Here is a 144,179-nt window from a genome sequence, read left to right as displayed (position 1 = left end):
TTAAAGCAGGAGGGTGGATAGACAAAAGGCATAGGAGGGTCAGTGATAATCCTGAGTGCCATGGGGGCATCCATTTAAGAGTGAATTTTCTCACACACCCAAGCTGTCGCCATGTATGTGTGTGCGATGAAGCGTTAACGCCGTCGCTAAGCAGGACTGTTGCATCATATTATGGGGGGGGGGGGGTGGAACGGGTTGTGAGCTTGAACATAACCTGAACTTTGAGGGCGATTTTCTTTTTTTTTTTCTTTTATGACTTCTAGGGATGCGGAAAGGGGTTGTTTTATATATTATTGTAAAGATAAAACTATAAAATGTATGTAGAATTCAAGTATTTATATATACATGTGTAGACATGCCTAAAATTTCGTTTACTGCGACATACGCATTTCGACCGAGCGCATCACGACCTGTATGGACTACGCACATTATTCTTTTATCTTGCGCTCTACTTTTGTGGGAATTTCTTCAAGCATAGGTGTCAGGTTTTCCTACGTTACGTCTGCGGTCATTAATTCCACATTTGTTAGTTTGTCTGCTTTCTTATTCTGTGTTTTCTGCATTTTACTTGAACTTAAAGGAGGTCTAGACATTTCGTTTGCTAAATGCACGCGGGTCACGTTGCATTGTATGATGTATTTTGTTTCGTTGACCATTCATGAGAAGCGTTTCTTTGAGCAAACTCTCTTTTCACACCAAAATCACTTATAGAAGGTAGTCATCCACATTGGTTATCAAAATAATAATTCCGTCATTTTCCTTTCGTTCAGAAACAGGAATCAGAATTCTCAACACGTCATCCACATTGGTTATCAAAACAATAATTCCGTCATTTTCCTTTCGTTCAGAAACAAAAATCAGTTATTCTCAACACGTTATTACAAAAATTACATCTCACAGCGATAATAGGGCCTACTAGAACCAACTCATCGCCGCAAAATGACACATTACGGTTACGAGGACATACACAATGCTTGAACAAATTACTTTGCTTCAAAATGTAGAAACAGATGAAGTGACATAACAAGAGAAAGGGCGCACCGAAAGAGGTACACTGTATCAAGATCAACTAAGATAAACTCTAACAAAAAAAGAAGAAGAAGAAGGAAACTATTTCCCCCCCCCCCCCATACACACACACGCACACACATACACACAAACGAGTAGATACACAAAGGTCATATGTTTACCTTTGGGAGCAGTGATTTAAAAGATGTTTTAGATATCACATGTGATGCATAATAGGTACGTTGTGCAACAGCAACGAAATCGGGGCAACAGCGTCTCGTAAAGAATGTTTGACACTGCCATATAAAGACCTTTTTTTTTTGTCTATATCTTGACAAGATAAAGACGGTGTGATTTCGGGTGCTGTTCGTTATTCCGAAGGTTCGTTTATCCGAAACACACAAATTCCCTAAACCATAGAGGTTCGTTAATCCGAAAACGAAAAAAGGTTCGTTGATTCGAACATTTGTGGCGTTATTCCGAAGGTTCGTTAATCCAAAAATGACATAGGGTTCGTCATTCCGAAGGTTCGTTAATCCGAAAATGAAATAGGGTTCGTTATCTCGAAGGTTCGTTGATCCGAAATGATATAGGATCTGAAATGATATAGGGTCCGTAACGAACCTTCGAAGTAAGTCGAGCTTTGTTTCATTTTCGGATTAACAAACCTTCGGAATAACGAACCTTATTTCATTTTCGGATTAACAAACCTTCGGACTAAAGAACCTTACTAACGAACCTTCGGAATAACGAGCTGTAACCGTGATTTCATATCCGATTTGTTTAATTGGACCTTTTATAAGCTATGATTGTATCGAATCATTGAGAGCAATGAAATTTAACGGCCTTCTGTCCGCCGTATCAAAAGTGTGATGATAAAGGGGATCTGCGCATTGTCATTCGAAATACATGTAACTACATGTAACTCTACATTTAAGAAATTAGTCTGATTATTATAGCAACTGATTTGGGGATTGATAGTCACTACTGACAGTTTTTATTCTCATAAACGGCACCTGTCAATCTCACAGGCGTCAAGTCGAAGCAATCACACGTCATGAATTGACCATAACGTAAAAACGACAGAACTCTACACACAAGAGTTCTGTGATAAAAACGGTTAACAGCTCGTTATTCCGAAGGTTCGTTATTCCGAAGGCTCTTTATTCCTAAGATTCGTTATTCCGAAGGTTCATTGTTCCGAATTTCATTTCCGGATCAAGCGATCTTCGGAATAACGAACCTTCGGAATAACGCCACAAATTTTCGGATCAACGAACCCCTTTTCATTTTCGGATTAACGAACCTCTATAAGGTATAGGGAATTTGCGTGTTTCGGATTAACGACCCTTCGGAACAACGAACCTTCGGAATAGCGAACCTTCGGAATAACGGACAGCACCCGATAAGAACACGCTGGGCACACAAGATGAGTATGTTTGAACCACAAGCTACCACATGGCGCACTCACTGCTGGCAGGGCAAGCACGTGCTTTGCTCATCGAACTGATCGTTTTTATAGCGATCATAATATCGCTGCACAGCAGAGATTCGTATTCCAATGCACAGTAGGCCTACTCGCTCTCTTAAAAAAAAAAATAAAAAAAAAAAAATGAAAACATTCACACTGGAAGGGGTGGATACATTTAAAACGGAGTCAATTTAGAGTGAAATTGGAGTGAATTTTGAGTGAAAATGTTCATTTTCACTCGGAGTGACCTCCGGGATCAATCGGAAGATTTTGGAGTGCTCTTGATGTAGCGCGATTCCGCTGCTTAAATGCATTCAATTTTGCTCATAATCATTAATTTCATCCTTCTTTTTTTTTTTTCTTGGAAAGCAAGCACTCCTTCAAAAAAGGAAGAAACCCCGATTGGACAAATTGCGACGTAAACATGCATTGATATAGTTATGTGATACGTATAAACAATTATCATGAAAGGAGAGAAGGGTACCTACAGTACATGTATCCAAGATAAACATTATGCATGCACGTGTAGTACCACTTCTCGGGGACTCGAGTAAAGTTAAACGCAGCTTTGTTGATTACATAATGCCACTCTGGTGGTTTCGCCATACCCTTCTCTCTCTCCTATGTTTTCTTTGTTTTCTCCCTCTCTTTGTCTTTTTCTTTTTTCCCTACAAATCGTGTACTTTAAGAATAGACAGACGGTGTTAAACTTCAACTCAAGTGGCTTCTTAAGATCCGCGCCTCTTTCACCCATCTTAGGGACCGTGACACTATTGTGAATGACACAATTAAAAGCATCACACAAGGACTTTCACGCCTCGTTAGACCTTTAAGACTCAGATCTTTTTCTTTTTGTGTGTGTGTGTGTGTGGACGTGGACGCCATTGGGAAATATCAAGCTCGAGACAATAAGTGGCCACTTACAATATAATGACCGACCGATGTTGAAGGTAGATTAAATCAGTAACTAAGTCAGATATTGGGGAACCAGTAAATAAATAGGCAGCGATCGACACTTCGACGGTTTGCCAATCTAATGCGCAGCGATCGACGTCGAAAGTGTCGATCAAATACGTTATTTCCGGTCGACGTCGAAGGTTGATAAAATCAGTAAGCAGCGATCGATGTCGAAGGTTGATAATCGGATGGGTGCTGTCCGTAATATTCCGAAGGTTCGTAATTCCGAAGGGTCGTTAAATTCGAAACACACAAATTCCCTAAACCTACAGGTTCGTTAATTCGAACGTTTGTGGCGTTATTCCGAAGGTTCGTTATTCCTAAGATTCATGAATCCGAAAATGAAATTAACGGAACAATATACCTTCTGAATAACGAATCTTCGGACTAGAGAGCCTTCGGAATAACGAACATCGGAATAATAGCTACCGATGTGTAAGGTTGATAAAATTATTAAATAGCGACCAATGTCCAAAGTTGATTAGGTCATACCGTCCGACGTCAGTGATAGAGAAAACTATAAAGTAGCGGCTGATGTCGAAGGTTGATAAAATGAGGACAATTAAATCAAATAGGTATAGCGTCCATAATGTCGAGATCAAATAAAATTGAGCAGCAACGAAGTGTCAAAGGTTTATGCAATCAACTTGGTATCGCACGACGTCGAATGTTAAGCAAAATTATCTGATTTTATCCGATTGTTTTAGCATTGTAAAGAGGCTAAAGTTACCGTTATTCATTTCTGATCGTAAAAGCAATCATCCAACATTTACTAGTATTTTGACACCTTACGGAGCCGAATGTTACCGTTAATCATTTTCAACTGTTAAAGCAAACAACCGACATTCATTTTAGCATCTTACGGAGCTGAATGTTATCCTTTTTCATTTCCAAACGTGAAAGCAAACATCCGCTATTTATTTTAGCATCTAACTGAGCCGATTGATACTGTTAATCATTTCCAAATGTAAAAGCAACAATCTGTTATTTATTTTAGCATCGTTCGGAGCAGAACATTACTGTTATTCATTTCCAAATTTAAAAGCAAACATCCGACAATCATTTTAGCATCGTACGGAGCCGAATGTTACTGTTTTTCATTTTGAACGTCAAGGCAGACATCAGACATTTACTTTACCATCAAACGCAGCTGAATGTTACTGTTCTTCATTTCGAAATGTGATAGCAAATATCCGACATTTATTTCATTATATGGAGCAGACTGTTACTGCTATTCACTTCCAAACGTAAAAAGCAATCATCTGCCATTTTTGGGGCATCTTTCGGAGCCAAATGTTATTGCTATTTACTTTCGGAAGTAAAAGCAAACACCCGACATCTGTTTAATCATCATACGGAGTTGAATATTAGTGTTATTAATTTCCGAACATCAAAGGGATCATTCGACATTTATTTTAGCATCTTCCGGAGCTGAATGTTATTGTTATTTACTTTTGAACGTAAAAGCAAACATCCGGCATTTATTTTTATCATCGTACAGAGTTGAATATTATTGTTATTCATTTCCGAACGTCAAAGCAAAGATCCGACATTTATTTTAGCATCTTCCGGAGATGAATGTTATTGCTATTTACTTCCGAAAGTAAAAGCAAACATCCGACATTGATTTAATCATCGTACGGAGTATTATTGTTATTCATTTCCAAACGTCAAAGGGATCATTCGACATTTACTTTAGCATATTCGGGAGCTGAATGTTACGGTTATTATTTTACTTTCGAACGTAAAAGCAAACATCCGGCAAATTACTGATACTTTTCAAATGATTTTCGCGGATCGATTTCAGCTAATTTCCTTCATGTAGCCGATGGTTGACGGGAGAGTTTGATTTTCGTATCATTAATTCCGCGCTGGAGCGCTCGGGCAAATGCGGGTGTTTAGACGAGCGTGAAAGTGCGGGCGACTTCCCTCGTCTGTACGCGTCCAAACGCCCGCGTATAACCTAGTACGCCCGGACGAAAGGGCTTCCCGCATTTGCCCTAGGGGTTTGCGTGACGTTTCCCGCGGTCGGCACTGTATTTACATGTATGCATAACTTCAGTACCGCGCGCCTGGGCATAGCAAATATGGTGTCAAAAGATGCAGACTCGGCAGAAAAAAGTTATGAAACATCGCGGCATATCGCACTTAATGTTGAGGGAGACCTCCACCCCCCGACCTAGTTGGGTTAACCTGTTCATGCCATAATTCTCTGAGAAACTTCAATGCCCCCAAAGAAGATTCTTTTTGCCCATAGTATAGAACAAACAGGTTGGTTATCCACCTGTGCGAAAGCTGTCAGGCAATTCATGTATCCCCTTTCCACGATCAACTGTATGTGCCCTCAAATGATGCAAAATATTGATTGGATGTGAGATTATGAATAGAGCTTGCAGTGAGTTCATAAATTCTTTGTTTTACACTACATGGGCACCTAAATAGGGTCAGTGAAAGTCAGAATCTAATGAGTTCAGCCTTGATTGCTGCATACATCTTCATACAACACAAATAAACGTGAATTTAGGGCACAATTGCAGACTCTCTTGTCTACATTTTGGGAACCTGGTATACTAGGTTCCCATAGGGAATGGTTTATTGTACACATGATACATCATATTCAATAAGTTAACAAAACTGTTTAGTTGTGACTGATGCTGAGGGTACTTACTCATTGCTCAGAGACCTTCTAGCTCTCTTCCATGACTGATACTATCCTACCATTGTCTCCCACAGGTAATATTTACTGGACCGATCAGAGAAATGATGTAATCGAAGTGTCCAGGACCAACGGGCAGTACCGATATGTTCTCATCTCTGACGGACTGGACAAGCCCAGGGCCATCGTTGTCCATCCTGTGCAGGGGTGAGGGAGAAGAAGATTTGATTCTTTTAGTTAATCACCACATATCTGGTTTGCCTCCTTCTGTCAGCAATTAAGTTAATCTGCTTGACATTTTACGCCAACCAACATTGATCAAGCACATTATACTTATCAATAAAAGTTTTTCATATCATATTAAGAGCAATTACTGTGAGAATTCCATGTATTGTTTGCACAAGTATCTTACTCTGTTCTCATGATCTATCATTCCTATGAACTCTGCATGCTGCTGTGTCATAGCTTGAAATCAGGTACCACGTAAGATACACAGTCTTGCATCCTGACTCCATATCTCTCCCTCTCTGCCCCTCGCTAGTTACCTCTTTTGGGCTGACTGGGGCGTGGACCACAAGATTGAGCGGTCGCTGCTCAACGGCAAGGAGCGCACGATCATCGTCCAGGAGAACATCAAGTGGCCCAACGGCCTGGTCATCGACTTCCAGGAGGACATGCTGTACTGGTGTGATGCACGGGAGGACAACATCGCCAGGGTCGACTTCAACGGTGGGAGACGGGAGGACATCTTCCGAGAGACAAGCGACATCAGCGACCCTTTTGCTATAACGCTGAGTGGGAACTATCTCTACTTCACAGATAGGTGGGTGTATCCATTTTGTCATGTTTCACAACATTTCAGAAAACCTGTTCATTTTTTTTACCATAAGGATTGATAAACTTAAAAAGTACATTTGTGAATTTAGACTTCAGTTACCGTATGTATTTTGATCCATGAAGTGCCAACAATCCCTATTGTAGAACATGTAATTCCCCCCCCCCCCCCCCCGAATGCAATACAGTACCTAGAGCAAATATGGCATGCATACATGGTGTACTGCACATCATGTTCTGCATTAAGATATACTGCTTTCAGTACAAGAGAGTCATTAAAATGGTAGAACTGTATATTTGAAAAGCTCTGATACTATTAGACTTACAAAGATTTTCACTTAGTATGTGAGCTTGCCCCAAACTCCAGAGCCAGATATTAATCATCTTCCAAAATGGATTCCTTCCGGCAGGACATCAGGTTTTGGTTCCATCAAGAGGATCCCCAAACACGGCAAAAGGAATGCGACCAACATGCTGACCAATGTGGGACTCTCTATCAAGGACATTCATGTCTACAGCACCAAGAGACAACCAGATAAGTATCTAGATGCCATTGATTTGTTTGTTTGTTTGTGTGTTTGCTTTTTGCTATGACGAGGGCAGACTTTTATTTGACTTTGTCAAGATCTTGCTGTTATTTTTATTCATGTTCACAGCTTGTTGCATACCTGGACGAAAAGAGAAATGAAAACGGAAAAAAAAAGTGGTTACTGTCCCTCACCTGTGTTCTTTTCTATTCCCGTGGAATAAACTCCCACAAGATATTCATAATGTTACCTCTCATTAGGGATTTTCAGATATCACTCAAAACTTGGTTATAATAATAGACAAACGTTTTTGTCGATATTTCCGTCATCCCCTTCTCCCATATCTCTCTTCATAGATGTTTTCTATCTGCCTTTCTCGGCACCATGACCATGACCATGACGTTACAAATGTTCATGTTCATATCACCTCTCTCTATAATCCTCTCTTACTCTTGCCCTTTGTTGAAAATCCCCTCTAGGTTGTCTCTGGTTTTGTCAGTGTCGCTTTTGCCTGTTGGAAAACTGTTAAGGCCGAGTGTTTTCCTTGTATTTGTTACAACGTGCCATTTTTTGACAGAATGGTATCAACATCAAAATGAATGCAGTGGCCCTATGTGACTCCATCTAAAATATGCTTAACTTTGGCTCAACCTGACTACTATAGCAGGTACAGATTTGGTTTAAAACAGAGAGAGTCACTCCAATGACTTTGGAAATTCTCTTCTCATTTTGTTTTTTGTCTGCACGTAGCAGCTTAAATCCGTGCAGTGTGAATAACGGAAACTGCTCCCAACTCTGCTTCTACCTGGGAGGCACCAACCACACCTGTGCATGTGCGCATGGCACTGTCGCTGAAGATGGCCGCAATTGTGAAGGTAGGCGTCATGTCTCGGCCTCACAGTGCATGTTTAAGAATTGTACACAAATCTCATGAAACGTGTTGGAGCTTTGCCAGAGGAAAGAGTACGTGTAGGCCTAACTTGGTTGATGTTGCTGTATTGCCTTAGTCCTCGTAGAACCCTCTGCATTCTCTTGTGTGGCTTTGCACTTGCCATGGTGATTCCTCCATTTGTCCACTTCCTGATGTTAATCCATTCTGTTTTCCTATGTCCTGGCCTGGCCTTCCCTTCTACATCTCCTTCTACTGTCGTCTGAACAAGGCTGTCTGATTGGCATTTCCAATGCACATACATAGACAGCTTCCTCTTCCTTAGTGGGGCAAACTTGGAATTTTACTTGAAAGCTGAACCAAGTGTTCGGTTACATGTAATGACTTTTAATCAGAATATTTAAAGATATATTTCATTTTCATAAAGCAGCTTGTTGTGACTCAAACTAAAAATCACTTCTACTGTGCTCTACTGTGTGACCAGTTGCCCTAGTGTTTGTGAATCTCATCTTGTGTCACTACACAATCATTCCTGCTAGCTTCTTACTGACGCCTCTCATGGTTTTCTATCTGACCGTCCACCCACTTCATCCCCCCTCCCTCACAGAGCATGAGGCGTATATGCTGTACTCGGAACGGAATGTGATCAAGAGCATCAATGTGTACAACGCCTCGGACAAGAACCAGCCGGTCCAGCCGCTGACCAACCCAGAATTCATCCGCAATGTGATCGGGCTGGCCGTGGACTATGACCACAGGCGCATCTTCTTCACAGATATCCAGCTGGGCAGCATCCAAGTCATCAACATCAACGGGACTGGTCTCAAAACCATCATTTCTGGTGAGGATTGCCATGGAAACGAAGTAGAAATGTTTTCAGTTTTCCTTATATGTTTGAATTCTGGAGTACAGCATATTTGTTGAATCAAGAACAAGACTGTAGGCACATTCGCACACAATCTTGTTTCAAATTGCGCTCTATTTGCATTCTGGTTTCACACATACATGTATGCAAGCAAGACTTAAGTTGTGGTCCAAATTGCACAGTTTCAGAGAGAATAGTTGCGACTCTAATCACATCAGTTGGATCGAAACCAAAGTGAGCCTGTGTGAGTCTTGGTGTTTTACCAGACTTTGACCTAATGATCCCTTGCACCTTACCCTGTGGGATATTAGAAAAGAAAATCCAGTTCATCTCATAAAATTATGTGATTTGATATTTTTCACCGAAGAAAATTAAGCACATTCAGCATTCACATATATTCAAAGTCTGTTGAGTTTTTAATGTGCAGTTGCTTGTCTTATATCTAGTATTGTATAAGCTGTAATATTCACGTGCAGATATTTTCCTGAGTGAGATTGTCGAGAACATTTTCGCAAGATGCTATTTTTGGGAATTGACATCGCACCTATTTGTAAGTGTACTATTACCCTAGTGCATGGCAACATTTTTGCGTGTTGTTGAATTTGCGGTCCAACAGTGCTACAAGAAATTCTCGAAAGTAACAGCTTATACAGTAGTTGAATTTTAAATTTCTTTTTGTGCTATCGTGTTTGGCAGGTATTGGGTCAGCAGAAGGCATTGCGTATGATCCAGTTTTCAACTGGATCTACTGGACAAGCTACACCAATTCATCCATCAGTCGTCTATCACTGGACAACCCATCCAGAGCAGAGGCTCTAGTCAGACTGACCGCTGCTGACCATCCAAGAGGCATTGTCCTTTACATGTGTCTGAAGTGAGCTTATTTTCATTTTATTTATATTAGAGAGCTTCAATTACAACACAATATAACTGGTGCTACTAAGATCTTTATGCATGCACTGTTGCAACGAAATAATACAAAAAGCTACTTGTTATTTTTTTTTCTTTTTCTTTGCATGCATTGTGTTCATGAACTCATGTTACCTCAGAAAAATAAATAACAGAATATGAAGTTATGATGTGTATGAACAAGTACACTTTGTAGTTGAGGTCATAAAACATACATTATTGAAATTCTCAGGCTGGATAGGAATTCAGTCCAGAGTAAATGCTATATTCAAGTGGTGCTGCACCATTGATTAAAAGTGCATGTATATTAACTATGTTGTAGGTTTGGTCTTGCACATGCATGACCAGAAGATACAATGTAACAAGAAAAGTCGAATTTGAGAGAACAATATTAATACATCTAACATTGATGCACGACTTTTACTTTTATGTTTGTCTCAATATATCGTTGAACAAATGCTCAAACAGTATGTGCACATACTTACCCCGGTGAAGACTAGTCCCAGTACACTCCGGCAGGTGTCTATGAGAAATGTGTGTTAGAGCAAAATCAGCTTCTCCTTGGGTTAACCCTCTACGTGCCACATTAATTACCAGGCCATTAGGTTTGTTTGTGCAATTTGAGCACATTTTAATCAGTGGCACAGAAAAGTTAAAGAGTATCCTGAAAGTTAAAAAATTATTTTGTAATACCCAATTATGACTCGAATAAGGAATACTAAAGTCATTCACATTTGTGTCTGTTGGCGCAAGACAAGCAGAATATGTAATCATGCCGCTGTAACTGACAGTTGTATATTCTGGATGAACATTTTTTTCTTCATGCTTTTATAACTTCTCAGTTATATGTTCTGGACAAACTGGAATGAAGCCAATCCACGTATTCAGAGGGCGACACACGGCGGCAGCAATGTGACTGATATCATAACAGATAGGATCCAGATGCCCAATGGCCTCGTCATCGACCACAAAGCTCGGAGGCTGTACTGGTCTGATGCCAAGCTGGACAAGATAGAACGCTGCGACTTCAATGGAAGCAACAGAGTGGTGAGTACCTGTCATCGGCTGTTTGTTTCCAAGATTATCTATCCAAATCTTTTCTCATTACCTTTTTATTATCTTTATTACTATTACCTGTTTATTATCTTGAGTTTATTACCTCCGCCAGTGAGGTTATGTTTTTGCCGGCATTTGTCTGCCTGTGTGCAAAATAACTCAAAAAGTTGTGCACGGTGAATAAGCACTGAATTGATCAGTGTTTTAGTAGTCGACATGACAAAAGAAATCATGATCCCCATCTCTGTGACCACTGTAGCATATCGAATGGGATTTTTTGCAGGATGTAGATGATCAGTTAGAGTTTCATACCCTGAAGTTGCATTTTGATTGATGTACTGCTTTTAAGGTTATCATTGCAGAAAGTCAAATTGTAATTTTTTGGTAGATATTATTGGTAGTTTACGTGCTGGCAATGTCAGTACACTGTTTTTACTAACACTTCCATTGGTACACGCACACAGGTTCTTCTGATAACAGATCCCGTCCATCCCTTTGGTTTGGCCGTCTTTGAGGACTATGTTTACTGGACAGACTGGGTCCGGCGTGCAGTCATCCGGGTGGACAAGTACACAGCAGGCGATGTCACCATACTCCGACACAACATCCCCCAGCAGCCCATGGGCATTGTTGTCATGGCAAAAGATGTCAACAATTGTAAGTGACAAACATACCGGCTCTCTGTCGGTCTTCCGATCTGATGCTTGTGCAAGAGTGTTATGTGATTTTTGGCTGCTGTAATACAAGGAAAAGATAGCATTGGTCCCACAGTCACAATGATGAGATCCCCTTTGTTATAAATTTCATGCTTTATGGTCAATGATTACATTATCCTGTCATTATTTTTAACAATATACAGCTTTGTATACATCATGTTAAAATGAGTCATGCAGAACTATGAAAATAAATCAAGTGAATGGACATATGTACACCTACCCTGTTTAAGGTATAGGAATTCCTTTTTTTTCTGTGAAATAATGTTGCTCTGAAAATCCCTCTAATATTATCAATACTGTGAAAAATGATTTGGATTGTGAAAATGTCTAATCTGTCAGCAAGGAATGTCACTGATTCTTTGTGTTTGTCCCCATAGGTACGGTTTATCCATGTTACTATGACAACGGAGGATGTGATGGCACATGCACAGTAAACGTGAGCGGCCATGTTATCTGCAATTGTTCTGAAAGGCAGCAGCTGATTGATGAAACAAGATGTGTCAGTAAGTCACTTTCTCCTATTCAGTGGCTTGCTAATTACTTCTACCCACAAAGTTTATTGATAGAAAATTCTTGTGTGCTGGATACAATGAATGAAATTAATCTTGAAAGTGGCTTTTGCCACCAAGTTTCTTTTTGTTTTGTCTTTTTTTTTTTTTCATTGTGGCTGTGTTCACAGTTTCCTATCTTTGTGTGTATAATGGGATGAGGGGAAGCCATCATCATGTTGAGTGATAAACCTGTCTGTGTTTAGGGTTAAGTTTGAATAGCATAAATCTATTGAAGCCAAGAAAATGGTAATGCTGCCGTTACTTAGTTTAATCAATTAAAACAGTAAATCACATGTTTTCACAAAATAGTGTTATTGGTTGCAACCTACATGAAGGTAAATAATGTGATCAATTTCAAGTCTTCTTTCTCAATACGAGACATACTTGTGTCTCCTTCTCTAGATTTCCTTTAAGTCATATTGCTCTCTTTTACTAAACCTATTGTGGTTGAGGTTGTTGTTGTAGAGTTTGTACAGTTGATCATGTGAGGGTGTTGGTTGTGTTATGTGCAGTACTGAGAACAGTCCAACGTTAGGCTTTGGTGAATAATGTTCTCTAGGTATATCAGACAGATTGTGTCTTTCATGAGTTGTTGTCATGAAATTCTAAAAAATTCACTGCTTTGATAAATTGTGAACATCCAGCATGCTCTGTGTAAGTCCATCATCTGTTCTCTTCTTCCCTTAAGCTACCGACACAAACTGCAACAGTGGTCAGTTTATTTGCCGGGATGGCTCCTGTGTGCTCTATGAGGAGAGCTGTGATGGGGAGTACCACTGTCGGGACGGATCGGATGAGAATTCTAACTACTGCAGTGAGTAGGCCAGTTGCATGCACGTGCAGGGCTTGATTACACTTATTAACATTTTAACATTGGTTGTTTCTGTCCCTAACTCACATTTTGGAACTATTAGCTTTTGAAGTTCTAAAGCTTTTTTTTTTTTTTGTCTGCAAATGATAGATAGTGGCTTTCATATGCTCCAAATACACACTTTTAATTTCATTGTGTGTTGTTGGAATAGGTGATACAGGGTTTACGTCTCACCACTGATGTTATGTAGGATAGTAGCAGTCGTGCATGGAGGTTTTTACGATGCTTGTCTCTTTTCTCCTGATAGATACAAGATTCTGTCGCGAGGGGTACACAAAATGCAACAATGGAAGATGTGTGTCGTCCAACCGACGCTGCAACGGCAAAGATGACTGTGGCGATGGCAGCGATGAAGAGAATTGCGGTAAGTAGAAATGTTTCCATGCCTTGGGACATGTGCTGCATATTCAGAACAAATACTTCATTAGCTCATTGTGTAATTGTAACAGTCAGCTTGAATCTCTAGCCCTTGTGTCCAGCACATAACTGAAGTCAATGTCAATTTATCGTGTGGTTACATTTTTGACAAGTGATGTGATGATTGTTGATTATTCTGATAAAGTTTTCAGACATTTCATCATCATCTATGTAAGTTTTTATCTTTATGTACAAACATTTGTTTGGAAAATCTTCAACAATGTTCAAATTATTCCTTGCCCCACTAAGAATCCCTAGAGACTTTAACATGCGGAATACTCGGTGTAGCTTTTGTCGTGTATCAGAATTTCATGTTACATAACACTTGTTGCTAAAGAATGGTTTCCTGAATGTGTTAACCTTCTTTGTGCCAGGGATTTCAGGCAGTGTACAAGGAAATGGAGATTTCTGTGCTACAAAGCGCACAGAGGCTTAAAAGTGACACAAAGATTGTTACATGTGCTTCAGGCTATTCTGTTTGACTGTTGCATTCCTCGTCTGTGTGATTTTTACAGGCTGCAATGAGAACCAATTCACCTGTGCCAATGGTGCATGCATTTCAGCTTCCAGTCACTGTGACAATCGGCTGGACTGCTCCGACGGCTCAGATGAACTCCTGACTAATTGTAGTGAGTTTACTAAATCTTCATTACTATCCTTTGTACATTACAGGATACTTGTCATGAAAATTCTAGAAAGAGGGAAAAATGATTTCTGTTTGTGCCATTTCAGATTTTGTAAATCAGGTGATCTTCATTTAAATGGGTTGAATGGTTTCAGGTGAGGCTTATTCACAAGCATGCTATATCAGAATGACCGATGTGGATATCATTCCACATCTAGAAACTCTTCTGTACTAAGCTAATATGTTACAGGGGCTATGGAACCATGAGGTTTAGGCCCCTTTTTTTTGGGGGGGGGAATCGGGGGGAAAAAAGAATTCAAGAAAAAAAATGAACAAAAAGAAAACTGACAAAAAAATCACAACACCCATGACTTTCTGAAGGTTTTGTATGTACATTCTTTTGAGCAGGAGGGGGACCCTCCCATCCACAGGACCCCCCCCCCCCAACAATGTTCCATGGTCCCTGTGCTATGACATAAAGCTGCTCTTGAATGTGTCCTCTGTGTTTGATTTGCTTCCATATTTTACAAGTGCATGTACATGATGACAATGAATGGGATACCAGGGAATATTGCACGAGTTAGGGCCAATATTGCATGAATCAAAAGATGAGAGCACTAGTACAGTAACAAGCCTTGGCGCAAGTGCTCGCGCAAGACATGAAACCGAATACATGTATTATTGCACGACCACAAATAAAGGTAGCGTGTGGGGAATTAGTGCAATTATTTTGGCCTCTACGTTTTGTGCAATATGCTTTCATGTTGCACAGTGAAAATCAAGCAGACGAGAATACGCGTTTTTAATGCACCACTAAAATGTCCTGTGCAGATGATAATGATGAAATTTGAATTCTGCCTGTGTAGCTCCAATTGACTGTAAGGAATGGAGCAAGGAGATCTTCTTTGTGTTGACCAACTCTTCCACGTTCATCAACTGTCCCAACACCACTGTGTGCATCCATCCGTCCTGGAGGTGTGACGGAGCCAACGACTGTGGGGATGGTACAGATGAGCTCAACTGTGATGAAGGTGAGACCACCAAAGGGGACACTGTTTTCTCCAGCTGTGATTTGGCAAAACGGTGTATTTCAAATTTTTGTCAATTTTAGGTTTTCAACTTTTTTGATGCATTTATGCGTGGCCTCTCGTCTGCCAAAATTTGGCCCTTCAACTTGATTTGGTTTTTCAATTATTTTAAGCCATTTGTAATTCTGGCTCAAAATGATGTTGCAAAACCACATATATCCATTATTGAGATACATGTTTTTGCCAAATTACATGTCTTACATCAAGGCTGTATTCCATTTGGCAAAACTATGTACATTGTTACTCTTGAAATGCTTTGACGTACTTGTTAGGTGGTTTTGTGTAAACCGCAGATGGAGCATGTTACTTCTTGAGACCAGTGATTTTGTCAAAGCATGGCTGTCTGACAGTAATACTTAGTACCACCTGCCTAAGCTTGGAGAAGATAAATGAATTTGGAATCAGGTTTTGATAGTATTATGAGATATTGTTATTTAGGACAAATGTGACGTCAAAACTGATCATGTGTGTGTCCTGTGTACTATCTAACTTTCTGTCTATGATTCTACAGGGAATATAATCCATGAATTTGAATTCAATGTTTATATGATAGTAATGCTCTAGCGATATGATATGGTCCTTCAAAAATGTTACAAAAGCCAAAGCCATGCCAAATCACTACCAGGTAATGGTTCTAAACTTATAGAATACTTATTGCAAAGCTGAACTCTTCATGGAAGGTATTAAAATTATCCCAAACTTTCTATACCTCACTCTGATGCTCTGCCATCTGATTCTCCGGTTACTATGGCGATAGATGAGGGAGGGACTACCAGTGCACCCTGCACTGAAGATCAGTTCCAGTGTCCCAACGGTCGATGTATCCAGCAGTCTTGGGTGTGTGATAAAGAGAATGATTGTGAGGATAACTCCGATGAGGAACAACCACAATGCTGTGAGTACTTGTCTTTATCAACACACAAAATAATCCTTAAAACCAAAGAACAAAAACCACAAGAAGAGACATAAATTCATCATTATGTGACATCTTACATTACATTTTGACATATGACAATGTTGATGTAATTTCAACTGGCAAGGTAACTTTGTATGATTGCAAGGGAGACTCTCTCTTTGTTAAGCTGCATACTGTAGACTTTATTTTGTCTTTGAAACTAAAGTCAGTGACATCTTGATTTACATGTTTAGGTTGATTTTCCGCGAAGCTTCTATCATGTACTTTTTACATTCATGTACATGATGGGAGTATCTAAAAGTTGTCAAATACAAGGTATTCATGTAGGTATTTCATTAAACTTGAAATGATTTTTCCATCATGTGCAAATTTTTTTTAGTTTATTCCTTCATTTCTTGTCCTATTCAAAATTGCCTTCCTACGTCTAATTATGCCCAATTTATGTGTCATAATGCCATACCTCCAAATCCAAGGGATGCTTGTATATGTGCCTGTATATATGTACGTATATTGTTTGTTTGTTTATTGTTCTTACATCTTCTGTCACAGTGATACTCTATTGTGACATGATACATATGTGCTCTTTTCCACAGCACTATGAGTATCTTTTTAGGTAGAATGAGCTCTTTATTAGAGTCTCTCTATCATTATTTTTACAATGTATTATTATTCATTGTTGCTTCCAGCTAAGACCTGTGCCCCCGGTGAGTATGCCTGTGCCAATGGTAACTGTATCCCTGAACCCTGGGTCTGTGACCGTGACAATGACTGCGGTGATAACAGTGACGAGAATGACACCCTCCATAATTGCTGTAAGTTGGATAATGTTTCTTTCTTTCTCACCTAAATGCAGATGTCTTTGGTTGACAACCAGAAGGGTGCTATCAAGTTCTATTAAGATATGAGCATAGATACAACCGAAACAATCAATTTTAATGAAATAAGAAAGTTTATGTATTGGATAATTAAAATTGGGTAGATTTATAAGCATTGTTCGAAATGTAGGGTGAAATAACGCCCTTGTGGTTTTGATTTGTAAATTTTTTCTGAAATTTAAAATAATATAGAATTGACACCATATTGTCGAGGTGATCAAGCTCTACAATATGATACCAATATCACGATACCCCCCAAAATTGCGATAATGCCCTTCTGGTTCTCTGCTGACGATATGTGTGTTGAATGATCAGTGTGAGGACAGACGTTCTGTAGAATCAGTAGTCAGACAGACCACTCACATCCACACAGTATTGATCAAACAAAATGTGTACTCTCTGTATTGCAACATTTCTACTTCAAAAAAAGTCATCCTTTTTTTTTTTTTTTTGGCCTCCCTGGTATTCTTGATTTCATATGACATAGAAACATATGTTAGTTTGAAATCTGATGTAGTGATCAAATTGTGTACAGTGTATGTACAGTGTAGAGACCTATGCCAAGAATCAATGTATTTCATTCAGTCTTCATACTATTTTAATCTCTTGGAGTGCACAAGCATTATTATATTGCAACTGATAGTTTGCCTGTGTTCATAAAATCCGTGTGCAAGAATAAGAAACCAAGGACATTTACTAGAGTTTAGAAACTGTAGCTCACATTTAATCTCTTAGTTTGTGGATGCTAAACTATCGTTTTGTAGGATATCATTGCAGTTATGGGGCAAATACAGCATATATCATGTTAGAAAAGCAGAGATTTTATGCAGAGAGCTTTGGGTCTGTAGTGGATTGATAGTAAAAATTCATTTTTGTTTTTCCTCTGTCACAGATAACAAGACATGTTCAGGTGGGATGTTCCGCTGCACTGCCCAGAGGAGGTGTATCTCACAGACGTGGGTTTGTGACGGAGACAACGACTGTGGAAACAATGAAGATGAGCACCCGTCCTTGGGATGCAGTAAGTTTAAGCATTACAGTTCATTCTCGTTTTAACAAACACGGTTATACATAAATTACGGTTTATACAATGAAGTGAAAATTAATGCCCCAAACATTATCCACTCTTTGTTTTCTTTATTGTCGATTTGTTATTTGTTTGTTTACGACAAAATTTCAATTTAACAAACGAAAACTACCGGTCCCGAGGACTTTGTTATAGTGGGAGTCGATAGTATCTGTTTTTTCACGCTCCTTTGTCATCCAGCATCTGCCTGTCTGGGAGGAGAAGATTTTTAACTACAGCTTGCTTCTCTCTCTGTCATCTTCATAAAACGCGTGTGATGTGAAATGATTTCCCAACCCACTGGATGTAAGTAGCAGGAGATGGGACAATGTTAAAGAGAGGAAGACACGGTGACCTGTCCATTATGGGAGTGTGATATACCAGGCTCCCAAAATGTAGTCAAGAGTGTCAGCATCCTCGGCTTAAATCCATGTTAGTTTGTCATAGACTGGCCAGAAAAATTGCTTTGATTATTTTGTTCATTGGTTGCTCCATGTCTGTGGAACTCTCTACCAATGCAGTAATGGAATTGTAATAACCTTGATACCTTCAAATCTAAACTGAAGACCTAGTTTTCTAGCAACTTTTTGAATGATGTTTGACATATTGTGGGAGCCACTAGTGCCTTTGAATGTTCCACAGATAAATGGCGCTTTATAAATGCTCATCATCATCATCATCATCATCATCATCATTATCATCGTCATATATGAATGTGTGTTTGTGCGCGTGTGTATGTGTACTGTATGTATTCTAAATCTATCTGTCTTTTTCCCTTTCCTCTAATGTGTAGATGTGACGAGGTGTAAGGATGAGGAGTTTGCCTGCGCCAACGGTCGCTGCATCCAGAAACAGTGGACGTGTGACCATGACGATGACTGTGGTGATGGATCAGATGAACCAGACACGTGTGGTGAGTAGAGAATAAACCAGTTCAGAGTTACCTCATGTGCGCATGGGTACAAACGACCTTTCTTTTCTCTCATCAGTTGGTTAGGCACTTCGTTCGTTTTCAAAATGACATACAAGTTGTAATACATAAACTTGCCTGACATAACATTCTATGGAATTCGTCAGTTATGTCTAAACAAAGGATGAACTTGCGTAGACCAGGTGACCAAAATGGTCTGTCAATTTACACTTGGGGAAGCATCCATTTCAGCATTTGGCATTGAATATCTTAACAATCTCTTTCTATTGATTCAATTCAATTCAATTCAATTTTTTTTTTTAATTCAATTCATTTTGAATCGTCCAATTAAAAACATTACTGGAAATTAAGACAGGATTTTTACATAGTTTATAAATGATGATGCTTTTAAAGATAATAAAAAGTTTTGGTACCTCAAAAGTTTCCCTGAATTTCCTTGTCTTGGTTTGTGTTTCAGGTTAAAGTACGTTGTCTGTGAGAATTACTCGCCCCAAAGTGCTCTCATGTCTTAGTAATCATGCAATAATGGTTTTGTACCAGAGCCGTCGTGGTACCGCGGCGAAAATTATAGTACAATGTATGTGTATTGTACGAAACCACTGACTACGCTGCGACCAGCACCGTGCAGCCCCATACGCATAGCTCACAAACATCTTATCCGTTCATGGATTTGAAATCTGTGTGCATGTATGTGATGTGTTCTCATGCACTGGCTGTAGTATTCAGTGTACGTAGTTCTCTCACGGTCCTCTCGACCGAGTCACATTCAGTCATCAATTCAAACAGAAAGGGACTATTGGCAGAACCAAACGTTGCCCTAAGCCTGTTTTCAATACTTCAACTTAATTGGTAAGTCTTCAAATTGAAGAAATTTTGGGATTTTAACTTGACATGTACCCGCAATACTAAATCTGTCATGATCCTGAATGCTACAATGCGAAGCCCGATTACGCTATGCGTATGGGGCTGCTGGTCGCTATGCGTATGGGGCTGCTGGTCGCAGTTAATTGCATGATTACTAAGACAAGAGAGCACTTTGGGGCGAGTAAGTCTCACAGTGTTAGTTATATGAAAGGTACTTTAACCTGAAACACAAACTAAGACAAGGAAATTGACGGAAACTTTTGAGGTACCAAAACTTTTTATTATCTTTAAAAAATGTAAAGAGCATGAAATAATGCATGATAAATAAGGAAGTGAACGAACGTAGAAAGTCAAATTGAAAGAAACAATCACATAAAATTATGACATAAAACAGACTCAATTGGCGTGATGTTACAGACTCCAGAAATCTTGGTATTGCCAAATACATATTTGCTGTCAGGTGGTTGTGCTGGCGTGCTGGCTTCCTTTTTATGTGCATGTATCTAACTTCCATTGGTCGAATTACTTTCCAGAATTTCCAACTTGTGGAAATGACAAACACCGATGTAACAATGGACGCTGCATTCCTCTTCAGTGGGTGTGTGACGGGGACAAGGATTGCCATGACGACTCGGACGAGATGGATTGTGAATGTAAGCTATTTCTAGTGTTTTAGTGGATTATATTTTGTGTGAGTACCCTTTAAGGTAAAGAATTGTAAGTTGTGATTGTCAGTGAGGCCCCTGATAAGGAGGTCACAAAGCAGATAAATGTCATTATACTATCAAGGTAACCCGCGAGACTTGTATCAATGTTGAATTTATGTTAAAATTCAGGTGACCATCAAACTCATTTCGGCCTTTATTGCTTAGTTTAATGAAGTCATATTAACTTCATGCACTCAACTACATGGTGTACCTGCAAGCATTCTTCCAAGCAAAGTTAAATCACATAAACTTCTGAATTATTCTTTTCAACCCTTCAAGACAAAGTTTTCTGCAGTTGTCACATATCTATATGATATTCTGACCAAAAATTTTACACCACAATTATGATATATCTTCACAATTCATTGTCATTTCAAGGTGCAGTGTACCCATTGTATCTCTTCGAGATATCACAGTTAGAGCTTTGCAGTCAGAGATTGACCTCTGAAATATCTGTGCAATATCATGATTATACAATGAATGATTAAAGCATTGTGTCTCTTTTGTTTTTGAATGTCCAGCTTCTCTGAAACCCAATAACTGCAGCAAGAACAACCTGTTCCAGTGTGCTAATGGGGCATGTGTGCCGTTCTCCGCAAAGTGCAACATCTCCAATGACTGTGGTGACGGTTCCGATGAAATGAATTGCGGTCAGTGTTTGCAGTGATTTGTTATTTTTCAAGCTGAAATTTTCTAGTGTGGCAGTTGTGCCTTCGAGAGTAAGATTTCAATTCACATGAATACATATTGGATGCAACTGCTTGAATGTTAGAGAGAAAAATTACTGGTAATTGCATGGTGCAAATATTTCATTGTGGATATTTTGGCAGTTGAGATGAAGGCCATAAAGTACATATGTTTTTGCTCAGTGTTAATCGTCTTCTTGGTATAAATCATTTACATTTTTGGTGATAAGTATACTTTACCAATCGATTGGGTCTTTTGTTTGGTTATTTTTCAGAAGAGTGATGACTGACTTTGGAGATCTCTCTTTGTTGAGAAATGATGTGGGGCTTCAAATTGTTCTTTTGAACAAGTGATTTTATAATCTTTTTTTATTTTTTCTTCCTTGTGTCAACACAGATTGTGAAGTTGACATGCCATGTTCCCAGGGATGTTTGAACCATAACAATGGTTTCTGGTGTTACTGCACCCCTGGATTCCGGCTGCTGAATGACCACATGACATGTGCCTTGGAGGCCAACCGTGAGTGCTTCATTATTCGGGTGTCCTCACCGTGTATATTTGCATACCAGGCACAGATGATTTGAACTGAAAATACAGACAGGGCTTTTAGAGAGCATCTTTTTGACTGCAATTATGAATTGTAGAATGTTGGCCATGAATTATGATTACAAACTTAATGAAATCTGACTGAATTTACGTGTAGTTGAGTGTGCTATTTCCATAAAGAATGATGTATGCACATACATGTAGAGTCAAATCTCAAATCCAACAGTATCTTTTTGCTCTTAGCAAAAGACGGTAACATTTGACCCCTATTGCTATTGCAGATTCCTTCATAATTTCATTGAATAGGATTCTGAGACAGAAATACTTTCACTGCAGTCATCGATGTGATTCACACTTGTACACCGAGAATGAGGGTGCTTTATTTAGGGTTTGTAGATAGAGCATTTTGCCATTGTTTGATGCTACTTACACAACATGACTTTTTCCTCAAGTGATGTTTTTTTTATATAGAAATATGTATTAGCACCAAAAAGGTCCTGGAATGAAGGATAGATTTTTTTGGCTAGTGTGAAATTTGTGGAATGGCTCAAATGACATCGGACATCTCCTGTTGTCGACTCCTTGCAGAGCCCAAGCCCCACCTGCTGTTCTCCAATCGCTACCAGCTGCAAATCGTCGGAGTGGACGGATCCAATTTTTCCCACGCCAACGTCAACGTGACGCACGCTGTAGCACTGGACTTTGACTGGAGAGAGCAGACCATCTACTGGTCTGATGTCACTCAGCAGAACAGCAAGATTAGCCGGGCCAACATCAAAGAGGGCACCACAGAGGTAGCATTAAATTCCATGTATCACCGTAGGCAGGCTGAGAAAAACATTGCACTCAGTTCTCCCTATCATATATAAATGTGAACATTTTGTCACTAACGGTTAGGTCCGTGGGCTGGCCATACGCTGTATGCAAATTAATGAGATGGTCTTATGCACCCATACTCGCCACACAGAGATCAAGGAGAGTCGCACTTTCATTGTTCACTTTTGCACTTCAGGTATTGCGAAGTTACTATGCAGTAGGCTCGGGTGGAGTGAGATGCAGTAATTGCTTCAAGTTTTCTGTTTTTGTCATGACTAAAACATCGTAACTTGACAATAGAAATGCATTGTCAGAGCTGCTGACTTGATATTTCTTTTCCCAACATGTAACAACTGCTGAGAAAATCCGCCAAACTATGGAAGTTTGCAACTAGGGATTGTGCTCAGTGTTTTCAATATATGATCGAATAGAGTTTATGCTGTGCAAGGTTGTCGACACATTGTTACAGAAATTAGATAGCTGTGCCACTGTTTTGAGTTTTTACAGTTATATGCGATGTAATTGAGCATGAGTACAGCATGCCACAGTCATGCCCGTATCTCTGAGTGGTCGTTAGTACTGATCATTAGTACGCGGTCAATGGTAAAATAACTTATGCCCGCTGTTGGGCAAAATTAAAGACTGGTCATGTGATATTGCTCTCAGCCAATCATTTGATCAGGATCCATATAGCCATTTTATAAAAATATATGACATGATAACTACAGACCTGCAGTTGTTAGGGACAATCAGGGTGGCAGTGGATTGAACATGTAAAAATTGTGTGCATTAAGTGCCATGTCTTGCCCTGTTTCTCCGTAGGTACTGCATGACCTTGGGGTACTCAACCCAGATGGCCTAGCAGTGGACTGGGTGGGACGAAACCTCTACTGGTGTGACAAGGGTCTGAATGTGATTGAGGTGTCCCGCCTGGACGGCAGGTATCGCAAGACTCTGCTCAAAGAGAACTTGGATGAGCCCAGAGCTATAGCTGTTGAACCGGGACGTGGGTAAGTCTTGAGTGAAGTGACAGTCAGCCCTGTAAAGGTCTTCTACTACAGTGATGATGGTGATGGTGATGATGATGATGATGGTGATGATGATGATGATGGTGATGATGGTGATGATGGTGATGGTGATGATGATGAAGATGATAATGATAGTGATAATAATGATAATAGTGGACACCAAATGTGCTACAATCCATCAAAAAGCTGCCTATGACACTTAACCCTAAAAAGACTGGGCTATTTTGGTAGCTCGAAAGACTGGGGGGGGGGCCTAAAGGGCCCCCCCTTCAGATCTCGGCCGTGGATCGCGCGATCGCCGCGAAAATTTGCACAATGGTAGTGTGCGATGTAATCTACAAGATCGTATATTTAAATTTTCCAAAATAGTCCTCTTTTATTTTATTTTGATTAATTATGCTAATTTATGCAAGAAATCAGACTTTTTGATCTAAATCAGTAAATAAAGCTCCAAAAGTGTTCATTTTTGGTCTAGATATTCTTTGTGGCATTCTTAGCAAATGCACTTGAAAAAAAATTCGGTATCAAAATTAATTTCTTATTTATTTTATTGTTTTATGAATTTCTTATGTATTTCTTTGTTTTTATGACATTTTGTTTTTGTTGTTTTTTTCAGCAAAATTTGTGGCAGACCCTTTTTGAAGCATAATACTACTAAAACAAATTGATTTTAGCCATTGAGAGTAAAAATAAGCATATTTATATGAACCATGTGATAAAACTCAATTTGTATTGACTTTGTACACAAAATCACATTTTTGAGCCATTTTCGGTCTCACGTGCATGTACAAAAAGTTATGTAACTTCAGAACCGTACCCCCGGGCGTCACAAATTTGGTGTCAAAATGTGCGGGAAACTCGAAAGAAAAAAGTCATAGAGCATCGCGGCGAGAGCATTGCGTGTTGCTGAGTAATCGCGCGAAATGTCGAGGGGGGGCCTTTTAGGCCCCCCCCCAGTCTTTTTAGGGTTAAAGGCTAACACAGAAGAAGAAATTGAAAAGAAAAGTATGTGAATTTGTTGATTCTCTATGAAATTGTCTTCAACAGCAACGAGTTAACAATATAAATGACTAAGAAAAATGTCATGCAAATATTTGTATGGAAATGACGGGTCAAGTGATGAACTCATGAATACTCATTTGTTACAAGAAAACAATGGTAGGGATCATTTTAAGATTGTTTTAATTAGTATTCAGGCCATGTGTTTTATACCGTCATCATACTTCTTATGAAAGAGTTTTTTATCTCTCTTTCGTCAGTTGGCAGTGAAAACATACCTCCAGATATGTGTGAAACATACGTATACAAAAGAACAGTTATTAAACAAATGAAATATATTAAAACAAGAGAATGGACGTACTCCAGATTTTATTGAGCAATCACTGTAGGCCTGCATTTGACATTGACTCCTTTCTTGTTCACAGTCTTTTGTTCTACACAGACTGGGGGTCGAGCCCTCACATTGGACGTGCAAGTAAGTTGAAATATCTTTCCTGTCTTTAAGGTGTTGATGATTTCAGTAAAGTAGTTCTGCTAGCAAACTCTGCACTATCTCATAAAAATAATTTAGTTAACTTTATTTTCTCCCTTAGTGAACATCCAATGATGCAGTGCTTTCAACATAGGATTGTTAACATATAGTTTATTATAGTTATGCACTGCTTCTCTGAGTAATGCAAGACAATGAAATCATCTTGAATTTGTTAGTAGGTTGATTGACTTGAAGTAACAGTAATTAAAAGAATAATGTGTAGTGGCATGCATTTATCTTTTACTATTTTTAGGAATAATGTGTTCAGTGATGCTGCTGAATGTGCTGACATTCCACCGGTATTGAGTATTTGAAAAATTGAACTTTGTGGAAAAGAGATGAACGTGACAATAGTCATGCCATGAATGGATGTAAAAGTTTTTGTGCAGTGGCTTGTTTATGCAAGTTATCTTTAATCTGCTGTAGAGCACAGTCATCTGTATGTGTGATCCATGTTGGTATATACATGTTACGAAACCTTCTTTTGTACTGTTAGTCTCTTTGCCTCGTTCAGCAGCAATATGTTTTCTCACTGTCTATCATCAATTTGAAGACAGAAGGACGCTAACTCTGTGGAGCTTGTGTCCTTCTTGTTCTCATGTGACCTTGTTTCTCTTGTGTGGTTCAGTTTTCTTGTGAATGTTACAGGTGTAATGCACTCACATGATTACAACTGCTGTAGGAGCAAATTGTGTCTGTAATAGCAGTGAGATGTAGGTATAGTTTACAAAGAACATGTCTGCATGCATGAAAGGAATGTCATCATAAAAGCATGGTAAAAGTGGAAATGTATGTGTTGCATGGAAAGTTATGCCCGTTATGGTTTAGTGGGGGTAGGAGGAGACACCCATGGGGGATGTTGGGATTAGGGAAGAGCCACCCATGGGGGATGTTGGGAACAGGGAGGAGCCCATGTAGAGATGAGAGTGAAGGGTGCTAGGTGGAGGAGGTGCAGTGGTGTAGAATGATGCAGCAGTAATAATGATAATGATATGTGTTTAGTAATATGTTATATCTGTAACATGCTTTAAAATGTTTTTAAGCACTGGGGGAGGATGAGAGGAAAGGAAAAATGAAATATGAGAGGTACATTATGTAACAAACATGTAAAAATTACAGATTACAATTAAATAAAGAATGATATGGCGTACATCAGCGTGTATCAGTAATAGGGCGGGTAAAGTAATGAGGTTTACTCCCAGTACATTGACTTTGGGGGCGGGTGACCAATTATAGAAAAAGGTGAGTTTTTGGAAGTGACTTCAATGATTCTGCTGATGGGGCATCTGGTATATGAATGGGGAGATCATTCCACAACTTGATTACAATAACTACAAATGAGCATTCTCTGTAGCATGCCTTGGTTGAAGCTTTTGAAGGTGGGCAGTAGCACGGGAACATAGACGTCAAAATGCAGAAGAAGTCGATTGATAGGATCGGAGAGAGATTATGTTCTGGAGGTATGATCTGGATGAGGGTTATTATTATCATTATTATTTATTTGGCTTTCAATCACAAATATCATATTACATTTTTTGAAATCAGAACATACACTGGAGTGGTAAGGGTGCACCAGGTTGGGCAGCCTGGGTCTGGTCCCGGGTTCTTGGTTGTGGATAGCTTCGTAGACAAGGAAGAGGAGATGGCATGCGAGCATGTCATGCATTGCCTGAGGGAATCCTGGGATGTGAATGAATGGGGAAATGCTCGTGTCATCTGGGAATGTTAGTGTGATTGGACATTGGAATGGTGTAAAACTAGCTGCAGTATAGTCATGTACACAAATGTCACCAACTACAATCTGTATGTACAAATTATCAACACTTATGAACATTCATATCAAGTAGGTTTTCTTGTAACATGTATCCACCAATTCTATAAGTTTCCATGTGCAACCAGAAATGGAGCCCGTGTAACAAAGGGAGAATTGTGGTCATTCGCTGTTTGTTTAGACAAAGCTGTAGTCAGGTCACCACTAAAAATGACTTTGCTTGATTAGATTTGGCTTTATTATTTTTTTTCCATGATCAAATTATAATGTAATTACAATACACTTAAGTTTTGGTGCCTCCTACTGGATACTCTGCCAGAGAATTGAGGGAGTACACATTCTAATTCCTCTCATTCACTGCTCATGGGACTGGGTGTATCATGTACACTACATACATCTGTATTGTATTGAAAATCAAAAGCAAGTTAAATACATAGTGCCAATATAAAATGTTGATCAAGACAAAACGTGACCACAAATGATTTTAGTTTTCACCTTGTTTTGGTGCTCCAGCTGATTTGGTGTAGTTTCTGTGAAGATACTAATTTCATGAACACAAACATAAAATATAACAAAAGAGAAAGTCTCTACATGTGACTCTGTCATCGCATGATTTCAATTTTGTTTGAATGTCCGATGCATGTGGTCAACTTTGAAGACAAGTGATGTCAAATGATGTATATTCATTTCGATGGAATGATCATCTCAGCACCCTCTTCTGTAGATAATCTCATCAGGCCACACCATTATACTTTTTTCTCAAAATAACATGACTGATGATTTTAAGGAGATATAGCAGAAAATAGTCTGCTTGATTTGACTTTGAAGCATTGTTTCGTTTTTGTCACAGCTATCCATGATACTTTTTTTAAATTGTAACACATCAAATATATATTACTAGTGTGTTGAGGCTGATAGTCTGAAACGGATATCTGTCAAACACATATCACTTTTTCATGTGATTATGTTTAAAGAAATGCCTTTCAAGGACATCATGTTTGCTGACATTTACTTATTTTGAAAAACGAATAAACTGTTAGTTAAATGTGTTTATCAGGCGGTTTAGCAAAACAAATTAGTATGAATGGATAAAGACCTATGTATATAATTTTTTTTCATGGCCCTTGCCTTTTTTAGATTCCTGAAATGATTTTTTGTATGACACACTCAACCTGCGTAACTTCCTGAAAACATAGTTCACATGAAAGACTCCAAATTGTTCAAATTCTTTTTTACTTCCTGCAGGCCTCAAATCAGAGCAAGGTATTGTGGGATACAAAGACAGATGTGCAAACTCTGTATTCAATATCATTGTACATTAGGTGTGGTATTTATGTTACAACATGAATTTAGTTCTTAGTCACTCGACTTTACCTTGCACTGCACGATGTGTTAGACCCTAGTTTGTTACTGTGAGCAAATGGAAAATGTCAGTGGCATTTGTAACAGAACTTTCCTTTAGGGGTATACTTCTCGTCACTGCTATGTTTGTGGCTTCAGCTAACATTTGACACGTGAGTGCTGCCATCTTGGCATAAGACTGTGTAAGCAAGAAAAGATCAGACAGAAGGGACTGCTGTGCTTAATGTGTTTTCTTGCCCTTCTTATTAAATAGGTATGGATGGTCAGCATGCCATTAAACTGGTCACTGAGAAGATCCAGTGGCCAAACGCACTGACCATTGACAACACAACCGGCCTTATCTTCTGGGGTGATGCGAGGGAAGATCGCATCGAGTTCGTCAGCTGGAACGGGACCAACAGGTGGGACTCTCGTACATCATTATTATCATTTTATTTTCCTTCTCATTCCAGTGAAGTATTATGTGAAGCAGTGTTTAGGAGGTACAGCTGTAACAGGTTTTCTGGGCTACAGCTTGATGTTAAAATTTGTGCTTGGGTAAAGTTAAGAGAAAGACCATAATATTGTCAGTTGAGAATTAGAAAGGTATTAAGGTGCCTCGAACACTATGGCTGTAGTGGCAACTTTAAAACACCCTTGTCATTCTCGGTCAATGACAATCTGTCCTTTATTGGTTGTTTAACACATCTTTCCATCAGTCTTTGTTTCCCTGTCTCTGTCTCACATTAGGAGACAGACCTTTCACCTGCATCCCATTTGTCATAGAAAGGGCTTTTGAGTTGTTCAAGTATCACTTACATTGATGTCATTTAGGTTGTATTTGTTTCCCCTTACTGCCAGCATATGCCCTGATACATGCACATACTTAAACAGCTACATGTAGCCTCAACGTGCAGGTTAATGATATTGAAATGTACAAGTATTTTTCTCTGTCTTAAACAAAAAGCTCTTGAAAAGTACAAGTTTAATCCGTACATCACAGATCCATGAGCATTGACTTAGTTGAATGATGATCTTTATTGACCTTTATTGATTGGTTATTCTTTGTAGCATAGTTTAGCTCACAAGTACAGTTGTATATCTCATATTATGAATTGATAAATGTTCTGAAATTGATCGATACTGGTCTTGAAGAGAACTGACATTATATGATTTGACATGACAACTATAAAATGAATTGCACTCCAAACAGGCGCACAGTCGTTTCAGAGGTGCCTCACATATTTGCCATGAGTCTCTTCGGTGACTTCGTCTACTGGACAGACTGGGAGCTACGCAAGGTGCAGCGAGCCCACAAGTTCAACGGTCGACCTCGGGACAGCGTTGCCATGGTGCTCCACAGACCGATGGACATCCAGGTTCTGCATCCTCTGCGGCAGCCTATTGGTGAGGCCCACCTTTGGGAGTGATGCCAAGAATAGCTTGCCAGAGGGGTGTGGTCACTCCTAGATGTATTACCTTAACCCTATGCTGGGCTATTTGAGACCAAGTTTTTACTGAGGGGGTGTCAATTTGACCCCCCTTCAGATCTCGGCCGCCGATGGCGCGATTGCCGCAAAATTTTGCCTGAACATAGAGCCGGATGTCAACTACAAGATTACACGGTCATTGAGTACAAAAATATTGATTTTCTATTTTTATGCCTCCGCGACGAAGTGGCCGGAGGCATTATGTTTTCGGGTCGTCCGTCCGTCCGTACATCCGTCCGTCCCGTTTTGTTTTTGTCGATATCTCAAGAACCGTGTGGTGGTTTTGCATCAAACTTGGTATGAGGGTATATCCTTGGGGGATAATACTTTGTGTGGATTTTAGGGTCAAAGGTCGAAGGTCACAGGTTATTTTGTGAAAAAAAAAAATTGAAATTTCATGTTTTTCTCCATATCTCGCAAATGGTTCAAGGTATCTTCATGGAACTTAGTATATATGCTTGTACCGATGGGCAGTGATTATCTAGGGAAGTTGGGGTCATGGGTCAAAGGACAGGGGGGTCAAAGGTCAAGGTCAACTCCTCAAAATATCACTACTTTCCTTAAAATGCAATATGCCTGAAGGTTTTTGTTTTTGTTTTAACTTGATGTATGCATGTATTACCCAATATATATTCTGTGGGAAGTTTCTTGCCAAAAGGTCAAAGGTCAAGTGAAAGTGCTGAATTGCACTTTTTCCTCCATATCTCAAAAGTAACTCAAGGTATTATCATGAAACTTACATATTTATGCATGTTCAACCTAACAGTGATTCTCTTTGGAACTGTGAGGTCAAAGGTGAATGGCCAAGTTTAGATAATGCTATTTTCCCATTTGATACTGAAATTATACTTTTTCTCAATACCTTGAAAATTACTCAATGCATAAACTTATAAAAGGGTCAAAAGTCAAGTAAAAATCATCAGTTCCCCAAATACCTGCACTCTGACATTTTAATCGTTCATCCAATTGAACCTAGTTCTAGGAAAGTGAACATTCAGCACATTTGTGGCATACCTGTCATATTAATATTTTGCCAATTGTGTGAAACCACATTGTCAAGACATTGTACTATAGACCTATTAGGAGAACCATGCATTATGGCGGAGGCATATCAGTCGCCGTAGCGATATATCTAGTTAGTAATATGCAAATTTATGCATGAAATCATATTTTCACCTGTAACTCCATTAAAAAGACTGAATGATAGCTAAATTTTTGTATCAAAATTCCTCAAGACACATTTAACAATTTTCTTGTAAAAAAATAGCACAATCAAAAAATCAATTTCTTTTGTTTTTTAGTGCTTTGCTAATTTCTTATGTATTTTACTGTTTTTTCGACCTTTTGTTTTCATTTGTTTTTTTTTTCTAAAATTTGTTGAGGCACTTTTTCAAGCTTATCTACATTAGAATTGACTGATTTCAATGATTTAAAGTCAAAATAATGTAATTTATGTTAATTTAACAAAAAAACACAATTTGCATCGGATTTGCACACGATATCATTAATTTGAGCTGTTTTCGGGTTGACATGCATGTGCAAAACTTTACGTAACTTCTGAACGGTGTACCTGGACGTCGCAAATTTGATCTCAAAATATGCGGGAGACTTTAATGAAAAAAAGTTATATAAAGGCGTGGCAAAATCTTTGTGCATTGCGGAATCGTGGCGCGAAATGTTGAGGGGGTCAATTTCCCCAGTTAGAATAGGGTTAAAGGGAAACTCAGCTCTGTATTTGGGTTGGCTGCAGTGAGAACAGTCAAATGAAACAGACAGAACAGTCAAAGTTTCCTTGTACCCAGTCAAAACCTTTAAGGCTATGAAAGTTTAGAGTTGAACATGTTTGCATTAAACAGTTACACTAGGCAAGGTACTGATGTGACTTCCTACCAAAAAGTTGGCGAAAGAGAAATTATTGAGCAGTTTGACATTTACTTCTGCGAGCTGTCATCGTAATGCTCATTGTTGCTGTTCAGATTAAATCTGTAGGGTATTGTGAAGACTTTGCGTGTGAAATAATGCCTGGGCCATGTGCTTGTCTTCTGCTCCTAGTTGCCAGTGCATGTGATGTGGACAACGGAGGCTGCAGCAACCTGTGCCTACTGAACCAAGAGGGCAGTAGGACTTGTGCCTGCCCAAACAACTTCTACCTGGCAACCGACGGGGTCACCTGCGTCTCGAACTGCACGGGAAGCCAGTTTGTCTGTGCCAACGACAAGTGCATTCCTTTCTGGTGGCGCTGTGATGGAGAAAACGACTGTGGGGACAGGTCTGATGAACCAGCTGACTGTCGTAAGTTTACTGCAAGTCTCGTGGTATACTGTTTTATATTTTAGTGATGGTGAAGTAATCTGATTGGTCAGTCAACCAGGCAATATATCCCATATTATGTGAATGAGGTCGTTGCCCCCATTGTATTTTGTGCTTTCCGTTGTTCATGTTAATTTTCATGCATCACAGCTGTGCCCACTTGGAAATGTTACAATTAACTGCTAGCTAACAGCACTGACTGTACTGCAGCAGTTAAGTTTATATGAAAGAAAGACAAAAGAAGCAGAAATTGTTGGCCGACCAAAGTTTCTGAAACATGAATTGGGGGTCTATGTACTGTAAAACGAGGGATGTTCGCATGCATTTTAATTTCGCGAATTTCGCGAGCTGCAACATTCACGAAATTTAAATGCACGCAAAAGTTCTTGCCTACACAATATGCATTGGATGCCAGTCGCAAGTCACGAAAATTTCATGCTGTGAGATAGGCTCTCGGTTCCAATTCGCAAAATTTTCATGCCGCGAATATATCGTGTTTTACAGTATTTATCAAAAATGTACCAAGGAGATACACTAAAAGATGAAATATTGCCTCCTGCTTGTTCTTACGTAAGATGTATATACAGTCTGGTGCCATATTCCATTCAGCCTCATGGAATATGGCACCAGGGCCCCGTTGCTAGAAACTTTGCGTTTAAACGCAACTTGCAACTGATTGTCACTGGCCAATCAAAATCATTGTTGCATGCATGTCTTCTTAATAGGGCAGACCCTGAGCCAATCAGAATGGTTGTTTCAAAATTAGCAATTATTTGCAATTGATTGCAACTTTCTTGCAACGGGGCCCTGACCATGTATATTTCTGGTATTTCATGAACAAGCAAGGGCAGTTAATAGTGCCTTGGTTCACTGCTTGTTTTAAGTGGTGTCATGATATTGTGAGATATGTACATTATTTTTTGCTGTTTACTTTTCAAGAAAACTGGGAAATATGGTTCCTTAGCTTTAACCATAGAAAGAAAATAATTTTTTCTCTCTTTTTTAGTGCTTCTGCATTGGAGATGGTGATTGGGCTGCAATGCCCTGATTTTTCCATTGTGTAACCGTTGACCTTAAAGGTCTTGTTTACCTTTGGGAACAATTATTTAAAAAATGTTCAAGATATCACATTTTGATGCATACATGTGTAGGTCTGTTGTATCACAAAACATCCTACCATATAAAATTTTTGCAATAAATCCTAGAATATAAGGAGATATAAGTATTTTTCTCATTAAAACCATAACTGTAGACGGTTTAGTCTGGCAACATTTTTATTATACCTATTGTTCACATTTTGTGTATCTAAAAATACTTAGCATTGATTATACGGATTCAAATTTTTACAGTGGTTGTTTCTATCCCAAACTCACATTTTGGAACTATTTTAAAGCACTAATGCTGGGTTTTGTTTCATCTGCAAATGGTAAATTATGCCTTTAAATCTACAACCACATGACATGTGTTTTTGTTCTATCAGGTGAGTTTCACTGCACACCAGGACAGTTCCAGTGTCACAACTCCACTGAGATGGCCCCAGAGTGCATTAACCCCGCCTTCATCTGTGATGGGGAGAATGACTGCCTGGATGGCTCTGATGAACTCAACTGTAGTAAGTCAACAAACAAGTCTCCTGGATTCTGCAGGTGGCTTTTTTAAAACTGAACTATTTACCTCACCCAAGGAAGGAGATTATGTTTTCATCTGCATTTGTTTGTTTGTTTATTTCTTGCCTCCGCCAAGGAAGAAGGTTATATGTTATCATTGGCGTTTGTTTGTTTGTTTGTCTGTGTGCAAAATAACTCAGTTTTGAGCGGATTTGGATGAAACTTTTAGGAAAGGTTGAGAATGACACAAGGAACAGATAATTAAATTTTGGTAGTGATCCGGGAATTCTTATGAATTTTTGAAGGATTTTTAATCTTTTGGCAGGTAAGGTCAATGAACTTGGGAGTGCAAACTGAGCATATTTGAGCGTATTTGAGTGTGTACCCTGCACGGGCAAGGCGCCACAGAGCTGGAAGCTGATGAAAAGGCTTGTATATTGGGAAATTGGACGATTGTTGGCGTGTGTGTATGGGTGGAAATTGGCTCCTTGGTGGAGGTCTGTACTCTCAAGAGTGCTTTTGGTAGTTTTTCATGTCCTGGGCCCCGTTTCATAAAAAGTTGATATGATAACAACTCTTGCTGGAGTGTCAATTGCCATGGTAACGACAAGAATGCAGTTTCGTGATTGGCTGTTGCTATGGGAAGTTGTCATTCCAGCAAGAGTTGACATCCTAACATCTTTTATGAAACGGGGCCCAGGAGTGACAATAGAATACAAAAGCCTTCCTGATTCGGTTGTTATTTTGGCCCATGTACACGATTTGCATGTACAAGTAACACAAGTATCCTGATTGCACTTTGAAATAGATCACCCTGATATGGATTTAGGAATGTTAATTTGATGTCACAAGTGACTTTATGATGTGGGGAAACTGGGGCGGGGGTAGGGGCAAACAAATTACCAAAAAACTTTACCAAAATTTACAAAAAAATGCGCAGCTTGAACTCCCCAAGTTCACATGCACACACACACATGAATTGTGTGTGTGTTTTGAGCACGAATGTGCAGGGAATTAGGAGCACATATAGTGATGTGCAATAGGTTGAAGTCCTCATAGTTCTATTTACACCATACTTTAGAAGAGCCGCAAATGTTGGTCTGTTGTTCATTACTTGTGATGTACTGTATTCTGTCTCCCCAGGGACGCATGCTTGTCTCCACAGTCAGATCAAATGTAAGAAGAGCAACAAGTGCATTCCTCGGGCATTCAAGTGTGATGGTGTGCAGCACTGCGAGGATGGGGAGGATGAGGAAGGATGTGGTAGGTATCATGTACCATCACCATCATCACCATCATCACCATCATCACCATCATCACCATTATCATCACCATCACCACCATCATCACCATCACCACCATCATCGTCATCATCACCATCATCACCACCATCACCATCATCACCACCATCACCACCATCACCACCATCACCACCATCACCACCATCACCACCATCATCACCATCATCACCATCATCACCATCATCATCATCATCATTATCATCATCATTGATCTACTGCATTTGTATAGCACCATATACATGCTGTAGAAACATTCAAAGGCACAGACTCCTCCAAGAGAGTTAGCATCAACATTATCATCATGGGTATCATTATTTTCATCATCGTCAACATCATTATCATCATCGTTATTAACATTACCATCATTGGTGTTATCATCGTCATCTTTATCATCATTATCATCAAAGGTAACATCACCATCATTGTTAACATCATTGCCATCATTATCAGCATCAATGTCAACAGCATTAATTACCATCATCATTGACATCATTTTCAGCGTCATCAACATATTCATCACTATCATCTGTTGTAATCATTATAATCGTTATCATCATTGTCACATTAACATCATCATCATCATTATCATCAACATAAGCGGTAGTATCATCATTTATTGTCATCCTGATTATACACATATTAACATTATCATTATTGTCATCATCATCATCTGTGTGCCTACTGTATGAACCATCACCCTCTTCACGTTTCGATCTCTCTTTTCTCCATCCTGCTCTCTTCCATCTCTCTATCACTCCATCATTTACTCAGTCAATCTTACGTCACTATGTTGTCTCTGTTTTCACTCCCTTTGTATCTTTCTCTGTCTGTCTGTCTGTCTGTCTGTCTGTCATCCCTACTCCATGTCTCTCTTGTCTGCCTTTGTCTCTGCTTCAATGACTTGGTTTTGATAACTGGGGGTAATTCACATTGTATTTATGGCTAATTTTTGTTGTGTAAGGAAAAAATGAAGAGAATGGTGTTGTGGTTCCTTTTTGTGTCTGAGCAAATGTGTCCAGTTTTTTGTTTTTTTTATATGATTATTATACACGTATGTTACCTATAATGTTAATTGATATTTCATTGCATGGTAACTTCGGCTTAACTGATTACTTTGTAGTCTGATGATATTACTTGTAAGTTCCTGAAGGACCTTGGTACCAAGTAAATCAGAAAGTTACATTAATGTCAACTTCAGTTCCAGTATAAGTACTGTAAAAGTGAAAATTTTCGCGGTGTCGGAATTTTCGCACATTTCACGCAACCAGAAATTAGCGCGAAAATAAAAGCATGCAAATATTATTGCTTGCCATATGTTTCAAGTGAAAATATCCACTTTCACAGTAAGTGAGCTCACTTATAGTTGGTGAATGTCCCCCATGTGTCAGAATGAAATGTTCTGTACTGAACTGTTTTTCTCGTGCCAACAGCCCAAGTCAGTTGCCGTGACGACCACCTACAGTGTGCAGACAACCATCGCTGCATCCCCCTGGTATGGCAGTGTGATGGAGAGAAAGATTGTGAGGATGGCACGGATGAACCAGATTTCTGCAGTGAGTCTAACCCCTCACCTTATCTTCTCAGGATGATTAATATTCTGGGTGACATATTCTTTTCCTCTTCTGCATCATAGAAGGCAAAGTCAGTGTGTACAAACCTATGATTAATTGCCGAGATTGCAAGAGATATGCTCGTTGGTCAGGGCTGAATGCTGGGAATACCAAACTCAATGCACTGCCAACGATGCCCCATTTCTGGATATATGACACATTGTTTTCTTGAGTCAACCCTGCAGTTGTCATATCTTAATAGTAGAAAAGTACTCTTGTATTTCTTACATTATATAATGTGTCTAAAGAACGTATGACTAAAACTAATACAGCAGTAGAGAAATATATTCAAATTTTTACATCAGATCTCCGTTTGATATTTATGGTACATTCGACCTGCACTAATTGCAGTCAGAGATTCACTAGTATTTGCCTTGTCACATCTGTGTATACAATGAAGTCACAAGTCCTGCCTCTATCCTGTTTATCAGTAATAATACATAATAAAATGTGGTATTGATGTAGCAAATTTCAGACTTGTTAAGCATTTCCATGGCCTTTTACAGGCTATCATCACTGTATTTCTCGCTGATATCTCTCAAAAAGTCAGGGAAATGGAAGTGAAGATGACCTGTTTCACTGTAATGTAACTATTTTTTAATGTTTTGATCATTCTTTTCTTTTCCACCAGTTTGATCATTATACTTGTATACAGTTTTTGATGATATTATTCTCATTTTGTCTGTTTCCTGTCAGAAAACCGCTCCTGCCCAACAAATGAGTTTGCGTGTGAGAGCAACGGCCGCTGTATTCCCCTGAGATGGCAGTGCGATGGAGAGCGAGACTGTGTGGATGGCTCTGATGAGAAGGAGTCCGAGTGTCGTGAGTATTCGTCGAAAACACTCAAAGATGATATCTCTTTGGTTATCGGGCTTTAAAGGGGCATTCCAGACGATTTTCTTAATTTCACATCATGTAGTACATAAATGGACAGCTCCATGTATCGATTCGTGGAATTTATTATGGTCCTTGAGCAGAGAAACCAATAAACTTCAAATCTTAAACAAATTACACTGAACAGTGTTGATGACATCAGAGACTCACATATTTCAGAAATGTAGCATCGTAATTCCATTACAATAGCGCTTGCTCAACAAGTTCACCTGTGAAGAATCTATGCATGCCTTCTTTTGTCCTGCTTCCTTGAGCCCTAACTCATGCATTCTTATGTTGAGGCTGCCATGTCATCAACCAATTTGTTCTAAATTTTGAAAACATTCTTATTCCTCATCCCAATCACTGTAAATTCTGAAACTCTGTACTCAGTTTAACTGATTTATAGTTGTTCAAATGTCAAATGTAAAAGTCTGAAAGTCATCCAGAGGTCCCCTTTTATGACAGTTCATTGAATTAATTTCAGGCTGCAGATAGTATATCAACAACAATAGCAATTGTCACCACATGTTTGTTGACATAGAATATTCTGACAGAACTTCTTATTTCTTGTTATTGAAATCATTTGTCTTATTTTAATCTGCTGTTGGCATCCGGTTCTTGAGGTGAACTTAAAGAATAGTCAGCATTTTTGAAATCTTATCTTTTGTGTTTACTAGTTTTGTGTTTACTAGTTAAGAAAAAAAAATGAAGATGACAAGATTCCAGAAAGTACGTGTAGTATGATGACTAATCACAAGTGAGTATATGAGGCAAGACAAATTTTCCATCCTATACATAATTGTACTTGGCTGATATTGTGTATTTCTTTGGCTGAAGAGTGAGAGACATCATGCTTGTAGAGATGATGTCCAAGGAAAAGAAATATCCTTCTGTGTCTCTGTGTATTGACAGATGACCAGTCTTGTCCTAGCGACATGTTCCGTTGCAGCAACTTCCGCTGTGTCCCGCGGCCATGGAGATGTGATGGTGACGATGACTGTGGTGATAGGTCTGACGAACGCAACTGCAGTAAGTGTTTAATAGAGAGCATCATGCGTGAAGGAGTTGTATTTTTGTAAGCCTGCATAAGACGTCTGTTATTGAACTGTCTTTGTAACCATGCACTGGGTGTATGAAGCAGCCATATGCAGAGACTGTTTCTTGAGAAAAGATCAAATTGGCCATTTTGCAAACTTTTGAATCATTTACAAATGGCAAGAATGTTGATACTGACGTACGTAAGTTATTTTGTTGCTTGTGTGAAGAATAGGTAACGCTGAACATCCACACAGGAAGTTATATGAATCCAGAGAAGAAATTGATTTGGTGATCTCTCAAACAAGCTGCTCAGATTCCTACTGATGTGGACAAGTGAACTTTAAGAAAAAGAAAAGAATTGAAGTGAAAAAAGCCTGAAGTGTCTTCAGTGAATTAAACTGATAAATTTGATTGTGCTCTTTCTGTATTTCCCATGATTAGAGTTTGTGTTCACATTCTAATTGTATCAATATGGCAGGTAATTTGTGCCCACCGAATAACTTCCAGTGTGCCAACAATGAATGCATTATGATGGAGCTCAAGTGCAATGGAGACAAAGACTGTTCCGACGGCTCGGATGAAAACCCGGACATCTGTCGTAAGTTGATGTACAGCCATTGTAATAACTTCAAACAGAGTTGATTTGACTTTTGGTAAACATGACAATAACAAGAAAAAGTATATGATTACTTTGCACGAAAGTTCACGGTAATTACGTTCGGGGGCTTTTAGTACATAGGTCCCTTAACCCGTTCCTTCCGCAATTCTCTAAATATACCGTACCTTTAATGTCCCCAAACGAGATTCTTTTCACCAGTCGACAGAGAATGGACAGGTTGGTAATCCACCTGTGCGAAAGCAGTCAAGCGGTGCATGCATCCCCTCCCCACGGTCAACTACGTGTGCCCTTGAACAACAGAAATATCGATCGGGTGCGATGTATGAATAGAGCGTGCGCTACCGTGGATGAATAAGACATTATTACTGTTGTTTTATTCCATATCAGTGGGAGCCAGAGAAAATATAGGAACACATTTTTAAACTAGAGAAGCACTCAGCACTGAACTCCACCAAGCAACTCACTTCCACCACTGATCTGGTTTCCCATATAAGATCAGTGATTTCTACCCATAGGTATGCATGCTGAAAATCACCTGAATTCTCAATATAGAAGCTTTTATGTCATCAACTTCCAGCTGCACGATGCGCCTCACCCTAACAAAATCTAGAGCAGGCACTTTAGTGCATGTATGCAAACCTCAAAAAATGGCCAGGTATTAAATAAGGTAGGTGTCGTGATACATTTCACTATGTTTTTTTTTTTAGCAGCACAAGAGGAGTGTACCAGTATGGAGTTCCAGTGTGATGATGGTCGCTGCATCTGGGGACGTTGGCAGTGTGATGGAGACCCAGACTGTAATGATGAATCAGATGAGAAAAATTGTGAGTCACCCTTTTTGAATTTCACATATATCCTTGTCAAAATGACTGCATGATGGTGCCTGGGATTTATAAATGTTGGTAGTAGATTTCTTGCATACCAGATCTAAAGGCTGTTGTATCTTTAAGCTATATGCTTATTTGACGTCAGTCTTCTGCATTCACATTCCCAGTACGTGTGCCATAATTCAGTCAGATCATTTGATTCACTATATCCCGAGTGGTTCTCACTTGATGTGTTTTCTTACACTTTTCTTCAATCTCTACATGTATATCTCAATTATGTTTGGATGTACACACTGTATGATTCATTGTCTCAAAAATAAAAAGAAATGACTTTATTTCATTTTTAATGTATATTCAATGCAGAAAACTCCTTAAAAAATTCATTTGAATTGAATTGAATTAAAGGGGATGGCTAGTACCTGATCAGTGGGAATGCTTGGGGATGATTGTTCCAATCCTTGTGGATTCATTTAAGAGTGCATTTTATATCTATTATTGTGTGAAAATTATTTGCTTCAGAATGGTCTCATATTCAAGTAATATGCAGTTTAATGTTTCCAGGTTGGCGTGCCTGTACAGTGACGGGCGACCGTTAACGATTTCCCCGTCGCTGCACAGGCATGCTAACCTGGAAACATTGAAGTGCATATTACTTGAATATGAGACCATTCTGAAGCAAATAATTTTCACACAATAATAGATATAAAATGCACTCTTAAATGAATCCACAAGGATTGGAACAATCATCCCCAAGCATTCCCACTGATTCCCACTGATCAGGTACTAGCCATCCCCTTTAAAGGTTCAACCAGGTTAGCACAATCACCATATGTGACCCGCTACAACAAAAAGGTCCTAAAGTCGCGCACGGTCGAAGCCGTGAAAATCGAGTTTGAAGTCAGAGCATTAAAATTGGTCAAAACTTACGATTTTCTGATTTTGATATATTATTGGAGTCTAACATATCTTCTATCATCTGTCGAAATTTTGAAGCAAAACGATCAAAGGAAAGACCAAAAAATAGCGTTTTTCTGAGCCATGTTTTTTGGCGTTTCAACGAAGCAGAGACTGGTTCGAAAATTTGGATTGAGCGCCACAGACAGGTTCCGCCCCTAACAACGACCAGAGTGATCTCATTGGTCAGTTTGCTGCTTGCTGCTAACCGAAGCGTGAAGCTCGTACACTGCCCAGTCGACTGGTGCGTGCGGGCGGGATGCACTATGCTCAGCCGCTTCTCACATCCTGGTCACTGATTGGTTGGTGAGGAGACCGCTGACGCTGATGTGCTTGAATGAACTCTTCGGGAGTTGCTAGGGCTTACCTCTATTGTCCAGAGGTGAACACTGACTTGCGTGTCCCTTGATCGCGATTGCGTCGAAAGGAAGACTTTTAGGGCGCTTTTCTCGAAACAGTGATTTTCCAGACGTCTCGACATGCTCTCTTTTAAACATCGATATCTCCGCAGCCGATTATTTTTATAAAATGTGTTATATATCAATTTAAAGCAGAAAGATTAGGGGATTATATCATGCAATTTTCAAATAATCGACCTCGCCCGACTTTAGGATCATTTTGTTGTAGCGGGTCACATATGGTAGATTGAACATCATTTACAGGGTGGAAACTTGGTCATGTATGTTTTTTTTTTTCTTTGTAAATGTGCACAGGTTGTTGTTATAAACAAACTTGGCTGATCCTGACAGTAGAATGGACTCTCTGAGACATTTAACCCATTAAGGACGAGCTGATTTTGCCATAACTGTCATTTTCCAGAGACAACTGCCCAATTATACTTGGAATTAGTCTTTAATGGGTTAATGTGAAATTCATAACATGTTTCTGGTGGGAATATTAGAGGTAAATTGTGTGAGTTTTGTAGAGTTTGAAATCACTGTTTTTTTTCCATCTTCATAGCGTGAACAGGTCCGAATGATAGAAAAATCCAGAAAAGAGATGGCCAGATAATCAAGATTGAACTGTATAACCTACATGTGTATACATGTATGTCTTATCTTTCTCTCTCTCGCTTCTCTAGGTGGGAACAAGACATGTCACGACAATGAGTTTCATTGTGACAACAACAGGTGCAAACCCGAGATGTGGCGATGCGATGGGGAGGACGACTGTGGAGATGGGTCAGATGAAAATCTGGAAATGTGTGGTAAGATTTTCTTAAAGGCATAAAATTTACCATTTGCAGATGAAACAAGAACCCAGCTTGTGCGTCAAAATAGTTCCAGAATATGAGTTAGGGATAGAAACAACCAATGTAAAAATTTGAATCAGTATAATCAATGTTCAGTATTCTTAAATATAAAAAAAATGTGAACAATAGTTATAATAAAAATGTTTCTCGACTATACCGTCTACAGTTATGTTTATTGAGAAAAATAGTGATATCTCCTTATATTTTAGGCTTTATTGCGAAATTTTTACATGGTAGGATGTTTTGTGATACAGCTGACCTACACATATGCATCAAATGTGATATCTCAAACATTTTTTAAATCACTGCTCCCAAAGGTAAACTGTACCTTTAAGTATAATTGTACAGGCCCATTTAGGTCCCCTGTCCAGACACACCCCATTGAAGTAAAGGGTCCATCTTATTCCACTTTTAAAAGGGGGAGCCCTGCACCACTTTGCATTCCTGCAATGGTCTTTCAAGAAAACAAACAAGACACTCTATGAGTGGTGTAGTGAGATATGACAGATGAATGAAGGTAGTGACTTGTCGAAGATGTGAGTGAAATGTCTAGTATGGAGTCAGATAGTGTCAAGCAAAGTATGTGTAGCATCTCTTGAATGACTGTGATATTGTGTCAGAACTCCTCCCATATCTGAAGTGATGCAGGTGTACTTATGACGCGCATGAAGAGGACACTTTGCAGGGCACTGAGCCATGTACATGTATAGCGAGGTTGTGATATTCTTCCTGTACAGATTAAAGTCTTTTTCCCTCAATTATTTCTCAAAAGAAGTAGATACAACATCTCTGTCACACATTAACCCTAAAAGGGCCGGGGGGGGGGGGGGGGGAATCCACCCCCCTTGACGTTTCGCGCTATAATTCTTTAACGCAAGAAGGCCTCGTCGCGAGGCTTCTTGACTTTCTTCGTTCAAGTCTCGCGCAACTTTTGAGACCAAATTTGCAACATCCGCGCATACTTTTGCGAAGCCACGCCCATTTTTGTAACGGAGTGTCGCCCCAAAACGGGCAAAATTTTGTGATTTTGTGTACATTTCCTATGGAAAACAGTGCTCTGTCATGAAAGTCATAAAAACCTGATTATTTTTACAATTAATCACTTTCATTGATTAATTTTGTGCTAATTATGGTAGAAAAGTGGTCAGTGACAATTTCCAATGAAAAAACAAAGAAAAAACAAAAGTTGAAAAACAAAGAAATTCTGAAAACAATAAAATACATAAGAATTGAAATGAGTTTTGGAAGTTTTTGTGATGTACAATTGTTGAATATGCTAAAACAGATTTACAGATCAAAAATTAGACTCTCAATACTTTTAATTAGGCTAAAATATCACCTTGAGCTTAATTTGCATAATTGATTAATTAAAATTAGAAATTGATTGTTTCAAAAAATCTTATGACACAATCTTGTAGATTATGGGTGCGTTCGAGCGCTCTCCTAAAGCGAACTGTACCGTAACGTACCCGCGCCAGAGGAGCATTCGAACGCTCCTAAAGTGTACCGTACCGTACTGTACCGAGCCAATAGTGGACCACTTCCCGATGTGCTCCAAAAGCGTACCAAAGCGTACCAAAAGTTCGTTGTAAAGCATGCGCGTATCATGCGCATACGTCACAATGCAAAGACATCATTCTCTTTGTTCTGGACAGCTGTACAAGTAGTTCAAGCGCCAGGGGTGAATGACATTCTTGCTACAAACAAGCGAGACCTTTCTAAAAATAACTCGTGAGTACGCTTTCTCCACAGAGCGCTCGAACGCTCCAAAATTGGCATGGTACGGTACGGTACGCTTTAGTTCAGTTCGCTTTGGTTCGCTTTAGAGCGCTCGAACGCACCCTATGGGGTGCGTTCGAGGGGGGGGGGGGGGGAATCCATCCCCCCGGTCTGAGCATAGCCAAAAAAACCCGGCCCCTTTAGGTTAAGTTTTGCAGTAAGATATGTTTGACGAATCACCACTTTTTAGCAATCACAGATTAATTGTCTTTTTTGTTTTTGGTTGTTAACTTGTGTTACCAATGAAACCCTAACTTTATTTGAAATCTGAGTTTGTGAGGGATTCTAATCTTATGTATCATAGTGATAAACCTGTCTCACTGCTGTAACTTAGAGGTTAGTGTTAATGAATATGCATTTTTCAGTTGCATGTCGTCTTATTGGCTCTAAAGGTCTCAATAGGCTGTCTATCAGCCTTTCTTGAGATGTTGCAGTGGGTTATTATTGAGAAACTTGCATGTGATACGAAGAAAGCACCACCCTAATGTCTTTTTCTCTCCATTCTGTGTCGTTGGGACTACAGCAACCATGCATTGTCCTGTCTCCAAATACCGCTGTGCAAATCACATCTGCATCAATTCACGCTTTGTCTGTGACGATGTCGACAACTGCGGTGATGGCAGTGACGAACAGTTCTGTGAGTATCAAAAGAAGAGCTCTTTCTTCTTAAGAAATCTTGGTTTTGTCTGTTCCTTCCCAAGTTTTGTTTTTTTTTTTAATTCTGAAATCTGTGTGAGAAAAAAACATGGCAACAGAAAACATCTAAACTGATTTGAAAATAATGTAGTGCTTGTAACTTTATTTCTCTGATCTCTCTATGTGATTCACCATGTACATTGTTCTTGTGCCTTGAAAATTTCTCATTCATGTCATGCAGCTAATTATGAGTTGTATCAGATCCAGTGCCTTTTTGCCAAGATATCATCAGTTTCCACAGTTCTCTCATAGCTATTTGAAAAATATCTATGTTGTTATTTTAACAATATGTTATATTTCTCAGATTTAATAAATCCCAGATGACATAGATATATATTTTGGTCCCCTGATTAGAGTACTAACAAATTGTAGAGACGCATCGATTATAGGTTTTTATATCGAGGTGTGACATTTAGTGTTATGTTAATAAGGTTGACTTTAACTTTATTCTGCATATGTCTTCAAGTTAATGATGTGCATGAAGTGTGATTATGAATGTGTATGACATCTTTGCCCTGTTCCCCATGTTTAAGAAGACTCCATTTCTCCTGAAGAAGTAGACAATCATATTAGTTACGTTCAGACGGTGATCCTTAATTCGAGAATAAGCTAGCTTCGAGGATAAGCGCTACGGGGTGCCAAGTGTCATATGGTCAGTTTTGTTTCAAAATCAGTCATTTTGGCAATGAAATGGCCATTTCATATTGAAATCAGCTATGCGACGCTTGGTGCCCCATAGTGCTTATCCTCAAAGATAAGGATCACCATCTGAATGTAACTATTGTTTTTCTCACAAATGGTTTAGAAATTGTGATAGTCCATGGTATTGATTATCACTAACCCTAACCCTAACCCTAACCCCTAGCAGCATGATAAACTATGCTGCCTTGACCAATGAGTGTGTCTGCTTTTCAATGATATTTGACATTATAATCTGATATATATGAATGAAACACACTACAGGTGATGAGCCTCCCATACCCTGCATTAGCTCACAGTTCCAGTGCAGAAATCACCGCTGTGTGGATTCAGGCCTGCTATGTAACGGTGTGGACAATTGCGGGGATGGATCAGATGAACGGGGATGCAGTGAGTAATCTTCTTTCTTATCACCTTTTACTCTTAACCTATCGAAGACTAGCCTGAGTATACTCGGGCAGGTGTGTATAGGAAATGCTTGTTATAGCAAGATCAGCTCGTCCTCAACAGGTTAAAACATATGAGCTGTTGTGATTTTTGGGTCTGAACAGTTCCAAGAGACATGCTGTAAAGCTGTTTGTTTTGCGAGGGTTTAATTTTTGCAAATTTTGTGAATCCTTGGTGGGTTGCAAATTTAACAACACATGAAAATATTGCTACATGCTAGAGTATTATTGCACTTATGATAGCCTTGGCGTCAAATTGCGAAAACGGCACATTGTGAAAATGTCAGTGACCTCCTCATTTGCAAAAAAATATCTGTATGCAAAAATAACAGCTTTTAGAGTAGTATATACAAGACACAATTTTGTATAATGGGGAAATGACAAGGGATTGTAAAGTATTCTGGAAGAGAAAAAGGTATAACCAAAAATGAAAAGTTGTCTCGTGGTGGAATGTTTTCTGAGCTAAATGAATGAGAATATTGTCTGTGGAGTTCCCTCTCTTTGCCATGTAATATTATGATCAGTCATCAAACTTGGGAATCATTTTGGTAATAACAATACAGCTTTTTTTTTTTTTTTTTAACCGTGCTTTCGGGATCAATGCATAGGAGAACTTTGAATAATCACAATATTTAATATATGTCATAATGCTGTCACGACATGACTGCTCCAGGCAAATGAAAACTTTTTGATAATTATGTGCTATTAAAGCAAACAGCTTTGAGTTTTACAACAAAGATATGAATCGATGTGCAGTGCTCTGTGACTTGTGACTTTATTTCCTTCATTTAGGAGGCAACTGTAATAACAGCAACATTGAGTGTTCCCACAAGTGCTCTTTGGTGAATGGCAGCTACTACTGTACCTGTCACTCAGGCTTTGAGCTACAGCCAGATGGGGTGTCATGTGGAGGTACGTCAATTGTAATGGGGCTAAAAGTGGCGGTTCCATGGCATTTGCTCCTGTGACAATTGCTCCCAGGAAATATCTGCACACTATAAGCCAAACATACAAAACCTACCCACAAATATAACCCTAACCCTGAAGCGAATCCTCACATCAAATTGAACCTAAAACCATATCACAACCTTAACCCTATACCCAAGTCCATGGACACAATAAGACCAGAGCAAATGTCACAGGAGTAAATGTTGTGTCACCACCCAAGAATGATGATGATGATGATGATGATGGTGATGATGATGATGATGATGATGATGATGATGATGAAGGTGATGATGATGATGATGATGATGATGATGGTGATGGTGATGGTGATGATGATACCAATGATGATGGTGGTGATACCGGTGATGATGATGATGATGATGATGATGATGATGATGATGATGATAACAATGATGATGATGATGATGATACCAATGATGATGATGATGATGATACCAATGATGATGATGATGAGACCAGTGATGATGATGATGATGATGATGATGATACCAATGATGATGATGATACCAATGATGATGATGATACCAATGATGATGATGATGATGATGATGATGATGATACCAATGATGATGATGATGATACCAATGATGATGATGATGATGATACCAATGATGATGATGATGATGATACCAATGATGATGATGGTGATACCAGTGATGCTGATGATGATACCAATGATGATGATGATGATTACACTAATAGCAATAATTAAACTTTGATTTTAAGTATAGGTGCCATGTTATAGAATATGGAGATGCTCACTGCAAGATGGCAGCTGAAGTTATGGTTAAAAAAAATATATATATATTACATTGTATATCAATGAAACATGATGACTAAGCTAATGGTGGTGGTGATGTGGAGATACCAGTGGTGATGATGATGATGAGTTCTTTTCTAATGATAGTAAGGAGCAGGTTTCAGGTTGGACGAGAAGTATGTGTAATGACTGTGAGCCAGTGAACTGCTAGCAGAAGTTGATGGCACCTGAAGTGTCCATTCATCCACTAGCTGTCAGATATTTCATGGCAGATGTGAATTTGACGTGTTATAATTTTAGTCATGAGATTGATAATTTATGAGATCTTGTATATTCATATCATACTGTACGTGTAGAGCTGTTTGTTCTATAGCTGTAGGGATCCATCAGTGGAAAACAAATACATGCTGATATGACAACTGAAAATCTTGCTTTATGTTTCATTTGTGTTGCAGACATTAATGAGTGCAGACAGTTTGGTGTGTGTTCCCAGGAGTGTGAGAATATGCAGGGTTCATTTGTCTGTAGCTGTGTAGAGGGTTATCGGGAGAACCGGCAAAATGGCACCACCACATGTCGCGCTGAGGGTAAGTACTGTCAAACCAGATTTTTTTCATGTTCATTCTAGTTTCACAAATTTCATGAGAGCCAGGATTCGTGAGATTCAAATTCAAGCGGAAGTTCTTGTTTACACTACATGCATTGAATGCCAGTGAAAATTTGGATGAATTTCTTGCCGCGGAAAAGGCCGTCAGCTCCAATTTGCAAAAAAATTTCATGCCGGGAATATTTTTTTACTTTACAGAATGTCACAGAACCTCTAGTATGTGAGCCAAGGAGTGAAGGGTCAATTAGAAAGAAAGTCATACAGTCTTAAGTAGGCCTTGGGCTATCTATGGTGTCTGAACACATTTCTGCTTTTTGTGACTGAGACTGTACATAAAGTAATGACAATTCTGTAAAGCCTAAAGCCTTGCAGTTCCATGAAATACTTGCTTTGTTTCTGTATAGGCAATTGAAAATAATCTTTCTTGTTAGGAAATGAAATCCCTGCAATTTGAATATTTCTAGGGATTTACATATAATTTTTGGACACTTATGATGGACATTGGAAGTGTCTCAGCCAAAATTTGTCCTGATAAAACGGTTAATGATTCCAATTAAGCGGTGAAATAACACGTAAAAAGTTTGTTACATTGAACAGGGTTCTCGCTTAAGCGGGCCCTGATTATTGGGTGAGCACTGTATACACATTACCAATAAAAGATAATAGCATTATCTGTTTATGAGACGATAGCAGTGTCTTTATATGATATCAGTTTTCACTGGACTGAAAAACTTAATTCTTTCCTTGCAGGGCCAGAACCATATCTGTTTGTGGCCGAAGAGGGAGCCCTGCATCACATTGCGACACATAGCGCAAACTCCTTCTTCCGCGAGGACACAAGCGTCGATGTCGGAACTCGAATCGTGTCTCTTGACATCCACTACGCCAATGGTCACGTCTACCTCATGTCCGGCTTCAACGACACGGGGTTCAGGTTGTCACGGTTACCACTCAACAACGATGCCAAGAGAGTGAAGCGACAAGTGGATAATTCGATAGGGGCGGTGGAGGTTCGTCTTCCTCATACATTACAGAATTTCTTGTAGAACAAGCCAAAGTCTCAAACTTCAGTGATGTATTCTACCAATATACTGTGTTATTTGTATTAAATAATTGTCAATATTTTGTATTCATGAAGTATATTAATTCTTCTTTAAAAAAATCCTATGATTAGTACAGAAGACATTTGTATTTGTATGTTACATGTACATGTGTCGTGAAATTGCAGAAATAAATAAATATCAAATATTTCTACATTCACTCCACCCAGACATATGTGTATATGATGATGATGATAATGATGATGGTGATGATAATGATTATAATTATTATAATAATAATGATAATGACAATGATGATGATGATGGTGTTAATAATAATAATAATAATAATGATAATGATAGTGATAATAATAATAATAATAATAATAATAATAATAATAATAATAATAATAATAATAATAATAATAATAATAATAATAATAATAATAATAATAATAATAATAATAATAATGATAATGATAATAATGATGATGATGATGATGATAATAATAATAATAATAATAATAATAATAATAATAATAATAATAATAATAATAATAATAATGATAATAATAATAATGAATAACACCTACAAATTGTATATAGTGCTTATTACTGGCATTTCTAAGCAGATTAATATGGAAAAAATATTAAATTAAAATATAGCATGTAATTAATTACCAATAATGTACATAATCATATATACACACACCAAAAAAAAAAAAAAAAAAAAAATTGGGTATCATTCCCCTTTCATATGATGCACTGTGCAGTTCATTGTTTAGTTGAATGACATGCAGCTACTGCCTGTGGGACATGATGAAAACTCGTTTCCCTACTGCCCACACTTGTAGCTCCTGGAGCTGGACAGACCAGAGGGAGTAGCTGTAGACTGGGTGGGCAACAAGCTCTACTGGACTGATAGCGCCCTCAACACACTCGAGGTGGCAGAACTAGATGGATCAAGCAGGCGGATTCTCCTGTCAAATTTTGTCGGATCACCCAAAGCTATAGTGGTACATCCCAAGAGGGGGTAAGTGCCACACACAAAAACAGACAAGTCCATATCACTGAAGGGGAGGACCAAACTGTGCTTTACAAAGTTAGAGTTGCATATTGCATGAATCCTTTATTTTTTCATTTTGCACACATCATTTGCAAGTTACATGTACATTTTCTTTTACATTTAATAAAAGTGAGAAGAAAAAGATCAAAGTGGGTATTTGGCTGCCTACCTTTTGTGTAGGAAAACTCATATTCGGCTATTTGTTTATTAAACCCTTCATGTGCTCATTTTATACTCTATGCCATCCATTTAACAGATTCAGTGATTGTTGGAGTTTCCCCTTTGGAAACTTTTTCTGGCATAATGAAAGAATTTGTGTGTGTGTGTACCACTTGGAGAATTCTTGAATGTGCTTCATCAATCTTTAGCATTGATGACATGGATGGAGAAATACTGATTGTCCATCAAAATATGCATTAAACAAATGCAAACAGAATGAAACTGACCCTAAATGAATATAATATATTAGCGGAAAAATGGAATCCCATTTTCTTTGCTCATTTCTCCACTAATAAAATATGTATTAAGTACAACATGTCAACACATAAAATGTGTCATTGACATTATTTATAGCTGGATGTTTCAGGATTACTCTGAATACAGTTCCAAGAGATACATAATGTACACCAGTCTAGGGCATAAACTGTCTGCGTGACATTGGCAGAGCGCTAGATACATCATGCTAAGCATCCACAGTGCATGCTGTATTTAGATTTTCAATTGAAATTTTCAGATCAATTTATTTCTTGCTTCTCATAATGGGATACATTATGAATGATAATGAACACAAAATATCACACATTGTCCGTCACAAACAAACAAGAAAGTATATACACATATACACGTAATATACATACAATAGTTGTGATGGCAATTGGTCAATATCGAAATAACAGCTCAAGTTGTACAAATGTTTGAGAAATACGATAGGACAGTCTATAAAAAAGCAAGTTTGTATGGATGTACGTTGTAAGCCCCAAATAGGTTCTAGATCTACAAAAAATTGGTGAATATATTTTTACTTTTCACCATTTTGTTTGCTTATTTGTTCATTTGTTTGTTTTTTTAAATCTAGCCTGGTCTTTTTTACTACATGGGGCAATGAACCCGGAATTCATCGCATCAACATGAACGGCTCCAACTTTGTCACAATAGTCAAGGGCAACCTAGACCAGCCTACCAGCATCGCCATGGACTATGTGACAGAGAAGGTGTACTGGACAGACAGTAAGGGGCGCCGCATCGAGTGCTCGGACCTGAATGGTAGCAACCGTGTACCAGTTATCTCCTTCCCCAAAGGTCAGTGAACTTCCCGGGCGGTGATTTGGCTCAGTTGGTAGCACGTTCACCTCCAGATCCAAGGGTACTGCATTCGATTCCACAGTCTCACTGAGCAATTAATGTTGTGTGGAAGCATTCCGTTCCCTCTAGTAGAGAGGCAAAACGCTGTGTCCATGGGATGGGACATGTGGTTCTTGAGACAATCTTTTGTGAATAAAGCACACATAGAATTTGAATACATTACAGAAATAGTCTATTTAGATCATGAGTTTTTAAAGATGTGAGCCCTGCAGGTGAATTAAATCCAATCAATGTCAATCATGACTGTCTAGTTTATTGTGTCCATATTGAAATAAAGTGTGATGTGCTTGAGGTTTGTTATGCTGTGCTGTATCACAGCTTTTAGTTTTGAATGAACTGAACTCAGATTGTTGCTACCACAAATGAACCTTCCATCGTGATGCATACAGTTCATGGCGTCAGCATTAACTATTCAAGTGCCACGTTGGCATGCCGGAAGCAGTTGACGGTGTGCAAAGTTTGCACATTTTGCTCAAACAAGCAGAGCCACCCAAACTGATCTATAAATTGCCAAATACCACAGTACAATGATGGCTTCACTAGGATACTCGCTATTCCATTCCTCTCACAGGTAGGTTGCATTGCATGGTGATTGAATACCTTTGTTCCATAAAGTGAGGGGTTTTTTTTCAGTAAATTGTAATTTTCTGTCATGGTTGTGTGTGCAAAAGTTATGCCTAATGATGTAGCTACTGGTCATTTGAAAGGGAAATAAAATCATACAATGTAGATTTGTCATTAAATTAACATCACTGGAAATCTTTGAATTTTCTGTACAACTTTGCTCACTGTATGTCTAGCATAAACATTGTATAACAAGTTACATGGCTTTAAATGGTTTCACGGTTGAAAAGCTCCATCTGGAACATCACTCAGCGTGATAATGGTCTGTGAGGGAATGGTATCTAATCGAGCTGTGTGCTCTTTAGCTTTTGTTTGAATGCCATTGAGTCCTTGATGGAAATTAATGAGTGGGGGAGGGAGTTCCAATCTTTGGCAGATTTGGGGAAAAAAGACTGTTTGAAGCAGATGGTCTTGCTAAAAGGAACCTCAAGGGAGAGCGGGTGAGATCTTCTTGTTGTAGTCACAGAGGGGTCTTGTTTCTTGAATTCTAAGTGGTCTGTAATAGGGAGATCTACATTGTTGTGGATCATCTTGTGCATCATGACCTGCCTGTTGGAGTTGGAGGGATGCAAGCATGGCTGTGACAGAGCTTTCATGTTTATAATCGTTAAGGATGAACCATGCAGCTCACCTTTGGACAGCTTCAATTTTCTGTATGTTGTTCTTGGTTTGTGGGTCCCATACTGAACTGCAATATTCAATATGGGGATGGGACAAGACTTTTGAATGCAATGTTTTCAACAAGAAGCATGTGTGCATTGTGGTTTCAGAATAATGTGGCACACAGGGGGTTTACCCTGTGGCACATATTAAAAAGAGTTAATAGAACATTTAAATTCATAACTTTTGATTTCACAGATTCTGGTGTGCCATTCTCTGTTGATGTCTTTGAGGAATGGATCTATGGAGTTACCAAGACACCATACAGGGTCTTCAGGGTCAACAAATTTGGGAATGAGAGTTCCCAGAGTGGTCAGCTGACTTATCTGACCGAGCCACTGACCAGGATGTCAATGGTCAAGATTGTCCAGAAAAACAAGCAGGATAGTTGTGAGTTTTCATTTCATTGAAATATTTGACTTGGCTGACACATTCATGTGCATGTACAGAATTAGTAAATGTATATCTACAACCGTTATTGTTTAATAACTTTTGTCATAGCTGTTCAGTATAATCAGTGTGTTTATGATTAATAAAAGGAAATTATCTGAATATTCATTGTTGTTTTAGCTGCTAAATTTGGTTTTATCGGCTGGAGTTTAAATGGAATTCCAATTTATTGAAGGACATGCGTACAGACTGCACTTGCATGTTAATGACTATATGTGTTGTAGGTATGTTCAAGAAGATGCTCTTGCCTTTCAGAAGTTAACAGTAACAACAGCCAGCGTTAGTGTGATTTGCTGTAAACTTCTCTGAAGGTAGAATTGAGCCATAAAGGAGCATTACTGAGAGAGCATCTAATGTTCAAAATGAACTCAATAGAATTGTGAACATGTCAGATAGCATTGCTATTTTAAAGGAAGTGATTGTTTGTAGAATGCTCGTTTACTCATGTATTTTGGAAGTGATACACACTTGATTCCGATGAAAAAGTTGAGCCATTTACGATCCATGTTGAATTTACCCCCACTGTCCAGCTTTGACCAACCCGTGTCAGCCAAAGTCCTGTGCAGACCACCAGCTCTGCCTCATCAATGATCTCATGGCAGACAACGCAGGTGTCACTTGTCTCTGCCAGGATGGTTACCTCATGACCAGAGGAATATGCATCAAGGAACAAGGTGAGATTTTGCAAGGAGACATCCTCTAATGCTATAGGTTTGGATTGTAGCTTGATTGAATCACCGAACTATAGAATACCGAAGTGTGGCTTCGTAGCCGTATGTCGTCATGGAAACGGGGTCGGAACAACCTCACAAGCCCCCCAAATACATTTGTAGCTGTCAACACTATGGTTGCTGCTAGCAATGATTGTACATGGTTCCAACCCACTACCCAAAGCCTTGTGCAAGGATATCTTGTTTGGAGCCAGTACTAAGTGATAACAAAAGACTGTGAAATCATTACTTCAATGCTCTATGTGATATCTGTGTCAGCAGAGGACTATGTAGCAGGCAGTTATTAGAGGTGTAGTGTAATTAACAGTTTGCTTTCCTCACTCATGTACATGTAAATTATGGTAAATGTGTCATGACTTCACATATTGCTCTCCTCAAAACAATGAATGATGACCACACAGGCTTAAATTCTAGTCAGCACAGCACTATCAACGTTTATTTGCAGTACCAGTATGTGACTGTTATGTAGACATATCTGAGAAGTAGGAACCATTTTGTACCAAACAGGGGGAATGGTGTCCATTTGTATGACTATCATCAGCAGTAGTATGAATGTGACAGTAAATTTGAACATTATGGAAAATTTGAATAATCTTTTTACAAAGTTACTTTCACATTTTGGATTATTTTAATAAAGAATGTACGTGTTCAAGTGCATTGTTGGGACCATTTCAGGAGAACTTTCAGAGAAACTTACTTTGGAAATTATGCAGAATTGCAAGCAAGCAAGTTTTTGGCATTCCTTTGATTGCGTGTTTAAGTCAGGTGTACCTTGACAGTCTATTGATGAGAATGATAGTCTCTTGCACTCTAAATGTTTTGACAATGTTTACCTTAGTGTCCTCTGAAACTATGACTGCTGTTTTTCTCATGTGCGTTTGTATTTTTTGTTTTGTTCTCCTGTTTTACAGTCCAATCACCGTGCCAAAATGTCCAGTGCATGAATAATGGGACTTGCATTAAAGTGAATGAAAAGGGAAAATGCAGGTAAGGATATTAAAAAATATTCAACTTTCAAATCTCTGCCCTCAGACTGACATCAGGGTCATAGTATACATATATTGACTTCTTTGAGGGGCATGGTTAAAACTATTCACCCAGAGATGACCTCTCAACAGTGCTATGCCTTTGGCTTCATCTTAGGGCATAGCACTTAAGAAATCGTATGGGGCAAATAGTTTTAACCTGAACCCGAAAAGAGGCAGTCAATACATGTCATCTATACCACATCCCACATGATTGAAGTTATGCCTAATTAAAGCATTGAAATGAAGTTGTCATGTCACTGGTCAGAGAAATTACATGCAATATCATATCACAATGCCCAGATATAGATACAGGAACGGCGCAGTGTATTCAAAAGTGTGGGGGCCCACTTCCGGGTTTCATGAGCTAACAAAGTGATGACACCTTATGTATTCCTTTGTATGGTGCACAAAAAGTGTGGGGGCCCGAGCCCCCACGGCCCCCACGGCTGCGCCGGCCCTGAGATACACTGTATGTGCGCCAGATTTACTAATACGCGCATCTTGAAAAGCCACTAACTGACTGCTGGGCAGTGTGGCAAAAACTATTCACTGTACCTTGGACCAATCAGAATTGAGGATTCATCAAGTGAGGTACATAATGCAGAAGAACCACTCCTAATATTTCCCCTGAGACTGTAACTTGGCTAGAACACCTATAAGAGGCATTGTTTAGCTGCCCCTGCCTCATATGTAAGAAGAAGAAGCCTCTGATACTGATAGAGACAACTCTACATTGTCTGCCAGGGCCCCGTTTAATAAAACTTGTTATCAGTGACAAGTTGTCATAGTTGTTATAAGCTACTGAAATCCTTGCCTCTGATTGGCTACGAGCAAATTTGTCACAGAAATGTGGCAGTTGTCACTGATAGCTAGTTTTCTGAAACGGAACCCTGGTCTTACTACAAATAGTAAGATTTGAGTTTAAGGTGCTCATGTGAGATTATGGCAAGGGATGGTTTTGTAAAAGTCATATTTCATACATTTTTAAATGCTTACTCTGTTTTGCTGGTAGAAAAGACTTCAAGCAATGTTATCATATTTTCAATCTAAGTTGTATGTCGTGTGTATATTTACTTTATTACAAGTTAAGTGTACTGTCATGTAAAGACTGAGAAAATTCCAAAAAGCAACAGTAGCTGCTCTGTTCATCTAACAATGAAACCTAAAAAGGTGATGATTGTACACATTTTATGGCATGCTGATGTTGATAGAATAAAAACTGAACACAGGCGTATTATGCAGATCTATGTATTCTCTCCTCTATGATACAGGTGCCCGTTTCCATTCTATGGTCCACTCTGTGAGAGAGACAGGTGCAAGTCCCACTGCCAACATGGTGGTCAGTGTACCTACAGCTCAGGGGGAGTCCTTAGCTGTGAGTGCAGACCACGATGGGAGGGACCGTACTGCACCATCGACAAATGTCGCAGCTTCTGCAGCGGCCGTGGGAGGTGCATTGAAAATCAAGCTGATGGCACAATTTCATGCAGGTAGGATTGGGCCTATGTTACTATTCTTTGTCAGAATTGAGCCAATGTCCTGTTTGTTGCAGTGCATATTGACATAACTAATATTAACACACTTTTATGATGGCTGAAAACACCGACAATCATTGTACAGTTCAACTCGCCTAAGTCGACATCGCATATGTCGAATAATCGCGCAAGTCGATGATTTTAAAAAGTCCCGATTTTTCCCCATTGACTTACGTGTATTAATTCACTCACAAGTCGAATTTTGTAAGTCGAATACTCGCCTAAGTCGATAAAATTCCAAGAACACTTTCACGGAAAAACCATTAAATTCACTGTGCCTAAGTCGAATAAGATTTTATTGTGCAATAAATCACTGTCAAAATCACGAGACGCCAGTTTTTGTTTACATAAGAACTAGCCCCACCAGACAGGTGACAAAAGAATGATCTAAAGTATCAAAATTCAAAGCAATCGCATGCGATTGTTGAACTCTCTTTGTGTTTGGAGGTCTGCTGGTCCAGCCCTGTCGCGCTAGCGCTATGTACGTACAGCGACTGGGCTGTGTAATAGTTGTGCGTACAGCGACTGGGCTGTGTATAGTCTGTGTATGTTTGCAGTCTGCGCAGGCTGTGCAGTGGATGGATGAAGCTGCTGAGTTTTCAAAGCGGAAAGTAGGGGGAAAGTTACGGGCACGGGTAAATCAGAATTACACCTCTACACGCATTTCAAGCCACGGTATGGTAAACTAGAATCAATCACTGATCACTGCTCAAATATCGTTCATATTCACTTCCCCAAGGTTTAACAAGGGTGTAAAGTAATCGGACCTGTGCCAATACTATTAAATGCACTGTCCATGCAAAGTTAGCCGCGGCCCTGCCGGGCGACCCGTGCTGCGGCACACCACCTCTCCAGCTCTCGGCTCCAGAGTAGACAACATACATGTACATTTATACATAATGTACGTGTGGTGTAACTGTTGTTAAGTCGATTTTTTCGACCTACGCACAAGTCGAAAATCGCCTAAGTCGATGTGTTTTGCTCAGTCCCGAGAAGATCGACTTATGCGAGTTTAACTGTATCAATTTATAAATTGTGAATGATAACAGCTTTCCATTTGGAATAGGGTTATTTCTTTTTCTGTTCTGTTTTTTTTTTTTTTTTCAGGGAAAGGATATAAGCCTTATTCTTTGCTGTGTTTTTGTTTTTGTTTTTGTTTTTTTCAGCTATCTATTGTCAGTGAACTCTTGAAGATTGATGAGAAATACATTTTTTTATTTTGCACCGTTTGCTTCCAGTTTGTTCCCATTCTGTGAACTTCAGAGTGAACGTGTATGCACTCCACCATTTTCTGCACAAGAGTTACATGATACCAGTATTCAGATGGTAATTCTATTCGTCTCTTCATGTATTTTGCATTCTACTGTCTCTGCATGTAGATTTCATGTGTTCAATCTGCCACCATGTCTTTACCTCTTACTCTCTTTCGACAAATTAGCTGTGACCCTAAGTGGACGGGAGAACGCTGCGACGAAAGAGTATGCGATAACCACTGCCAGAATGGTGGTGTTTGTCGTTATGACAACAAGGGGCAACCCACCTGTCAGTGCCCCCCAGAGTTTCCCGGTTCGAGGTGTGAGGGCCTGCCGTTTTGCCAGGAGTTGTGTGGGCAAGGCAACGACTGCGAGCAAATAGGTAAGGAGTCTTCTTTTCGGGTTGGGCTGATGTTGATAGGACGGCTGATGTTTATAGTGTTATGGAACAAGAATATGAGATATTCATTACTTGTACTTTGGCATGGTAGAGTTCTGAAATAAATTGTTCACATGTTTTCAGATGTCAGAATGATTGGAAATTCAGTGTCTTCCTTATCACAAATTTTGTTGATTGAAATTTTCAGGAATTTGTGATGAGAATAATTCAACTGAATTTTTAGCCCCTTTGTAGTTTTGATAGTATTTGTGTCCTTTGGTAAAACAGGAAAATAAATGTAACTACCACTTGCTTTCAAGGCTAGCAAAGAAATAATGTTTAGATTTTCAGATAGAAAATTAAGATGGATAGAAAATAGAAATTTTCAGGAATTTGTGATGAAAATAATCCAACTGAATTTTTAGCCCCTTTGTAGTTTGTAATACTGTATTTGTGTCCTTTGGTAAAACAGGAAAATAAATGTAACTTCCACTTGCTTTCAAGGCTAGCAAAGAAATAATGTCAAGATTTTCAAGATGAATGTAATGCCTATTTATGGTGTAGAAAAAAAACTTATGTATTTCAGCTGTTCAACTGCATTCATTTACACAAAATTTGCTCACATATAGTTACATAGAAATGCTGTGGCTATGCCGATGAGCTGTGTTCTCCACGTTTTCATAAGATCCTTTGGCATTCTATGACTTCAAATGCATATGTCTTTTTTTTTTTTTTAATTCATTCTTGAACTTGATACTTCTCCTAGTAAAATCATATGAAGTTATCTTTTTTTTAAACCTTCAGTTTGCATTTCAGTTTCCTTTTAGAGCCTACTTGAAATTAACTGTTTGTACCCCAGTATCAAAAACAAATTGTTTTGTGATATGCTTGGTTCCTGCCGCATAGTGCTCAAGATGCGCCACATGCAGTAGGTTTATAATGGAGTAAATTATCTTCAAAGATAGAGGTGACCAGAACTATCAAGTGTCATTAGTACTCTGAATTTTTGCATGGTGGAGGTGGCATTCTTTTCAGACTTTTCTTGATGACTATTCATGCATGTAGGAATGAATTTGAGGTAACAAGTTGTGTCATATGTTCCCTCTACCAGGAACGGAAGTCAAGTGCGTCTGTTCATGGAGATACCAGGGGCCACAGTGTGAGGTGGACCGCTGTGCTAATTGTAGTGGAGCTAACCACTCCTGTAAGCTGGAGAATGATGCCATAAAATGCATGTGAGTATGCCAGGAGCAGTCATCCACAAACAAAAATCTTACCCCCCCCCCCCCCCCCCAACAAAAAAAAAAAAAAAAAAAAAATCCATTTCCATTGCATCATTATGACACTTTCTTGTTCAATCTTATTTTTCCTCACTTTGCAAATATCTTTGGCGAGAACAATTGCTGGTATAGTTCATCGTCGCATGCCAAGATATATCTTTTTTGCACATGTATTGATTTTGATTGGAAAACTTAGTTTGTCAAAGTCATATCTTGAGCCTTCAGTTCTACTACAAAATAATAGCAAGACCTTTATTACCAGCTGCACATTGAATTAAGATGGTTTTTTTTCAAAGATTGTTGGCAAGTTGGAGTTATATTCATGACGTAAAGCTTTTATATTGTTTGTGTTTCTTCTCAACAGCAAGCCCGACAAGCATACGTCCAAAAATACCCGGCAATCTAACAGTAAGTCAGTGCATTGGTACCTTACATTAGTAACACTGCACTTCCATGCCCTGCAAGTTTTACATCTGTAACTTTATGGTGATTCTAATTTTGTACTTCAATGGCTGTACGACAAAGATAGGGGGAGAACATTCTTTCTCCATTCCAAAACACTGTATCTAACTTATCAGTTGAAAGGAAGTATCTTACATCTGTCTTTCTATACAATGTATAACAACACAATGATCTCGCAACTTTGTTGACTGTGATGACTAATAATGTGCATACTGTGATGTCATGCACAAGAGACGGATTCATTCATGATGCCTACCTGTTGCTCAGAGTTAGCTGAATTTTAGAAGCAAAAGTTTCACTGGTGATTAACTGGAGAACAGAGAAGGCCTTCCGTAGCCTACTTCACTGCCAGATTTAACAGTGATGCTCATTTTTACACAACAAATAATATTATTGCTAGTGATGAGGAAACTTTTGTGATGGTGATGCAATAGTAATTCCTTATATCTTGGCTTTATGACCACCCCATTTCAGCAGTCTTCATAAAATCAACATTTTTCACTTTTGATATTAAATGTTGGTACCTACAAAGCAAGTAGACTAGTTTTACAGTTGAGTGTTTGTGTCTGTGTGTCTGTGTGTGTCATCATGTTTGTGTGTGTTTATCTGTCTGTCTGTCTGCCTGTATTTAGGATGTCTTTGGACATCAGCAAATGTTAAAGACTATAGAGTTCTACAGACTCTTGCTGCAATGTATGACTTACTTCCATAGTCAGTCCTCTTCCTTTAATAGCTAGAAAAAGTTACAGTTAATATTCTTGTCCATGTCATGCTTGTACCAAGAATGTGAATTTTTAGCCTAGTTTTTATCCTCATCTTTATTCACGCACAGTTGCCGTGGCGGTGATAATCTCTGTGCTCATCTTGGCAGTTCTTCTCATCTTACTGGCTTTGATCTGTCACCGGTGGAGAGGGAGGTAAGAAATCATGCCTCAAGTCTTTAAAAACTTGAGTGTTATATACTTGACTATTTCTGAAGGGCACAAACCCCAGTCTACCTTTTTGCCTCAAATAAGCATTCATGATAACTAATTCTACCTTCATTTGGCCAATTATTGCCGCAAATCAGCCAATAACATGTGAATGCAAACTCCATATTTCAGTAGAGTTTGCAACTCTGCATCATTTCGTTACTAAATTACAAGAAGAAAAAACAGAAGTCAACATACTGACAAAAGGGAATCTAAAAGGAATTCCTTTATTTCTGACAACGTGACAGCTAATATCAGTAATGAGCGAGGTTGGTGCAAGTTGGTATATCATTCAATAGGTAGTCGGAGATTAGCAAAGTTTGTCATATCACTTATTACTCTTGTTTCATTTGCTATGTACTTCTCATTTTAATGTCTGAGATTGCTTCATGTCACATCTAAGTTCACGTGGTGTTTATAATTAATAAATCAAAAATTAATTATGTAAATCAAAATTAATAATTTTCTATTTTGAAAACAAAAATGTGTATTTACATTCAGTCCAGTGACCTCTTTCTATTACCTGTAGCATGTTCGTGTATGACTGGTTTTTTTTATCAATTATGAAAATCCATGACAAATTGTGAAAGAATTTTGTACATGTCACTGAGACAAATTGAATGTAAGATGTGGATGAGAATCCTGGATGAGATATATAGTAAGATGACAATTTTATATGGTTCAGCTTTTGAAGATATGCCAGAACAATAACCGAAAAGGTTACCTTCTTCTTAGCATCAAGGGATAAATGAGCCAGTGTTTGCTTCTTAACCTTTGACCTTCTTGACATGCGAACAGATTGAGGAACAGTTTCCGTCACCGGAGGATAGAGGAGGAGGAGGAGGATGACATGGAGTTCGGTAACCCCACCTTCAAATACTCCCGGCAGCTGAACCAGGAAGAAGACGAGGGGGATCAGATGGAGGGGCCTTTCACGATACGAGATCACAAGGTAGGCATACATGTATCGTACTTGCCACCCCTCTGGACACTAACTGTGTGCACAGTCTTCTCTTAAGTGACATATCAAGAGGTATCTACACATGGGACTATGGGAGACATTTATGTGCTTTTTCAATGGAATCAAAATCTCGTCCACAAATTAATTAGTCTCTTGATTCTTCTTCTTCTTCTTGATGCACAATGAGCCCAGTTGATAGTATTTGCTGACTGTCACTGGTCATCTGGGGCGAATCACAAAGGGGTTGGCATCATTTGTTTTCTGGTGTGTGCATGTGGTGGACCACTTTACTGGATAGCACCATGTCTCTTGATAAAAAACATTATGTGACCCATCAAATTGTTGAAACGATTAATTTCGTAGATGTTAAATTCCGGAAACTTGCAAAAGTGAAAGGTGATTCAGTTTAAAAGCTAACATATTTGATTTTCAGTGATAAATCTAAAATTTTAATATCTAAACTACCTTCTGACTGAATATCAGTGTCTAAGAATGTTTGAAATGTATAGACGTTGTACTCCTTTGGAAACTTGTTACTGAGGCATGTTCAATCCTGAGAGTCTTAAAGAATCTGGAATGCCAAGAGCCAAAAACTGACATTTGGCAACTTTTTTTTTTCAGTTTGTCATGTTGATGCGTTACATGTACTCACACCAAAGATGCTTATCTAGAAATGTGATCTCAGTCTTATAGTTCCTACTTTACCATCTTAGCCCATTAGTCAATAATTACAAGGGAATTCATTTTCAGTGTAAATTATTTATTTCTAGTTTGAAATCTCGGGGAATAGTTAACCAATTTAGATGGGAAATCCTGTTGGTAGATGATGACATGTCATGACAGGTTTGAAAACCAGGCAGTTACAAACAGGAAAAATTAGATGCAGTGAGATACAATGTATATTATTTTAAAAGCACTCTCCCTGTAGTGTTATGGGAAACTTCACAACAGCTAAAAAATGAGGAAAATCAAAAGTGTGTTGGAAGTGTTGGAAGGTCAGTGCAGTCAAGACAGTTAAAGTTTAATGTTCTTAAGATACTGGTACTGTTTGGGTCAAGCGGGTCTGTGAAGGAAATGATAAAACACATACCATTCAAATGGTTTGAGATACCTGTACGTTGTGGATATAATTTTTACAAAATTAACACCTTCAAAATTGGACAACGTCCAGAAATTCAAAGGATAAACATATACAGTAGAAAGTAGAAACAGTAAATGTGCATGTCAAGAATGCACATCCATTTGCAGCCTTTAATTTTGTTTTTGCTATTTTATTGTGTCCTCTACAAGATTTTCTTTTATTTGTATATAGTTATTATCATTCTGACTGAGAAGCACCTTTTCTTTATGCCTCTTTTTTTTTTGTAAAAGAGTTTTATTGGTTCTGCATTAGAGAGAAAAATGGAAAATCTAGGCTTGCCTTGCACTAGTGGATATTTGTTTAAAATAGAATGATTGAAACAATGCCATTTTTATGCATGGCTGATATTTCATTTGTCAATAAAGCATTTCTTGTTCATAGTTTATTTTTGGAATGAAGGATTCTGCTGTTTTGATATTCCATTACATGATAAAGTGAAACTTTGCTGTGTTTCAAAACAATGTCATCTTGCAATCATCCTATTTTTAATGTGCTGTAATCTCACAGCCTGTTTCTGTACTCTGCTGTCTACCACTATATTTCTATTCTTCTATCCGTTTTGTTTTGTTTTTCAATGCTGCCCGCCTTGGTTGCTGCAGGGAGCAAAGAAGCTCAACACACCAATTTACCAGAGATTGAACAATGAAACTGAAGACCTTGCGGTCGATTCTAACATTTAAAAAGCTCAACAAACTCCTATACATACATGCAGGTTGTTTGCTGGAGTATATTTGTTCTCAAACTTATTGCATGCTATGATTGGTGATCATGTGCTTCTCTAGAGTTTATCATTCCTTTCTTTGTGAGCCACCTGTTTTGTTAAAGCTTCTTAGTTTGGCATAAAGAATAAAAGGTATGTGCAGCTACGCACTGCAAAGAGATGGAAATTGCTTTCCTCGATGTTTCATCGCCATGTGGCCTGGGAATACTGTGTTCTCCCTATGGAAACCATTTTTGAACAGTTGTGTCATATAAAAATTAATTTCAAATTTTGTGAAAATACGATTTGTCTCTAGCCGTCATGGCCCGAATTGTGTCGGTCAAGCTACCTTCCATGCTGACCATTGTTAAGATAACTATTTTAATGAACCAGATAGATCCATGATGCCCAAATGATTTTGACCCAAGTCATATTTAGACTAGATGTTATCAATCAAATGCATGTCAGTCGTGTTAAGGAATTATAGATTGTGTCTTTTAGTTGCATTGAACAATGTTTAGTCTGTCATATTGTACAGTGAAGTTCAGATTCTTAAAATGTGTTGATGGACATTAGAGTTACTTTCTTTGTGTCTGGTTCTAGTGCATGAGTGGGTCTACATTGTATTCTTGCAGTTCCCTTGTCATTATGCTCCATATATAATTCTGCTGTGATAGTGATTTGAGATCCATGTCCTGCTACTACACTGAAATGATGAGAAGGGTGGCAGTCAAAGAAAGAGAGCTCATGGAAACCAGAGTGAGGAGGGAGACAGTTTGCAAAACACAAACAAGCAACAACAGAAAACCTCAAACAAAAAACAAACAAACATGCAAGGCTACCTTGTACTTCATTGGAAAGCTGAAGTGTATGCTGCTTGAGAGTGAGAATTATCAAATATTTTCACATATAAACCAGAATCATTACTTTCCAGTTGAAGTTAAGGTCTTATTGTTTGAAATTTGACCCTAAAATTGTGTGTGTGTTTGTGTGTGTGTGTGTGGGGGGGGGGGGGGGTAGGGTCTCTTAGCTTACCATATAACCAAGTAGATATCAACCATGTGCCTTTTTGTTCTTTATCAGAGCTTTGTTATTTTGATTTGCTTGTATTTCTCAACTATAATCTATGGTAGTCAATCAAATGCACAAGTATGATGAACCTAAAACATTGTTGACCATGTGCAGGAATAAGCAGTATTTTTGTTTTTGATGTATTTTTGTGTTTAGTCTACATGTATGTGAAACTGGTTCACTTGCGTAGTGCATATCTAGCCATTATATGGAGTTCATGAATTTGTGATGTGCTTTTGTGTATTGTGCATGTGTTAGTCTGTGAAGTTTTCATATGCTGGACATGTTATTTTCTAGTTAAGCTGTACTGCTTGATTGTCTGAAAAAATAAAAGCATTCAGACACATTTGACCTGAAATCCAGTAGAACAAGTTTTGATTTTCAACATTATGAGTGATCAACTGAGTGATCTGCCTATTTTCAGTGCTGCAAGTATCCACATTAATATGTGCGTTTTGACATGATGTGAAGTTTGTGAACGCAATTCCACAACAACGTGGATTAGTTCCAAGCTGCGGTCAAAACTTCACCTTTTTTGCACATGCGCAAGCATTACATCTTGGGAGGGGCATGTGTAGGTACGATGATAATCTCTATTTCCTTAAGGGCGTTTGTTAAAAAAAAAAGTGTGGATTATTTTCAGAGTATGTGAACCCACATTTTATAGAACTGTATGCATCATTCTTATGCAGATGACTAGGGGAAGCATTTGTGAAAGGAGTATTTCTTTGTCGTCAACTCCTGAATGCCTGTTCAGTAGACATTATCACCAAAGAAACTGTCTCATGATACATAGAATTCTTCAACAGTGACAACCACGATAGTCTTGAGCCTTTCGTGGCTGTCACTGTTGATGAGCTGTGCATTTTTACGAGCACATCGTGCATTGACTACCCCAGATTTAAAAGTGCATCAGTTTTCTACTTCTTTCCTGAATTCCCGGCCTGTCGATACATGTACAGGATGTTCTTCATTTTGAAATGATACTGTAAAACATAATATATTCGCAGCATGAAATTTTCACGAATCGGAGTCAACGGCCTTTTTCGCGGCAGGAAATTTTCGGGAATTACCACTGACATTCAATGCATATACATTGTAGTATAGACGAGAACTTTTGCGTGCATTTTAATTTCACGAATTTTGGCACACGCGAAATGTGCGAAGTTATAATGTTTTTTAAATTTTTTTTTCGTTTTACAGTATCAAGAGATCCAGAATTTTCTTGCTCCTTTTCTTAGAGAAAGACGATTCAATTCCCATTGATTTTGTTAACTTTTGATTTCTTATCTTCTTTTTTGTGTGTGTGTGTGAATGGCAGGCAAGGACAAACTTCTCCAACCCAATTTACGGCTCACTCATCAACAGCAGAGCTTCAGAGCTCAGTCTGGAAGAGCAAAACAGAGGCATGGACATCGTGCAGCAAGATACGGAACGTCTCCTGGAAGACGACGACGACGAGATCTGAGAGACAGACAGAGACAGAATTTGATGAGATCCTCTTTGAGCTGACACCAAATATGACTTTTGAAAGTTTTGTGCTGCCAAGATTGACTATGAATGGAACTTGTTGAACATCAGATTTTGACTGCTCCTGTGTTTTTATTCCTGTGGGGAGATTTGATCGGAAGACCAGCAGGTAGGGGAGCAGCGAAACCGTCCTCCATGGTATAAGAGAGCTGATGTAAGAAGTACACAGCATTCATGACTGGTTTCTTGCAGCAGAATGGATACAAGGAAAGAAGAAAGAACAATATAAATATGACCACTCTCAGCCTAAACACTAGCTATGCTTTTGCGTTCATGATTGAATGTTCCATCAGTGTAAAGAGTAGGTTACATACTTTTCAGAAAGTCATCTGATATGATAAGTTGTTTGTAAATTTCATTTGAACACATTATGTCTAACACCATTACATTTTTTGAGCTTGAGCACTGACACATGTTAATGCAAAGATGGAAAAGTAACAGTTTTGTTTTGTTTTCTTGTGTGCCAAGCTATAAATTCACTAATTATTATGCATATTATGAAAACAAGGTCTTGACATGTACAGAACATTGTAGAATATTAGCACCTGAGTGTATTCATGTGATGAAACAGTACTGAAATGAAACAAATCCAAATGCCAGTATGTGTTTGAAAGTAAGATACTAATATATTTTTACAAGACTGGAAAGAAGGTAGATGAAAATTTTTACCCCATATTTTATGCATTTATTACAGTGTTGGTATCTCCTTTTATGAATGCTAAATTCTATGCTTCTTTGTTTCTCTGTACTGTAATTATTGTACTGAATGTCATTGTACCATGTATATTAGATACATCAGTTTACAAGGTTTGTGGGGTTTATCAGGTGGATTAATCATAACTCTAATACTTCTATAATTCGTTGGTAAAAGGAAGTTGTACAACTCATAGCTTACATACCTGTCATCAAGAGCAAATGCAAGTTGATTCCAGTGGGAGCAGAAAATATCCGTTGCCTTGATCTAGATTTGATGTGATGTATATTACCATGGTCACATGCTAAATTGCTTCAGTCTTGGACACATTTTTATGCCAGATTCATTTAGGAATGCATGTTTCTCATGTCAATTACTTTTTCCCTCAAACTCTTTCTAAAATTGTCCCACCACCCTTACCAAAATTTACATATTTTTTCTGGTAACTGCAACAAAAAGCTGCTTACCACATTTACAGACAGTGTAAACAACTAATAATGCACCTTTTGTGATATAGCATCCGTTTTGTGTCTACATTGATTGAGTTGACAAATGTTATCATCCTGAATTGTGACAAATGTCAGAATGACTGCACTGATTCAAACAGAGAGGCTTTTTATAATCTATTTTTGCACTTTTCTTGAAACAAAGACAAAATGTTGCTAAATGTGTTATTATTATTATTCATTTGTATTTATAAAGAGTGTATGTGATGCATATTTCTTTCTTTATTTAATTTTGTACTTTATAATATGTACAGATATATTTCCAGTTGTGTCATCACATATCATCCATGTTTTGTCACCCAAACAGCTGTGAATGACAAGTTGTATTGTTTTTTCCATTACTTTTACAGCTTTTATTCTGTGTATTACCTTTTCACATTCTTGCACATCTTGGGTTTTTTTTTTTTTAGTTTTGTTTTGTATTGTTTTTCCAATGCTGTTATATATATGTATTTATAGATTTTCAAAGTGCTCAGAGTCCTGTTTGTCCACAGCTTAAGCCTTGATGTTCCCCATTCTTGCTGCCCAGGTATTTTTCTGTGTTACGAAGTTTTTTAGTTGTTACAGCCGAGGCCAAAATGATATTTAACAACTCTTGTAAACTACAGAACGGTTAAGCAGGGTTTTCTAACATAATTATTTGCAAGGTTTCGTCACAAGGACTCTCAAGATCTCAAAAGATGTTCCCTATTAGCAGTTATTTACTCAAGGTACATAAAAGTATCATAGCATAATGTACCAGTATGTAGCTACTGGTACACAATTATTTCAAGCTGATGTTTTGGGGAGTTCAAGCTGTCTTATTTTGTGTCGTTCCTCACTGACTGAGCACTGAAATAGTTTCACATGTTTGCCTATTAGAACATCATGCAGCACATTCTTTGTCTACCGTTTCTTGGAGCTTGAAACAAATTGCATCATCTGTGGCAGCAGCTCCCACAGGAAATATACATTTGATATTTTTACTGAAAATCCAGAATGAAGCTGTGAATTTAAGTTAAAGCTCCAATCTGCATCAAACTATCCAGTAATCATGACCTTTAGATGATTGTCACATAGTTAGTGCAGTACAAAGTACACTACAAATAGTCTTTGTCACACTAACCGGAGGATATCTTGAATATATCCAAGTACTGTGACTTAAGGAATTCTAGAGGAATAAATGTACTCACACTTTGTTTCAGTGTGAATGGAAGAGACATGCAAGAACAGTGTAGCAAAATTGATGGAATACATGTCACCATTTTCTGAAAACTGGATGAACTTGGTTTTGATTTGCACTAGAGAGTGCACTTTAAAATATTTGTGCACACTAGATCTTTTTTTTTTTTTTTTTGGCTTTCATGACAAACAGGATATTTTTGTTTTGAGATATATACTGTGTTCGTTGGAAGCTTGCTCTGCAAAGAATTAGATTTCAACTGGTTCTTCATAAACCCCCCAGCTGAAGTGTGAATTGAATTTGCTTCTTACAGAGTTTGACTTGGATTTTACTGTAGAGGATACAAAGTGTTTGGTGCCGTTTAGCATGCCATGCACAGAATAATAATTATGTAAGTACTTCTATTGTGTTTAATTCTTTAGAAAATAAGTGCTCTCTTTTAAAGCCAGAAAGAACTTAAAACATTTTTCAATTTGATTCATTTTTATTATTCAAATTTTATGTATTCAAAAAAATATCACATACAAGTCATGTTGACGAAAGAAATACACTGCTTGATACAAATCAAGGTAGTTGGTATTCTCTTTTCTTTTTCTCATAATTATGTTACATACATCTTTGAAAAAAAAAATCTCCAAATTCTTCACATCATACTATTCAACAGAAACAAACTCAATATCTATAAGTCATTTCCTATGCAGCTAGCTATATTAAGAGTGCTCTCCACTAAATATGCCCTACCATTTTCTTTCGAACTTCTGCACTTGTCTATTCTTGATTGCAATTAATTTCTTAACTTTATGTATGTTTTTCAACTTTATCCAAGAATTTACCACTTGATTGAATGTGCACTGACTTTTTTACCTGGCGTTGTATTTCACATTGTTCGTATTCGTATGATAGTTATGGTCCCTTTGAAAATTCAATGTTTTGTCAAGACTTAAATCTATCGATGAACATTTTCCAATTCATTTTTTTTTTAATTGTCTGTGAGACAAATGATTTTTGATTGAAACGTCTTGTCCAACCTTTCGTCATTCTAAATTATTGGCTTGGTACATTTGGTTTGAAATGGACATCACAATGCTTCACATATCACTGTACAAAAACATTTTTGCCGGTGCTAGCCGTAAATATTTTATCCTTGTATCTTTCTTTCGGTGAGGTGTCTTTCATCTCGATTCATCTTGCTATATGAATGTTTACTTGAGAGTGGTTATCTTCTGTATTTTGCCATTTTATACATAGTTATCTTGTCTATCCACCCACAAGACAATTCATTAGGTGTGAGTAATTTAGAAATGTGCGTGTCATATTACTGAAAACGCAAATTCATCCGTTGTCATGCCGATGATCACTTGTCTTTATCACTTTTAAATGTCGTACATTCATTCACTAATGTGGCGGTGCTTTCACAAGAATTTTTTTTTTTGTTCTTGTCTGCTTGTAAATTAAACAAAGTGAAATATGTATGACATGTTATGGCCATATTTCTGTGTTTGTTTTGTGTCTTTATGTTGAGAACAATGAGGGAAGAGAATAAAAGATTTTTTTTTTTCATGGTCACGTGAAAGAGGAATGTATGTCGCGCATACATTATTGTAGATACATTGTGTAAATGTACCTTAAAGTACATGTACAATATACATTCCATTTTTATACTAAATATAGGTTTAAACCAATTTAATGTTAATTTTAAACGTACAAATAATGCTAGACTTGTTTTGAAACACAAACACAGAAGTAAACATGAAGAGAGACCTAGGTTTCGCCATTATTTGCTCAGAACTTCGTGTTCCCGACTATTGTCTCACTGGATATCTAGTGCGTAGTCAAGTGTTTCAAAGAGTAGGGAGAGCAGTATAAAGAAACGGAGGATCGCCCATTCAGCTGTATTTCCAGAATACAACTACACGTAATACAAAGCAATGTGCATTATTCCCAAGGTACAGTCAAAAGGTCACATTTTCCCCTGCACGCTCATCGGACGGACGTGTGCGGTTACCATGACAATTATTCGTTTGTTTTGTTTGGGGTTTTTTCAAACATTGTTTTTTTTTTTAAATCATTATTCTTAAGGATGCGCATTGTTTTCAGAGCTAGTGAACACAACTTTTATCGAATTATCTAATTTTCCGCATAGCCAATATGCGGACAATTGTGGGAGCATTTTGTGAAAGGGGGGTTGACAGGCCCTTGGCTGAGCGGACTTCTCAATGGTAGCCCCGATCATGGGACACACAACAACCCTGCTCTTGGAACGCACCTTACCCGCCTATCCCATTACTGGCATCCAGGTTGGCATCATCACCACAAGCTCACCCTATATGGGCCATTCTCCCAAAAAGTGTGCAAAACTGTGATTTTCGTGTCGCCAGCATGTTCATACAGGTTAAATCGATATTTTGTCCCTCAGAAATCAATTTTTTAAGTTAAATTCATCCGAGAGGATTGACCTGTAAAATACATGTATCAGTAAAGCTATTGGGACATCCGGGATAATATTAGAAATACGATCCGAAGTTTGATGTAACCCTAAAAACCCCATGTGGCCAGACAAGGAAGTGTTCATAAAACAAGTTGTAACTCGTTAACATATCATTCAAATCAAATCTTTTGGACCTCATTCCATTGCCCCTCGAGTGCCTGATTGAAAAATGATATTACATAACAATATGATGTTTTGATATTTCTCTAAGAGATCATTTATATCATGTCGCCAAATCGTGGTCAGATACATTACCCTTTTTCAGACTCTTGAGAGAAGATCAAAGAAATGCCGCATGGCAATGTAATTTCATGTGTTAAACAAAGTCAGCCTAACGCATACATGGAACCATGTTTTATTCATTGAATCTCTTGTTACAATATATATATATATATATATATATATATATATATATATATACTGATCCGAAGCCGCAGAAGCCTATTGTTATGATGAGCTGAAATCAGATACGTTACCTAAACTTTGCTGCATTTAGAAAAAAAATATGCTGTAAATAAAAACAAAGCTCAGATACTTTTTAGTACTTAAGGTAATGATTAATCACACAACATAAATTGTTGGAGAAACTGAATATTTTTGTAGATAATAGTGTGAGAACAGTAAAGGCGCATCAGATACGTTACCATCCAACATGTCAGATACGTTACCAATAAAATGTATCGTGCAGCAAGGTTAAACGCGACGCGCTTTTGCGCGCGGATTTCAGTCAGACCGCAACGTCCTGAAAAGCCTTCGCATTTATCGTACGCGTATGCATGGACCTCGCGGACATGAATACGTAATGAGCTGGGAGACCACATTTTTAGAGTGTCTGTAAATTTAAACGACATTATCAATTTTCATGATTTATACATCGATAAAAAGCTGAAGAGTTGTACTTTGACCACTTAAAATTTGACCACTTAAAAGGTTATGACATATAAAATATACTGAACAAGGAAATTATAAAACACAAAATTTGCATATTTTTCATTTTTCTCAAGGGGTACACTAGACCAACGAAATTAAGGTGGACCAAAATGGAAGAGGTATAAAATGAAAGAGGAAATATCATTCTATGAAAGCATAATGACTTTATGTGGACTGATCCTATGAACGGGTCAGGTTGGCGAATAACTCATTGCGTTGTACAGTTAATTTTTGACGAAATTTCAGTTTGCCGTGAATACGCGTTTCTGATTGGTTAATTCCCTCTGAGTGGAGAGTTGAACGAACCTCGCGGAATGACAGTAAACGTGTACTCTAAATACACTGTGTGTAGACGACAGTGTAGGACCCTATGGTGTGTGTTTGTGCGCGCGCACAATGTATGTATACGCGCTCAGGTTCAGGCAACTGCAGCTAAGATCTCCACGTAAACAACAAGAACAACACTCCACTCTGATCGACATGCTCAACTTTGGCTTGAACTTTGTTTGCACAACTAGATAGAGTAGCGTGCATTAATAAATAGCATACAAATCAATGATAAAAGATCTAGCACTAAGTTTGCGCACATGAGTTCTTTGGGGCTCTCTATTTGGTATTAGAATAATAATTTCTTATCAATCCACTGTATACATCGCTGAGTAATTTATCTAATGATACCCTGGGAGCGCATGATCATTCATGTATCTCAAATTGCCACACTATGATTTTTACTCGACGAGACTTTCAATTTTTATTGTTTTCTGAGCGAGGGACCAATTCAGTTCTTACTGTGCTATTATAACAAGTATATCTAAAACGTTGACTATCATTCATGTGGTGATTCAACCTATGAACGGGTCGGGTTGGCAATAAATAGAAAGCCTTGTTCTAATTTGTCCTAGGGTCGTTTGGAAAATATCGATATATTGCAGAGATATGAATAATGGTATCATAAGCTCATTTTATATAATGTAAGCATTAAAAGGTGTGATTTATTTCAAATATTCACAAACCATGTCAATTAGTCGCGGATAGTAGATCTTCATGTCGTCAATAAGTGAATCTCGTAGACCATGCACTTTGTCTCTGAATTATCTCGCAAAATCTCGGGTGCTGAGAAGGACATGCGCAAAAACCTGCGCTTACGATAAATTTTTGATTTGAGCTCATTAACAGCAGCGTTGCGGTCTGACTGATTTAACCGGTTGACAACGGTTTTGAAATGGCCGATATATCCAAAATAAAGTAAAAGAAAGAGGTCCTCACAAAATATGATGGCTCATCTACTTTATTTGGACATCTTTCTTGTACTTTATTTGGACATCTCTGTCATTTCAAAACCGATTTCATGAAATAAATATTCAATTCTTCTGAGAGTTGTATGCTCTAAAGTATTTCGTGTAAGTGGCTTTTTTGCCTGAACTTCATAGCAAACGCAACTACATGAACGATCTGCCTTTGTTCATTATAATTTTGCATCTTATCTACATAAAATGGGCTTAGTATTATGGTCAAGAGCAAGAGCACTTCCTTCGTTGCATGTTTATTTTCTGAAAATGACAATAGGATTTGATGTCTAACATTTTGCATCAGGTTTTTGAATCACATGTTCGATTGATCGGGGTTTGATGTAAATCGGTAGTTTATTATGTCAATGAACATAAATACCTTGTCAGATTCGTTACCATCGCTTATTGGTTCTTGAGACCTCGTATTACAAACAGGAACATTATTATGAAAATTGAACTCATGTATATCATTTGCATAAATCTTTTCCAATTTCATTCTTGCCGTCTTCTGTGTGTCATAATAACAAAATTTCGGAACTATATCAGAAGAGAAGTATTGTGGATTTGTGGCTGCTTGGCTCTCGTATTTCACGTACATCTCAAAGTTTTATTGAAGAGTGTATGATGAGAACATTCTTTACGTTTAGAAGTGCGGTGTTGTTAGTTAACGAAAATAATCATATTGTGATGTTCTTACAAATGAGGTATATATTGGCATGATTGGTGTTGGCTTTAAAATTGTATACTAACGGAACGTCTGATGCGTCAGATACGTTACCACACACCGTTCTTCTTTCGATCCGAAATGTATCTAATCTGGCAGAGATGTTACCTGGCATTTGCTATTTATGAGAAGTATAATACTTGTTCATAAAGTTTCATGAATAATCAATGAGATTATTGATGTCATTCAAATGCAGGTAAAAAAGTTGGATTAGGGTAACATATTTTAAGCCGAAATATGTATATGTTCTTGATTTTTATTTAGCCTTCATTTTATAAATTACGATCATTCTTATTACACATTAGATCAAGACTGACTCCAAAATGTTTCTATGATGTTTGTAGATGTTTAAGCTTGTGTTTTTTCATTAGCATTGCCATTTTAAAGCAAGAAATAAGCAGACAATCAACAGTACTGTTTTCTAAGATGCTCCATCTGGTAACGTATCTGATATTTGGTTTTAACATAAAAAAAAAGGACTCTACGTTTGGAAATGTTTCTAGAAAATGTATGGGCTCTAAAAATCACCCATTGATTGTTCTGTATTCCTAAGGGATTGAAGTTTCTGAATTGATAAAAAATGAATGAAATCCTGATGTTGAATATTTGTCATTTGTACAACGGTAATTGCACACTTTTCGGAGAATGGCCCATATACGCGTAATACGTTACGCACACATACAAGCAATGTTCATATATACGGTCACGTGGTTTACAGATCCCGTACTTTTATAATTAACATCCAACAAAGCAAAAATTCTTCACAGAATATGCACCACACAATACATGGTTCACATTGTTTCCCGATCTACTGGCGCAATATCATGACCCAATGTATCATAATGATATCAACATACCGTTACCGCTTGTCATTCTCTTTTTAGCTCACCTGAGCCGAAGGCTCAAGTGAGCTATTGCGATCGCTCTTCGTCCGGCGTCCGTCATGCGTCGTCCGTCGTCCGTCGTCCGTCGTGCGTCGTGCGTAAACTTTTTACATTTTCATCTTCTTCTTGAGAACCCCATGACCGATTTTCACCAAACTTGGTAGGTAGCATCCCTAGAGGGATAGAATGGGCACCATGCCCCACCTGGGGGCCCCAGAAGGGCCCCACACCCCCCAAAATTAAGGAATCTTAGAAAATCTTCTTCTCTAGAGCCGGAAGTGATGGAGCTAATGCATGGGGCCCAAATTGTACATTTTCATCTTTTTCTTGAAAATGACAAGATGAAATTTCACCAAACTTGGCAGGTAGCATCTCTAGGGGAATAGAATCTCACTTCCATCATATGGGCACCATGCCCCACCTTGGGGTCCCAGGGGGCCTAAAGTGGGGCCTAAATGGTAAATTTTCATCTTTTTCTTGAAAACCCCATGATGAATTTCACCAAACTTGGCAGGTAGCATCCCCAGGGGGACAGAATCTCAATTCTATCAAATGGGCACCATGTCCCACCTCGGAGGCCGAACCCACCCCTCAGTATAAAGGAATCTTTTAAGACTTTCTCTAGAACCAGAAGTGATTGAGCTATAAGTTAATACAATGAGTCAGTATATTGATGACTACTGTTTCAAGTTTGTTCATGGCAGAATTAGGGTTGCCCCCCCCCCCCCGACCCAAATGGGATGGGTCCAAATGGTGATGTAAATTGTATATTGTTCATAATCGTTAAAAACCCCAACGAATATTTGCCAAACTTGACAGGTAGCATTTTTGCCAGGGGGTTAAGATCTCAATTTCAACTCCTCTTGGGGGACTCACAGGGGCTAATTCTCTCCCCCCCCCCCAAACAGTAAGAAATATTTACAATTCTTCTCTAAAACCAGAAGTGATATTTAAGCAATGTTACTTTGAGTTTGTACATTGATGACTGTAGTTCCAAGTGGATCTAAATTTGGACCTAAATGTTCTTTTTTTCGCTGAAAACAACATAATGGATTTTCACCAAACTTGGCAAGTAGTATTGCGGGGGGAATAGGATCTCAAAGTGTTTGAATGGGCCCCATGCTTTCCTTAGGGGCCCAGGGGTCCAAACTTCCTAAATTAAGGAATATTCACTAATATTCTTCTCTAAAATAAGAAATAATAGGGCTTTAAGTCTTGTTTTTTTACCAAACCGCATAGTCCAACAGTGTACTTAGCAGGTATTTTTCTTACCAGTGTGATGAAATATGAAAATGGACACCATGCCCCCAGCTCTCAAAGCTACCCCACCACAAGTTTCCAATGTTCTCAGGTAAGAGTCTGCAACTTGCAATACTCAGGTGAGCACGTGACCCCCGGGTCTCTTGTTTACGATGTTTCAAGATATACAGTAATCATAACACGACATATAACAGATTGAATTAAAACATGGAAACAGCCCCTCCCCCAACAAACAAAACACACACACACACACACACACACACACACACACAAAGGACAGAAACAAGTTGCCCTTTGATGTTTATTGATAACGTCACTTAAGGTATCTAAAGGAGGATTTAGATATTTCATTTTAGCAATACGACGTAACATCACAAATACCGTGTGACCCCTGTGTAGTGTAACGAAGCTTTAGACATATTTTTGTCATTTGTCACTGTCGGGGGAGAAAATAGTTCAGAATTTCAACTGTAGCAGGTAGCTTTAGGGTGCTCTTTGGAATGCACCTTATCAATGTCAATGCAATGATGCACTGTAATAAATTGATGTTTTCATTGTGTTGTTATACTAGTTTCAATGTTTTCCTTTGTTTTTAGATAATGAAATAAAGTGACAATGTTTTACATTATATAGTACGTATCAAAAAAAGGTAATCCAATTTGGAGGGCTACTATTTTATAATCCTCAGCTATGGACAGCGCAATATTGGATGTGAGGAAAGGGGAACTCTTCCTTTCCATTGATACCTAATTATATTGACAAATGTCATACATGACTGAGCACATGAACTTTAAAGACAACAATGACAAATTGCACTTTTTCCAAGTTTTCGTGTTATTGTGATGGAACAATGTATGTCTCACTGCACGGATGAGATCTTGTCAATGAAAGTGGTCAAATCAGCAGGCCAGCCTGTATAGCGCACATTCAAGATTACGCTCTCCATTGTCGATGATTATGAAATATAGTAGCCCTCCAAAGTTGGATTACCTTTTTTTTTTTAATGCACTGTATAACGCCTAAATAGATCCTTGTTTGGCATTGATCATTTTAGCCCGTTTCACTATGACGTCATCATCCGTGCAATTGTGGAGCTCAGCCCTGCATTTACCGTGTAATTTTGGATCCATACGATTTGCTCCATCCATTGCACACACGCCATGAGTCCGGCACACTACGCGTGTAAAACGCTTGCGTTTGCAGTGCGTGTATGCCACAGCTCACTAGTTTAGCGTTAAAAGCGCTCAGTGAGCACTCGCTCAATCTCAGATTCTCTCTTGTTTCTAAATTAATAAAATATCAGATGACAAGGATCTTTTTTAGGCGTTATATAAAACAAATAAATGTTTTTAATTCGTGTAATGGACAGAATATTTCATTCGGTGAAAGATGAAATCTTTGATCCATTCAACGAGGGGCAAACATTTTGTATACTAACTTAATTATGACGGAGCATGTGCGCATTGTGACGTAGGCTAATAAGCAAGTTTGCGAATGTGACCGACCAAAGACGATTGACAGGGAAGTGCGCGCTAATCCTGTACAAAACAAATTGACAGCGCGCGGTCCTTAAGCGTATTACGCACGTCACCTGAGACCATACCACATATCAGATGACAAGGATCTTTTTTAGGCGTTATATAAAACAAATAAATGTTTTTAATTCGTGCAATGGACAGAATATTTCATTCGGTGAAAGATGAAATCTTTGATCCATTCAACGAGGGGCAAACATTTTGTATACTAACTTAATTATGACGGAGCATGTGCGCATTGTGACGTAGGCTAATAAGCAAGTTCGCGAATGTGACCGACCAAAGACGATTGATCAATTGACAGGGAAGTGCGCGCTAATCCTGTACAAAACAAATTGACAGCGCGCGGTCCTTAAGCGTATTACGCACGTCACCTGAGACCATACCACTCAGGTATCTCAGGAAAGTTGAAAGTTGAAAGTTTATTTTACTCAACAACCCATACTCTGGGTATCGGAGTCCAATGTAAAAACATATACAGATGTATCACATTATTAATTCAATAATACAGAATTGCAAATATCTTTAAAAACTGTACAAAACAACTAAAACAAAGTAAATAAGAATGAAATGCGATTGATGAAAAGAAAAAAATGTAAAGAAGTATGCAATATATACACGATATATGGTAAAAAAAACAAAGAAAGGGAAATATGACGAGAGAGAGAGAGAGAGAGAGAGGAGAGAGAAGGGAAATGGAGGTGAAGAGGGAAGAGTGAGAAGGACACAAAACTGGTGACAAAGTACCTATACAAGTTAACAAAAGAAATACAAGTGACATAGTTCAGAAAAGAAATAAACAGAAAAAATAAAAAATAATAAAAAAAACGCAAAGAAATATACGGAAATATATTCGCACGATATGTGTGAGCAAAGAATGAAGGAAATGGAGACGAGAACGAGAAGAAGAAAAGTGGAGGGGAGAGTGAGAAGACAAATAAGTTATAAATTAATTGTAAAGAAGGCACAGCCTGTAAAAAGGCTTATGGTGTAGTATTTACAAAAGGGACAAAAAAATACTAGTAATCTCAACATGTGTCCTCAATAACTACAAAACTTGGTTAAATTGGATGTGCGTCTTTGCCTGAGACGCGCTGTCTCTGAGGTTGTTGTTGTTTATCAAGCGTCTTTGAGGGCGAGTAGCCTGAACCAGCCTGGGGCCTGTTTCATAAAACTTGTTATCAGTGACAACTGCCACATTTCTATGACAAAATTTGCTCTAAGCCATTCATATGCAAGGATTTCAGTAGCTTGTCACATCTATGACAACTTGTCACTGATGACAAGTTTTATGAAACGGGCCCCTGAACTCTATTTTTAGATCATGTTGTTGCCAAATCGAAAAAAGCTACGACTATAATTTTTAAATCTTTTTAAGATAATAAAAATACCACTACCTTTGGAAATGAATGATGTTTCTAGGTGTACTGAGTTTGTACATAGCTCTCTTTTGTATCGTCATGTAGGGTAGCCATTTTGCGTCCATTTTTATCGTGCGCCTTCGTATCTTTGTGACGTGACCGACTTTAATACGCGTATCAGCAGAGTATTGCGCGATTTGTATATTTTTTTTTCACAGTGCAACGTCGCAAAACGATACACACTACAGTAACGTGGTGGAGCTACGGAGGAGGCCTACTGCTGCTACAGCAACTCGGACTCCTCCTCATAGGTTTCTATGCATGGTTGGTACCGGTGTGTATCAAAGGATCATTGGGTGATCTTCTTGCGCATACTAGTACAGTAACCATATCATATCAGCATGTGTGTAATCACACAATCATGTTGATAATCGTGAGCTAGCAATGTGATTATTATGCCGGTCGCCCGTTTTTATTCACATCTGTCAAGTATGAATGCCACTAGATTCTAATTCATCTTTGGAAAACATGTAGGATCTATGTGTTGATGAGACAGCCCAGACTGGCTTAGTGGCAGGCATCCAAAAACTGAAATCATGCAGGGTCAAACGCAATGTCATGGCGAGTATCGTGACACCAATGACAATGTCGTCAGACTGATGCCACTGGCGATGATGATGACGATGGTGGTGGCTTGTTTCAATTCGATAGCGATTGCGGAGGTACTTGTAAGTATAACGTTAGAACTCCGATACTTATGTTTACAATATTGGTTAATACAAAACGGTCCTACTAATTGACGCAAACTAATGCAAACTGATGCAAACTGACGCAAACTAATGCAAACTCAACACTCGATGCAAACTCAATACAAACTCAATGCAAACTACCGGTAGGCCCTAGGCCTAATGCAAACTAACGCAAATTACTAATTAATGCAAACTAATACAAACCGCTAGCGGTGAAAATTAGGGTTAAGGGGGGGGGGGGCTAATTACAGCACCAGGGCCCTGTTTCATAAAGCTGTTCGTAAAGTTACGAACAACTTACGAGCGACTGGTGTTCAGTTCGATGTGCTATACTTATCAGAATTTCCATAATTCAGCACAAGAATTGATCACCAGTCGCTCGTAAGTTGTTCGTAACTTTACGAACAGCTTTATGAAACAGAGCCCTGGACCTGGCTCTTCCCAGGCCACTCTAGCCCTCTCGAAACAGATATTGATCAAGTAGACATCTAAATGTAGGCCTAACTTTGTTAAATCCGTCCTATCGAAGAATGACTAACGTCACGTTTACTTCAGAATCATCAAGCATCTCACCTCAACAGTCAACAATAACTTAAAAAAAGCCCCAATAACAACATTTTATTGAAAAATCATCAAATTAATATTTTTTGATCAAACAGATTTTAGTTTGCGTTCAAAATTCAGAAAATGTAGAACAGAATGAAGCGTAGAAATACGGACTGTAATGATCGATCATTGATGGCCGAACTAGACTGATGGTACTAATTAATAGTCCGGGAGCCAGCGGGGGTCAGCCTAGCTGAAAAGGTTACCAATTTCTATGTATATAGCAATTTAGTACATATGGCCCTAAGTATGGAAATGCACGTCTGGCTGGTCATCGGTGGTGGGTGTGGCCAGAAGGGCCAAAAAAAGGACCCCTCAAAATTAGGCTAGCCTAGCTGGAAAAGTAACCCCATGAAAACCACTGGAACTTGTTCGTTACACTTACAGGATAAATGAATGACCATTGCCAGACGTTTTAAGTGGTGGGGGTAGCCGCCAGACGCTCTTAAAGGCCCAACTCCAGCTAGGCTAGCCTAGCTGAAAAAGTAACCTCATGAAAACCACTGGAACTTGTTCGTTACACTTACAGGATAAATGAATGACCATTGCCAGACGTTTTAAGTGGTGGGGGGTAGCCGCCAGACGCCCTTAAAGACCCAAATTTTTCCAGCTAGGCTAGCCTAGGTGAAAAAGTAACCTAATGAAACCCACTGGAACTTATTCGTTACACTTACAGGATAAATGAATGACCATTGCCAGACGTTTTAAGTGGTGGGGGGTAGCCGCCAGACGCCCTTAAAGACCCAAATTTTTCCAGCTAGGCTAGCCTAGCTGAAAAAGTAACCTAATGAAACCCACTGGAACTTGTTCGTTACACTTACAGGATAAATGCATGACCATTGCCAGACGTTTTAAGTGGTGGGGGGTAGCCGCCAGACGCCCTTAAAGACCAAACTTTTTCCAGCTATATAGGCTAGCCTAGCTGAACAAGTAACCTATTAGAAACCCACTGGAACGTGTTATTTACACTTACAGGATATATGCATGGCCGTTGCCAGACGTTTTAAGAAGTGGGGGGGGGGGGGTAGCCGCCAGATGCCCTCAAAGACCCAATTTTACCAGCTAGACTATACAGGGCTGCCAACCTTGAGTGAGAGTTTGGCGTGAGACACTGCGAGGGAGTGGAGCGACCTCCTGGCTAGCGCCTGGCGGCCTGCTGTGTGGCCGTACGTACGTACACAGTCAGTGTATGTAAAGCGATGTAAAGCACACGTCATAGCCATACATGTACTGTAGTTTGCCAAAAGTACAAGCTACAATCACATGGTATAGGTAGAAACCAATCGTAATCCAATAGCTCGTCTTTGCGCGCGAACCGAAAACGATTATTATTGGTTAAGCTTTACACCCGCGCGGGAAAATCTTGAAATTTTGGGCTTGTGATGGGCATATATCAATATTCAGAATATCAGAGAATTTAGAGATACATTTATTTTTGTAGTCATGTACATTCCATTTTGGGGGTTTAGCGTGAGATTTCGTTTATCAGAGTGAGACAGTCAAAATTGGTTGAATTGCGTGAGTCTCACGCTCAATGCGTGAGAGTTGGCAGCCCTGGACTATAACCCTGGCTGGAAAAGTAACCTCCTGAAACCCACTGGAACTTGTTCTATGTTTGTATCTCACCTGATAAACACTGTCGACATAGTATTCTGGTGTTCTTTCAATAACTTTCCACACTTTTGAGCTAGATGACCACCAAATTCACTCCTCAGGTCATCTAATGATTGCTGTCAAGTGTTAATATTGGTGAAGTCCGACTACGTCAACAGTCAAAAAGTCAATGAACTAGGCCTATGCCATTTGAAAATCTCTGTAATCACAAAGTCGATATGTGGACGAGACATCACTTCGCTTTTGCCTTGTTAAATGGTGAATATTAAATTAATTTGTAAGCTTCCGTTTCTAATTCATACAGCACCAGCATACATGTCTGAGAATAGCGGTAAAGAAGATTAGAGTCTTTGGCAACAAGTGCAAAATTAAATTCTGTGCCTTATTTGCTAAACAAACGTGGTAGGAGGACAACGACCTGTTAAGCAATATGGCGGACCAATAGCCCTATATTATTAGTGTTATAGAATAAATGACAATGATGTCTGAAGCATACTTTTCATTAGATGCTTTTGCAATGACTCAATGTATACTTTAATCGAACTAAGTATATATCCATGACTTGCTCATGAATTACGGCAGAACGATTCCGTGAGGAAAGTTTTCTGTCATGTCATTATGGAAGAAGTGAACGTGTCAATATTTTGCTATTTGTTCCATAATTATTTCTGAAGTGGTTAAATGTATTTTCCTAAAACATTTTTTTCTTTTATATAATACCTACGTTGCATCCAAATGCCTATTCGTTGAAAAAAATGCGGGCCATGTATTCAAAGGTCAAAGATCATAGGTTAATGGAAGTAGGGCATACAATGCAAAAAGTCCGGTGTTAAATAGTGAACACCGAGCTGGTGTTAAATTTTCGGTGCTCATTTATGGTGTTAGATTAACACCTACGGGTGTCATTTCCAAATTTTAAACTGTTTTTTGAAGAGTTTCTTAGTAACTGCACTTCTTGTTGATTTTTAATTTAAACAAGACGATCAAGAATTTTACATTAAAATACTAGATTTTTGAAAAAATGTGAAAATAAATTTACACCAAAGTAACACCAGCTGGTGTGGTCTCTTATTGAAGATGGACGGGTGTTAAACCATTGATATTAACACCAACAAATATCAAATCAACACCATGTGGTGTCATTTTTGAATTAACACCAGTACAGTGTCAAAATAACACCAGGTACAGTGTCAAATTAACACCACGAAGTGTCAGGTGAACACTTTTCAACACCATCACAGTGCATTTTTAACACCTGAGGGTGTGGTCCTTTATTGAAGTTTGACCGGTGTTAGATTTAACACCCGTGGTGTTAAATCTAACACCGATGTTTTTACAGTGTACATTGTACAACATTTCACTAAGTTGTTGTTGTTGTTGTTGTTTTTTTTTTTGGGGGGGGGATGATTCAAAGTGTCCTAAAACCTTGTATTTTAATACATGTATTTAGTTTTGTAGTCACGACTCTTGCTATGTATGATGCCAAACTCTTCCCGCTCATACAAATGCAGCCGTTTCAGGGAAATAATTATGATAATGATTGGTAATGCTGAAGTGGTTCATAACATTCCATTGATACTATGTATAGAACAGAAAGTGAATTTGACAATGGTATATGATATCCGCAATTTACTCTTTGACAGGTTCTATCATCCGATTAATAATGTATAAATTGAATATACAGTAGTCCCCTATTCAGTAACTACAGGTTAAGTTAGATAAGCTGCATTCATTTTGCACGCGACCATGGCGTTATAGCCAAAGATGATTGAATTCTGTAAATCTCTGTGTGCCTGCACAGGATTGGAAAACGAAACAACTTTCTGTGTATAGAACAACGAAACAGAAACTGGTGCATGCATTATCTCAGTCACTTCGTTATGCATCATGATGGTTTGCTCATTGCAGTTCCGGAATCTTGGGATTCTCAGCTCGAGGGACTCGAATTGATCCTAAATCAGTCGGCATGCGTGTATCACCCAAAACAATATCTGAACACAATTATAACTGCAGTCCTCCATAGTCTGTATTGGTTGTCGATAAGGGCTGGTATCAAGCTTGATTTTCATATTATTTACAGTACCGAAGTTGTATTTAATTGTTTTCATCGAAATGCCCGTATACGGTATGCGTATCTCAGTTAACTCTTTAAACCATAGTTGTAATCTACGTGCCAAGAATCTCATGTTTTCAATAAGCGTGAACTCCAAGACATGTCGTGATAAGGACTTTAAGACAATTGGCATCGTCATTATAAAACGAATTCCCCTTTTACAAGACACGTTTTAGATTTTAGATAGAAATATGGATTTGTTTGAATGCATACAAACAGCTTCTTAAATCCTCTTACATTTTGTTTTTAAGATATGGTGTATACTTTAGAAGTGTAAGAAGCATGCTCTTGTTTTAGAGGCTTTGAGTACTGGTAAGAAGCATATGTTATTCTTATAGATTATGTGAATAAGTACGCATTCAAGAACGTTTTGAATAAAACGTATCCAGACAACTGCATATCATATTATCACCTCTTCCTTAAACATGCAGATGTATACTCTTGCCGAGAAGGTTAACTGTTTGATAGATATAGTGCTCACCTTATTGAAAAGGTAATTGGGTAAATTTTTGGTTTCAGTATATTATTCAAACACAACTAAGTTAACTTTTACATTAACATTTTCACAACTCACAAATTCTGCACGCACACACATTTCATGATTCACAAGATCCAAGTTACACTAATCCTATTTACTTTGCAGAGTGCAACAACAACATAAGTTATATGCTGAGCAAATAGGCTTACATCAGTTCGCACTATTCAAGGTTTAGAGTAGTTAAGGAACTAAATCGTACCCGATTTTGTGATGCTAAGTTGCACCTTGAGATGATGGGCAATATTGCCCCTGTAAAGGAGCAGGCAGTGACACTGACTTGCTCCTTTGAAGGAGCAATTTTGCAGCAGTCATGGAGCAAATAAGCACCACATAGGTGCAACATCATACCAATAAGGCACAAGGTTGCACCCTCAAGAGAGGGTACATTCTTGCATCCTTTGGGCATAAAGTTGCACCTAAAGGTACGAGGTTGCGCCTTTTTCAAGGGGGCAAAGTTGCTCCCGAGGGTGTAACTTTCACCCTTTCTTGCGGGTACAAAGTAGCATCCAAAGTTCCAAGATTGCACCCTCAAAACAAGGCACAACCCATAAGAAAAAGAAAGTCTGCCGCAGGTCTCCGGCAGACTTGAGGTAGGTCTGCGGCATACTTTTTAGTCTGCGGCAAGAGTAAGCGGGAGTACGCGGCAGAACCAAGCTTTGCTGCAGACCTCCCGCATACTAACTGTTAGTATGCGGCAGGAACAGTCTGTGGCAGATCCGCGGGAAGGCTGCCACAGAGAGGAACTTGTGGCAGACTTCTCGCATACTGCATACCTGCATGTGTAGAAATCTTGCCGCAGATCTGCCACAACCTCTTCCTGAAATTGTACTTATGAATATTCATCATTAACAGCCTGCTGCAGATCTGCTGCAGATCCGCCACAGATAGTTTAGTAACCGTGCCATAAAACATAACAATTTTTTGTGGGTATATAAATCATGTGATGCATTGCAATTGTATGTAGAACTATAATAGCTGAGTCTAAGCATTAGACTGCCGCACACCTACCTGCCGCCCACTTGCAGCAGCCCTGGTAATTCGTGCATTATTGACATACTTGCCGATGTAGGTTAAATTAGGTCATTTACTAGATCTATACATATAGGCGTCTGCTGCAGACTTGCCGCTGACTTGCCCCAGCCTTAATGCCGCTTACTTACTGCATATTATACCATATTTTGTTACATCGTTTCAGTAGGTCAGATATATGGGAATCCCATTTCATATTTCTGGAGTCTAGTTTGTTTGTTTGTTTGTTTGTTTGTTTGTTGTTGTTTTTTTTGTTTGTTTTTTTTTGGGGGGGGGGGCTTGGAAGTGCGACAAGTTACTCCCACTTTGCGGTTTCAAGCTCATTTCACTTGTCGTATTATTCACACAAGTTGTGTGTAGCGGCGTTGCTTTCTCGTACCACCCGAGTTCCACGACGATGAAGGGAAATAGTCGTTATTCCGAGATTTTTCAACACTTTCCAAGCAGACAAAGGTGCTTTCAGTGTCTCGCTTGAATGTCTCAGTTGGTTAATTTATTATGTCGATGAACCGAGAGTGTTGCAGAATCAGGTCCAGGATAATTGCTGATGTCACCACAAATTAAAAGCTCATTGTTGAAAAGATGACGCTCTATCACTGTAGTACGGAATTCGTAGTTTGAAGTCGTTACAGTTACATTATAACACCCGACAGTCCCGCCTCTGATTCCAAAATGAAATGAAATGAAATGAAAATTTTATTCATATTCCAAATTGAGGATATTGTAAACTATATAGTTCTTCATACCGGTTCAACATAACGTGACATTTTTGCATCTGATGAATGTGGCGGGGACTACTAGGTAACGTTGCTACAACGAAGAAATGGAGTTGATAAGTGGGTGGTAGGAATTGGTAAACTCAATGACGCAGGATAGATCCATCTCGTTGCCTCATTCTTGAAAATTTTCGAGATATCTAATCGTTCATGCAGAACCGCAGTTTAAAAAAAAAAGCAAAGCAAATACAGCAAAGAAAATAGCTGAGCTTTGGGTTAACAACTTGAGGTCGAATGCTGCTTCATAATATTACCAGAGGCTTACTCGTACAAGTTTAACGTTGATCGCATAATTGCTTGACTTCTGTCATTATCAGCACTTCTCATTTCATTACATTTCATTTTCAGAAACCGTTGCGTCTTTCCAATGAAGAAGTCCATGTTTATACAAGTGGGAGGGACATAGTTGGTAAGTACTCACTACGGTGCTAGGTTTAAATGTCAGAGGTAAAAATGTCATTGGTCAATATTCTAGGAAATCAACTGTAACATAATAGGGTTGATCGTATTAATACCCGCTACATTTTTGGAGTGCATGCTTGAAAATTCATTAGAAATTGTGTCATTTTCGTCGTGCTTTCTTTTCCTTTTAATTTTACTTTTGTGTAATCTTATTTGCGTAGTTTCAGTTTTCCCAATCCTCGGCATTAAGATGTGAACGATTTAATGAATTCATCAGGAGTCTGTGAAACGAGATTCCCGCAGGATGAAATCTGATAGTATCGCAGTTTCCGAAACTAATTCGTCAGAGAGCATTTTCACTTTGTAAAAAGCATTTTTTTTTCCACGCTTAATTTCCTTTGGTGATGATCGCCACATTCTATTGTCAATCCATAATTCCAGCACTGCACTTATGTGTTTATTATCTACGTATACGCAAATGATGTGCATTGGTTCATTGAATTTATCTATTTGTCTATTTGTTCATGAAATCATGTTTTAGTTACCGGTATTATACGGTACAAAAAGTTGATACAGAAATTGGTCTTATTAAAAACACGATCCCGGGAACACGATCAGTTGACAATGTAAAACAAATATATAGGCACAGGAGAAGGTGTGCTGGGTGAGGAGGCTGCAACCACCCCCTCCCCCCCCCCCCCCCTTGTGGAAATTACGATATTCGAGCAACCGCCACGAATTGTTTAGCGAGAAGCCTGAATTTCCTCATATGTACTGGAATATCTAATATATCTCCTTTTTTTCACAACAAAAAGGCTCAAAGTGTTTTACTACTCTCTTCGCTCCCTCGAAAATCAATGAACACACAAACACACACACACAAAGGAAAGTTGATAATCAGACAAAATGTAAAGTTTTTGTCAGCTACTTTTTTTTTTCTTTGGTAAGTTTGACTTATGTGCACTTTTTTGCCTCACACATTTTTACCCTTACTTTTCAACCTCCGACATTTTTACCTCTGAAGACTTTACACCGAACCTTCGCTGCAGGAAATAAGGAACTTGTGATCGTGACATAGTAGTATACGTGTTTGTACATAATCGGACTGTAAGGCAATAATGACTATTTACTTATATGAATTTGTGAGTAGTTCGTGCAATTCATGATTCTTGGATATAGGGATGCAGCAATATGAAGTCGCTCGTACATAATATATATCGTATTTCATCATAAATATTATAATGCCATTGTCGGTTCCTTCATATCACATGAGATTTTTCAGGAAGTAGACGTGCACAAACAAAAAGAAACAAATAATGTGACGGACTCAGCTCATTTAACAAGGTGGGAATATTGCTTTTATCAGTTAAGAAACGCTGAACAACCACTAATTCGTTCAACAGAATGTGCACCCTTTGGCCCAGTGTGTTGTTTCTTCCTTACTTTAACATCTGGACAAAAGAACGTAGATATCTTGATATGAATGTTAGGCAACAGATTATGAGACACACCATTACCTGGGGGAATTGCCTTCATCATCTGTATATACAATCATATGTATAATGTTCTGTTTGCCTTATTCTCTGTTATCAAAGGAAGTGAAACATGTTTTGTCGAAAAAATGAAATAAACTTTTGAATTGAATTGAATTATATCAAAGGGGCGAGATTGATCTGTTGTAATATGTCAAGCTTATATATAAATCTGTACTGATAAAATTCAATGAAATTCTCTCAATTCTAGATCACGACATAACGTCACCTGAATATCTCGATGCATCCGTGATGACTAAACGCAGTGTAGACTCACCGTTAGTCGTTGATGGCGATCTCCTGGTGAAATTCCGTGCCTTCGGTGAGGATTACCTTGTTCATCTCCACCCGAACTACTATCTGATGCGGCCAGACCTCGTTATTGAGACCCTGGGAGAAGACGGTGTGATTACAGAGGAAGGCTCGCCAAACCGAGACTGCCACTATTTCGCGCGTTTATTATCGCATGGAGACGAGTCGGAGGGAGCCCTCAGCACGTGTAATGGACTTGTGAGTAGACTGGAGACTGTACCATGTAACAAATATAGCCTGCGCACGTCATCCATGCGTTACCTAAAATCTTTTTCAGTCTGTGAAATGTGTTATATCAGTAATCCATACAGTACATTCTGTTGATTGATCTTATGAGAACTTTATTTCTGTGCAATAATGAGAAGAAAAAAAAAAAACCCTTACAGACAATTGTATTCGTGATTATGAAAAGCGGCGAGATCAAATGCATGGTATATGAATGTGATATGCCGCTCTCTGCATTCCTTTACCTATTGTAATACACATACCGGTAAATGAATGTGCATACGTAATATGTATCGTATGTCAATGTTGGCTTTCTGTAGTCACTGTGTAGTACATTGTACTCTAGTCAATGTATTAATAGATTGTGCAAGTATATGTATTAATCTCTACAGTAACTTGTCATCAGCATTTTTAATGCAACGTATGCTTTGTTTTGTTTTTTCAGCGCGGTGTCATTACTCACAGAGACACTGAAATTTACGTAGAACCGCTGAAGGACGATCATGAGTCTCGCCTAAGACGCGATGTCGGGATATCGACCCAAGAACGTGCTCATATTGTTTATAAACGAAGTGCGACCAGCCCTTGGTCGAGTGAGTCGCCGTCGTACGGTTCGTCGAGCAGCTACGAAGACGAGGACGAGTACGGCAAGTTTGAGGAGGACCAGTACGAGGCTGATGTCGGCCGTGACAACCAAACAGAACCAGAGAAGTTTTGCTCTCCAGCGACACGTGAGTGCAGGAAAAGTCATCTTGACGAGAAAGTTTTTGTCAACAAGTAGCAAAATATGACCCACATTGTAGTCATTGGAATAATGTTTCACATGGGTAACTCTACAATAAAATGTCAGATGGGTACAAATCACCATCAACCTGTGAGCGATTTGCTACTCCTAGCTGCTTGCAGGTTGTGTCAGATTTTTTGATTCGTTTTGTTGTGCATCAGTGTGTTGGAAACCACGTGTCTCTAAATGAAGATACAGAAATTGTCGGGTTGACGTATCGCAACTAGTAATATAAGGAAATTTATACATAGAAATGAAGCTTCACTTGTCATGACCTGTGCCTTTCAAAACAGCGACGACAACAAACAATTATGGGAAAAGATCTCTTAATTTACATCACCAGCATAGGAATAATTATTACCTTAGACAATATCTCGGTTTTACAGTCAAATGTGCATTTTCACAGTAAATGGACACAACACTAAAGATTTCAACCATTAGCGAGTGCATTATTCGTTCATTTATTCATCCTCTTCTTTCCTACATCTTTGTATCATGCTCTGTTGTCTCGGCATATATGTAGTTTCCTATTTAATCTTAATTGTGTTTTCTGGTCCGTCATTTCATCAATATTGATGCTCGACAGTACACTGGATCATATTATTTCAATACTTTTGACGAGCAATCTCCGTTTAATTGAAAGCCCCTGGATACAACCCATACCAGCCCAGACAAAAATCGCCACCGTTTACTGTGAATCCTAACCTGGGGAAGGCGGATGTATCTAACGACGAGGAACAAGAAACAGAGGACTTGGCAGACGAGCAGCCGAGATTCGAAGACTTCCTGGAGACTGTGGTCGGGCAGCGATATATCGAGATTTTTGTCTTGATCGATGCGAAGATGGTTAGATTCCATGGCGATGATGCTCTTAATTACACGATGTCTCTGATGAACATAGTAAGTGACCACTACAACAACCAGAAACAAATAACTTACGGTATGTCAACAACTCCATTCTTATGCAACCACGGGCAGAGGATTCACGCTCGTTTCATATCTTCACCAGATCTCATTTTATCTCAAAATCGTTTGTCTTTTGTGCTTAAAAAAAATGTCATTAAGTAAACATGATTAATTTGATGTAGAGTCAAATATTTCTGCTGCACTGCTGTAGTTTTGACGAAAATAGATTTTGGTCATGTTGATTAAGGTGTTTTCGCAACTTTACCAAGAAGAATAAGGAGATATGGTCACTCTAAATGAAATGATTTACAAGAGTGATTTTTTTTTTTTTTATTTTAGCAACCAATAAGACCAATGGTGTATTGCACAAAAGTATGTTTGACCATTGCCTTTCAGTCCAGTTCAATACCTTTATGTGTCTAGAGAGGTTAATGAATAAATTGTAGGTGAATAGATTCAGAACGTAGTAAAATTTGTCCCTTAATTTGACAGTTTCAAAGGTATCCTTGTCTAGCAAGATATTGTTCAGCTACATCTTGGGAAGATACAGCGCAATAGGGAATGATCCTTATTCGGCTTTGCTCATAGATGCAGTCTGCAGTACCACGAAGAGAAGTGGTTTAAATGGTAGGCATAAGTGCAAGGGGTTGCAACGCACCGAGTGTCCTCAGCGGTAGATGTGAAAACACCGGGCAAGATCAGATGGTGTGTTACTCTGCACGTGGATATTAATCTTAGCACACCATTAACGTTGATCAGATCTCTGGTCTCTCACACAGGTGTCTAGGAGGTATGCACAAGGGTCTGTCGGTGCACAGATCAGACTTGTTATCGTACGGGTTTTGGTTCTGACTACGAACACGCCTTGGGTAAGTCGCACATTTCCTGGAAATTGCAAACCTGCCGTATACAGCCTGGCAGTGTGCCGGCGTCAAGAAACTGAGGTCGTGTTCAAGTGCTTACTGTAGTTCATACTTTTGTTAATGAATGAAATGGCATGAAATTGTCCGGCTCGGATGCAATATGCATTCCTTTACCATCTCCTTTTACGGCGTGCAAATCTGCACAGCCTTGCCATAGTGCCATTGCAGTGTAATCAGTCAGTCGTGCCCTCTACTATGGAAGGAACCCGTCTAAGCAAAGAAGAATGGTCAGTTTATTTAACGACCATTTTACATTTTAATTTTCAGATGATAGGACATGACGGGAAAAATAGAACAATGGTTGTCTCTGGCAACGGTGATGAGGTCATGGATGAGCTATGTGGCTGGCAGTATCACTTCAACCCCGTGAGTGACGACGATCCGGGCCACTGGGACACGGCAATATTGATCACAAGGTAGGTCTGACTACCGTGCGCATGGCAGTATAGACCGATATCCTACTTTGCAGAACGCCCGTCGCTATGGAACTACGGTGTCCCATGCGCGCACGCGTATGCCGAATATACAATATATCATAATGGCGACTGGCTTGCGCCCGCCGACACCGCAACATTATATCATGCATTTACCATAGGCGTGCGGAACTGGGACGCCGCAGTTTAATATGGCGAATGTTCAGCCACGATCGGTCTACAATCTTTATTTGAGATGGGTTGGAAGCAAATGAATGGAAGTCAGACTCTCAGTTGTTGTTTGGATATTGTTCAGAGTTTCGTTTCTATGTCTTTACTTGTGAAATTTGCTGATTTGTTTTGTTTAATCATAGTTTACATTATATCTTACTTTGTAATTTTCAGTAAGTATACTTCTCACTACTACTACATAACAACTACCATGGATCTGACAAAAACTGTGTATTTTACAACCTTGATAAGAGTGCAGTGATATAAAGTAGACAGGAATGAAGGCGCAAAACTGGCTGTCGTTTAAAGAAACTGTAAATGAAAATTTCAAAATAGTCATTTGATAAGATATCAAAATCACTTGAATGATCATTGTATTTACTTAATTCGATAAGGTTGGATCTATACACAATGGCATCTAACAATAGAAAAAGCTACTCCCTACTCGGCCGTGCCTTTGTCGGAACAATTTGTGACCCCGAGTGGTCCTGTTCAGTCAACCAGGATGATGGTCTCCCCGCAGGCTTCGTGATCACCCACGAGCTGGGTCACAGGTGGGTTAGCTGAAAATGGCCATCGATGAGCATGCCAATCAATCATAGTGTAACTATAATCTGACAATAGAATCTGGCAATAAGTGATATCTTTGACAAGGTTTTGTATACACTGTTGGTAATAAAGGTGTAGTATTTTTTTTTCTCCCAAACCTTAACGGCATATCTATTATAATGTGCTTGGAAAATAATATGTTTGATGTATATCAATTACTTAACTTTGTTATCATGCCGCTTACTCACTTTCACAGTGATTTTTAACAAGTATAATCTAAATCATTATAAACTATGGGCATGAAACAACATTGATAATATTATAAAAGAAACATTATCAACAGAATATTTGTTTTAAACGTCATTCAATTTTCCAGATGACTCGTTTTGTGATTCCATTGACAAGTTCACATCAAATTTAGTCATTGTTCTTAAGATTTTACTAACATCGGGTACGTCCACCCCGGGTATAATCCACCCCTAGCACGAATCAGATCGCGTAGGTGTTGTGGTATGCTGTCCACCAGGTTGCTGATGACGTCGACAGGTATGGCTTCCAACTCTTCCCTCAACACAGCTGCCAACTCCTGCAGATTTTGAAGAATGACCTCTCTGTCGTTGATGGCTCGGCCTAGGGCATCCCATGCATGTTCTATGGGGTTCATGTCTGGCGAACAAGCTGACCATGGCAACTGCTCAACCCCCTTTGCCTCTAGGAATTCTCTAACTACAGCTGCCCTGTGCGGTCTAACGTTATCATCCTGCAGTCGGAAATTGAATCCATACACTAATGGAAGCCAGTGGAACTCCAATATCTCCCTGCAGACAGCGGCGTTCACTAGATAAGTAAATGCCACCACTTGTGCTATCCGGCACCACTGGTGGCGTTTTTCCTCAGTAATGGATTCCGTCCCAGACCATTGCTGGGCCTCCTCCACCTTGAGTTGTTTCGTGGACACAGTCAACCCGAAGGCTTTCCCCAGCTAACCGACAAACTCGCTGTCTCCCATCTCTACGGTCAAGGATGAACTGGCTCTCGTCTATGAAGATAACGTGTTGCCAATGTCCCAGTTGTAGCGTCCTGTGCTGCCTGGCTCAAACGAGACGAGCTACCCCGTGCCGAACCGTCAGGAGTGGACTTCTAAGGCCCCCATCTCACTAGGGAGGCGACCATGGCGACCATGGCGATCTGTTACGATTTAACAAATCGTGGCGCGATCGCTGTCCGTCTCCATTTTTGGCCTCCGAGGCGATTACACTACGGTTTCTCTACGCTCAATCTGCGCTGTAGGAGATAGTGCCACGATAATGCTACGACGCTGCCACGTTTTTGCCGCTTTTCCGACGAGACGCGCTGCTTCTGCGATCAAAGCGATCGTATTGCGATATTCGTACGCTTATCAAGACCTCGCTACAGCAGTGATACGATCGGAGCGACAGTGATACGTTTAAGCCGGGCTCATGCTACGATCTCAAGCGATCGGGGTATAAAATGGGTTTCATGATTGAATTTCTTCAGGCAGATGTCAGTGTCAAACCAACATATATGCGGAATACGGTTTACTCTTACATATTAGCATTCTAGAACACACCAATTAGAACCTGATGTGAAATTCCACTATTAGTTAAGTCCTCCATTTTTTTTCTCTCTCCTCACAAATTGCGCTCTTTCACGCGTGACATGGAAAATCGTTTGACATAGCGTTGTGACACAGTACTTTTTAAGATACAATGTAATGAAATATGCCAAAATTATAATCAGCATTAAGATTTTGTGGAACGTATGTGCGTTTGTTTGATTTTGTTCATATTGGTGTCCATACCAACCAGTTTGAGTTTGAGCCATGATCCGACCTACGGCTGCCAGAACAATCGTAACATCATGTCATCCATGCGCCCCTCGGGAATCCACTCTCTTCAGTGGTCGAGATGCAGCCGCGAGTACCTGGCCGAGTTTCTTGAGTAAGTCCATGGACCTCTCCGTTTGTACCAGCGACTTGCGACTTCGTCTGTTATGTTAGGATATTCTATCGTTATAGACATTGTAGATGTGTTAAGAATCAGTGGGAATCTAAAGCAGGCCAATATGAAATTCATCGCCAAGTCCATACTACTAATGTGACATAACAATAGTTGAAGACTGCTATACTAGTCATATTTACTTTCCTCATTGTTCACAGAGAATTGCGTTATCGATCCTACAGTAGGCCTACTCTCTATTGCATGTCGAGAGTTTGTTGCTGTTTTCCACGTCTTTTCGGTAGACTATTCTTCCATTGACAACACAGTGACTGGGAGTCACACACACACACACGCATGCACACTTTATAGAAGGTGGATGCATAGTCATAATGAGGGCGCTAGGTTGAAAAAACAGGAATAGCCAACATGTGAAATGTGTGATAAACCTTGCCAGCCTCACCGGCTCAATTACAGCAGATGCTATACAGTACAGGCGCAAGTGACCCAAAGCACCAACATTATGGGCTAGCTAAGGTCGTTTTACATTTTATGCACATGAATAAGATATGATCGTGTCATTCACTATTTGATGAACCTTTTTTTTTTTTTATTTATCTATTTTTTAATTTATTTATTTATTCATTTTGGCCAGATCGGACGCGTCAAGATGCCTCTTGGACGAACCAGCAACGGATGATGAGAACGTCCAACTCCTCACGTGGGACCATCTTCCAGGAGTGCGATACGATCGACTAGAGCAGTGTAATAAAGCGTATCGCCATCACCATCGCATGACGCAATTTTGTTGGGCGAATCGACCTAGCGTGAGCATAAAAATTCGAAATGAAAAGAGGTGGTAGCGCCACCGTGGTATGATGAATGAGGCTCTAATTAAATCATTTGAAAGAAGTTGGTGGGTTCGTGCAAGCGCATTGTCAGATATTTTCTGACAAATTTGCAGATGCAAAGATTTCAGTAGCTTAAAACATTTTGTCAGAAAAAAAAAATCTAACAAAACGCCTGTTGAAATGCCCCGGGTGTGTTCATCCTCTCGGACAAGACACTCAGTGTCCCTTGTCCCCTAAGTCTAATGTTAGTCGGCGAGGCGGTGGCAATGTTGGCGACAGAGCTCCCTGGTAGAGTAGTGGTGATGCAAAAGAAGCTCGTTTGTAAATGAACACTACTATCTTTCAGAGAGAGAGAGGGGGGGGGGGCGCAAGTGGGGGATACTCTGAATTCTTTGAGCACTTGGCTTGAAATTTGGCACATATGACCACTATAATACGTAGATGTGCAAACTTAATCTTTCGTCTTTGTTGAACAATGCGTTGCCATGGTAACAGTATTTTTTTTTTCACTCAGATTAATGAAAATGTTAGAAATTGCCAATTTATTCATCTTACTCAGGTTTTGAGCACTTGACTTTTATATGGCACATGTGACTATCAGTGAGCAAAATATATATCTATTTAATGTTGAACAATACTTTGCCATACTAACATTTTTTTTTTCAATAAAAAGCATACAAAGTATTTCCTGGTTGAGCTAACTCCCTCAGTGTTAGGTGGGGGTATTAATCACATTGAGTTCTAGTTCTATTTCTAGTTCTAGTTTTAAAATGGTTTCCAGAACGAGAAAATGGTTTTAATCATCAAATTAATAAAATTCTTGCATCGAATTGTATTTATTGCAACTGATTAACACATTGCCGTACGTGATGTAAATAAGCACCAAAGTCATTGTTGTTTAGTAGTAGCCACAATAAAAGTTATGGGCATACATACTCGGGCAGGATTCGAGCCTACGACCTCCTGATCACCGGACATTGCCAAACAGGCGTCTTATCCACTAGACCACCTAGCTTCCGCCTGACAGCCACTGCTGATGCAGCAGTTTATTTTTAATTTGTTTATTTATTTATTTATTATTATTTTTTTTTTTTGATAACAACTGTTTAACAATTGCCCTACATCGATATGAATAAGTGCCGAACGAATCAGTGATTAGTAGTAACCACGATGGATAATGGGCTTTCATACTCGGGCAGGAGTCGACCCCACGAACCTAACTGGTTTTAATCTTCTAGTGGTCTCAGGACTAGCCTTTTGTCAAGGCCCTTTCGCTGTATGGTGAAGAGAGCCCAGCTGAGTGGGGTTGCGCACTGTCGCGCTCGGCTGGGCTCGCTTCGCTCGGCCATTACAACGAGAGGGCCTTGACAAAGGCTATCTAAGGACTAGAACTCTGGCATGAACTGGGAACAAATAAGACACGCCCACTTCACAGATAGATGGCGTAAACAATGAGTGCGAAAAATGCACTGATCGATTTCAATATTGATATTAACACTGTAGTATATTTATAGTTCGACCTCTTTGCTGTATTCGAATTACTGTCCCATTTCCCCGGTCTTGACGACCGGCGCCTAATGAGGGCGTTCTTGCCAGTCAGTGGAATAATCAAAAAGATATTTCTCTTCCACTTGGGCGTATCCGGGCACTTACCCCCTGGGCAACCACCCTCCGGATAACTACCACCCGGATAATTACCCACCAGGTCTATTCCCCCTTAGGGCAACTACCCCCCGGACAACTACCCTCCTAGGGCAATCACCCTCCAGGGCCATTACCCCCTAGGACAACTACCACCCGGTCATCTACCCTCCTAGGGCAACTACCCCCAATGGCAATTACCCCTAGGACATCTACCCCCAGATAATTACCCCCATGGTAACTACCCCCTGGATGACTACCCCCCGGATAACTACCCCCCAGATAACTACCACCCGGATAGCTACCCCCTGGATAACTACCCCCCGGATAACTACCCCCTGGGTAACTACCCCCCGGATAACTACCCCCTGGATAACTACCACCCGGATAACAACTCCCCGGATAACTACCCCCCGGATAACTACCCCCGGATAACTACCACCCGGATAATTACTCCCCGGATAACTATCCCCAGGATAACTACCCCCCAGATAACTACCACCCGGATAGCTACCCCCTGGATAACTACCCCCCGGATAACTACCCCCTGGGTAACTACCCCCCGGATAACTACCCCCTGGATAACTACCACCCGGATAACAACTCCCCGGATAACTACCCCCCGGATAACTACCCCCCGGATAACTACCACCCGGATAATTATTCCCCGGATAACTATCCCCAGGATAACTACCACCCAGATTACTACCCCCCCCCCTTAACCATACCCCGAACCCCCCCCCCCCCCCCCCCGCCCCCGAAAGTTACCACCCGTTGTAATTTTTCCATAAGTTCATAACACCATATCAGAAGATGCACCTTTCTCTTACACTGTCATCATTTACTCTTTTGGCTTGTCATTTTCTACCGTTATAACACATTAGACGATAAACATAAGAAAAGGAGAGTTGATTGCACTGCAATTCATATTCCCTTAACATTAGCGAGGGACCCTTCGATTAAAGCCATAATTTCTGATAGGATCCGGGCACGGTTTTATAAAAGTTATCAGTCCTGATAAGCTGTCAGTTCCACAGAATTACCAATCGTTGTAGGTCGATCAAAGCAGGTCCATGGTAACAAGTCAGTGACTCGAGCTTATCAATCAAGCAGAACCCATGGTTTTATTGAAATTATTACATATTTGTATTAGAGACTAACAAGATGTCATAACTGGCAACTTTTATCAAACGGTGCCCTAATCTGTCATAAGAGTAAAATTACAGCTTGTTTTACATGCAAGTAGAATTGTGCTAGTTTTCAAATTAAATGTTCTCGACACTGAAATCAAGTTCAAATATAAGTTAGTCTGATTAGAAAGAGTAAAATATTACGAGTTTAACGGTATTTTTTTTTTTTTTTTTTTTTTTTTTTACAAAACACCCCTAGTTGTTAACGAAGTCTTTTGTCCTGCACCCTCTTTTTGAATAGATCTATAGAGAGTTGTAGTTGACAGAATCCTTTTTGCATTACAGGGCTGCTCTGTTTTATCCCGGCCATTTCAAGAGTATTTTTTTTCACAAAAATTTGAAACCTTCTTGGAATAACATGCTCTTTAATATTTCGTAAGGGGTTTCTAATTATCTCACCCAAAAGATGTTTAAAACCTGAAGTTAGGTCTCGACGAAAACCAGACGATATGAAAAAATGTTGGGTTTTTTTTTTCCAACTCAAATAGCAAACGTTGTTCGAAAATAAAAATGAGAGGCGTAATTTTCTGGGGGAGAGTTACTGTAAGAGGGGTGATTGGTTGGAGCCTAATCTTAATAAGAAGTAATTGTGAAGGGAGGTAATGCTCCGCGGTGATCATACCAAGGAGGTGAGAATCTCTTCCCACATCCTTGATAAGTACTAGTTGTTAATGCCCAATGATGCAGTAGGGCAATTCTGAAATGAGCGTTAACGGTATAACAGTAAAATAGTTACAAAATTGATGAAACAATGCAAAGAAAGCAAATTAAGACAGAGACGAAGTACACAAATAAAGATACAGTGAACTCCCGTTACAACGAACACGGTTATAACGAAATTTCGTTATAACGAAGCAAAACTTCTGGTCCCAAAATTATCGCCATTAAAGTCTATGGTACAAAATTCGCTTATAACGAAGACGGTTATAACAAAATTTTCGTTACCACGCAGTCTTTTCTGAGCGCCACTGACAAAGAAAAACAAAAGAAATGTGCTCCTTTACAACGAAATGCGGATCGCATTCGAAAATGCGTAGCGGAACAAGCATTTTTATAGCGTCTCTGCATGCATGAGCGAACGCTTCACATCATTGTATGTTCACTCCGTGTATCACGCACAGTTTCCGAGGGGAACTTGCGTTATTGTAATACAATAATCTGAATTCAGATAAGGTTTGTTTCATTGTTCCGAAGTCCTTTGATACAAAACACACAGATTTTGATACAACTAAATGTCCGTAATAGTTCGGAAATGAAATATTAAGCACATTTTGGCGTTATTCCAAAGGTTCGTTAATCCCGTGATAAAATATGGTTCTTATTCTTATTCTTATACCGTTCGTTAGTCCGAAAATGATAGGAATTCAAAACGTTCGTTAATCGGAACATTACAAAAAGAATTGTTAATCCATGGTGGAAAAAGGTGAGTACAGTAACAAAACTTAAGAATTACAATCCTTATAGTCGTCTTAAGATAAATAAATCTTCGAAATAAGTAACCTGTCTAATTTTTTTTTTTTTTTCATTAACAAACTTTCTTCGGAATAACGAACCTTATTTCATTTCGGATGAAAAAACCTTCGGAACAACGAACTTTCTGAATAGTGAACCTTTCTTATTTTTTTTTTTTTTTTGATTTATAGTTAACCTTCAGAATGACGAACCTCATTTCATTTTCAGATCAACGAACCTTCGGAAAATGAACAATATATTATTTTAACTTAAATTATGAACTTTCGGAATAATGATTCTTCGGAAATGCGAACCTTCAGATAAACAAACCATCGGAATCCCGGGAATGGCAAAACTTCGGAATAAGGAGCCTTCGGAGTAACGTAGTTAAGAAAAAAAAATAACCTTTGGAATATCGAACTGTAACCAAATCCTACACCGTCATTTTCTACACATGTGTGACAACACAAACAACTTTATGCTCTTTTTAAAATGTAATATTTAAACGAAATTAAAAAGGTACTCTCCCATTTCACATAGCTTTCCAGCGTATGATGAGGATTCAACAAACAGAAATTTATTTTTATGCGTGGTTTCCTTCTTTTCGTTATACATTGCATATTATTATAACGATATTTCGCTAAAACGAAAAAAAAAAAACAACAAACAAACAAACAAACAACTGTCGGTCCTGGGCATTTCGTCCTAACGGGAGTGCACTGCACATAAACACACATGAGATAAATCCCTTGTAATGAGAGAAAGAGGAAAGATGAGTAATGAATGACAGGAATAGGCTACCTTCACGGTACATGGACAGAGAAAAGCGAGAGGGAAGAGGAAGATGATGGGTTAAAACCAGGGCAAGTGAGGCATGAGGTATAAGCTCCTCAAAATAAAGAAGTGTTACATGGAGTTGTGGTAAACGATAGACGTTAAAATGATGCTAAAAGTGAAGTGTAACATTTCTTCAAAATGTCTTTAGTTCAATGGTAAAGGCATTCAAACTTAAAACTTCTTTTATACTACTATCAAGAGAAATCCGAAATTTCGGAACAGTAATAGAAAATACAGATTTAGCGAAAATAGTTTTGGTTAAAGGCATTGACATTTACTGGATTACCGGGTAGGATATGCAGGGACAGTTTCGTTTTTGATGAACATAGAATCAAAACACAGAAGGGAGGAATTAAGCTTGTACATAAATCGTCCTAAATGCAAACGATACATATCGTAAATCCTTAAGATGTTGTTTTCATAAGATGAAGTATCAGTATGGCATCTCCGTGATTCCTGGCAAATGATACAAAGAACTTCGTTTCCTGTAGTAATAATATTCTTTTTATTAAAAGTACAAGTTGGGGGGGGGGCAATGACCCGGGAGGTAGTTATCCAGGGGGTAATTGATTGGTGCACTGTCCTGGGGGTAATTTTCCTTTTGATAGTTATATAGGGGAGGGGGAGTTATAGGCCTACTTATCCGGGGTAATCATCCACGGGAAGTTATCGGAGGGGGTAGTTATCGGGTGGAAGTTATATGGGGTCTAGTTATCGGAGGAAGGGGTAGTTAACCTGGGGATAATTATACTGGTGGTAATCATCTGGGGGGTAGTTATCTGGAGGGTAATTATCCGGGGGGGTAATCCGGGGGGTAGTTATCCGGGGGGTAGTTACCCAGGGGGTAGTTCTCCGGGGGGTAGTTACCCAGGGGGTAGTACTCCGGGGGGTAGTTATCCAGGGGGTAGTTCTCCGGGGGGTAGTTATCCAGGGGGTAGTTATCCGAGGGGGTAGTTATCCAGGGGTAGTTATCCGAGGGGTAGTTATCCAGGGGGTAGTTTTCCTAAGGGGGAATAGCCCGGGGGGGGGGGGGTGATTGCCCTAGGAGGGTAGTTGTCCGGGGGGTAGTTGTCCTAGGGGGCAATTACCCTGGAGGGTAATTGCCCTTGGAGGGTAGCTGTCCGGGGGGTAGTTGCCCTAGGGGGGAATTTTCCTGGGGGGTAATTATCCGGGTGGTAGTTATCCGGAGGGTGGTTTTCCAGGGGGTACTGTTCCTATAACCCACTTGGGAAACCTTTTTGGGAATAATTCATATGAATTCCAGGAAACCTGAATGGTTAAAGGGATGATACAGTACCGGCGGAAAGAGGATTGGGCTTTTAACTTTATGCGAGATACCTAGAAACTACTTGTGAAAAAGTACAGAGCATACTAATCTAAGAAGAACTCAAAGTTTATTTGGTGAAAAATTAGTTTTGGAATTGCTGAGACATAAAAAAAAACAAACAAACGAACCAAAAAACGATAGTAATAAAAGGTGGGACTAACCTTTTATTAGGATTACTCTGTTTCGGATATCTCAGCCATTTCAAAACCAACTTTCATCAAAATAAACGATGAATTCCTCTTGAAATTACATGCTCTTTCACATTTTATAAGAGGTTTCTCATTATCTCGTAAAAAATTGATAGAAACCTGAAGTTAAGTCTCAACAAAAATACAGGGCCTAGCATGTTTGTTTCCGAGTCTCAACGCTGCAGATAGTTCCCACGAACTGAGACACATATTGTCACAATGTGGAGATGGCGGGTTGTTTAGAATTAATGAGATAATATGTGAGGCTACAATATAGCATCTCCAGGGAGAATTCACTGGTTGTTTCAACGCGAAAGATCTCAACAACTTCCCTTTCTAATTTTACAGACTTGCGGTCATATTGGATGCAAGGTGTGGAGCTCCTGCGGCTGGATTAAAGTGATGGAGGGCACACCTTGTGGGATAAATCGGGTGAGTATAAACCTGGACTGCAGCATAAATACATATCGGCCCAAAACCGGAAAAAAATTCGTTAAAGAAGAAATCCACTCCAAAACTTTATCAATTCCATAAAAAAGAGAAACGAAATTCACTGCGGTCTAAACAGTCTACAAATGATCAAAATCGGATAAGAAATAAGGAAGTTATGATACTTGGAAATTTCTAAATCTTTCGGCAAAAGACTTCTTGAGCAGTCAAATTTAGCTTTTGACATTTTTTTCAAATTTTCACAATAACACATGAAAAATTGTGGGGGCATAATCATGGAGGGATAATCAAGAAGTGTTTTCCGAAAAAAATTGAAATTTCAATATGTCATATCTTCCATATTTCTTATCCGGCTTCTGTCATTTTTTGGGATGTCCTTTTGGGATTTTTTTTTTTCTCTCTCTTCTTTTGGAGTTTATCTATTTTTTGGGCAGGATTTCGGTTGGTTTTCGTGCAGTAAAAAAACAAAATGTTCTGCACACTGAAGTGATGATGAATGCAGAGTATTAACAAAATTACAGTATGTGTCAACATTTTGGTCGTATCATTTTATATTTCCACAGGGGCTTTTCTGAAGTGTATTTGTCCCAAAATTAATGTGAAAAAGAAATCCGTGAAAGTTTTCATTTGTGCAGTAGATGTATAGAGTTTTGTACGTACACATCAAAAAAACAACGTGAACATACAATGTATATTACTTAGTTCTGTTTGTCGCAAAAGAGATAAGAGCATGCAGTCCTCAACTCATCTTTGCTTTGATCGATCAGCGAGAAACAGAAATAATTCCTCACAGAAAATGTGAAATATTAGGATTGAATGTCTTCAAAAGAAAACACACACACATACACACACACACACAGCAAGAGTCCCTTGTCTAAGATTTCAGGGTACATCATGTTGGTTATGTCAGGGTCACCCTACAGAACGAAATTATGTCTACTTAAAAACATACATATAACGCTTGTCTCATTTGAACTTGTCTTGTTTCTGTATCTTATCTTTGTTCTTTCATCGTCGAGTGCGCCTTGAGCATTTCATTAAATCGATATGGTGCGATATAAATAACAATTATTGTTATTGACATATAAACATATATATTTATATTCTTATGTTTAAATCTGCATATATGGTATTCCTGAGTAAGCTACTAGTAACATGTAAGTTAAGTGGTTTCGTGCGTTATGCTCCAGTGGTGTTATAACGGACATTGCAAGTCGTCAATCGGGGGAGTTCCCGCGCCGATTGATGGGGGATGGTCGGAGTGGGAAGGCTCATTCACCACGTGTAGTAAGACTTGTGGTACTGGAGTCCTGTACAAGCGGCGATACTGCAATCGTCCTGGACCCCATCACGGTGGGAAGGGCTGCGTTGGCAGGTCAGCTATCATGCGGCTGTGTAATACTGAGGTGAGTCGATCACTGCCTTACATCGTATGCCTATATTGGCCTTTATGAGCACAACATTAACAAGTTTTACTCATGTAGGTTACATTTAAAGCAGGTTACGTGTCAGTTATGTCCACTAGGTTTTGAAATGGCTGATTTTAAGCACAGTAATAGTGTGTGTGTGTGTGTGTGTGTGTGCTAATCGGAATTGAAATTCCTCTGCAAAATGTATGAGAACGTCTGTAAATAACGATGTACTTTGTGGTTTTTGATTTGCAATTGTAACAGTATTGAATTTAAGGGTGCTGGAAATTATTTATTACACCGCCAATTTGGAATCCGCTTTAATCAAACACACATGAGATAATCAACATTGTTAACGATTTTAGTTCAAAAAAGAAAAAAAAAAGGTGCTGGACACCATGAGGTCAGTAATTTCTTCTGAATCGGGTAATATCGTCAGTTGCGGATCCTTTTAGCTCACATATTTAATTCATACTTCATTCATTATACATAAGTTGTATATAGTTATTCATCATTATATTCATTTTTAACGGCATCGACCCCGGAAGTATGAAAATAGCAAAAGTCATCCCTTTGTTTAAAAAAAGATGACAAATTAGATGTTAATAATTACCGACCAATTTCTTCGTTATGTACATTGTCCAAAATTCTTTTAAAATATCTATAAAAGAACTATATATATTTTGTAAAATTCAATTGTATATTTTCAAATTCTCAGTTTGGATTTAAGGAAAAACAAAGCACCACACATTAGCTACTGAGTTTAGAAAAAGTGGTACATGCTATCGACAAATCTTCTCATCTGATAGGTTTTTTTTTTTTTTTACTTCTCCAAGGCCTTCGACACCATTAATCGTGATATTTTACTTAATAAATTACTTTTATATTACGGAGTGCGTGGGAAGGCCTTGGAGTGGTTCAGGAGCAACCTCATGAACAGGAAGCAATATGTCTCTCTAAATAATTGTAACTCACAATTAGATAGATATCAAACCTGCGGTCCCACAGGGAAGTTCATTAGATCCGCTCTTATTATTGTCTATATAATGATTTTTTTTTTAATTTTTGTAGATCATGATGTTAGTTCTTTCATTTTCTTAGCGGATGACTTAATCTTTTTATCGCAAAACAGTCCTCTTACCCTTGTAAATACAAAAAAAAAACCTCTTAATCAGAAAATGTCGCACAATGGAAAAAAAAAGAAGAGAAAATGGTTGTAACTCACAAATGCACACGTGGGTTCCCACAGAGAAGTTTAGTAGGTCCGCTCTTGTTTATTGTCTACATAAATGATTTTTGTAGGTCATCAGATGTTCTTTCTTTTATTCTCTTTGCGGATGACTCAAATTTAGGTTTGTTTTTTCCCGCAAAATAATCTTGTTACCCCTGTCACTCTGAATTAGACATTGTCGCCCAATGGATAAAAGTAAATGAATTATCTCTCAATCTTCAAAAAACAAAATATATAAATGCTTTTTAACACTTCTCCAGAGGCACTACTTGTTGATATTTTTTTTTTTTGGACGGTACTACGCTGAAAAATGTTTCCCATGTTAATCTTTTTTTTTGGAATAACAGTTGATAATAAGCTTTAATGGAAATTTGCTATTGGCAGTTTATGCAAAACTATGTCACGAAGCATCGGTATAATTATCAAGCTTAAACGTTGTCTTCCTTTATCGTCCCTGCTTACATTATAGTTATCCGTAATATTGCCTAATTCAAATTATGAAATCTTCTGGTGGGCAAATACATATCAAACACTCTTAGATAGATTACTTCTACATGTATTACAAAAGAAGTCACTCTGTATCATATGTCATATACTGCATTTTTGTATCATACTGACCCGCTTTTTTAACACAAATATTGAAAATGAAAGGTTAATATTTGTTTAATTTAGGACTATTTATGTATAATGATAATAAATATAATCTTCTAAATAATATTTCAAACAATGTTTCAAAAAAATTGATCCATTCACAATTATCCAACAAGGCAATCGAATAAATTCTATACATTTGTTATTTGTGAGAACTTTGAGGGCTCAGAACACCTTCATTCACGATGGGCCAAAGTATTGGAACTCTCTTCATAGCAATATAGATTATTTTTAATGAAATCTTATAATATACAACCGAATTTAGTATTTTTCTTTCATTAGAGAAAAATAATCTGTCAAACGCAAGTCCTCCTCAGATGTTCCTGTTATTGTACCGTATGTACTATCCTGTCTACTCTCTCTCTCTCTCTCTCTCTCTCTCTCTCTTTTTTTTATGTCCGCTCTTCTGCATTCTTACCGGTATATATGTACACAATTCTTTGCAATATACAATCCAGGGTGCGTCTTATCATAACTCTTACATCATGGATTCCAGTTTGCTAGTGGCCACGATGGCACGTGTTGTAGCTTCCTTTTTTTTTTTTTTTCTAGTTTTTCTTCCTAATTTGATCTCATGTCAGTTGACATTGGTTCCTTTGATTTTGTTTTATCTGTTTGTAGTTTCATTAATTCATAAGGGTTCTCTTACGTATTTCCTGAGGGTACCATATCGTACAAGCTTTGTTTTTTAGTGGAACCCTCCGTTTCCATTCCCGTAATCCCTACATAATTAACTTTGTTCTATGCATATAAAAAATACAAGTGCATTGTATTTTTCTTCATTTTGTTACTTATTATCACATGTATTTTTCTAGTTTGCGCTTTTGCAATTATTACAAATATGTTCTGCTATACATTGTAAATAATTTTCTCTGTTTGACGGAAATAAAAACAAATTTGAACTTTGAACTGTGGAACAGATATGTATGTATAAAATCTATATTACATCTCATCTGTGATAACGCGGTCATTTCTTATGAGTGATATGATATATGCTAGCTATGAAATTTGTTATGTCTATAGCCTGTTAGTACGTTTCGATATAATTCCTTATGATGCAGAAGACGTGAAAATCAATGTTGCATTTTTTTGTTTTATGTAATGGCATAGTGACAACTTACGTACTGCTCTAAGGGCGAAATTCTATAAAGGGAGGCGCCTTTACAAAATGAAATGGGGGGGGGGGGCGCCCGCTGCGCCCCCTCTGGATTCGCCACTGCTGCTCTGTTCTTTTACTCAAGTTGCGGAAATCATGCAATGAAACGAAATTGAATAAAATGAAATTTTCCAATACACAGTATTCAAGCAGCCTGTGTTGGACTGTAAATCAGAAACGTTGTACACGAAAAGAACAGAAAACAGCAACAAGAACAAACCTGACAGAGAAAAATTATTTGTCTGTGAGTGTACACACGTTGTATGTGTGTGCATCCGCGTGTGTATGTAGCCACGGCAACATACCATTTACCGTTCAATTTACCATACCGCTGCGATTGTTCTTTCACAGCCCTGCCCTGGAATAATTACCTCTGATGACTTCAGGCGAGAGGAGTGTACAGCAACAAACCCCGTGAGGTTCAGAAATCGACTTTTTACCTGGGAACCAAACTACGAGGGACGAATTGACGGTCAGATTATATCATTTCTTTCGTCCGTCATTCGTTTCTGACAACAATTGTATCAGGATTAGCCTAGATTTTCATCTAAAGATATGCATGTATAATACGTAGGCCTACCTACACTCTTCAAATAGTTGGGTGAAAAAATGCCCAACTTTTAACCAACACTGGACAACATACTGTCCACACATCTATTGATTAGCTTGTATTCTTTATGAGTTGGGTAATCATTTGCCCAACCAATTTTACCCAATTAGATATTACCCAACTTCCATTTGTCCAACTGTTTAGTAAGTTGAATTTTGGTTAATCAAAAATTTTGTGTTGAATTATTTGATGTATGGATGTTTACCAAAACATGTGTATGTCAAGACATTGTTCATATCTAACCTATCATAATCCTACAGCTAGTCGTAAAGCCTATACCTATACATCTAGGCTTAGCCTACATCCTAGACCTAGTTAGTACCAGGAATGTTTCATTCACATAGGGCCATTTAGTTGTAATGCTTTAAGACATGGTCACCATGTAGATTACGCTTTTATTATAGAAATATGAAAATACCTCATCAAAGGTACAAGTTGAAATTGTGAATATCACGGCAATAATATTCAATAAATTTCTAATACATTTCAGACATTTTAGAGTTTATTGAAATCATAAAAAACATTAAATTTAACAATATTTTATATTTTTCACGAAGAGAATTTGAATAGCTTATGAATATTCATGAGCAAAAAAAAAACAAAAAAAACAAAACAAAACAGTAGAAACCAATAGAAACCAACTGGTATCAAAATTTCAATGTTTTAGTTATTGGGTTTTAATCTGGAATGAAGTGGTAAACAAATCCAGTCATGTGTATGGGTTTCAAATTGTGTCATCTAACTATTTGCACACACACACAAACACACACAAAACACAAACTGGCAATTTTTAGGAGTATCCTGTTCTTTGCTCCCACAGACAGATACTCCCACAATGTTAATTTTTTAACCCCTCCGGTGTTGACGGAATAAAGGGAAACGTAAAAAAATTATGTCAAAATACGTCCACACACACACATATATATATTATACTGTATATATAGACAATATCGTGTCTCTGTGTGTGTGTGTTGTCCCCCTCCCATTCCTAAAACGGAGAGTACCCTATAGTAATTCTTGGTACCCCCTACAAAATCGTAAGGTTCGGCCATCCTTCCATACGTAGGCCTATACCACGCACACACACGGTCACACACATACACACATATACGCGTACACGCACAGACTTTTTTACTTGTCCATGAAAATTTACCAACTTAGAAAGGAACGTAACAAAATTACCCAAGTACTGGTAAGAAATACCCAGACTTAATGTGCAAAATAATGTTGGTAAATTATATAAGGCGGATTTCTACCCAAGTATCAGTTGCCCAACAAAAATTATCCAACACGTAAAGGGAATGCGTCGCTTACACAACAGCGGGGCAAAAAGTACCCAACTCTCCATTACCAATTCTGTTGGTAAATATTCGCCTAATATTTAAGTAAAAATAATTGCCCAATGTTGGTTTCATCACCTAAAAGCTCAATTGGGCGATATTTGCCCAGAATGATGACTTTTTTTTTTTACCAACCAACTATTACCCAACTAAATTTACCCAATATTTTAAGAGTGTACTACATCATAGCTATTAACTAATTGTAGAAGAGTGATATCTACTAGTACTTGATGTGTATGATTAGAGGAAGATTCAAGGTTCATTTCGTGAATGTTTGATGTGGTTTTTACTGAAAAGAGAAGGTGAAAGAAACAGAGTTTTACGGCAGAAAACAAAACAAGGATTAGGCATACTACTTAGGGAGTAAAGACGATGCGCTCTCACGTTGCGCGTTGAACTTGTATCCATGGCGATGCAGACGGCAATCTACATCAAGGCTAGTAAAAAGCGATGAGGCACAATTCACATTAGTATTTTAATCATTCTCTTCTCTGCGAAACGAAACAAAACACAGGTAACGAACTTTGCACATTGGCGTGCAAAACCACAAACGGCGAGTACTACGCCAATCGAGACCCCAACAAGTTCGTTGACGGCTTGCAGTGTTGGAAGTACGACACGGACCCGCTGGAACTCCGACGAACCCGGCACTGCGTGGATAGGCAATGTGTTGTAAGTATGAACATTTGTTTATCCATTGTCATAGAGACGCTATGTACTCTTTTCCCAGAAATACATACATGGAAGCTAAATTCTACATAGAGAGACAGAAGAGAGTCGGAGAGAGAGAGAGAGAGAGAGGAAAAAGGAGGGGCGAAGAAACAAGAACAAAAAAATAAAGAACCGAAGAGAAGGTTGGAAAGGTTACATTACCTACATGAAACTAGATGTACGAGCTACAAATACACATTTGACAAAGAGTGCTATACAAATATAAACACAATAATTATAAACATCTCCAAACATGGTCATCTTCTCGACAAGTGAGCCATTTAACCTGCTGCATGCTTAACCTTGACCTTGTTTCGTGATTTGTTTTGTTTTGCATTGCTCTGTACATTCTTTTTTTTTTCTTTTTTTTTCTTACTATCGTATCTATTATCCAGGAGTTTGGATGTGATGGAATTTTCGGCTCTGGAAAGATAAAGGATGTATGTGGCATATGCGAAGGAACCGGTCGAACATGCACCCACGTCTCCGGGTCACTCAATGAGGCTTTGCCGAGATGTAGAGGTGAGTTTATGTTAATTCTATGAGCTAGCTGTTCACCAGTCACCTGTAAACTTTTCTTTTTAAAATCCGTACTTTATCATTGGCAGGAGACAAAAACTGATGCCTCAGCAGTCACATTATGCAGTTATTGCAGTCATAACTTTGTATTTGTTTGTCCTGATTTATGAGCTAATGAAATATAATATCAACACAGCAAGGAAACAAGGCAGAACTATGCCTAATCTCAAGATGTTGTCATTTTTGCAGAGTGGTATAAGCTGTTTATCGTTCCCAGAGGCGCTGTTGGAATCAACATCACTAACACGAACAACCGATACTGCACATTAGGTGAGTCCCTATAATAATTATGCTCTGCCCTACTCCTTTTCACAACCGATCATTTCTTCATCTACTGCTGTCATTTGATTCTGTTTTGGTTAACTTTGTATTTCATTGATAAGGTTCCTTTTTTTTTTTTCCTCCGCAAATGAGAACACTTGCGAGACCCCAGCACACTATTCATGCCACCTCGGAGTATATAATGGGCATGTTTCATAAAACTTGTCATCAGTGACAACTGCTACATTTCTATGACAATTTTTTTTTTTCAGCCAATCAGATGCACGAATTTCAGTAGCTTGTCACATCTATGACAACTTGTCACTGATGACAAGTTTTATGAAACGGGCTCCCATATGGCAAGCCAAAGGAGAATATATTCATCTCTTGTATCTATATTCATCTCTGAGGAAATATATTCATCTCTGAAGAAATATATTCATCTTTTGAAATTGTTTATATTCATCTCTGAAGAAATATATTCATCGTTTGAATGTAGTCTATTCATCTTCAACACATATATTTATCTTCTAATAACGTTTGTCATTCTAAGATATCCATCTTTTCTATATGTTCGTCTTTGAATTTATTCATCATTGTTTATGTTCGTCTTTGAATTTATTCATCATTGTTTATGTTCATCTTATCACTATATTCATCTTTTTTATTTATTCATCTTTCTAATGTACTCATCTATGGAATATATTCATCTTTTCAATATTTTTGTCTTTTTAATTCATTTATCTTTTCAATATTTTTACTTCTTTATTTATATTCATCTTTTTCATTTATTCGTCTTTTCAATTTATTCATCTTTTGAATTATATTCCTTTTTTTCATTAGATGTCTTTTTGTTCGTCTGTTTAAAATGGCACGAGATGGCGCTCGTATCTATGCAACTCCAGAGCCCTTGATCTGTGCGACTCTTATTCATGCATTTATTCCGCCTCAGGTTTGTTCGTCTTTCAAATACGTTCAACTCTCAAATATCATTCGTCTTTGACAACATATATTCATCTTCTCCAATAGGCACGAGATGGCGCTATACCACTCCGGAACACTCTCTAGGCCCGCGCGCGCGGCCGGCGCGGGACCTGCAAAATTCAGTCGATCGATCGACGTCGCGTCGTGTCACGTCGAGCGAGCCGACACATATCGTGGTACGGTGGCGCCCTGGCCGGTACGTTGCATTTGGCCTAGCAATAGCGCCTAGGAAGATCGAAAATGGCTTCGCCTTCGGATCATCATATCATCAACGAAATCCAGTCCACTCTTACCACCTTGAGCGCTGCAGTTAGAAATTTAGGTAATATATCCTACCAGTGTGTCCGGACGGGTTGTGTGTGTGGACAAGATGGCAGTTTCAAGAATTTTGGAAGCAATATTTCATAAATTGTTTGAATGTAATGTCAGACAATACAAATGCTCACAATTATTTTTGGTATTTGATGCATATTTTTTGTGGAATTCAAAGGCAAAAGAGGTGATTTTATTTGTGTTAAGTCATGTAGTCTAAGAAGTGTTCGGACACCTAACTGTTTGTCTCGGAGACTCCAGGGGAGCGTTCATGAAAGTTGTTATGTCAGCTCTGACAAGTTGTCAGACTTGGCATTATCGTGAAATAGGAAACCACCGTTCACTCTGTACAGCAGCGCTTTATTTAGTCACACGCATTGGTTTCCTATTTCCACCGCCATTCACTTGTACACAAGTGTGCGTGTACAAACGAACGAGTGGTTTTCTAAACCACGATATGGCCTCAGACTCTGACAATTTCAATAAAATCCTTGGTTTTAATTGGTTGAGAAGCACTGCCTGGTCACTGACTGTTAATATGGTAACTGTCAAGAGTCTGACAACTTGTCAGAGCTGACAACTTTCATGAAACGGCGCCCCCCAAAAAAAAAAATCCGAGACTACGGACACCCAACCCCCATCCTATACTGAGGAAGTTCACACCCTCTTGAATTATCAAAGTTTAGGGTTGATCTAACAGTTAGACCTTAGCCTTGGCTTAGCCTCAATAATAAATATAAAAGTTAAAACTTCATTAGAATCTAATTTAAAACAGAAGTTCAGTGTCTCGGCTGTTAATTCCACTAACTGACTAAGTTAAGACTTCATCTGGCTCCACTGACCTCCGTACTGGGAAAATCAAAGAATGTAAGAATTATTCCAAAAAATGTAAAAATTATTAAATTTCCCCCCAGAAACAGATGGTTATTTCTGTCTAACTAAGTTAGCGTTAGGCTTGTCAGAGCTGACATAACAACTTTCATGAAACGCTCCCCTGGAGTCTCCGAGACAAATAGTTAGGTGTCCGAACACTTCGTAGACTACATGACTTAACACAAATGAAATCGCCTCTGTTGCCTTTGAATTCCACCACCAAAAAAAAAAAAAAGATTTTAAAAAAATGTGCATCAAATACCAAAAATAATTGTGAACATTTGTATTGTCTGACATTATATTCAAACAATTTATGAAATATTGCCTCCAAAATTCTTGAAATTGCCATCTTGTCCACACACACAACCCGTCCGGACACACTGGTAGGATATATTACCTAAATTTCTAACTGCAGCGCTCAAGGTGGTAAGAGTGGACTGGATTTCGTTGATGATATGATGATCCGAAGGCGAAGCCATTTTCGATCTTCCTAGGCGCTATTGCTAGGCCACATGCAACGTACCGGCCGGGGCGCCACCGTACCACGATATGTGACTGCTCGCTCGACGTGACGCGACGTCGATCGATCGATGAAATTTTGCAGGTCCGGCGCCGCGGGCCTAGAGAATGTTCCGGAGTGGTATAGCGCCATCTCGTGCCTATTGGATAAGGTGAATATATGTTGTGAAAGACGAATGTTATTTGAGAGTTGAACGTATTTGAAAGACGAACAAACCTGAGGCGGAATAAATGCATGAATAAGAGTCGCACAGATCAAGGGCTCTGGAGTTGCATAGCTACGAGCGCCATCTCGTGCCATTTTAAACAGACGAACAAAAAGACATCTAATGAAAAAAAGGAATATAATTTAAAAGATGAATAAATTGAAAAGATAAATAAAAAAGATGAATAAAATTAAAAGATGAATATTATTATGAAAAGATGAATAAATTGAAAAGATAAATAAAAAAGATGAATAAAATTAAAAGATGAATATAATTATGAAAAGATGAATAAATTGAAAAGATAAATAAAAAAGATGAATAAAATTAAAAGATGAATATAATTATGAAAAGATGAATGAATGAAAAAGATGAACATAAATAAGAAAATAAAAATATTGAAAAGATAAATGAATTAAAAAGACAAAAAAAAAGACATGAATATATTCCATAGATGAATACATTAGAAAGTTGAATAAATAAAAAAAGATGAATATAGTGATAAGATGAACATAAACAATGATGAATAAATTCAAAGACGAACATATAGAAAAGATGCAATCTTAGAATGACAAACGTTATTAGAAGATAAATATATGTGTTGAAGATGAATAGACTACATTCAAAAGGTGAATATATTTCTTCAGAGATGAATATATTTCCTCACAGATGAATATAAATACAAGAGATGAATATATTCCTCTTTGGCTTGCCATACTCCCCGATTGCTCCCATCCTCCTACCTGAACGTGCAATTGTAACTTTATAAAAACGTTGAAATTACAATACAGCGCAGTATTAAAAGGTTCTGTCATTTGTCATCTGTCAGTTTCATTTTAATTCTGACGGAAATACACTTAGTGTAGATGACTGAAACATAATCCCTTTCATTCATTTAGCCTCAATATGTATTCTGCTGTTTGTTTTTTAGTTTGGTCGGTTGTCTTGATTTATTTATTTATTTATTTATGATTATTTTTTAGTGTGTGTGTGCGTTTTTAGTCAAGGTTGGTATTTCAGTTCTTACAATGCACATGTAAAGGGAATTTAACGCTGAAGCTTGCTTGATTTCTATCCATACCAAGCGTTGTATTACGGTGGGGTAAACATCTTTGAACCCAAAACGATGGACCGAGTGGAAGACAGACGCTACACCGTGGAAGACGCCCTGATTGTGCACTACGCGGATATGTACGATTGGGAAAAGATTTGGGTCATGTCTGGACCCACGGTGAAGAAAGTCAAGGTTATGGGTAAAATGGACTGGCCTGCTTGGTTCGGGTCTAGCCGCTATCCTAAGTTCACCTGGGAATGGTACGAGCCAACCACCCTCCCTGTCTACTACTAGTGAGTGCTATAATGTCATACTTTTTATTTTCTTTTGTCTTTTATACGCGACAATTTTTTCCCAGAGTTTCGTCCGACCTGACAGCAAATCCGCCATAACTGCGCTCATGGGTGTGCTGAAAGCATTATACATATTCTGGCGGGCGCGAACTGCAGGCATGGGAGCAGTGGGCTATTTTGATACTCGGTCGGCTTGGTCCACCATAAAGCGCCAGATAATAAAAGCTGATGATGTTTAGATGAAAGTGTTAGTTGACCTGATGGATAAAAGCTGGTTAGCAAGCAAACGATAATGAAAGTTTCATTAGAAATTGGGCACAAATGAGAAAGTTATAAAATTTCAAAGGTTTGCATGTGATCACAAGCCCGATGCCGTTCAATGTCACGAAGGCTGGATGGATGAGACTCTCCTGACATTGCTTAACAACTATTCCACTAGTGTGGACAGGAAAACACTTTAAAATGATTGCTAAGGTCAAGTTTGGACACCCCGGAGAGTTAAGGGACACTCCGGTTCAGTTTATCTGTCCCGTAAGTGACATATATGTATAGTGTCACAATAGAGGAATGCATTAATGCCAATTGCCTTGATTTTCAGTTAAAATCAAGGCAATTGGCATTTAATGCATTCCTCTTCTTCTTCTTAAGTGCCGTCTTCAGTCCGAAGGTTGGCGACTATGGACCTCCACTCTGTTCTGTTCATGGCCGCCTTGCTACATGCGGCCACACTCTTTCTTGTCCACTCCTTTATGTTGTTACACCACACACTGCGCTGGCGTCCTCTGCATCTCCTGCCTTCTATAATCCCTTCCAGTACACTTTTTTGGATGTTCTGATGTCTTTTAACATGGCCAAAATATTTGAGTTTTCTTGATTTAATGTCTTTCATCAAGATTTTTGTGACATTCAGATGATCTAGAATATAATGATTTGTTTTCCTGTCTGACCATGATATACGGCTCAGGCGTCTGAATATCCACATCTCGAATGCAGCCAGCCTTTTCATACCATCCAAGTACAATGTACATGTTTCACAACAGCAAAGGAGAGTTGAATGCACGTAACATTTTACTAGTCTGAGCTTGGTTGCAGTAGATATCTTCCTTGATGTTAACACTTTACTCATTTGGGTAAACTTAGTTTGTCTCACCTCCCTGCTTTTAGCCATTCCAATTCTTCTAATGTATTCCTCTATTGTGACATTATTATTACTATTTCTAGTACTGCCAATACGCGGAGCAAATACAATGTTTGGTACATAATATGTATATTATATGATTGATATATATATATATATATGTTATATATATATATATATATATATATACATACATTATAAACATATATATACATGTATATATATATATATATATATATATATATATTGTAATTGCTCCGAAAATTCGGATTTTGAATTAAAATCAAGGCAATTGGCATTTAATGCATACATCTATTGTGACATTATTATTATATATATATATAGTTTGACCAAATATTCAACTGGCACGTACACATATTCAAAATAGAAGAAATGAGTCAAAACAGGCATGGAAGGTATAGATATGGGAAGGGAAAGCTATAAAGGGTTCAATGAGTTTGTTGTATTACCCTCAATGGACACTTTGACATGATCGTTTGATATTGTGGGACCTTTTTTTAACGCGGTCTAAGATACGGTATGAAAGTGATACCAAAAAGGAAATTGTCCCAAACTTTTTGGACCTTGTATCTGAAAGTACATAAGTGTTATTTTAAATCAAGCATTGCAGAGCCGTTTCAATTCAATTTCGAACTATCAGGTATGTTCGGAATTTCAAGCTGAAGATCTATCATGTAAATCATTACTTTATCTGTTTCCATAAATCCATGAAACTTATTGTTCATGTGTGTTTTCATTTGCATCTTCCTCATTCCCAGCTGGAGGCAGACGATACTAACTGAATGTCCAGTCACGTGTGGTGGTGGAAACACGACTGCCGATATTTTCTGCGTGGAGGTAAAAGATCACAAGTCGATATAAAACAGCTCTGCAAAAGCACTTGCATTTGGCCTAAGCGGCTTGCATGTGACTATAAAGTGGCACTCCATTCACAGTCACGTTCTGAGTGATGCTGAGCTTTTCAGAGTAACAGACACAGATCCAGATCCAGATTCAATCCTAATTTCACCTGAGTGATGCTTAGCTACACAAAAGAATTTCTCAGTATATATTAATACCATCGATAGCTCCGAGTGTGAATAGTAAATCGGGTCGCAAATCATTAGCTCGACACCCACGAGTCATACAGGCTACTGGTCAGACAGCCCATGAGCTAGGCACTACAGATATAAGTGAACAAGGCCATTGAGCTCGAAATAATTAGAATAGACCCACGAGCTGTACAGTCCACCAACTCCACGCCAGACTAATGAGACCCACGAGACCGACCAACGCAGTTTTGGCCTCGTAGGTCTTCTTTTGCCTAGTGTAGAGCCTGTGGGCCGCATTTTGTCTTGTGTCGGTTTTGTTGGCCTTGTGAACTAGTGTCGCACCGGTGGGCCTTTTTTTGCCTAGTGTCGAGCTCATGGGCTGTATGACTCATGGACCTTTTTCTTTTCATTGTCAAGGCCGTGGGCTGTATGGCTCTTGGGTGTCCGGCTCGTAGGATGACCCCGTCAAATTGACCATTTAACCCTAATCAGGCCGGGGCGGAATCTGCCCACCCCCCCCCCCCCCCGACGTTTCGCGCAATAATTCTGCAACACGAGAAAGCCTCATCATGAGGCTTCTTGACTTTTTCTTTCAAGTCTTGCACAACTTTTGAGAACAAATTTGCCAGGTCATCGCTTACCGTTATCAAGCCACGCCCATTTTTATAACGACATGTCACGCCAAAACGTGCAGAACTTATTGATTTTATGTACATTGTACTGTATATTTCCTATGGAAAACAGCGCTCAGTCTTGATACTCATAAAAACCTATTTTTACTATTCATTACTTTGTTTGTTTGATTTTATGCTAATCATGGTAGGTAAGTGGTCCATGACAATTTCCATTAAAAAAAAAAAAAAAAAAAACCGAAGTAAAAAAGTGAAAAAAACAACAACAAAGAAATACATACGAAGTCCGAAAACACTATGACACACAATGACAGGAATTTAAATGACTTTTGGAAGTTTTTATTATGATGTAAAATTGTGCTAAAACAGATATGCAAACCCAAAAAATAGACTCTCAATGCATTACAAAATAACATACATACAAGAAATTCAAACATAAAATACATTACTTCAAGAGACGACTTTTTAACCTGACCTTAAATTCATTAATTGTAACTGCTTGTCTTACAAACAGAGGAAGATTATTCCATAGTTTTGGTGCAGCATACAAAAATGCCCTGTCACCAAGAGTAACTTTTGATTTCCCTGATGAATATTTCAATAACGTTTGATCCCGTGAACTTAGGAGGTGATAAGATGTTTGAAATGATGTTTTTAACTCTACAAGTTCCTGTATTCATTGTCATTGTCAATTACATGACAGCTACTCAAATCACTATTGAAGCAGCCACTTCTAAAACGAGATGCTTTACTGTTAAATCATCCTTGTAAGCCTTAGCAATGGCTGACAAACCCGCAGACAACAGCTAAAAATAAGATGTTGGGCTTAATCTCCATAATTAATTGATTAAAATAAAAAAAGAAAATAAGACACAATCTTGTAGATTATGACTTTGGTGTCGTTAACACGTCACTGATGTCCGACATGGGGGGGGGGGGGCTGATTCCGTCCCCCCCCCCCCCCCCCCCAGCATAGCCAAAAAAGTCCGACTTGTTCAGGCACTGTGCGGTATATACAATGTGCCTTGTTGGAAGTTGGACTTCTGTAGGTGGAGGTGAAATCTGCAGACTATATTTGGTGACGCGAACACATGGGGCTATTTCATTTCATTCCATTTATTTCCACTTTAGAACTACATTAGGGTTTACAAAGTTTGCATACAGAAACACATGATATCAAGTATCATAGTGGCGGAATAATGAGAAGTAAAAAATAAAAATAGAAGGCTTATTGAAAAATAATCCCTAGACAAAAACGTTAGTGTAAATATATTATCAGTGTATAGTCACTTTGTGATTAGGTCGAAACAAAACATAAATTGTATACAATACAAAAGAAACACTGAATTCATAATTGAAAGACCAAAGAAGGGAAAATTAGGAAACCCTACATTTGGGCTATTCATCAAGTCGTAACTTAATTGTATCAAACATAATAATATGTAGGTGATGTTTATTATTGCCGTAATGTCATACAGGTCTTAAGGGAATTTTAAACAACAAGAAACAAAAAGACTCACAACCATTATGTTAATTTATTTATTGTCAGCCAGTTTTAATCTTGCCCCTTTCGTCTCGAAGGAGGTCGGCGGTGTTCCAATGGACGTCAGTCATCGACTATGTGACGCTGAAACCAAACCAGCCGAGTATCCACCATGTAACACTCAGTTCTGTCCTGGACTCATGTGGCTGATAGGCGAGTGGTCCGAGGTATGGCAATGTGATTTCGATCACAAGTAAACAACGTCTGCTGCTCTCAGTGTCAATGTCCGTTACATGAAAGCTCCTCAAATCACTACTGAAGCAGCCACTTCTAAAACGAAATGCTTTATTGTTGAATCATCCTTGTAAGCCTTAGCAATGGCTGACAAACCGCAGAACAACAGATAGTATAAAACCAGAGTGATTTTAGACAAATCACTCATCTAGTGCAAGTGTTTGGTCTGTGCAATTGTAATGACATTTTATGTCAGACAACTTTTTCTGGCGAATTGTCATGAGTTACGGAAATCCTTACATCTGGTTGGCTGAGAGCAAATTTGTCAGACAGAACGCTTCATGAAACATGTTGAAATACCCCAAGAACTCGGCACACTGTGTGAAATGTTTTGTTCTATTTCTTCCTTAACTAACCACCAAGTGTTCGGCAACGTGCGACACCGGCCAGCGCAGCCGGTCAGTCGACTGTATCGAGGGGTCTACGATGCAACCAGCCCCTACGATAGACTGTATAGCGCACTGTTGCTTCAGGCCTAACATCACCAAGGGGTGCGAGGAAGATCCGTGTCCTACCACTACCTTACCTACCACTACCTTACCTACCACTACCTTACCTCCCACTACATCCCCGACAACTTTAGGTAGGATGCCCCCAAATCTTAGTAATTTGCCAACAAAACTCAAATATAAAAACAGTAGGCTACTACTCTTGTATCGTGAATGCCGAACCTGAAAGCTAAAAATTCATTCATGACATAACGCAGTAAATCTTACTAGGTAAACATTTCCGTCTTGTCAACAATGTATGTCTTTGTCTTTATTTGTTCAGTTTCCAAGTAAAGTGTGACCAGGATATCTTGGAGTGTGTTTTAATTCATGAAGCAAGTCAAGCCAAACATATTTGTCGCCATCGCTGTTCTTGCGACGGTGCCACGACTGTGTCTGGTTGCGTTTTCAGCATCAGTACGGGCATCATCTGTACGGGGAAAACACTCCTTACTTTTTCGGGTTCTAAATTTTTAGTAGCAATCAAACTTGGCATCCTTACTAGAAAAGCAGTCAGAAATGATTATGAAAGCTAGTCTAATATTCATCTGTTTGGACCACTATTGTTCGGTTTGGTAGGTTTCTTTCGGTGGTCGAAATAATCATAATGGTTATGAGTTACAGGTGTCATTTTCTTGAAGGTTGGATCAAACAGTATGATCAGTAATGGAATATGACTTTCTCTATTTCGTTCGAAAACGTGAAACTCAGTAGTGGTAGAATATGTAGGAATGAAGTATTTCGTACTTAATGAAGAATAGGGGATTAATTTTCAAAATTAAATAAGGCGTTAGGCAGAAGGACACGCAGGATAAAGGCTAAACATAATTACACTTTGAACATATCTCAAACTACTGAATAAAAATGAAAAATGATTATTATACCCCCGCCACACATAGTGTGAAGGGGGTATATACATTGTAGGAATCACCGTGATGTTGGTCGGGCGGTCGGGCGGTCGGTCGGGCGGTCGGTCGGGCGGTCGGTCGGTCGGTCGGTCGGTCGGTCTGTTGCAAAATCTTGCGTCGCGAACTCCTCCTACCGTTTTGAAGCAATTTAAATGAAACTTAGGGTAAATGATGATATTGAGGTATAGATGTGCAAGACATGTTTTTTGTGTTTGTCAGACAATGCGTTGCCATGGTAACCATAATTTTACCAAAACCTTGTGGATTGAATAACTTCCATAGTATTAAAGCGATCAATTTCCAAATTGGTATTTATGATAATCTATAGGTGTAGTTATGCAAGACACTCTTTGTGTTTGTACTTGACAAAGCGTTGCCATGGTAACCGCATGTTTTCTTCGAAATCTTGTGGAGTGAACAACTTCCACAGTTTTGAAGCAATTGAAATAAAATTTGGTAGGCATTATGGCCTTGAGGCATAGATGTGGAACACATAATTTTTGTGTTTGTCGGACAAAGCGTTGCCGTGGTAACCATAATTTTACCAAAACCTTGTGGATTGAATAACTCCCACATCATTCAAGCAATTAAGGTCAAATTTATTTTGTGTGATGATCGGGAGGTATAGTTATGCAAGACACCAATGTGTTAATATAAGAAAAATGCGTTGCCATGGTAACCACTCATTTTTGTATCAAACTGAACCATTTAATCTATGAAGGTGAAATTTGGTGTGTATGATGCTCTTTAAGTGTAGTTTTGCAAAATGTCCTTTGTATTTGTATCAGACAATGCATTGCCATGGTAACCACATTTTTTTTTTTTAATCCTGTGGAGTGAACTTCTTCCACAGTTTTCAAGCAAATGAAGCCAAATTTGGTAGGCATTATGGCCGTGAGGTATAGATGTGGAACACAAAAATTTTGTGTTTGTCACACAAACAATTACCGTTGCCATGGTAACCACAATTTTACCAAAACCTTGCAGATCGAATAACTTTTCCATCATTCAAGCAATTAAAGTCAAATTTAGTATGTACCGTGATCTAGAAGTGTAGTTTTGCAAGACACCAATGTGCTGGTTTAAGGAAAATGTGTTGCCATGGTAACCACTCATTTTTTTTTTTTTTTTTTTGGTATCAAAATAAACCATTCAAGCTATGAAGGTCAAATTTGGTGTGTATGATGGTCTTTAAGTGTAGTGATGCTGGGGAAAGCATGTTTCCATTTGCTGTAAGTTTTATACTCAGTGTCAACTCTGTAATTGTACCGTAAACTGAAATTATTCTGTTTCCAATTTGACAAATGCACAAAATTGGCATTAACGTCATTGCCCTCATGACATCACATACTATAAAGCAACACAAGGGGCGGGGGTATTAATCACCTTCAGTGATAATTCTTGTTGCAAAGCGTTATTATGTGCAGTGTCACGACTGTTCGCACAGAATTATGTTACATCATTCCATGGAGCTACGCTCCATGATTAATGCAAGAAGTCTATCTTCAAGCAGTGAAACTTTCCCCAAATAATCCTTTGAAGGGGGGGGGGGGGGTCAGAAAAGAAATCAAATCAAGAACAGGTCCCCAAAACGTCTAGAGAAACTAGTCCCACGCAGATGTGTGCAAGTAATAGTAATTTATTTTGTCGCATTTTTTTTTTTCTAACATGCAGAGATTACAACACAAGGTGGCGCCACAGCGAATCTCGAGAGTCTTCCGGACCCAACTGAGCTTGGTGATTGGGGAGCAGACGGCACCAGCGAGGGCATGCAGGGCAACATTGGTACCGCAACAAATGAACCATGGGTAACGCCCTCTACAGCTGAAAACCCAGTGTCATCTATTCCAAGAGGACACGCAAATGGCACGCACCCCCGTCTCCGCGACTTAGCATTCCAACTGTTTTTATGCGCATTCATGCACAGTTTGAAGTGAAAAGACAGTGGACTGTAACATACGATTAGGAAGTAGATTGCTTCTAATGCCTCATGGATGAGCTGCATTATTTTGGGTGGACGAATAATAATAAAAACCTCCCAGACGTGATGGTCAGGACGTCTGTCTTTCTTGACTATCCCTATTTTCTCCGAGTAATCTTTGTTAAACCTAGGAAAGAATATTATTGTCTGTGAGAGCCCATCAGCCCGTGGTTAAAGAGCGGTAGTGTGGGCTACTGACATGTTTTTCAAGACATTTTATGTTACTTCAGGCCTACAGTTCTTTACCTCGACGATTACACAATATCACCCTCTAACAAAGGCAGCGTTTCAATGGTAGATTTCACCATATAAGTGCCATATCTATCTGTGGCCATCAGAGAGTGATTCGAGATCATGAGAAGTCTCTTTATGACGTTTCCATTTCATGAATGTCTCTACCACTCAGGCATTATGCCAATACCAAAGACATAATTCATTAGGAATAGTCACGAGCAGTTTGTAGCACCCCTCTCAGTGTCACTCTCAACTAGTTCCATGTACAAAAAACAGCATTTACAACTTTACAAGAACTGCGTTGAGACCTTTCAAATCCTACGTCCTTATTGCTTAATTATTTTGCATTGTAAATCCTCTCCTCCCCCATCCCCTCGCCGCCCATGTCTCAGTACGTCAGGTAACCACGAGCAGTTTACACTTTGTACACGTCCAAATTCATACACCTAGATATTAAACTTTCCGGTAACCAGCACAAAATATTTAAGTATGACTTGATTGCAAACCGTATGTTATGTGGCATTTGTGGTTGAAGTAATGCTGTGTGAACGGATTCCAACGTTCTTTACATGAATTTGTGACTTTCGTTTAGTTCTGTAAGAAAAAAAAATCCATCATTTAGTGACACCTACTCACTTCAGGATGAAGGGAACAAGGTGATGCTATGTAGAGACGTAGGGATGAGGCTAAACCTAATTTGTTTTGTCTGTTGTTGTGCATACTTTCGGAAGAAAAACAACACCAACAGCAACTCAACTGCTTGAGTTTGAGTTATAACAATGCCATTTTAATTCATTAAAATTTGCACGTAAAATAATATACATTGTTATACTGAAATTAAATGGATTAACTACCATGCATATTTAGGACGAGCAAGTCTGCGAATTTTCTGGAAATGTGTGTGAATGAGTCAGCAAGTCTTGAATACTTTTGCCCCTTGCATTAAAGACATTCTTGTAAAAAGAAAAATAAAAAATATGAAATCGCTTGTCGTTTTCTTGTCATTTTCATCATTATTACCAGATTGTGTTATCACGAGGATATAATGATATGTATACATGCGTTCATACATACAGACTCGAGACATAATATAAATGGTGACTTACGGGGAAAGGGGTGCTGTTCGTTATTCCGAAGGTTCGCTATTCCGAAGGTTCGTTGTTCCGAAGGGTCGTTAATCCGAAACACGCAAATTCCCTATACCTAGAGGTTCGTTAATCCGAAAATGAAAAGGGGTTCGTTAATCCGAAAATTTGCGGCGTTATTCCGAAGGTTCGTTATTCCGAAGATCGGTTAATCCGAAAATGAAATTCTGAACAATGAACCTTCGGAATAACGAATCTTAGGAATAAAGAGCCTTCGGAATAACGAACCTTCGGAATAACGAGCTGTAACCCGGGGAAAGTGAAGGCGCAGAATGTTTCATCTGAAGGTAAATCTGACTGGGGTAGAATTAAGATCAATGCAGCCATGAAGGGTAATAATAATTATATAGATATATGATGTGAGGCTGGTTTGGAATGAGTCAATTAAAGATATACGATTCATGAATTGAAATATTTGCTGCAAAAAACAAAAATATACCAGTAGTTCTATTGATCCTTTCACCTGTCGTTGCAGGAGCAAGGTTACATGCGATTCCTTGTTTAGCTTTTCCACGAATATATGTATGTATGTATGTATATATGTATGTATAAATTTTATATGTGTGTGTGTGTGTGTGTTTGTGTGTGTATGTGCTTTCCATCAATAGTAGAAAAGATAACAGTGATAATAATAGTGATAATTGTGATTTATATAGAGCATGAAATAATTCTTTAACGCTTTACATACAAGACAGGAAGGTATATAGTAATTCAGAAAGGTATATAACAAAAAGAAACGAATTACTGTTTGAGTTATGAAATAATTTTTTACCGTATTTTTCAATTAACGGAAGATATTTTTGTGAAAACACATGGAACTATAGAACAGCCTTAAATAATGCAAGTTAAAGGCGTAATTCATCTTTTGCAGACGAAACAAAAAACAGCTTTAGTGCTTCAAAATAGTTCTAAAATATGAGTGAGGGATAGAAACAACCAGTGTAAAAAAAAAAGTTAATCAGTGTAAAAAAAAAAAAGTTAATCAGTATAATCAATGATAAGAATTGTTGAAAGTAAAAAAATGTGAACAATAGTTATAATAGAATCGTGTCTAGACTAAACCGTCTACAGTTGTGGTTAAGTGAGAATAAATAGTGGCATCTCCGTATATTTTAGGCTTTATTGCAAAATTTTTATATGGTAGGATGTTTTGGGATACAACTGACCTACACATATGCATCAAATGTGATGACTCAAAAATTTTGAAATCACCGTTCCCAATGGAAAAGTGTACCTTTAAAGTATTTTCCTAACCAGATTATCATATTTGGACAAATTTTAGTACCGTCTGCTTTATAGGTTCGTATTCATGTTTGTATTTTCTTTCTGGTGGGTGGAGGTTGGAGCATACTGAGGATGAGTTCAAACTAACGTATACAAAATAATCCATTGACAATCAGCAGTTGTATGGAAAGGAAGACTAGATTAAATTGTACGAGTAGGTTTAAGGTCATCTATACTACACTGGACTTTTCGCCGCCTTACACTTGTAGAAGCGGGTCAGGGAACTCGGTTCACGGGCGGCGTGTTTCCACCGGTGATCTGCGGGTCGCTGTACACACATAGACAGACGGAGGCCACAGGTCGACCTACAAGCCAACGTGTTGTTATTTAGATCGACTTTAAAGATAATCAGCAATAAATGTCGCCTCAAAAAAGCAGCTTTCACCTCGAGGGATTTCACAATGGCATTGAGTTCATGAACTTGCGGTGCTGTCCTCCCTTATATGAAGCGGTCGTTCGACCGTTTGATCCCCCCCCCTTTTTTTTTTTTCTCTCCCTCTCTTTCTTCTCATTCTTCAACCGCAGACGATATCCGATTTTCGCCTCTCTTTGGACGAGGTTTGATTCAGATTTCTGATTTCTTGATCCAATTTATTGCCTCCGCGATTTCGGTTTCCCACCACAGAGCCCATCACCCCTATCATTTTTGGCGATCTTTCGGCGATGAGGCGGATAATTTGCCGAGTGTTGTACCGCGCGCGACCTCACGCAAGCCGTCCGGAGTCTTGGCGGTTTTTGGATCCTCTGGTTCTTGATAGTTTTCTGTTGGTCACTAGTTTAAAATGCATTCGGTGTGATGATCGACCAACATCTTATTCCTAATCTTCCTTTACTTCATTTGAAGGTATCAACTATCTGTTAAAAAAGAAAGAAAAGAAAATAGGTCGTGACCAAAAACAGGCTCTTATGCCTTAACCGGGTGACTTCTGCATGCATATTGTACAATATTGTACAATAGATAAAGTTTTATACATCGCCAAAGTATCGCTGAATTGAAATTGAAATTGAATTGAATTGAATTGAGTGGAAATTGACGTCGTTTCAATTCTGATTCTAAGTGAAGACTATTGCCGTCTTCTAGCGAGATCTTTGAAGACTGAGTTATTGGTAGGAGACAGAAGGTGAGGAGAATAGACAGAAAGAGAGAGCGCACATTTAAATGGAATTTATCCCAAATAATTATGTAACATAATCATAAGTGAAGTTTGAGAAAAACACTCCGTTCAAAAGTTACAACTTTTTTAAAGTTTTGGTGCCGCAAAGGAAAGTTACAACAGTTCGTGATTTCATAGTATAGTTGAACGATGACTAGAAAATATAAAGAGAATTCCTCACATTTTTAATTTTCAAGCATAATGAGAGAGTACTTGACTTACGTCATTCAGACAGCACGGCGACTGACATTACTCTTTGACATAGTTGTAATTGTCGATGAAACATGAATTTCAAATACATGTATACACTCACACACACTTACACACTTACACACACACACACACACACACACACACACACACACACACACGCAAAATGAGATCTTGTAGAAGTATCTTCATTTATGTATTTTTATCAGTGTATTCATTTTTATGTATCATTCTTCTATTATACTGTAACGTCACGAATTGTTGTAGCCTTCTTATCCAGCGATGACCGCACATGAATTTTGATAACAAATATAATTCATAACAGATGGACCGGTTTTCCTGAAGGTGCAATAATCTTTCCATTTTTTTTTTTTTTTTTTTTGAGCGCATATAGGTCTACTATGTAGATGAGCTGAGGTGATGACGAAATCGCTTTACAAACCTCTCATTAGCTGTAAATAAATTTTCCCTGAACGTCATTTTCTTTTTGGTAGAAGTTTTGTAAAGTCTTGCGAATAACGTCATAGTCTCTGTGATTACAACTCTGTATTAAAAGGGGGGGGGGGAGATGTTGTAATGTGAATATTTTCATAGAGTGTTTGCGCCAGTGCTGCCTTTGTTCTTCTATGGCTTTTTTCATTGTTGTTTTCCCGTATTCAGGTACATGTACCTATCTATATAAAACAACTACGTCAAGACAGCAGTTGTGGGGATGAACGCATCAGGCAAGATTCGTACCCGAGACTTTCTGTTTGAGATTCTAAAGTCTTATCCACTGTACCACCGTGCTACCGCAGTGAATGAAGTTTCATAATGGACGTAAAATGTGACGTCAGAAGGATCACTACCAACATCACAAGACGTCACGAACGACATCAATACTGATTTTAATTAACCAATATGCGTACAATACAATGGTTTCAAAACCGAGAAAAAACTAGCTGTTCTATTCGTATTCCCTTTGCTTCGCTTATGTAAAGCGACAAAGGATTTTGTCTTGATTTGGTTCGTGCTGATATTCTTTAAAACGTAAAGTACGGTAGGTGAACTTGTCAAAATTCCTACAGAGAGTCACGTTTCGCCTGAAGAATGATGCATATCTGATTTCCGCCGCTATTCAAAAGTATTGATTCATTTTCAGATGGTCGAATTTGTCGTGATGCTTTCAGTTTTCTTTCATGTATGTCTCACACACGTTATTGTATTTTAGTAAGTGCAGGTTTAATGGAAAAAATGAGAAGTGTTCATATCTTGTTGATTATGATTTCTCTCCCTATCCCCACCTCCCCACCCCCTCTCTAGGACATGGCCCATCTACTACAGGGACCATGTTTAGCTGCAGGGACACTGCAGTCATGGAAACAACAACGACAAACCTGGAGAAGGAATATTGCTGTCTCTCCTTGCCTGAAAGGTACTGTATATTTCACGCCGCTTAATGAAAAATCTATACCAAATATATGATTATTATGTAACGATACCAGTGTTTCGTAAAGCCTTGAGACACTGTATAATTCCTGTCCAATCTTTTCTAAACCTGCACTGTTCTGAATAATCCGTTTTTGTTTAGTTGTCAAAGTCAACTTGAAATCCGGAGTACAGTTTCTCTTTATGAGATCACAGACATCATCTTGTCTGACGCCGGGAATGATGAACTCAAATACAGAAGGGCTGCACATTTTGTCCGAAACGGTGACATAGCCCACATCCCGAATTGATGGTTAACGTCTAAATGGAGAGCAGTCAGTAAAACTCTTTGACGTCATAAGTCCTAGATTTGCTCTAGCAAGGCATATCTCGAAAAAGGAGGAATGCGTGAAACCAGTCGATGTCATTGCGTCAATACTTCAGAAGAATAAGTAAGATGCGGAAAATGCACGAATCTATTTAAGTAATGATTTCTGCCTCGTTCTTGTCCTTACTCCCAAAATTCACTCCCACATCATGATCAAGGGCACTTAATTTTCTTGCATCCACTGTCAGATTTCTCCGACGTCCAGCTTGTGGTAACAGATCATTATTTCTGTGTCCGCTGAGGTGTGAGCTGGTCGGTGGATGTCGTGTCCTTCTCCGTACTAACAAGAGCGTGATGACTGATGGAAGACCAAGGCGGACTATGACTCAACGATCACGGCAGTATAATACCGAACCACTAAACCCAGTGTCAAGATCTTGGAATCCTTTTGTTTCTTCCTACACTTCTGCGTTCTCATTAAATGTTATTGCAATGATCGTCATTCTGAATCGACTTCCGTTTTCTTGTTGTTGTTATTCGTTGTTGTTGTGTTGGGTTTTTTTTTTTTTTTTGGGGGGGGGGGGGAGGGGGGTTCTTACTTTCCAACGTTCTTGTTAACAGGGTTTTGTGTGTGTCGAATGCCTTTGTGGAAGGCATGTAAGGAACTTGCTTTTTATGTTTTATGTTTATCATGAAATGAATTTCATATCGAAATAATTTGGGTCTACCTTGATTAGAATGACAAAGAATAATTATTATGATTACCATGATATATTCGATGAGACATGTTCCTGCTTTGAGGTTATGGTATTTTGCAAGTCAGTATGCACACATTAATTTGTTGAAATCTATACAAGAAACTCTCAAAAGAACAAAACATGTTCTTCTAAAGCCCTCTTTTTTTTGTCGCTGCCGTTGTCTTTGTTTCTTCTTTTTTTTTTTCAATTGACGTACATCCCCACTCTGTCCGTCTGTTGTAGCATATTTTCAATGGTCATAAAGTAAAATTGCTGATGTTATGAAATGCTACACATCAATGAAATATTTCATACGTCAATGAAATGTGCTAAATATCAATGAAAATCTCCGCCTAATACGAAAGCCCCGTTTTGTGCTGATCCCTTGTACTGCCCTCATCGGGCAAACGGCATAAATAAAACTCACACCATCACCCTTCATGATCAGTCTTAATAAATATACTGAACGCGACAAGTGAATCATAGTGTGGTATAGTTTTGTCAATTAGTCAACTCATTAAAGAAAGATATCAAGTTCAGATCTTGTTTGAACCCTTTTTCCTCGCACAAGTTGTTCCGCTTAACCCCCCCCCCCCCAAAAAAAAAAGAAAAAAAAAAGTGAAAATTTGATTATAGGAACCTGCACGGATGCAGTCGTGGTGATCATGTCATGAACGCTGTATGATCAGCGCTGTTAGCCTCTTTATTAAACACTGGAGAGGCTAACTTGGGAACTTAATAACTATGAACCTACACTGCAACTACTGCTTCTACTGCTACTACTACTACTAATGCTGCTGCTGCTGCTGCTACTACTACTCCTACTACTACTACAACTACTACTACTACTACTACTACTACTACCAATACTACTACTACTACTACTACTACTACTACTACTACTACTACTACTACTACTACTATATACTACTACTACTACTGCTACCACTACTACTACTATTACTACTACTACTACTACTACTACTACTACTACTACTACTACTACTACTACTACTACTACTACTATTACTATTAGCTCTTTGTTTCCGGTGTAGATAAGGGAAACAAAAACAAAACAAAGCAGAATATAAGAGGAAGGAGTAGCAACTGTATAAGGATTACATCTTGGCATCAAAGACAGCTAACGGTTATTGGGTTCGTCCTCGTAAGGTGTTTGCTGAAGGTGAAATTTACAGTTTTGCGGGTTTTGTTGTCGTTTTTGTTTCATCTAGTACTAAGTGCACGAAGACAAGGGAATCCTAATCTCGGCTTGCAAACAAAAGATGGCTTCTCTTGAAATTTCTTAATCAGTGAAGTGAGGTTAAGGACCGACAGTAGTGATGTTTAAGAAATTCCTCACCTTTTAAACATGTTTACTTGCTATTCTGCTCCTCCAATATTTTGGTGTCCTCTCGCGTTCTTGGAATGTTGCGGCTGCTTCAGGCTCGCGACAGGTCTTTTGTCATGAGTGTATGTTGTGACCTCAAATGTAAACGTTCAGACTAATGCCACAACAAAAGAGGACTAAACCGATTTACTTTACCACTCAAACGCTAGGACTGAAGGGCTTCCAGAAAGAAACCGAACGTGGGCTGGTCTCCTTACCGACTTTCCACTACATCATGTATCTTACAAGTCAATGAGTGTATAATAATAATATTTTCGTGGGAACCAACGGGATAAACATTATTGTCAATTCACAGTATTTTTCTATGTAACAGCTTTGTGCTGATCTTTTGTTGCTATGTGTATGTAAATGTTTTGTGTTGTAAGAAATGAAATAAAATTAAATGAATACACAAAAATAAAAGGTGACATGAGACTGAGGTATCACTCATTACGGACAAGGGCTGATACAACTTTATTTTGTCTTGTTTGATTTTTTTTTTTTTTTTTTTTTTTTTTTTTTTTTTTTTTTTTTTTAATTGGTTAACTTTACGCTCTGGCTCCGTTTTGACGTGAGAGAAATCTGGGAAACCGCCTTGCAACGCCAGTGGCTGTACGCGCAACGTTGAGCCCTTTCGATCACTTGAGCCCTAATCCTAATCCTTAATCTAAGTCTCAATGCTAATGCAATTCATGTCAACTGATCCAGTGACTGCACCGAAGCCATTGACGCATGTCGTGAGACACTGTAGTGCTGGGAACTGCCACAGTCTGTGTCTTCTCAGTAAGTGATGATTACCTTGGTACATTATTGGTTGTCAGCATCCGTATCTATTCACTATTAACTATACATTCAGAAGGAATCTGTCCGACATTATAACTCCAAATACTAGTAGATATTAATGAATTTTGAACAACGATGCAACTGTGTCGTTATTATCTCATGTGTTTGATACACCAGTGCCGGGGGGGGGGGGGGGGGACCTTCCTTATTATGATTTGTTCTTTGGCACGTGGGATAACCTGTTGCGTAATAGGACATTTCTTCTTATATCTTCTTATTATATATGCGAAGAGCATTCCGTCAAATAAATGCAGAAATATTGGTGCTTTTGCATTTTCATAAAAAAATAATAATAATTTGCTTATCAAAGCACTGTGTCAAGTCCCTTGTAAAACTGTGAAACGTTTGAATACTGCTTTATTTTTATATGGTTTCCCAAAACCCTTACAAGCGTTCTAAGAAGGGAAAATGAAACAAGATTATTAGAGAAGAAAAGGAAGAAGAAGAAATCTGAACACCAAACAAAGTGATGACTTACAAGCACTCCCATTCAAGCTTGTTGATGACCGACATTTTTTGTCACCATCTTTCACATGAGAAAGGTGCTCACAAGTGCTTCGCGAAGACGACCGTTTACTATCCCCAAAAGGATAGTCTTAACAGCAATAGAGCCGGCTTTGTTTCCACCTGCCATACCCCGTAAAAAAAAAAAACAAAAACAAAAACAAAAACAAAACAAAACAAAAAAACAGTCATGGGCCTACTTGCTGAAAAAGGTGCATGGGCGATTTTTTTTTTTTCTTTCATCAAAGCACCTTAGTATCCATTGCAACAAAACTGCTTTTGGAGCCAGTTTTGTAAAAAAAAAAAAAAGAAAAGAAAAAAAAAGGGCAATTATCTCAAGTTTTACATAATATTGGACCCCATATACCGGCAAAAATATCAAAAACAGCGCATAAACAAATCCTATATAGCAACTGCCGGTGTGGTAGCCTACATGGTTCTATATTTTGTCGCTTTGTTTTTGTTTTTCTCCCAGTACGAAATACCCAAGTTGATGTAGAGTTGCACTTTTTTTTTTCTTTTTTCTGTTTCTTTTAACCGGTGCCATTAAGACGGTGTCTTTACTCCAGTGTTGCATGCATGGATTCATAAGTGTTTTTTTTTTTAATGAAACGAACGTGTACAAACCAATAGTATGTAAATGGGAGCTGTATTGGTCGTACAAGATACTCATATAATTAAATTTTCACCTGATGGTTCACTGTTATAGGTCCATGTTTAGTGCTGTCCTTCGTCAAGCGGAATTAAGTGACACACACAACAAAGAGATATAGTAAACAGAGATCATTTTGGTATATACATTTCATAGCATCTCATTTACGTGGTGAGATGTGCAAGAATGAAGTGAGTCTAACCAAGAAATGGGTCAAAGCAAAATGCTGGCAATCAGACTATAGCGATATAAATCGGACATCTTGATTGATGAAGACAGAAATAAAAGGGCAGGATATGATCATATAAATAACATTCTTGATTCGACATAAAATCGAACACGAAGAGATGAAGGAGAGCTCAAGGAAATAAAGTCATCAAAAGGGGCAGTTTATAGGGTGGACGAAACAAGTCTCTTGATCAATGGATCAACTGTCATGGTGTTGTCATTCGAATGTCCTACAATTATGCTCTATTCAATTGGTCGTCTATCGGTCTTTTCTTTCGAAATGTTTCTCTCGCGCTATTTCTGTATCACGCACTTCAGGCAATTACATGTACTTAGGTGTTGCGACCTTGCTACGCACTGAGGAAATACCAATTGTTGCTCATGCAGTACATGACTGTATTAATAGTTAGCGGGGAGAGGGTCAGTGAACGTTAAAAACTTGTTCATGTTTTACTATCAGTAATTAACGTTTTGCTTATGGGAAGCAGCAGTCACTGAAAGATTAATTACAATGCATACAAAATGCGGCGGCAAGACTCGTACCTCGCTCGCAAAGGAATATTTGAAGTCTTATCCCCAATCTTGTTAAGCTATTGCTGGTTGAATCCCATATCAAGTTTAAGATTACTTGTGCTGGTATTTTGATGTCTTCATTGCAAGGTACCTGTTTACCGCAAACAACTCATTCCCCGCTATTTACCCCAAAACGTATACCCTACTCCGGTCTATCTATATAAATAAATTCAATTGTTGATTCCCCAGCTATTTCCTTTTAATCTGAAAGGTTAGGAAAAGGGCAATATTGCTACCAGATCTGTGGAATTCTCTTCCAACTACCATATAGAGGAAGTTAGGGCGATCCAACCATGCATTTTCCACACAAGTGTTAGCTCTTGAAATGTTCAGACACTTCCTGTTATCAACTCCGTGATGTTTTTATTTCTATGATCAACGCACACAGGTGAGAGACTACTAGTATAATGGTGGAGTCGTGGTTTATTTTGTTATCAACGCTAACGGCCAAACACATTCGAGCTCTCTCTTGTGTTACTATTATAGAACACGTGGGGTGTTTTAAGGATATAACGGTTACTGTCATGGTGGAATATTCTTGTATCATACAAGCGTATACATGATACTAAGGAGAATTAAACAAATCCTTGCTCAACATCAACGCACATGCGTACATAATAGGAAGCAAAAGCGTTGTACTCTGTATACAGCCGGGTTTGCAACGAATTGGGTCCTCTATTATACTCCTATACCTCTCACCCAACTTATATATTTCAAAGTCTTTTCGCGAGGCTGTTCAGTAAAGTCAATCGATTAGGTAATCAACTACTGCGCTTGACATCTTCCGACGGCTGTCTATTCCTCCGAGTAAAATATTCTGTGCATAATAAGATTATTGCCAAGACCCATATATTATCATGAAGTCAGGTGATCCTACCTGATGTTCGATGAAAACATAATGGCATATGCTGACCATGATGACAAGTGAAGAATAAGAATGAGAAAATTAAGGGCGTTTTCAATGGCTTTCCAGATGATGATTGAAACAAACGTTTTATTGTAACATTACATACTCGTGCTATCACCACGATTATACTGATGACACTACCTCCCTTCTACAACTAACCATCTGCTGCTGAATGATGGATGTCAGAAAATACACGACGGGCTATCATAAACAACTTGCGGCTTCGACAAGATTGAAGCTGTTGTTGACAAACACAAACTTGGGAAATCATTGACTTCGTGATAGATGAAAGTCTCGTCTGCCCAACTCTATGCATTGTGATGATTAAAGGATTATTGATAGGCTCGTCATTATGTTTTCCGCTGGTCGGGCTGGCTTCACTGGCGCGTTTAAGAACCCCTTCCTAATCCTCTAATTACGCCTCTATTGTTTGTTGATGTTTGGGAAGGGATGGGTGAAATAACTGTCGACAGTTAATCCCAACTTCCCTTGCAAAACATGACAAGGAGGTACTCTGCGAGCTTTTAGTACCTTCTCGCGAAAATCGAAAGCTCAGTCCAGCTGTCCACGGGAGTCAGAAGGTGCAACATTTTACTCCTAGATTTGCCGTTGAGCGAAGACAAATCCATAGGTTGTGACTGTGATAATTTTAAATAAATAATAAAATAATGATAAATCCAAGAAAAAACGTTATGTCTTTTCTTGATACTCTGTTGTATTACCCTCAATTTACGATTCAAACACGTTTTGTCATTTTTTTTTTCATAAACGCACATTCAAATTGGGAATGTAATTTTTAATTAAGCGCTTGTTATAGATAAGAATTCATGTTTTCATCAATTGTAATTAGTATTTACATTTAATATAATTGTTGTACAGATTATGGAATTCTGTATTAGTCAAATTTCATGAGAACATGCATGAACACTAAACTGCTACTGATGCCATTTTCATGAAATGAGTGTACAAGAACAGAGTAATTACTAATATGGTTTGATAACAGCTTTGTTCAAATATAAAAGTAATTTCAAATTTCCAAGACCAAGCGAGCACACGGTATTTTGAACACATTTGATAAAACCCAAAGCGAGAGCAGGACTATTTACTTCACAGGTGATCCCGAGGGACTGCCATATTGTCTCCAAGTTCTATGCCACGTTTCACTGTGCCCCTCAAAAACTCGACCCCCATGACAGAAATCCCAAGTGTGAGAAAATTGGGTCGCAGCCAAAAGATCAGGGCACCCCCCCCCCCCCACACACACACATACAAGCAAACACGCACACACAAAGAAAACCAAAGTAAAAAATCAAAATACAAAACAAAAAGTGCCCTAAACTAGTTTTCAAAACACACACGGAAAACTATACTATTGCGAATATAGTTGGCAATCCATTTATTGAAATGATACATTTTATTCTGAGCTGGAAATTTTCCTTTAGTTGGTATTCGATGGTTTCCTGGTTTAGAGTTTGTAAGTTTGTTTGTTTGTTTGTTTGTTTGTTTGTTTGTTTGTTTGTTGTTGTTTTTATCCCAGCTGGTAATATACGTATAGATCAAGAAAAAGTTGTGAGCATATGTTGGACAAAAAATATTTCGGGGATGGGAACGAAGGGCTTGATTACTTATGTCTTGTTCTATAGTTGCGTGCAGCAATCCAGTCTGTGTATACAAAAGTCTCTCCTTGCGAGACGAGGATTTCCGCCTTCACATCTTCACATCGTAATTGACGACGAACAGGAGTCATTAAAACTATCATTTTTAATCACTGCTGGTCTTTCTTTCATACTTGCATGCGTAACTTATTCCCCAAACCAGAGCCCTTTCTCAGAGGGAGAAAAACACTTCGTCGGCAGTAAAATGAGATTTTGACAGGCTTAATTGGCTGCCTTTGTATTTCCATGTATTTAGTGGAATCTCGACGTTTAATCCTATGTGTGCTTTGAGTACCGAATGACACAGAAAACCATATAGCATTGAACACATCGTTCAAAGTTCTGGCATAGACAGAGTTTAAGAAAGATGTTGACCTTTTGGCGAGTGATGACCATTCGTTACGAGGTGTATTGTTGTCTTTGTATGTTTGTTGATAGATTGTGCACAGAACACAGTTGTACAGCAATAACAACTGAGTGGGTTTTAAACTGATAAAGTCTCTGTGGGTTTTGTAGTTACTTTGTAAGAATCAGCACTGTAGTGCATGGTGCCATCAATGATACTTTTCATTTTTTTCATTTTTCATTTATTTTTCCCATCTCCAACAGAACTTGTAAATACAGTTTTCTTTCCACATAAAGTATAACTACATGTATATGTCGATATTACAAAATATGATAAATGGAATGTATAGATATACAAATGATCAAGGGTGAAAAAGAAAAAGCACAAAAAAACTTTCTGAAGTTAAGGAAATGCAGGAGATGGGGATGAATGCTGAAGAAGCAAAGCTTGTAGGGTGCATTCCCCCCAAGCATATAGTAAAACAATTTAACATCTTATATCATTGATCTTCTACTTAGCACATGAAACTAAATTTACAAAAAGAGTTACACAAACTGCAAATAAAAACCTAAGTAGCCCTAGACAAACACCCAGACAAATCCACAAACTAAGTCGCTGTCATGCAGAAAATAAAACAGGAAAGGAAAGACAGAAGGATGAAGAAGAACTGATATCATGGTTGGAAAATAGAAAGAAAAAACAATGACGATTGTGAGGACGAAAAGTGATGAGTGAACGAAGCCGCTAAGTCATACTCATAAAATGAAAGTAAATTTCACAGTACCTCTACATTCATTAAAAAATCAACAAAATTTGATCCTATCTAAGTTTGAGTATATATTATATATATATATATATATATATATATATATATACTCAAACTTTGATAGGATAAAATTTTGATTTAATGATGACGTTCAAATGAACTTTTATAGATAACTAGAAATAGATTCCTATCCTATCTAAGTTTTAATTTTAATTTAATGATGACGTTCAAATGAACTTTTATAGATAACTAAAAATAGATTCTTTAACTTGGCTTTAAAACAATTCAAACTTGGGGCCGTTTTTAATTCATCACTATAAGGTTAATCAAAAATGTTGGTCAAACAAAAGTAAGTGCGGGTCCTGGTTAAAGGCAAATGAAAGTCATTAGAATTACGAGTTAATTGGTTATCTGTGGATACTTTATTACATGTATTCATATTTAAAGCGTAAAGGTAAACGCAAACCCATAGAACTAGAGAGTTAATATATTAAATCGCCAAACTGGGAGAATTTCCAGACACAGTCTTTATGCTGTGGCCAAGAACAAAATCGTATGTAGAAAACGATTCACCTCTTCTCATGATTGCACAACCCAGAAAGATGCGATTATTGAAGTGAATTCAAAGGTGAAATGTCTTGAAACGTGTGAGTGAATTAGTAATAATTTTTATACTTGACTGAAAATGCAACTTTTCCTATCTGCACAATTGTCTTAGCCATAAACAATCACTGATTGATATTCTACCTCCACTGCTTACAGAATTCCCATAGAGTTTACTCGCCAAGCACATAAAATGGATATCATGTGACCATCGTGACATTTCAGGTGTACATTCATGTTTATGTCTGATCGTGTGTACTGTCAGGACTCGGGACGTCTTTAACGCTGATTTCTAGCCCCCAGGCTGACCAGTTGAGTGCCAACAACTTCCGACCGTGTTCAGGGTTCAGACACCTTATAATTTACGGCGACCTCGGCGACCAAACATTAAATCAAGACTTCCTCAAGATGTTGCTGTAAGATCAACTTTCTTCATACTTCATACTACAAACATTGAGCGAGTAAAAAGGTTCGACTTGGAGCATTAGTTGGAAAGTTGTCGCTTTTGTATGGTGATTACTTGTTTGTCGTTCGAGTCACGTCTAGCCGACGGAATGGTACTTCCAAGAATAGCTTTTTGAAAAACAAGGGGTTAAGCACGTGGGTGGTGGTTGTAAGTATGCATCATGAGGCTGATTAAAGTGTTTTCTTTGTTTCATTTCTCCTGGTTTCCCTGCCACAGAGGGAGCGTGACACGGGACAAGGAATGTTTCACGTCTTGCGGGTTTTTTTTTTTTTTTTCTTCCTTTTCTTTTCAAACGAACAAACACACAACAAAAGGATGTTGCAAATCTCCCAAGCACTGAAAACCGTTAAGTTACATTATTTCCCCTCTTTGAATATTGTCTACCAAGAATATCAGAACTTGAATTATGAATTTCAAAGTTAATTTCTTTGGTGTTTGTTTATAAATCTTTGATGGAAATAAATAAACTATAGAATTGAATTTAATTGAATTGAAGTGAACTGAATTGAATCAAGGTTCCCATGCTCCGGATATATATATATATATATGTGTGTCAAACTCTAGACTTTTCTATTTTTTTAATGTGAAAGAGTAGGGAACTTGGTCTATGATTTTTTTTTTTCAACTATGAATTTCCGTTTTGTCTTTCCTTCCTTTTTTCATAGAAAATTAAAAGTCGACACATTAGAAGAGTAACTTTACATGTACTTTCATTTCTCTCCTCTTGTGACAGATGCGCACCACATCGCATCCTCTAATCTTGCTATTGTACCCAATTAACTGATCCTCTTTTAGTACACAGCCTCTGGGGTTATACGTGGCGTTGCATGCAATCTTGTTTATAGACAGGATATCTTGACAGTTAAACTGAACTTCTTGCTTTCAGGACTTTTCAAAGAAATATCGTTATTCGCGAAGTAGAGGTCTCACGACCGAAAATATAGGCTCTTCATAATGTTGAAATCGATAACAACAAAATCTCATTTTTCAAATACAAAACACACTTATTCTTTAACATACATAAATAGGTTAAGGCTAATAAATATAATAATCCTGCGTACCTTTGAACGAACTCCTCCGATGTCATGGGGAAAAAAAGAATCTTGTTCAATCCTTTTGATAATTCTGGATATCGTTGTTCTCGTAGGACATCCAAACTTTTTAACCGATCGTTCGATTTTCCTCACAGGCCTAGACTGATACGTTGCATTATCTGTTATTAATTGAATTTATATAGTTATGTCTCAGAAAATTTCTAGCCTGAAGAGGCTACCCTGGATGAAGAAGACCTGATGATAAATGACGATGATGATGATGATAATGATCATGATGATTATTGTTATTATATTTCCTGCCGTCTTTTTTCATGAATCAAGTGTTACATGTATTATTGTTGTTATTTTGTTGCTCTTTCATTTATCTCACTTTGTCCATCAACCACCCTCTCTCTATTTTTGCTTTCCAACAAGTGTGCATGTACAGTTCTTTTATTCATTAAATTCACCGTTTATTTCTTATGTAGGGGCTGCTTATTATTCCTGACGCATAACTCCTAAGCCAACTGACAAATACGGGAAGTGGCAATGTTTGTTTGTTCGTTTGTGGAAGGTACTTTCTTGTGATAACCTCTCTTCAAGTGTGGAAGGGGATGGGGAAATAATTACACGCTGTCATTTAATGCATTGTATCACGTTTGAATGTTTGTTTGGTTTGTTGGACAGACGCGGGGGTGGGGGACCTTTGTATTTTGTGCTTATGCTGTGTTAGAACTGTCTTCCATTTTATCATTTTGCAAAAAGTGGAAAGGAAGGAAATTGTTAATTAATATAATACAGAATAAAAACAGTTTATGATGTAAACAAACTCCAAAGTACGTGTATTCAGCAGATACACAGGTGATGTGATATGGGCATTAGCCTGTGTCTATACGTGAAAACATTTCTCGGGCCATTATTTTGTCTTCAACGTTCAATGGTCACGTATCTTGCGTTTTACCAGGTAGGTCTACAATACCTGCGGATTAGACGCCCTTTGTTATATATGTAAACTGTAGTCCTACGTGCTGTCGAACCCGGGCAATGATCAGCTAGAAAGATTTGTGGAAAAAAATCACCCCAGGAGTTCTAATCCAGTTGCGAATATTTGCAGCGGCGGTTATTATCTCACTTATCACAACCAGGCAAACAAAAGTTGGCATTTGATATAACAACAGAAGCACTTATACCATGACAGGACAATAACAGCGACAGGTAATTGATCACTGGCATTGAAACTGGTTTTATTGTAATGTCTCTCTATTATAGAGTATAGGTCCAGGCAGTTTCTGTAATTAACCTATGTGCTGTAATATGGGGTGGTATGATGGTTCATTATTGTTGAGCCATGCAGGTAACAAAAAGATATGCACCGTGCAAAGCATGAGCGACTTTTTAATGGCGTTTCCTCCTTTTTATTTCTCTTCTATGCTATTCTTAGTTCTTTGTTCTCATGTCTACATATATATCAAATATAGATTCAATTCCCCTTTGTTAATGGAAGGTACCAGCCCATATAGACGTCACTCTTTATTGCAAGGCGTATTAATAGTTACAGAGTTTGATGGCAAATCCCTGCCGCCACACAACCTCTTCTTTTCATCTTGATAATTTTTGTCCAAATAAACCAATTCCAATTCCAAAGGTGAAGTTTCACGAAAGTATTTATGCAGGGTAATGATAAACATTGTGTCAAGAAATGTTGCATTAGCCATTACAATATGTTGTGGGGCTAGATGTATAATAACAACTGGTTGATTATCTGAGCAGGAGGCGACACTTTTTGTCTCAATCAATAATGATTATACTTGCTCGAGTAACTTGATGATAATCTTATTAAGAGCATGTTATTGTAGCTATTGTAGAAAGAAGAATTAATCTATTAGTATAAGGAAAACTTGGAATCGGCCGAAGCAATGGCGAACAGCTGTGCCATAATCGTGTGTCTGAATGAAGGGAAACTGATAAAGTGGCTCAGACTGAGAACTCGCAAAACCAGGTTCCTAAAACAAGTCAGTAAGTAGCCTACCTATATAGGGATCATTACGCGTGAGGAGAAAGATGATATAACGTATCTACTAATTCTAGCAAAAATTTGCTCAGTCATAGGACAGCGAGGTTCGAATGGTTTCAACATGGCGGTATATTTACCTCCTGATGTAGTTTTAAAAAGAAATGAAACTATTGCAATATTTAGTGCTTGCGACTCGGTGTGACACCGACTCACACCTCGAGAGTTTGGTCCTACAACAGAACAAGGTAGGCTGAGATTCTGCGATTAAAGACTTCCCTCACGATATGAGAGCATGAAAGTAATCAACATAATGTTTGGCAACTAATACCCCTTTCATAAACTCAATAATGCGGATAATATCCGCAACATTTGGTCGTAAAATCGGAGAGGGGAAAGAATAATGCGCATTATTTCGACCCTTCTATTATCCGCATAATAGCAGCGTCGGGACGAGATTTTGAGTTTATGAACGCAAACCCAAATAATGCGGATAATTGCCGGGGTGCGGTCAAACGTCACCTGTCTTTCCCGCAGAAGGGGGGTGTGCAGTCACCATGACGATTATCCGCCTTTTTCAGGACGGGCGCTCGTAAAAATAATGCGGATTATTTTCAGAGTTTGTGAACGCATTTTTTATTGAATTGTCCGCATTATTCTTATGCGGATAATAGGAGGATGAGTTTATGAAAGGGGTAAGAGATGTTATCCCAGGCCCGTGCTTTATCAGCGTTTGATTGGAGCGGGAGTAGAAACTCTTGGATTATTTTTATCACCTCCTGTTGCGTCACACTTGGATTTCCCGCTAGGATTATAGTTTCCTTGTTTTAGGGTGTAAGGTCAGGGCATGATCGTTCTCATTAGCACTTGCCCCTAACGTACGAAGTTGGTAGGCCCTGTAGCCAGATGATTGGAATGTTTTATAGTGAGTGATTACAAGGGCAGACCAACAAGGGTGAAGCCGCGAATGTTGCCTCTATTCTTGTCAAGGCTCTGAATGAAATATGATGCGACTTGAACAGTGACAGAAATTACTATCGATCTGTCACTGCTGTCACTGATAAGAGCAATGCCTTTCAGCTCTGTGGTATTGTTTCCAGTGGAATTCATTTTTGTCATGTACAAACACTAACGATTGTGTGTTGCTGTGGGTTTGATTTTCCCCCGCAGAGCTTCTAAACAATTCATCAAAAGTTGTCAGCTGATTATGTTCACCCACATTCCACACACACACTATTGGTATTTGCTCAACGTCGTTGTCGGATAGCTGCCAGGGTGGGAGGAGACAATTTGTGCGTTCAGCGTGGTTCCGCGTCAAAACGTAACCGCAGACACACGCGAGGGGAGCATTCAGCGCAGGCGATCGAGCGAGCTGCGGCGGCATTTCAAACAACGTGCGGCCATGTGTTCGTCTCGTCTGCCCGCGTGCACAAGGCTAACCACAATATAAAGTCGTAGCAGACGAAATGAGTGACAAACGCATCAAAGCGACTGGAAGAAGTGCTTATGACAGCCGTCACTTCGACGCTCGGCTTGAACTCAACTCGCCGTTGCTTCGCGACCCCGACAGGCTATTCACTGCGCAGAATTTATAAACCCGATATAACCATTTACAGTAAATCCCTTTTCTACACGAACTCTCAACTGTTTGCTCTAAGCCGACGTTCCGCGGCGGGCTCAGGTGTGAGTAGCAGAGAGTTGGTCTGCCCCTCTTGACAACTTGTCTTGAGAAGAACTCTGGAAGTGCTCTCATGCTTCGGAGAGCAATTTGAACCAACATGAACGTGAATCTATGGAATTTATTCAATTTCGTGTCGATTTGGTCATGTATACTTCACAGCACCGTCGGGGAGATAGTCAAGGTAAGTGCCAAGGGCTTTTCCCTCGTTATAACACTTGATTGTTTATTAATACACAGTATGCAAATTAGTCTTTGTGTTTATATCTGAATGTATCTTGCTTTGGTGCAGATTTTCTTGAAGGATATGCGTGCTATATCCAGAGGGGCACTCAAAATGATTCCTAATTTAGCTTTCCTTAAGTAATCCTGTATATCCTGTAAAAGGATGTATTGGAATAAGCATGATTATTTCTGAGAGTAGGCTATATGGGGCACTTCTGCGACACATCGGAAAATCAATGTAAACCACAGCACCAGTTCTCAGTGATGGATCCCCATGACCCCCTTATGTGTTAATTAGCAAGTCGGTAGGGGTTGCAATGTTGCTATATACACATTGACGTCCTAACCGGACGTCACATTTTATTCTTTGTCTGTTTTTACTATCTTTTTTTTTAATGACCTTGCTCTTCTCTTGGCAGGATCCAAATAGTGTGCTATAGTTTGGTTTATATTGTTGTTAGTCAATAAGTTGGAATGATTGGGGGCGGGAGGTAAAGTAACTTTATTCGAACAGATGTTCCTCTGCAAAGTGTCACCCTCAGATGCCTTATACAGATTGAATGTTATCCGAGAGTTCATTCCTGTTAGTCTTGTCGGAGTCAAGACTA

The 144,179-nt window shown here is 38.6% G+C and overlaps 2 protein-coding genes across 4 annotated transcripts in view; both read left to right on the top strand.

Annotated features, from left to right (window-relative positions):
• The window catches only part of LOC140245174 (prolow-density lipoprotein receptor-related protein 1-like), a 212,964-nt gene extending 145,633 nt beyond the window's left edge, over positions 1-67,331 (top strand). Inside the window, 51 exon segments of the mRNA XM_072324772.1 lie at positions 6,170-6,299; positions 6,634-6,915; positions 7,337-7,461; positions 8,200-8,328; positions 8,950-9,183; positions 9,904-10,081; positions 10,959-11,163; positions 11,637-11,829; positions 12,266-12,391; positions 13,128-13,253; positions 13,558-13,674; positions 14,243-14,356; positions 15,219-15,383; positions 16,198-16,335; positions 17,043-17,168; positions 18,124-18,252; positions 19,091-19,210; positions 20,626-20,745; positions 21,321-21,449; positions 21,883-22,005; positions 22,621-22,826; positions 23,671-23,858; positions 25,301-25,350; positions 28,794-28,941; positions 29,733-29,926; positions 32,062-32,301; positions 33,800-33,931; positions 35,070-35,189; positions 36,658-36,780; positions 37,534-37,659; positions 38,626-38,742; positions 39,230-39,349; positions 40,078-40,194; positions 42,233-42,358; positions 44,706-44,819; positions 45,842-45,967; positions 46,816-46,935; positions 48,208-48,339; positions 49,110-49,369; positions 50,254-50,432; positions 51,541-51,764; positions 53,310-53,501; positions 54,092-54,235; positions 55,204-55,279; positions 56,592-56,810; positions 58,294-58,490; positions 59,599-59,722; positions 60,132-60,175; positions 61,062-61,146; positions 61,999-62,152; positions 66,395-67,331. Coding sequence (XP_072180873.1) covers positions 6,170-6,299; positions 6,634-6,915; positions 7,337-7,461; positions 8,200-8,328; positions 8,950-9,183; positions 9,904-10,081; positions 10,959-11,163; positions 11,637-11,829; positions 12,266-12,391; positions 13,128-13,253; positions 13,558-13,674; positions 14,243-14,356; positions 15,219-15,383; positions 16,198-16,335; positions 17,043-17,168; positions 18,124-18,252; positions 19,091-19,210; positions 20,626-20,745; positions 21,321-21,449; positions 21,883-22,005; positions 22,621-22,826; positions 23,671-23,858; positions 25,301-25,350; positions 28,794-28,941; positions 29,733-29,926; positions 32,062-32,301; positions 33,800-33,931; positions 35,070-35,189; positions 36,658-36,780; positions 37,534-37,659; positions 38,626-38,742; positions 39,230-39,349; positions 40,078-40,194; positions 42,233-42,358; positions 44,706-44,819; positions 45,842-45,967; positions 46,816-46,935; positions 48,208-48,339; positions 49,110-49,369; positions 50,254-50,432; positions 51,541-51,764; positions 53,310-53,501; positions 54,092-54,235; positions 55,204-55,279; positions 56,592-56,810; positions 58,294-58,490; positions 59,599-59,722; positions 60,132-60,175; positions 61,062-61,146; positions 61,999-62,152; positions 66,395-66,541 — 7,553 coding nt within the window. The 3' untranslated portion in view covers positions 66,542-67,331.
• Positions 67,332-79,831: 12,500 nt separating this feature from the next.
• LOC140245115 (A disintegrin and metalloproteinase with thrombospondin motifs 1-like) lies at positions 79,832-124,049 on the top strand. Of its 3 annotated transcripts, XM_072324712.1 has the most exons (21): positions 79,832-80,164; positions 87,210-87,270; positions 89,007-89,305; positions 89,778-90,063; positions 90,760-91,016; positions 91,802-91,891; positions 92,213-92,361; positions 92,985-93,143; positions 94,968-95,099; positions 95,752-95,923; positions 102,931-103,014; positions 104,223-104,438; positions 107,831-107,951; positions 109,944-110,101; positions 110,536-110,662; positions 110,909-110,989; positions 114,957-115,218; positions 117,136-117,214; positions 119,622-119,750; positions 120,181-120,400; positions 122,888-124,049. In XM_072324712.1, exons 1-21 carry the CDS (start codon positions 80,033-80,035, stop codon positions 123,148-123,150), a joined length of 3,477 nt encoding a protein of 1,158 aa, XP_072180813.1. In that variant the 5' UTR covers positions 79,832-80,032; the 3' UTR covers positions 123,151-124,049. The 3 variants fall into 3 exon arrangements, with proteins under 3 accessions (XP_072180813.1, XP_072180814.1, XP_072180815.1); XM_072324713.1 differs by lacking the exon at positions 120,181-120,400; XM_072324714.1 differs by lacking the exons at positions 119,622-119,750; positions 120,181-120,400.
• Positions 124,050-144,179: the final 20,130 nt, after the last annotated feature.

The sequence above is a fragment of the Diadema setosum genome, chromosome 22 (assembly GCF_964275005.1).
Source record: "Diadema setosum chromosome 22, eeDiaSeto1, whole genome shotgun sequence".
Taxonomy (NCBI): Eukaryota; Metazoa; Echinodermata; class Echinoidea; order Diadematoida; family Diadematidae; genus Diadema; species Diadema setosum.
The sequence above is the reverse complement of the archived record's forward strand: the minus strand, read 5'-3'. Positions and strand labels throughout refer to the sequence as shown.

What these genes read in the sequence shown, in the direction of transcription:
- LOC140245115 (XM_072324712.1), top strand. Translation starts at nt 80,033, where the DNA reads ATGCAGGGTCAAACGCAATGTCATGGCGAGTATCGTGACACCAATGAC. An exon ending in TAGCGATTGCGGAGGTACTT is followed by an intron (nt 80,165 to 87,209) that starts GTAAGTATAACG and finishes TTTCATTTTCAG; the next exon opens with AAACCGTTGCGTCTTTCCAA. An exon ending in GCGTGGATAGGCAATGTGTT is followed by an intron (nt 110,102 to 110,535) that starts GTAAGTATGAAC and finishes TCTATTATCCAG; the next exon opens with GAGTTTGGATGTGATGGAAT.